This window comes from Triticum aestivum, chromosome 7B, assembly GCF_018294505.1.
Source record: "Triticum aestivum cultivar Chinese Spring chromosome 7B, IWGSC CS RefSeq v2.1, whole genome shotgun sequence".
NCBI lineage: Eukaryota > Viridiplantae > Streptophyta > Magnoliopsida > Poales > Poaceae > Triticum > Triticum aestivum.
Window position 1 is genome coordinate 269,631,971 of NC_057813.1, and position 144,179 is coordinate 269,776,149.

A 144,179-nucleotide genomic window follows, 5' to 3' on the forward strand; every position below is an offset into this window, starting at 1 on the left:
AAACTCAAACTTTACAGTACCAAAATCATGTTCAAGTTGGTTAACAGGAAAGAACAAAACGATACGAAGATTTAGGTGCTGGTTTCATCTAATTTAGATAAACGAGTAAAAAGTTATGCTAGTTTTAAGATCAGGGGCTAAATGCGAGAAAACTATTCGTGAATAGGTCCCTGGTCGAAAATAAACTAAAAAGAAAAACCTACGACGCGAGCGTTCGCTAACAGAACAAATCTAATGAATATTTTTCATTAAAATTAATGAACGAACGAACATTCGTTAAATAGAAAAACCTAACGAAAAACCGATCTATCTCAACCGAACCGAGGAAAACTAAAAAAAGGAAATAAACCGAGATCTGGCCGGTCTTTACCGGTTTGATGGGGATGGCGGTCAACGGTGGTGGCTTGGGCTTCGACGGCGGCATGGTCAGCGGCGCGAGGCGGCGCGAGGCGACGGCGGCTGCTACGCGGGGCGGCGGTGGCGCGCGGTTGCGGCGCAGGCGACGGTGCGGCGAAGCGGCGGCGACGGCGGTGCTGGTGGCAGGGCTGCGGGGCGGCGGTGGCGAGATGAGGAGGAGGTGGCGGCCTTGGGGCGGCTTATAAAGGCCCCCCGGGTTCTCTGACTTGGAGATGGGTCGGCGAGGCGGCGGCGGCTCGGACTCCTTCGGGAGTCCAGCGACTCCACGGCGAGCAACGCTCGCAAGGCGGCGGCGTGGCTGGGCTTGGCCCAGCTCGGCTCGGGCCGGCCCAGAACATTAAAAAAATATAATTCCGTCGAAAGGAAAAATCCTAAATAAATATAAAAAAATTCTAAAAATTCGAGAAACAATTTTCATCGTCCAAACCTAGTATTTAGGACAAGATGAACATTTTTCTGGACTAAGATGCAATTTTCAACAATATTTTTCTAATTCAAATAAAATAAATAATTTGATTTTAAAATTCTTTCTCCAATATTTCTCTTAGGTTGAAGAAGTCATATTATGTTCTCTCATTTATTTATTTTATATGGAAATAATTGGAGAGAAAAATAATAAAAATGAAATTGATCCTTTCTTCAAATTTGAAATAAATTCAAATATAAATTTTTTGAAACCTCCAACTCTCTCCTTGGGTCCTTGAGTTGCTTAAGATTTCTAGGATCACATCAAAATGCAAGAATAAATACGATATGCATATGATGATCTATTTATAACATCCAAATTGAAATTTTGGATGTTACATGAACAATGTGTGGGAGCTTATCAATCGCCCTGATCCACGCAAGAACAATATCATTGGCACCAAGTGGATATAGTGCAACAAACAAGACGAAAATGGCCAAGTGGTAAGGAACAAGGCCTGTATTGTAGCTCAAGGCTACACACAGGTTGAGGGTATCGATTTTGGTGAAACTTTTGCACCTGTTGCTAGGCTTGAAGCCATTCGTACACTGCTTGCATATGCCATCACAATATTCTCTTGTATCAAATGGATGTGAAAAGTGCATTACTCAATGGTAAGCTTGAGGAAGAGGTATATGTTGCTCAACCGCCAGGTTTTGAGGATCCAAAGCATCCTGACAAAGTCTTCAAACTCAAAAAGGCCCTCTATGGCCTCAAGCAAGCCCCACGGGCTTGGTATGACACTCTGAAGGAATTCCTGAAGAAAAAGGGATTCATACCCGATTCACTCGATCCTACTCTTTTCACAAAGTCTTATGATGGTGAACTGTTCATATGCCAAATATATGTTGATGATATTATCTTTGGTTAGTATGATAAAGAGCAAATCATTCACTTTCGTACTATCAAAGACAAGATTCATAATTGTTCTCACACAATGCCTATTGTACCATATCATTTCTATAATTTATATTGAGCAATATAAGCAATAGAAACTAGAAAAAAAATCAAACTATGCATTGAAAATGGAATCTGTCAAAAACAAAATAGTCTGCAATGATCTGAACAATGACCATACTTCTGACGATCCAAAAATTCTGGAAAATTAGGACACATAGGTAATTTGTATGTCAATCATCTATAAAAAAATTCAGATTTTTTCTACGCTCAAGTATTTTTTAACAATTCTGTTACCGGGTGCAAAAGTTTCTGTGTTTGCACAGAATCAAGTCAACTATCATCCACAGTATCCCAAAGGCTTTAGTATGTACTTTATTGAAACAAAAGGTATAAAACATGATTAATACAGTAGCTTAATCATGTGAACACCCAAAAATAGTAGGTAGATATATTGGGTTGTCTCCAACAAGCGCTTTTATTTAATGCCTTTTTAGCTAGGCATAATGATTTCAATGATGGTCACATAAAAGATAAGAATTGAAACACAAAGAGAGCATCATGAAGCATATGAATAGCAAATTTAAGCCTAACCCACTTCCTATGCATTAGGTTTTTATGTGCAAACAATTTATGGAAACAAGAATCAACTAGCATAGGAAGGCAAAACAAGCATGACTTCAAAACTTTTAAAACATAGAGAGGAAACTTGATATTATTGAGATATGTAGAAGCATGTATTCCTCTCTCATAATAATTTTGATTAGCATGATGAAGGAATTCACCAATATAGCTATCACTTAAAGCATTCTTTTCACGTTCATAAGCATAGAAATTTTACTACCGTCCACATAAGCAAATTTATTCTCATCAATAGTAGTAGGAGCAAACTCAACAAAAAGCTATCATGAGATACTCGATTGACATAATCAAATTGATCATTAAAATCATGATGACAAGTTTCATGGTTATCATTATTCTTTATAGCATACATGTCATCACAATAATCATCATAGATAGCAACTTGTTGTCATAGTCAATTGCAACCTCTTCCAAAATAGTGGATTCATCACTACATAAATTTATGACCTCTCCAAATCCACTTTAATAATTATAATCATCATAAATAGGAGGCATGCTATCATCATAATAATTTTCCTCATCAACACTTGGGGGGCTAAAAATAAGATCTTCATCAAACATAGCATCCCCAAGCTTATGGCTTTGCATATCACTAGCATCATGGATATTCAAAGAATTCATACTAGGGACATTGCAATCACTCTCATCATTGAAAGAATAAGTTCCAAACATTTTAGTGACTTCTTCTTGTAAACATTTGACATAATTTTCCGATCCATGATTTTCAAGAAAGACATTATAAAGATGAATAATATGAGGCAACCACAATTTCATCTTTTTGTAGTTTTCTTCTGTATACCAAACTAGTGATAAAACAAGAAACTAAAAGATTCAATTAGAAGATCTAAAGATATACCTTCAAGCACTTACCTCCCCGGCAACGGCGCCAGAAAAGAGCTTGAAGTCTACTATGCAACCTTTCTTCTTGTAGACTCGTGTTGGGCCTCCAAGCGCAGAGTTTTCTAGGATAGTAGCATTTTTTCCTCAAGTGGATGACCTAAGGTTTATCAATCCGTGGGAGGCGCAGGATGACGATGGTCTCTCTCAAACAACCATGCAACCAAATAACAAAGAGTCTCTTGTGTCCCCAACACACCTATACAATGGTAAATTGTATAGGTGCACTAGTTCGGCGAAGAGATGTTGATACAGGTGTAATATGGATAGTAGATATAGGTTTTTGTAATATGAAAATATAAAAATAGCAAGGTAACTAGTAACAAAAGTGAGCAAAAACGGTATTGCAATGCTTGAAAACAAGGCATAGGGTTCATACTTTCACTAGTGCAAAATCTCTCAACATGCAACAAAGAATCACTCCAAAGTATCTATGGGAGAACATAGGACTAAAACGTGCATCAACCCCTATGCATAGATTACGCCAATGTCACCTCGGGAATCTATGAGTTGATTGCCAACACATAGATCAAGTGAATCAATATAATACCCCATTGTCACCACGGGTATCCATATGCAAGACATACATCAAGTGTTCTCAAATCCAATATTCAATCCAACATAATTGTCGGTGCAATAAACATCCATGCTTGTTGAACAGACTCATCAAAAGGCGTGCTGATGATCATGCATTCAACACCAACGTATAACACAAGGCCGAGCCAGACAAACGGCTCTTCGTGAGATCAAGGAGCGTATCAAGAAGACCAAGCCAAATATACAAGTCAAATATTTCAAGAGAAGTGCCCTTTGCTAGCCAGGTGAGGCTGGCAAGGTCGATATAGCAAACGGGAGCGAAACCAAACCATGCCAGCCATGCCTCTAGGATGATCAGAGACGAAAGCACACACCCCTCCAAGAAGACCCGGCAAGTCCTACCCCCGGCAAGCACATCCCAATTACCACCGCTCCACCCCATCACGACGCCAGCCACTTATTGGTGCGGTGTCAAGACCCCAGGCAGTTAAGTGGCTTTCCCTAAGCACATGGCGGTTGCTGGAAGACAGACCACACCCATTAGACACCCGTCTGAGAGCATGTCAAGATGATAGGAAGAGCCTGGCTAAGCGGCGATATAAGCTTGTCGAGGATGCACCCCTGCACGCCACGTAAGGTAGCACTTTGTCCTAAGTGCTAGAGTTAGGTATGATAGAAATATTGGCTATCTAATCACAAGACAATGCTGTTTTTCCATGGCTATAAAGGAGGTCCGAGGCAACCTAGAGAAGGATTCGGACCCTCTCACACTTGTACTCGCATCGCAGCTCCCCCGAGGCCACCTAGCCAGGATTGAGCACTACATGATGTCGTGTTCCTCAATCCAATCCACCAAAGCAGGAGTAGGGTTTTACACTTATCAGCGGCCCAAACCTATGTAGAAACAACCAAAGTCTCGTCGTCGTATTGCTTCATGGCCTCCGCTCTTTGTGCAACGTGATCCCCCTGCCAAACCACGAAGGGGCCCGTGGTCCTAGGTGATCGCGTTCACCAACAACAATAACGACACCTCAAAGAGCAAAAATCAATTCATCACAAGAAGGTAGAGAGGGAAGACCGCCATAAGATCCAACTATATTAACAAAGCTCACGGTATATCAAGATCGTGCCAAATCAAGAACACAAGAGATGGAGATCAAACACATAGCTACTAGTACATACACTCAGCCCCAAGGGTGAACTACTCCCTCCTCATAATGGTGGACCTCGAGATGATCAACATGGCCTCCGGTGATGATTTCCACCTCCGGCAGGGTGCCGGAAAAGGGTCCCGATTGGTTTTTCATGGCTACAGAGGCTTGCGGTGGTGGAACTTTTCATCTAGGGTTCTTTCTGGGGGTTTGTGTATGTATAGGAATTTTTGGCGTCTGTCTCACATCAAGGGGGTGCCCGAGGGGCCCACAAGATCGGAGATAGTGCCCTAGGGGCTAGGGCGCACCTAGCAAGCTTGTGGCCTCCTCGTCCACTTCCTGACCCAGCTCCAGTGCTTTGGGGGTCTCTTTTGGTCCATCAAGAATCACCATAAATTTTCATCCCATTCTGAGGACTTTTATTTCTGCACAAAAAGATGACACCACGGTAGTTCTGCTGAAAACAACATTAGTCCGGGTGAGTTCTAATCAATCATACCCAAACCATATAAAATTGTTGTAATCATGGCATGAATGCTTCATAAATTACAGATACGCTAGAGACATATCAAGCCTCCCCCACAACCACTTGTTGGTTGGCTGCTCAGAGAGAGCTTGACACTTGTCATTTGAGAGCGATCCATCGTGTGACAACTTTGAGAGAACCCTAAATGAGGAAAAAGTCACCAGAGCCAATGTGATTGAGCATCACTAAAGATATTGATCTGTGTGATCCGACGTATGTTACCTTTGAAGACTGTCATTCTTCGAGACGGTTAAGTGTCATGTTCTGAGCACCCAAGAGTCATTGTGGTGTGCCAATGAACAAGACTATGAAGGTTTATGAAGTCTAGCTTGAAGACTTACCATGAGTGATTGGGCAAGGTCTAAGTGGTCTTAGCTCAAGAGCAATACTATGAGGATTGTGTGTCCTCTGAGTTTGTCTCAGCCACCTCAACCAGACGTACAATTGATACAACAACTGGAATTGGTCTACCAACTTGTTGTGTCTTCATCAAGCGAACATAATTCCAAAAGGCAACTGAAGCCATGTGCATTGATGGGGATGCATCTTTGCAGTCCTCTCATCGGCGGTCAAGTAGTGGGCGTGTGAGGTCAATGTCGTGGAACCAACTGCAGACTCCCAAAGACCTAAATGGTCCCGCATGCCTATCATATTTGACGAGGAGGATTACCCTAACCGCACCACTGCGGTTCGGTGTTTGCCATTGTTGGTTTCCCAAACAATCCGCAACCTCAAAGTAACAAATATGCTAGTTGAATTGGGGCAGGGCTGCACTTAATCTCCCCTAAAGTGGTTGGCGAGCTGCAGATCCCTAATGAGGAGCTCAAGGCTACATGTACGTTCCAAGGGATCAACCCCAGTAGGAGCCGACCCAAGGGGAAGGTTACGCTCCTAGTGACATTTGGCAGGGAACTAAACTATTGGACTAAGAGAGTCGTGTTTGACGTTGTCGAACTTTCTTTGCCTTACAATGGAATTCTTGGTTGACCAGCTCTGGCAAAATTCATGGCAGAATCCCACTATGCCTACAACACCTTGAAGATGCCAGGGCCGCTAGGGATCATTTCCATTCCATCAGATAAGAAAGATGCAATTATATGTGTGTACAAGATGTATCAGGATGCGGTGGCAGCTGAGGCAACAGAAGCCCCAACTCCACCCAGGAGACATTGAAGGGGAAGAAGGCGAGCTAGGATGCCGACAAGGACTCCGGAAAAAGCGCCTATTCAGAGTGTGCTGCGCCTGTTGATGACCTGCCGGAGAGTTCCACTAGGAAGAGACCCAAGGTTGCTTCACCTGCTGTGAAAAGGGTCCCGGCAAGGCAGGATGGCGCTGACGGTATATTCACCATCAGCGCCACCCTTGATGAAAAATAGGAAAGTGCACTTGTTGCGTTTTTGCGGGCGAATGTCGATGTGTTTGCTTGGAAACCAACTGACATCTCCGGTGTTCCCAGGGAGGTAATTGAGCACCACCTTGAGGTATGTCCTCATGCTCGTCCTGTCAAGCAGAAGGTTAGGAAGCAAGCTTTAGAGCGGCAGCAATTTATTGCCAAGGAAACCAAGAAACTTAAAGCAGCTGGTTTGGTCAGAGGGGTGTTGCATCCAACTTGGTTAGCGAATGCAGTGGTAGTGCGCAAGGCAAACGGGAAATGGAGGCTTTACATTGATTTCACTGACTTGAACAAAGCATGTCCAAAAGACCCTTTCCCCTGCCATGCATTGATTAAATTGTTGATTCCACTTCCGGATGTGATTTTCTATCCTTCTTGGATGCGTACGCCGGGCACCATCAGATATTTATGGCCAAGGAATATGAAGAGAAGACCACATTCACAACTCCATGTGGCACGTACTGCTTTGTACATATGACTTTCTGGTTAAAGAGCGTCAGATCCACTTTCGCAAGGGCAGTACCGATTAGTTTCAAACCCATGCTGCACAGGAATGTAGAAGCTTAGATGGATGATATAGTGGTCAAGACCAAGGCCAGATCAACACTCATTCAAGACTTGGAAGAGACATTTGCAAACTTGCGCAAGATCAATTTGAAGCTAAACTCCGAGAAATGTGTGTTGGTCTCCCATCCGGCAAGCTCCTTGGTTTCTTTGTGTAACAATAGGGAAAGAGGCCAACCCCAAGAAGATCAGGGCAATCGAGCAAATACAAGCGCCCAAGACTATCAAAGACGTAAGGCGTTTTACTGGATGCGTTGCCGGACTAAGTAGGTTCATCTCCAAGTCTACCAAGCGTGCCTTGCCTTTCTTCAAAATCTTGAAGAAGGCCGGCCTGATGAAGTGGATCGTGAAAGCAGAAGCAGCACTGCAAGACCTGAAAACTTACATTTCCTATGCTCCCACCTTAGTCGCGCCTAAATTGCAAGAGCCGTTGTTGCTATACTTAGCTGCAACAAATCAAGTGGTTAGTGCAGCACCGGTGGTGCTACGAGAAGTGGATGAGGAAGCAGCTGCAACAACTGTCCCCTTCGGAGATGGAGCCGAACCAACCGCGACAGACTTGACACAAACCAGAGGGAGGCAGGACAAACCAGCGAAGGCGATCCCAAGACCGCGGCAAGGAAGAAAGTGATGGAGCGGCCAACATACTCTATCAGCTCCCTATTATAGGGGTCTAGGTCAAGGTACTATGGAGAGCAAAAGCTGATCTTTGGCCTTATCATGGCCTCGAGGAACTACACCACTACTTCCAAGCCCATGAGATCACAGTTGTCACCTGTTTCCCACTTCAGCGTATAGTGAGGAACCTCGATGCCACAGGCAGAATAGTCGAGTGGGCACTAGAGCTATCAAGCATTGACTTAAACTATGAGAGCACCTCAACCATTCAGAACAGGGCATTGGCAGAGTTCATTCCAGAATGGACACCCACTCCCGATGAAGAAGCACCAGAAACAGTTCTCCCTGATAAAGAGGCGCCTCGGGAGTGGATCATGTATTTGGATGGTGCTTTCTCGCTGCAGTGCGCCGGAACCGGCTTGCTTCTTGTCGCACCCACTAAAGAGCATCTCAAGTATGTGGTTCAAATGCACTTTCCCCGGGAGAAGGCCACCAACAATACTGCTGCATATGAGGAGCTCCTTGCCGGACTCAGAATTGCAGTGGAGTTGGGACTCAAGAAGCTGATTATCCGTGGAGATTCTCAACTCATGGTGAGGCAAGTCAACAGAGATTATCAGAGTCCGTTGATGGAGGCATATGTGGAGGAGGTGAGAAAGTTGGAAGAGCACTTTGATTGATTACAAGAAGACCACGTGCCACGAGCAGAAAATGACATCGCTGATCACTTGCCAAAGTGCGCTGTGCAAAAGCTTCCTGTGGAACCAGGGACTTTAGTCCTCCATCTAACTCAACCGTCAGTGTCCCCCTCAATGATGGCTAGAAAAATAAGAAAGTTGAGCCCCGACAAGAATTTTCTAAGAGGACTCCCTGAAGCTGCTGGTAGATAGGATGACGAGGTAACCCCACTTCGGTTGGTGAGAAGCACCCTCCTGCAGAACCACAAGTTCTTGCGGTCGAGGTGAGCGCTCCCACGAACGACGAGGTGCCTTTAGTCCTTGTTGTCGAGCCACATGCTCCAACTTGGGCGCAACACATAGTCCATTTCCTTCAAACAGGAGAACTTGCCGAACGGCAAGAAGAAGCTGAAAAAGTAGCTCGACGGTCCAATATGTACCAGTTTGTCGATGACACACTTTACAGGAATAGGCCAAATGGGGTGAAATTGAAGTGCATCTGCCGAGAAGATGGGCCGAAGCTGTTGGCAGAGATACATGGGGGTATGTGTGGCTCTCACATTGGATCAATAGCCTTGGTTGGAAAAGCCTTCCGGTAGGGTTTCTACTGGCCCACAACCCTCCAGGATGCAACTGAGCTAGTCATCAAGTGTGAAGCCTGCCAGTTCTATTCCAAAAACATTCATCAACAAGCTCAAGCTCTCCAGATGATCCCTTTATCCTGGCCATTCTCAGTGTGGGGGCTCGATATCTTGGGCCCTTACCTCGTGCTGTCGGGGGCTTTGAATTATTGTACCTAGCAACCGAAAAGTTTACAAAGTGGCCTGAGGTGGAATCAGTGAGGAAGGTGACCGCACAATCAGCTGTCAAGTTCTTGAAAGGATTGGTGTGCCATTTTGGAGTACCCAGCAGGGTGATCACCGATAACGGCACCCAGTTCACGAGCCGCACCTTTATGCAGTACATCCAAAGCCTTGGAAGCAAGGTCTCCTTCACATCTGTTGCACATCCATGGAGCAATGGGCAAGCTGAGAGGATGAATGTTGAAGTGTTGCGCGGGCTCAAGACGAGAACTTTTCATAAGTTGCAAAAATGCAGCAGGCGCTGGATTGATGAGCTGCCAGTGGTTCTTTGGTCCCTCCGGACGACACCAAATCGAGCTACCGGCTAGACTCTCTTCTCCCTAGTGTATGTGGTGGAAGTAGTCCTCCCCATGGAACTCATACATGGGTCACCTCAAGTACTTGCATACGATCAAGTAGAGCAAGAGCGGCTACGACATGACGATGCCGTGCTCCTCGAGGAAAATTGTCTCTGGGCCGATGTGCATGCTACATGCTACCAGCAAGCCCTGCACCGCTTTCATAGCTGCAGGATTCATGCCCAGAGCCTTGAGGAAGTCAACCTTGCCCTTAGGTGTGTTCAGTACGCCAAGGGTTCCAACAAGTTACCGCTAAAGTGGGAAGGCCCTTACTGGGTAGTACATGTCACCAAACTTGGCGCAGTCCATCAGGAGACCGAAGATGGCATTAAAATGCAAAACTCATGGAATATTGAGCATCTTCATAAATTCTACCCGTAAGGCATGGCCGCTGGGCTCAGCTCCCGTCAACCATCTTTTGTACAAGCCTTGTCGATGTGCATGTAACCCTTTGTACAAAGCCAGGTGCATACCATGTGCAAAGATAATAAAACAAAGAGCTGGCACCTAAGACTTGCATGCATGTTTTCTTAAGTATCATTTTGCTATGATAACCAATCCATTTTAGGGAGGATCATATGCTAATGTTTTGTCCCCTGTACTGTCAACAGACTCCCCACCTCGGACGAACTACCCGACGAGATGAAGTGAGAGTAGAAGCCAGGTGCAGACCCTGTGCAAAGATAATAAAACGAAGCGCTGGCACCTGAGACTTGCATGCATGTCTTCTTAAGTATGATTTTGCTATGATAACCAATCCATTTTAGGGAGGATCATATGATGTTTTTTTCTCCCCTGTACTATGAACATGCCCCCCACCTCGTACGAACTCCCCAACGGGATGAAGTGAGAGCATACCGACCCCCGGCAGATCCTTCTTGGCGAAACAACAAGAAGGACAACAAGCGCAGATAAGTTTTCCTCCCCGTCCACAAGTACGTTCTTGTATGGGAAGCTTGTGCATAGAACAACCTCATCACCGTCAACATTTGTGCTCCCCTCCTTTGATTCGAAGTCTTACTTCAGTCTGGCGGGTTGCAATAGCATTTGGAGGGGGGTTGGCGAGGAGCCGGATTCCTTCCATGCTCCTAACCCATCAGGGCGGGTCCAACAGTAGCAACGTAAGGAACCAACAAGATGTCTCGCTGAGAAACCTTGTTTACTTGGAAGTATTGAGCAATCTTTCCTCAGCATGGACATGATACATGCACAAGTTCCCGGCAGGCATTTCTTTTTTCATTAACCAGACAGGGTGCAACTATGGATGGGGGATTACATAATTTAAACAAAAGTTTGGCAGATGCCTACATCTTTTAGATTGAAAAAAGATAAGTGCCCCCTAATGCCTTTCTTGTCCCTCTCCTCCTAGGAGCTACAGTGGGAGGTAAAGAGGACAAAAGGAGTGCCTGGGCAGAAGCCCAGCCTGACCCCGTTAGGGCCCGCGAGACGTAGCCTGACAAGATCGGGTGGGTGGGGACAAAGCCGGAAGGGCAGAAGGAGGGGCCAGGCGATGCCCTGGTAACCACTGGCAGGACTAGAGGAATAGGGAAGGAGGGACACCGATAGGGAAGACAAAGCCGGAGTCCATGAGGAGACTTGCCAGAGTCTAGCTAGAGGAGGCGGAGGCATCCACACCCAACACCCCAGCAAATTGCCCTGCCGGGGAGAAGACCAGGTGTAGTTGATGGTGCTTCCGGCACCTGGTGGATGGTGACGGTGCGTCCGGAACTCAGCTGGAGTCCGAGCCACCGCCCTCCCGCTCGGCACCATCGTATTCACCATCTGTGTCCTCTTCGTTACTATCGCTCGAAGAGGAGCTTTTGTCGTTGGTCGAGCTCTCCGCGCAGCAACCTAAGCGAGCACCTGAACGCCCGAAGACCTTGATGGAGAGCAGGTCTGCCTCCATTAACTTAAAATGGGGGGCGTGCCCCTCCGCCAAGCTATGGGCACGTGTGAAGGTTTTCTAGCAGCGATAGAGAAGCATCACAGGAGGTGCGGGGAACTCAACATCCACCCGCATGTTGTCATTACAACAACCCCTCATGTGCAACTTCAACCCGTGTGGCCGTTGAACCTCCATTACCCTTGCAAAAGGAGTAGGAAGTCGAAGACGGCTATGCGGGGGCTCGCGCAGCCTGACGATGACCTCAAATGGCGTGTCTCCAACATGGCCCTCTATTGGGGCCAGGGCGGCTGAGGGAAGAGCGACCAAAGAGCCATCGTGTCCTCCTTAGCTTCTAGAACCTCGCTGACCATGTCCGCCTCCTATAGCACCACCATGTGCGCTGGATTCTACCCTCGCGTCCTCGGCTGGAGCAAGGATGCCTTGCTGAGAAGAGGCCCTTGTCGCCGTCGCTAGAGCTCGGCCGCGCCCTCTCCCCCCTCACCATGGTGGAAGAGGAGCACGAAGAAGAAGGATATGCGTGGGTGAGTCCTTTCACCCACCTCTGCGCTCCCTTTTTATAGTGGAGCATGGCAGGGGGCTGGCTCCCCACTACCCCGTGGCAACCGCCACGATCAACCAATCAGGTCCGTTTGTGTCACTGCAATACAAAAAACACTTCCGTGATGATACGTGTTTGTCACAGTAGGTCACGTTTTCTGTCATGCACGTACACCCATGAAGATTTTATGAAAAAAATCAAGATAGTCATACATGTGCTGTCGAAGAAGTGTTCCAAGACAATACCAAAATTATCATCACAGAAGTGCCCAATTCCATGAAAAAATGCCGCGTCATGGAAGTGCTTTCGTCAAGGGTAACCGACACGTGGCATCCACCATATCGTGTCGCAGTTAAGTTATGGGTCCGGTTTTGGAGCCGATAACCCGCTAACAGCCACGACCAATGGCGATTTTCCACGTGTAAAATTATCATTGGCCGATGGTACCACGTGTCAGCTCCACGTTGCCACAGATGTCACTAATCCAATGGGCGAGATGCACCTATGATATGTTGACACGTGGACCGGCCCAAATGTGGCCCATAAGATTAAATGGGCCGACCTAGCTAAAGGCCCACAAGATTTTGCAGACCATAATGGGCTGGCCCAGCTAAAAGCACACAATATTCTACATCCCACAATGGGCCGGCCCAGCTAAAGGCCCACAAGATTTCGAAGACACTAGTGGGCCGGCCCGTTAACAAGCTGCCATGTTTGGGCCAAATGTCGGCCCATATTTAATCCGGTCCATTAACAGCCTGCCATATTTTGGGCCGAATAAGGGCCCATATGAGATCTGGCCCGTTAATAGCCTACCACATTCTGGGCCATATTACGGCCCATATCAGATCTGACCCTTTAAGAGCCTTTCATTCTTTGGGCTAAATTATGGCCCATATCAGATGCGGCCCATCAACTGGACACTATGCTTTTGGGCTCACTTGAGGCCTAGCTAGGATTTCCGTTTGCTAAAGGCCCATTTAATAGTACGACCTGATATTAATTTCAGCTTGTTTAAGGCCCATTTAACATTTCGGCCTGTTAACAACCCGTCATATAGTTGGGCCTAATTATGGTCCGCTTTGCATCCGACATGCTCACAGCCGATAAGCTAATTGGGCCAAATAAGAACCGAAATTTTTTTGGCCTGTTAATGGCTCGTGATGTGATTGGCACAATCATGGGCCGATGTCTATTCCGGCATGTTGTTGTCCCGTGAGCTGCTCGGCACGTTTCAGGCCCAACCTACTTTCAGCCTACTAAAAGCCCATTGAATTTTCTTGCCAAAATAGGGCCGACGGTTTACTTGGCCTATTAAAAAGCCAGAAACTACTAGTGGGACAGTTTACATTTAGGCCTGTTAACGGACCAAGATGATTGGGCCCATGATGCGGCCCATATATAGTGATTTTCATGCCAACCTGATTAGGTACCATAATTTTACAGTTTGGCCGGTTTAAATTTCATGGAGCGAAGACAGGATATATATATACAGTAAAGTAACTGCAGCATCGTGAATAAGAAAAAAACCTAGACTATACAATAAAGAAATTATGGCATATTACATCCACTGAGCATCAAAGTTCGCCACTATGATAATAAAGCACAAGCAGACAACATATTACATACACTAGGCATCAAAGATCACCACCAGTGCAAATAAACACGCGACAAAATAATATACAAAACCGACAAGACTTCAATAGAGTTCAAGAAAGGTTAGCCCGGCTTGGGAGCTGCAGCGCAAGCATGAGCAAGTTGATGAGACTGTGCTTGTTTGACGCTTATATCCTCCTCACTCTAAAAGTGAAACAAGCAGACAGATGACAGGTCTTGTACATATAAGTATCAATGCTGACAATTCATCACATTTCTTATTGGCAAATAAAGAAACACAGTTTAAAATAGCATTAACACAGTACAATGTTGTTTATGTTAAGGCATGGCTGGAAATGACATTGTGAAGGAGTTGGAAGCTTCATGACACCAATAGATTACAGATCAAGAACTCATAGGTATCAATGGTTAGTGTGTTGTCAATTTAACCCATTTCAGATTGGAAAATAAAGAGATGGTTTAAATAATAGTAGAATAATATGACATTGTTCATAGTTAAGACATTGCAGAATATGACATTGTGCTGTAGTGGGTAGTTTCACCACATCAATGGATTACGGATCAAGAACAGAAGCATACATGTAGTGCAAAAGAAGATCACTTGCTGTGTATAGTTTAATTTACATGGTATGAAGAAGGAACTTTGTTGTACAACTGAAAACTTAAATTGAGAAGGAGAAACTTTTGTTTACGAACTTCAGAATAAACTTTAAACATGCAATTTGTTGCAAACACCAATAATAAATAGCTATTGCAGTCATGCCTAACCAAATATACACAACAATTTTTGAAGGCTTGAGAAGGACAAACTTACATTAGTGGTGAAGACCGGCTCTATAAAGACTTGTCCATGTTGATGGGGGGAGGCAATTCAAGAAGTTTACCACAAAATCTTCTTCATAAGCATTGCCTTTATTCTAAATTTTGTTAAGAGTAAATATAGACGTGATAATATAAGAAAAAATGGATAATATTTAAGATAAGATAAAGAGTAATGCTACATAACCAAGTAGTTATAAATATAAGTACAATGATATAGGAAAAGGGTACAACCAAGAGCAATGCAAGCTAAACTTCTTCAACGCCATTGGTTTTATCCAACCTTATGGTAAGAGTAAATATGGATCTGATGTGTAGAAAATGGAGGGAAAAGGAAAATAATCTGTAGAGTGATGGTACATGAACAACTAGTTGTCAATATAAGTACACTGATAATGGTCAGCAGGTACTTACAAGAACAATGTAGAGCTAAACTTTTTCCTCGACATTAGGTATATTCTACATTGGTGTAACCATTGATATAGATCTGGTAATTTGGAGCGAACAATTGATAAGCAAGCTATCATGCATACTGCTGTCACATAATGAACCAGGTATGAATGCAAGTATAGTGATACAAGACAATAGGTACTAACAAGTGCAAAGCAGCGGGCAGCATATTTGCGATATCCTACCATCCTTTTCAAACCGGAATTCTTCTTCGAGCAGATTTCCTACAAAAGAGATCCATAAGGCACATGCAGAAAAGTAGAAATTCAAATTTTCATGTGATATCATAGACAGTACCTCATCCTGGGAATGAGACCAGTGCATAACAATGTTTTTCCATTCAATGTCTTCTAAATTTAGCACAGGAGACTTCATTGGAAATTCGTTTATTGACTTGCCATCAATGTGTGTTTTCCTCAGGTAACACCGATACTGCTGCAATGCTTCCTTGAAAAGTGCAAGCAAGCTTTGCTTGTCATGACTATCCAGATTGACCCTCGCCTACTTAAAACAATGTAATGTAAATCATTGATGTGTTCAATTAGCAGAAAACAGGAAAATAATCACCATGAATAATAGCACTTACACGTAAGTGGGACAGGAAGATGTGAAATGGTGTTTTTCTTCACTATAATTTTCCCATGATGGGAATATATGCACGTAGTTCCTAAGAACAATGAAAGCATTGTCTTTTAAACTGGGAATAACTGGAATGGGGTTCCAATCTGCAGTTATTGGTCGTCTCTGCAGTTGGGATAGGTCTTTGGCCGGTGGACTTGCTATACTTTTTGCTGGAGTGGGATTTTTTTGTGGTATGGCTGGTGCTATGGCAGCTGAAATTAGCATACCTTTTGCTGGAGTGTAGGTCCTGTGTGGTGGAGCTAGTGGTGTGGCCAGTGAAGTATTGGTACAGTCTACTGGAGTCGGTCCTACGTTTTGTGTCACTGGTTGTAGAGCCAATATAAGTGGGGTGCTATCTGATTTCTCTGGCACCACCATGTTTTCAGGGACTTTGCTGGTGCTCCTTCAGGTTTGGCAATCACCCTCTTCCTTTTTGATGTCTGATGCACAAGAACAACATTGGAAAACATGGTATGATGACAGATGGAATATGTATTGATAATGGATGGGCATGGCATCTTGACATATGTGATGAGTAAACTAAGCAAATGGTGGTGCAACAAAGTTGAAGAAATGCAGGACACCTTATGAAAGATACGCGCAATCAACAAAACCTTGCCAAATTAGAACAGGCACCTTGATGGGTGAACAGGACATGCCATCTGCCTTCGACTCCTCGAGGTCAGAATAGTCATTAGGATCATATTGTGAACAAGAATCTGCATGTGGGGAACATATGAGTTTCGTTGCATCCAGAATGGAACTCAATGCCTTGGTCAATTTTGTTAGTCATTGCAGTGTTTCACAATATTCTTCCGATGCACGCATTATCATATTCATTGTGATTACATACAATATCTGAGAAGCATGAAAACATAAATAGTAGTGAGATTATCTTTGTAATGCATAGGATATTCTAATATAATAGGGGCTCCATGTAAAGCCTTGTGTGCTATCACTGGATTCTGATGAGAGAGCCCATGTGTGCTGTAATATGGTGCGTGCATTAATGTAATCTGGCATAAGTAAACAAAACAATATGCTCCATGTTGGGAGCTCTAGAAATAAGGATAGTTGGCAGATGATAGGTTCATAATATACTGTATAAAAAGTTTATTGACAAACCATGATAACAAGAGCACACAACAACTAGGAAGAACGTAGTGTACATAAAAGGGGTACACCGTAACTAGCATATATAAATCGGGAAAGTGGAACTGACTGGAAAATACGGTGTTGTATTGCCGCTACTAATTGAAAGCCTGTCGATCACATACATGTCAGCTCTATCAGGTATTGACTGCAAATGTCCCTACCCCCCTTCTTGACAAGGAACATATTGTACGTACTAAATACAAAATAACAAAATAGGAGCATGTTAAAGAACAGAAGAGGAAGCATATTCTTGAGATTCCGCTTCTTTCCATACAATGTTGGTTGCCCACTCATGATGAATCACGACGCCCAAAGAAATGCAATTCCATGTTGTCTCTCTATATGTGGCCACATGCATTTGGAAAATCAAGTGGGGGCATTAGCTGACCAATTAAGTGTGTGTCTGTTAACTAATATCAGTATCATATCACAATTCGTATTTGAAGAAGTAAGCGGTGGACTTATGATTGGTGTGTTGTTTAGCTTCAAGAGTGGACTGCTGCTAGTGTGACACAAAGCAGCTACACATATCATAGTGTAGATATAACAGGAAAACTGTAAGCATCACAAGTAAAATCAGGAAAGTGGAACTTGCTAGAAAATATGGGCTACTATTGCCAGTATGGCCAGAAAGACTTCAGATACCAGCTCTCTTCAACTGAAGTTGCGGTACTTTTAATATCATTGTAACTCTTAAAGGTGCCCGCATTTCCTTGCTAATCTTATAGGATTCAAGTGGGCAGGTTACTACAATTCCTATTCCTATGTTTACGAAATCCAACAAATCAAAGAGGCCCGAAGATTTGAAAGTATCCATCACAACCGACCAAATAGACCTATACACTGCAAATGTCTGTGCTCCTCTTCACTACAAGGAACATACTGTACCACTATTATACTTCCTCCATTCCAAAATATAAGTCTTTGTAGAGATTTCCACTATGGATCACAAACAGATGTATACAGATACATTTTAGAGTGTAGATTCACTCATTTTGCTCCATATGTAGTCCATGGTGGAATCTATACAAAGTTTTTTCGCGAATACGCAAGTTGCATGTCATTCCATTGATAGGTAGAAATCAAGAGTATATGGGTTACAGGGTAGCACCTTACAACATACAGAAAGCTGGCGAGGTAAGGTGGCACATGAGTAGAACAGAGTGGGGATGTTCAGCCCCAATCTAGCTAGGGATCAAGGAGGCATAAAGTTCATGATTTCCTTGGCTCCGGCGGTGGCCCATGCCCGAGCATCGTCCTTGATGACTTGTAGGAGGCGCGTGGTGGAGGGGTGCGTGTTGTCAAAGATGCATGCATTATGATGGAGCCAGATGGACCATGCCATGAGAAGGGTTAGGGAGGCGAGACCTTTAGGCATGGCAGTTGGCACACGACTGGTGGCGGCAGCCCACAAGTCTAGGAAGCAGTCCTCGTTGCGCGGTGGAGGGATTTGCACACGACACCAGGCGAAGATCTGGTGCCAAATGATCCGAGAAAATGGTCAATGGAGGATAAGGTGGTCCAGGGTTTCCAACACTTGGTAGCGGATGATGCAGTGCTCATCATGCAGTAGGCCATGCCGCGCGAGACGGGCCACAGACCAGCAGCTATCCAGGCCAGCGAGCCATGCAAAGAAATAGATCCATAGGGGCACCCACGTGCGCCATATGAGCTTCGAGTGGGGTGCGATAGTGGAGCCAGCAAACATGGCCTATTAACAAGAGCTCGCAGTGTAGATGCCCAGGTTAGTCCACCTCCAATGGAGCATGTCGGGGTCAGGAGATAGAGTGACTTGCTGCAGGTCGCACCAAAGTTCCACGTATTGCACAATCGCAGCTGGACCCAAGGCGCCCTGGATATCTCCAACCCAAGCCTTATTGTGGAGGCCTTGGGAAACAGTGGTCATCTGTCTTCGGTGCTTGGAGGCCAAGGCAAGCACGACAGGCATGATCTCGCTGATCGAGTGGCCCTAGATCCAATAGTCGTTCCAGAACAAGCAAGAGGTCCCATCTCTAAGAATCCAGAATGTGGAAGCATCGAAGATGGCCTGAACCTCGGCATGGAAGGTCAGGTGAAGGTGCCGCCAGGGGCGTGAGCTATCGGTGGCTTTGAGCCACAACCATCTGGTGCAAGGGGCCACTCCGGTATGCTGCAGGTCCCAAATACCTAGCCTGCCAAGCTCAAGGGGGTGGTAAACCTTTTCCCAGCTAACTAGGCAGCCACCACCCGAGGCGTCGCCCTTGCCATTCCACAGGAAGTCACGCATAACTCTATTGATCTTCTTGACAATAGTGGGCCAGAGCGCTATGGCCATGAGCAACTGGTTAGGCATGGCTGTGAGCACATGGCGAACCAAAGCCAACCTCTCCCCTCGCGAGAGAGGGAGGCCCTCCAAGTTGGCAGCTTGCGCGCCATGTGCTCCACCAATGGCATAAGCGTAAGTACGGAAACTTTCCAGTCCAAGAGCGGGATGCCAAGGTACATGGTAGGGAAGTATGCAATCGGGCATGACAGCGTGCCCTCGATCAGCGAGGTCTGCTCTGTCGTGCAATGAATCTGGGTGGCGGAGCATTTCCAAAAGTTGGTGTGCAGCCCAGTCGCAGCCCCGAAGACCCAAAGCAGCTCGCGGATAACCTCAAGCTCATGAGGATCCGGATGGCAGAAGATAACCACATCATCGATGTACAGGAAGATGCCTTAAGCCATCCGACGCTCGGTGAGGCGGTGTAACACTCCAGTCCTGATGGCACGTTGGAGGAGGGAATTGAGTGCGTCGATAACCAGGGTGATGAGCATGGGAGAGACTAGGTTGCCTGCCGGATGCCTTTCTCGTGGCAGATGGGGGGGCCTGCATTGCCATTGATGAGAATACGCGTCTTCGCCGTGGAAAGAAGGATAGAGATCCACTCGCCCCACCTCAGGCCAAAGCCAAGGTGACAAAGGAGCTGCAGGAGGAATGGCCATGAGACGAAGTCGAAGGTGTGCGTGATGTCCAGCTTGAGTAGAATGCGCGGGGCCCTCATGCTATATGCAATTGACGGGCGGTCTGCTGGACAAGAATGAAATTGTCGTGGATGCAACGGCCTCCAATGAACGCACTCTGGTTGGACGACAACATGGCCCGAAGGCGGGGAGCGAGCCTGAGTGACAACACCTTGGCAAAGAGCTTGGCCAGAAGGTGAATAAGGCTGATTAGCCGATAGTCCGTGAGAGTGGCAGCATCGGGCTTCTTCGGGAGGAGGGTGACAAGCACTTCATTGAGTTTTTGGAAACCCATGCCATTCAGGTGGTAAATCTTACCAAAAGCATCGCAAATGTTGTGCTTGGCAATGTCCCAGCAAGCGCGAAGGAACTCCAAGGTGAAGCCATACGGACCTGGCGCCTTGCCAGAAGGCAGCGATTAATGGCCTCCCAAATCTCAGCCTCAGAGAAGGGAAGCACCATCTTCAAAAGATCAAAGAAGCGATCATCAAAAGCCTCGAGGGCCAGGGTGATGTGGCGCTCATCCGTGGATCCCAAGATGCCAGCAAAGTGCTAGAACGAGGCTTCGACCACCCCTGCCTTGTCGGAGACCAGCGTTTCATAGACGCCCAAGTGTAGGATGCGATTCTTCTGCTTGCGCTGGGAGGCATGGATCTTGAGGAAGGTAGAGTTAGTATTGCCTCCCGAAGCCAGGAGAGGCGCACGCGCTGGCGTGCGATCGATCTTTCAAGAGAAGCGAGGCTAAGGTATTTGAGCTTTAGGTTTATGTGTAGCTAGGCTTCCATAGGGGTGAGGGGGCACGAGTCTTGTGCCGCATCGAGGCGAGCAATCCGCTCCCACGGAACTAGCAACTGAAGGGAGACATGGCCAATGCAGTGTGCGCTCCAACTCTGGAGCCGCCGGGCCATGAGCTTGAGGTGCTGGTATGTTCGCTGGAAGGGATCTGGGTCCGGTGGCTCACAATTCCAGGCGGCGGTGACAACATCATGGAAGCACTCGAGCTTGATGCAAAACCGCTCGAAGTGGAAATGTTTGGGGCTATCTGGACGCTTCAAGCAATCCAGATGGAGAGGGGCGTGGTTGGAAGCGAGCGAGGCAAGCCACCGGAGAAGGCAGTCCTCCCAGCTAGGTGTGTGGAGCACTCTGTCATTACGCATGAGGGTGGGGTTCTCTTGCCTGTTGGACCAAGTGTACCTATGACCGTGGAGGTACATGTCTCACAACTCCATGTCAACAACAAAACGGCGGAATCGACTCATAGACCGGTCATGTAAACGCCCATTTGTGGCACCCCGGCTCAGAGCGACCGATTTACCTTGCATTGCCAACCCAGAGATCATGTCTTCTGGCAACACACAACATCTTGGTACAGAAATCACTGCTTTGTTGAAACTAGTGGAAGCATAATGTTGCATTACATCAAGTAGCGAGGCCAAGCGGCACGCTCAGTGCGGCTGAACAATATGTACATTATTTAGTGAACATAAAGGGGCCTCGAGCACGACATCTACACGGCAGCGGAACAACGATGTAGCGGGACTCAATTGCACAGGGACACCGATGTGGGCACGGTCTAGACACGGCAGCACTCCGATCCAGTTAGACTTTCTTGAAATCTAGCATAACACGCTAGGTCAGTACATTAAATGCACTTGTAAGCTCACAACAGACAGAACCATAATGACAAACAACATCATGACATTTAAATAAGTTAAATGCAAATATCAACATGCTACTCATGTAGTGACCAAACTTGTGCATTGAGTCACTCGGACCCTCTTACCAATAGGTTGCCTCGCAACCGAACAGTGATCATGATGGATCATGAACAGAACCATACTTGGCTCAACAGGTTACCTCGTAACCAAACAGTGATCACTCCCGGATCACAATTAATACCACAACAGTCATTCTCACTGACATCATCATAACTCAACAAGTGCAATGCAAATAACTTAGTGTGCAAGATTATTTATGAAAGTTGATCCATGGTGTGACTTACTTACAAACTGGGCCCTTATCCGCGGGCGCGGCTATCGATAGATTAATACACTCTGCAGAGGTAGCACACTTTACCCACACCACGGAACCCATGGCCTCGCACTCCCATTCGGGTGGACCAACTGCATTCCAACAGAACCCTCTCATTGCCATGACACTCTTACGGCCACTCCGACCAACTCACATCTGGGACTAGTCCTGGGTGACCGAGCCTACCAAAGGCAAAAGTACCACTGTCGTGGCAAATAAACTGTCCCAAATGGGGACACGGTACCATAACAACAATAGGTCCACAAGGTTATGTCTGCTTACCGGGCCAGGGTAACGCATGCCCGTAATCTTCCCAAGTTGGAGGCATCGACAAGAGGCATGACAACGAAATGACTCCGACCTCCCCATACAAAGGCAAATGTGGTTGCACTTGGCAGCTCAATTCAGTGGCACCATGACCCGACCGAATTTAAGTTCAAGTTCAATTATTATCAGGTTTAACTTGAAAATAAAATGCTCGAGTAACAATATGCCATGATCATGCAACCATGTATCATACATCATATATCACTTAACAAGAACATATCAACCTTATTCAAAGTTCTACTTGCACAAACTCAACTTGCAACATTTCTAGTCTTTTCTTACTAGTTATATCTACTCATCACTTTAGTTGGTATTTATCAAATAAAACTCATTTTTCATATAATAAAAGTAATACTCGTGATCATATTATCATAGTCATGGCAAAATTTATTTAGATCAACTACTCAAGCTATATCTCACTAGTTCAAGCATTCATTTCTGTTAACTAAGCATTTTGATCATGACTAACTAACTAACACAAGCATTTATTTATTTTTAATACTATATGCAATGAATATCATATAAATTCAGAGTAGAAAATCATGGATATTGCAAAGACACCATGACAATGTTGTTATGGCTTGCCTTAGTGAAGAGGAGCTGCACACTCCTCCTAGATGCCTTCAAGACAAGCTTCACCTTCTGAAAATAAATAAAATGACAAAAAGAAAATATCAAGAATACTTCTAAAAATTACCAAAAATTCTAGGCAGCAGGAAAAATCCCATCTTGGGTGTGCTGCTAGGATTTTCCAGTAAGAACAGAATGCAAAAGAATCAACTCATTTGGACTTGTAGAATAAAAGTTACAACTAGTCAAAGTTCTGGTCAAATTTGAACTAAATTTGAATTAAAAAGAAAAACCAGGGGGTGCATCGAAGGCGTAAGACGCCAGGGCGCCACCGCTCATACCGCTTCGGGCGTGGCCTGAGAGACTGACAGCGGGCCCTAGCTGCCAGGTCAGAGGGGGAGAGAGAGAGAAACAGAGGCGGGCGGCGCGGCAACGATGCTTTCTCCAGCGAGGATTGCCCGTCGACGAGATATAAAGGGATATGATTGAAGAGGAGATCGAGGCGCACCTGCCCGTACCCATAGCATGACTAGGGGCTGGCCGGACGAGGTCAGAACGGAGCTCTCCAGCGGCAGCAGTGGGCGGATCTCGTCAGAGATGGTGGCTCCAGCGCCGCAGGGCCAGTCTAGCAGCTCCAACAGCACCAGCACGCACCAGTGGATCACCACGAACACGCGGGAGGTGTCCGTTGAGCTTGAGCGGCTATGGAGTGGGAGGGGGCAGAGGACGGGGGCGAGCGAGCTCGAGGCAAGGACGACAGCCAGAGGCCTGCTCGACCAGGCTGCGGCGTTCTACGGGTGTGTGGAGGTGTGATGAGTGTGTGTGAGGAGAGGAACGAGCTAGGGGGAGCTCTATTTATAGCCGAGACCGAGGCGGGGACCGAGAGCTCGCGGAGTTCTCTGGAGCCTCGCCCGACGACAAATGGCATCAGTGAGAGAGGGGTAAGACGCCGGAGGTCACATGGGAGTTGTAGGCGATCTGCGACAAGCACAGAAGCGTGGTACGCGACAAGCACAGGGGCACGGGCGCATTATTACGTTGGCCAAGCTGTGCCCGTGCTCGCTGCAGTGAGCTCCGGCGTAGGCGAGCGCCAGGTGCAGTTAAGGGGGCACAAATGAAGATCCTAGCACGGTTTGGCAAGGTGTTGCAGCGTGGGCAGCGAGCACACGCAAAATAGAGGCGTTGGCGCAACGCAGAGCACGTCGGACGCATGCCAACCCTCTTGAACAAACGTGGTCACCATGTAAACTATGGCATCAGGCTGAGCTAAGCCAAAACAGCATGTCTGGCAGCTAGTCCTCACTGGTTTTAGTTTTTTTGCACGTTTGGCTGGATCACAGGTGCACTGTGGGATTGGCTATCTTCCTGGCAAGTTTCTGGACAGAAACTTGTGGGCTTAACTGAGAAAAATCTATTGGGAGTTAAGGGCTGTGCTTTGGGGTTTAGTGATCTCTTAGGAAGGTAATCAAGGTTAGAAAAGTTCAGCCCCAAAAGATCAAGGAAAAATATACTTGTTGTGCAAAGTGATCATTCTATCAAGAACAGAAATGATTTTCGGTTGAAAAAATTTAAACCAATAAAGATGCTAGCCAACTTGCCTCCACGGTGATCTCTCGATTTGCTACCTTTCTGGCCGTTCGATCGTCCTCATTTTGAGTCTGAGCCGTCAGATTGTGACCTCCCGGTAAATCTTGTTTTCACTTTATGGTTGTTTTTCCTGCCCAATGAAGGATGGGGTCGTCTCGCCCTTGTATTGGCTGGGTCAGGCGCACTCGTGGGCAAGAGGGATTCGCCAACAGCTCCGCGCGCGCTGCACCGCGTCTCATCTCAAGTCGGGCAGGTCCCCAGCCCCCACCACACAAACCCTATCTTACAAATCCCCGCAGCGCCGCCCTCCTCACTCCTCCATCTTTCCTCGTCAGCCACCGCTGCACCATTCCACTTCGCTCCTCTCTGTCCGATGGTCGTGCTACTAGGAGGAAGCCGCCGCAGAAGAGGACAGGGGACGCCCGTTGGCGAGCTTCCGGGCAGGAAGCCGACGGGGAGCACGCCATCAACGAGCCCTCGGGGAGAAGCTATTGGCCGATCCTGAGTCGTCCACCAAAGACCGCCGGTTGCGCCGTCATGAGAGGAGCAGCATGGGAGGAGATGAGGATATGTCGTCGGCGTCGGAATCCCTCTTCCCTGGCTGCATCTTCCCCGTGAGCTCCTACTTCCATTCCTCTCTTTGCCTCTCCTCCTTTGCTCCCTCTCCCTCATGTGCTCCTCCTGTGTGATGTTGATTTGGTTGTGTGATTGACTGATTGTTCATTTATTTATTTTTAATTTCTCAAATTTTGGTATGTGCATTTGGCCTTATGAATTTAGACATTTTGGTTCTTCATTTGGTTTGCTACAGGAATAAATGTTCTAGGGTTGGAGAAGAGGGGGTTGAGCAGCAACTGAGCTTAGGTGAGTGCTCAGGTTGATCACCTTCACCAAGAAAAGTGTGATGCCAGTTATGCACAAGAATATCTTATCTGCACCATGACAATAAGGTCTTGCTGCAGTCACGTAGATCTTGGGAGTATGGTGCTTCGATTTGGTTCCTGTGGTGGTATCTTCCCTCCCTTCTCCGTCCTTCTATTTCTTACTTATGCTTCGATGCTTTGATATGTTGTATTGGCTTAAATTATGTACTTGGTTGAGTCCTGCTTGCTTATTGAGATGAATCATTTACAAAGTTATAGTGTTATTTTTAGAATTTGTAATGACACTGTTACCTTCAGAATTTGAGATGAACCATTTCTAGAGCGTATATGGAGAGCCTAGAAGCAGCAGGGGTCGGTGGAGCAGCAGATGCGGTCGATGGAGTAGCAGGAGCAAGGAGCTCGAGATGGTTCAGGTTTGCCTCCACCTCCTCTCTTATTCGTTGGTATACAATTAGGTTGTTATATACAAGTTGTTCATTTTATACAACTAAGTTTTTGCGGCATTTTCTATTGTAGGAAGAGTGTCTACAGAGATTATAGAACTGGAGAGAGGTGCCTTATGATAGTATAGCTAAAGAATAACAGGTATGGGTAGATGGCACTGCCACCTATGTGTTTCATTTTTATTTGTTGCGATATTTCACACACCCCATATTGGCACCCCCTCTCTATTTTCCCATGCTTATAGACTTGGAGAAACACATGCTGCTTGTCTCTATTTATCTTGGTCTTCACATTATAAATTAAAATGTAGTTGGAAAGAATTGTGGGTCATTTTGGCATGGAGCTCGAGAATGATAATACCACCTCAAGTGGGGATAAAGCAGAACAAGAAATAGATGAGATGTAGTTACTGAAACTAGAAAAAAAATACTCTTCTTCTGATTATGCATATGTAAAGTCATGATTACGTGTGGACCAGATGTGTGCTCTTTTCCATTGCATACCAGATTGTCGGCTAAAAGAGTTTTTTGTCTTCCAGCAATGAGCTTTCATTTTCATTGTGGAGGTTTGTTCGGTTCATCTCCTCTCATCATTTTTTTTCAGTTTATCTCTTCAGAAGTTTGGGTGCCTCTGTTTTGCTACTTTTTAGTTCTCATCATTAAGGTTTGTATCTTTCCTCCCCTCTTGGATTGTTGCATCCTTATTGTGTCTCATCGTTAAGGTGGCACATATAAGTATTAATTTGTTGAGTTCTGCTAAAGTACCGCTGAAAATTCAAATTCTATATACTTTACTTTTGGCTATACACGAGAAGAATACAGTACACACATTTGAGTAGTGATTAAATGTGAAGACCATTGTGCATGTTTTTCTGAATGTGGATTAATTAAGTTTTATTGCTTTATGGTGAGATGAATATGTTGATTACAATGATATAATATTAAGAGATTTTCAAGTGTAAGCTTGTAGCAAATTATCTTCTAATCCGGACTCCATATCATTATTTATATTGTAACACAAATGTGATCTATTATACTCCCAGCCTCGGTACATGAAGGCATGATATTACCCCTCTCCCCCTGCCCCTTCTATGTATTTTTTGATTTGTTTGTGTGACTGTACTGAATGGTGCTTGCAGGTCCATGGACATTGTCAGAATTTTCACTTTATCGGAGTGTCTTATTTTCAGATCTCATGTTCCTCAAGGTAATGGACAAGATTGTGTTTTTTGTAGTATGGCACCATCACAACAGTTTCTATTGTCATTCATTTGTTATGCACCATATTTATGAAGGAAATAGAGGGTGTTTGTTTGCTATTGTTATAAATCTATTTCTGAATATTATTTGTAGATTTATGTTTGGAAACACCAATCACAGTAATATTTTTGTGTCAGTAGATAGATTTGTATATTTCGTATACTAATACCGAAATTGAAAAATTGTAAGAAATATGGTTGGAGATGTCATGTAAACTGGTAGTTTTCTTAAGAAGATCATTGTCATGTAATCTGATATATCATTAGGTTATTTGTAATACTACTGCAATTCTAATATAGTTACAATAATTTAATGTGTAGGTGACGAGGCTTTGGAACCATGGTTTTCTTAGGTAGCTTTATTAGGGCATCGAACTATTTGGTGCTACAATTGTTGTAAATGTCTAACTTTGTAAGATATTGATCATTGGTTCATCATAGTATGCTTTCTTCTGTGCCTTGTTTCACAGGCTTTCTTTCACTGCTGCTCTAAACAGGGAACGTTGATGACAACATACAGGTAACTCTTTCAAAATCATGGATAGTATAAATATACAGTTGTATGATTAAATTTGAGGTTATTTCTTAAACCGGCATATACTTTCCTTGCCTTGAGAGCACAATTTATAATCAAATGGAAACGGCATACCTTTCTTTACTTGGAACATGGCATCTAACAGAGGAACATGAGTACTATATATGTATATCAGTATATCGCGAGCTCTAAAAAGGTTTTCGTCTATTCCTTTTGCACATCAGGCTTTTTCCTGACTGTCGCCAGTACAAAAAGAGCTTGCTGCCATGTATAGGAGAATAGAATACACGTTCTTGAAATGAAGCAACTTATTAAACTAAACCATGGTGATGTACTCCTTTGCCACTAATTTATTGAGATCCTGCTAAAAATAAGGGGAAGACAAACATCATCCCGCCACTTAAGTTATCCCATATTTAAATTAGGCCTCGGCCAATGTTGGAGAAGACAGACTATAGGGACGAGCCGCTAGAGCACGTGTTCATGGTATGTTCGCGCGCAATATGCTGAAGTTCGTTGGAAGGAAGAAGAGCTGGCCGGCGAGGATGAGGACAAGGCGGGATGTGAGGTGCTTGCACGCGCAGCAGCAGGAGGCCGTCCGTGAGGTGCTCCTCTGGATGCTCCCTTCCGGCGTTGGGCCTAGGTGTTCAACGCTGCCCTCACCATCCCCTTCTTCCAATGGCTCATCGGCCCGTTAGAGGTCAGAGATCTAATACTCCACACTGCCTCCCATCAATTTTCAGATATATAAAAGGTTTATCATCACCCCATGGATCATGTGTTGTTGATTAACCAGGTTATTGAGGTGGAAGTCAATGGTGTGAGGCGGAGAAGTGGACTGCTTATAAAGAAACACAAGTATGTATGAATATGATGGATGCTTCCATTGCCAACTGATGAAATGCATGTCTCGTATTTGCGCAACTGCTGCCTGGATTCACCGCTGCCGCCTCCAGTCGCTTCCTCCTGGGCATCCCGTCTCTAGCAAGGTAGTTCTGTTTCGGTCCCGGCTGTTCTACTAGCCTCCGTGCTTGATTGCTACGAGTTCTTGTTGTGTGTGTGCTTGCTGGCTTAGTGATGTGTTTGTCCAGGCACCCATTGTATTTTTTTGCGGGCTTGCTGCTGCGTGCATGATTGTTGTGGCTAGCTTGGTGGTAGCATCATACATACTATTCTGGTTGGTTAGCTTCACGCTCTAAAGCTAGGATTTTAATTCTCTGAGTGTAAGTAATGTATTGTTATACCAGATGAAATATATGCAGGCACTGCTAGCATGATTTTTCTTATAGGCGGAAGTATATTATTTAAATCCATCTATTCAATTCTTAGGACCATTCTTTACTAGAAGTCTAGAACTATGTAATTTGGTAATTGTGTCAAAGCTCGCATGGTTGTGTCGTATTGCATTGCGAATGCTATGTTGTTGGGAAATCAGCGAGCTTGGTTATATTTCTGTGGACGTCATGTTAACTGGTGGCCGTAACGCTCGCTTTCTAGCTACGAGTTCTTGTTGTGTGTTTTCTTAGTGGCTTAGTTATGTGTGTGTGTCCGGGCACCTGTTGTGTTTTTTGCTGGCTTGTTGGTGCGTGCATGATTGTTGTGACTGGGCGCTGGCTGCCTGGCTGTTCGGTGCTGGGCTGCTGATGGCATTGTAAAGTTTTCCATGGAAAGCCTGCATATTTAGCAAGGAAAAGGAGTCTAGAGAGCCTTAGGTTCTTGTTATGTGTTGGTTTTGCAAAATTTCTGCAGCTATATAATTGCTCAATCCAAAAGACAAATTGTACTCAACCTTTAGTATAATGTATTTCTAATTGTTCATAACTACTTAATTTTTTTTGTGATTTTTTTGCAAGATATTGAAATTATTGTATTTCGAAATTGTTATACTGATCCCTCGATGCTTGTTCATGGCTTTTTTCTTATTTTATACTTCTTTGCTTTTTCCTTTCCTACAAGGAGATGTCGAGTCATGTAAATATGTTCAAAGAAGAGAGAATCTGCATTTTATGAATCCTTTCTTCTTTCTTCATTGTTACTTCAAGTTAGTGAATTCATTTAAGTTGTATTGAGAAGCTTCATGTGCATGGTTTCTTCATCTACACATCTTATTCAGTCATGAGGCCAGTAAGATCTTTTGCCTTTTAGAAAAAGGGAGATGCCATTCAGGCCTTACTCTTCCAACTTGATGTTTAACTTGCTACTACTGTTTCTAAGCATTTTCCCAAGCATTTTTTATTTGCTTCAGAGAATGAGCTCACCTTCTTCAGTGGATGTGCCAAGTAAAAAAATTAGAAACTGAGCAATTATTTCAACTCTTAAATTTTGTACAGCAGTCCAAATTATCCAATAAATCATTTGTTAGCAGGGTCAAATTATAGAAGTTGAATCAGTTGTTCCAAATTATCTAGTGAGACTTATTCCATTTGTTTATCCTTTTGTCCTTTTAATCAAGAACAATGTTTAGAGCTTACATGGTTGTCGAAATTTAGTTCTGTAAAAGAGGAATATTGATATCATGCAATGATCAGTGCAGATTAGGATAGTTATAGAGTTCTTCCTCAGTTTTCATTGAGCAAAGATTGAATCGGTATGATTTGTTCTAATACCAAGTAAATCTTGGTCTGCGTTGTGTTAGTTTTCCTACCGATTTTATTGGCTATTTTCGTTTAAATTGGTAGTTGATGTGAAAAAGTGTGTGTTGACATGCATGTAACCAAATCATGTATTAACGTGAGGTACTACATATACTTGCCTATCTCTTTCCAGAAGCACAACCCTCTTGATCCAACTAGGAACATCAAAATCAAATGGGATATCATTGAGTGGACTTCAGATGGCCATGCTGTGAGTACACCATTAGTATCTGAATCTGCTTTGTATAATTAAGACAGCTTTCTACATATCGCTGCTATATTGATACCATGTGATCACTTAACATGAATGTGACTAGCCTATTTGCTTGCCTAACTGTGTGATTGCATGTAGTAATGCATGGCTTCTCTATTTAAATGAAGAGTTGTGTTTATCGTAATAATTATATACCACAGTCTTGTTTCTTTCTATTTATATAATAATGCAGTTCGTATTCTACCATATGTTTTCTTCATTACATGTCTTCTAATTGTTCATCAATTTTTCTCTTTTGACGACAAAATAACTTCGCGTTTCGAAATATTTAGTACGCCATCATGGTCTTTCTTAAGGGTGTTCAGGCATTTTTTCCCTCTATAAATTAGTGGTCTTCTATTCATGTTGCGAACCCCAATATGACATCTCACCATTCCCCATGATCTACATGTTAAGTATGGATTTATTTAATGATAATTTGATATCAACTGCCTTTTCTTCAGGATAATCTGACACCTAATAAGGACCAAGAGAACAACAGAGATGCTAAGAGGCAACCTTTTGGGTTTAAGGATATAAACAACATGGCTTACGAGGATTTGGACTGCTGTTCTTTTAGTTCCACTCTTAAATCTTTTGGTTCTTGAAGGCCTGCACTTTCTTGGTGGAGTGGGAGCAAAATAATTCAGAGGCTTTAAAGCTGCTGCACTTTAGTAGTTAGGATAAATTCTTTGTTTTGGTTTGAAATGCTCCCTGATTCCTCCTATTTGATTGATTCATCTGATGGCCATTTGTCAGGCAAATAAACAGAAGGCATATGTATTGTTTTGAGTGAAGCCATCCATACAAGTCGATATATTAATTATCCCATATGTAGCATTCAAGATATAGAGAAATGTTATTGTTCTTCTGCTAATTGGTTGCTTGACCAAATGTACTATAAATGATGTTATTATTGTACCAGATATAGAGAAATGTTATTGTTCTTCAATTATTGAGATGATAGAAGTACTACTTAGCAGTTTTGTCTTTTACCGAACGAAGCTCTCAAGGAAGAAGGGAAGAAGGGATAAATAAGTGCTGAGGAAAAAGGGCTAAACAAGTCGCCCGATTCATGGGTTGAACTGGCTGCCATACGACTGCTTCAAACACACAGAAACAAAGCTGATAGAAACACTACTCTTTCTAAAATAGCATAATTATACATATGTTCTTAGGCAAGAAGATATGTACTCTTATAGAAGGGTCTAAATTCTTACCCCGCGTACTTGCTCAAATAAAAGATTCTCAATAAATAAATATATTTTCAACGCAGCGTTGTTTTGAATGAGACTCCACGCTACCAAAGTAAATTGTGCATGTACATCTTACTGTAGACAATAAACCTATATGTTTTTTACTAAAGGGGATTAAATTTGTTACGGCATGTGCATGCTCATAGCTAAAACATGTTTTTTACAATGCGCACATGGATTAAAAAAGATACATGTATTTTTAGTGGCATGATTTTGGATGGGACTTTGTGCTACCAAATTAGAATGTGTATATACATCTCATTATAGACAATAAAATCATGCCGCTATTAAATTATAGACATTTAATGGGAGTTAGTTTTATTACATGGATTTTGTTTCAAATAGAACTCTGCTATCAAATTTAAATGTTTATCTACATCTATTGTAGACAACAAGCCCCCGTTTTTTCCAACTAAGAGAGATTAAATTTGTTGTCATATGTGCTTGCCCGTAACAAAATCAACTAAACCTTGGATTTCTTTTCATCGCTAACATGGAATCAGCAGGTCTCCGCGCCATTTGCCGTAACAAAATCAACTTAAACCATGTTTTTTTCTTAGGTTTCTTATATTTTCCCCTCTTTTTTGCAGGAAAATATGCATTGCCAGGTTTCTGATCATGATAACCATGTTTTCAAACTTGCTAAAAAAATACAACTATGCCAACTTTACTCTCTCATCATAGTGCCCATATTTTCAAACTGAACATATTCATATTATGCAAAGTTTTCCTTTCCCCAGATTATTATTTAACAACGTAATAAACATGTTTAAAAATAGCATGATTTAGTTGAAGATTCTTGCAGCATGAAACTATTTTTATCGACAACATGTCTTCAGCAGGTCTTTGCGCCATTTGGCGCAACGGGTCAACTAGTATTACAAAAAGTTCTGCAATATTTTTGCTCAGGAAGGTGCCCTAGGGTTCAAAGCATATTTGTGAATTTATTCAAGATTTTTGGAGCAAGAAATCTAGGGGTTGCTTTGGAGCATTCTTCTTTGAAGTGATTTTCAGGGAGGAAAATGAATATTTTTCTTTTATGAAAAATATCCATTGGGCTTTTTTTGGAGTTTTTCAGAGAAGAAAGGTTAGTTAGAGGTGGATGGGTCACTTGGGTGAAAATCAAGTGTAGGACCAAGTGTTCAAATCCATCTGAATTGATTCAAAACTCCAAATCCAAAGCAAAGGCAACTGAAAGTCCGGAAAAAGAGAGAAGGCAAAAACCAGGCTGTCACAACCCTCCCCCACTTAAGATGAATCTCGTCCTCGAGATTCGGTTGCTTGGGAAAACAGTTCTGGGTAGGTTGTCTTTAAAAACTCCTCTATTTCCTAGGTTGCTTCTTCTTCTATGTGATGCTCCCACTGGACCTTATAAAATTTGATCGCTGTGCTATGTGTGAACCTTTCTGCCTCATCCAGGATTCTGAACGGTCTCTCCTCATAATTTAAATATTTGGCAATCTCAATTTATTACATATTAGTTCTCTTCTCGGGCTGTGAAATACACCTTCTCAGCTGTGACACATGGAACACGTTGTGTATTTCCGATAATTCTGGTGGCAATTCCAACTGATAAGCAACTGTGCCAACTCGTGTCATAACCGCTAACGGACCAATATATCTTGGTGCCAATTTGCCTCAGGTCTGAAATCTCTTGACTCCCTTCATGGGGATGACCCGTAGATACACGTGTTCACCTGGTTCAAAACTGACTTGTCGATGTTTGGCATCATAATAACTTTTCTGTTGCGACTTAGCCAGTTGTAGTCTATCTCGAATTTCCTTGACTTGTTTCTCTGCCTCCAATATCAGATCAGTACCGAAGATACGGTTGTCTCCGGTTTGAGACCAATTTAATGGAGTGCGGCATTTATGGCCAAATAAAGCTTCAAAGGGTGACATTTTCAGACTGGACAAATGTTGTTGTACGAGAATTACGCATATGGCAGACAATCTTCCCATTTGGGTCCATGGGCTAATGCACATGCTGGGAGCATATCTTCAAGGATTCGATTTACTTGCTCGGTCTGACCATCTGTTTGTGGATGATAGGCAGTGCTATATTTGAGAGCGGTCCCCAAAGCTTGATGGAGTCGGGACCAGAATGCGGAGGTAAACAATGAACCTCGGTCCGAAGTGATTGGTTTTGGTACTCCATGCAAACTGATAATCTAAGATATGTATAACTGTGCGAGCTGATCAGCGCGAAAGGTGGTGCGGATGGGAATACAGTGAGCCACTTTAGTCAGCGTGTCCACTATGACCCATATAGAATCATTGCCTCGGTGAGTCCTAGGTAGACCGGTGATAAAGTCCACGCAGACATCATCCCATTTCCATTGTGAGACGGGTAGAGGTTGGAGAAGTCCAGCGGGCTTCTGGTGTTCCGCCTTTACTTTTTTTGTAGATGTCACAACAAGTGAAAAAAATATGCGATGTCCCTTTTCGTTCCATCCCACCAAAATATCTGGCGAAGGTCTTCGTACATTTTGGTGCTGCCTGGGTGTATCGAATATGAAGATTTGTGTCCTTCTGCCAAAATTTTCTTCTTCAAATCTTCTTGCTCAGGTACGCATATCCTTCCTCGGAACCTGAGTGTACCTAGTGCATCTTTTGAGAAATCCTGAGTTTTGCCTTCACGCAGACGTTGGGAATATACTTGTAGACTCTTGTTGTCAGCATGTGCCACGCGAATCTCTTCTTCTAGAGTAGGAGTTACTTCCAAAATATTCACGATACCGGCATCAACAATTACCAAGTTTAACTGAGCGATCTCCTACTGAAGTTCAAGAGGCAAAGATTCCAGCATGGCGTTTAAATTGGCAGGTTTGCGACTGAGGGCATTAGCAACCACGTTGGCTTTTCCCGGATGGTAATTTATTCTCAGGTCATAGTCCTTGACCAACTCGAGCCATCTTCGCTGTCGAAGGTTTAAGTCTGGCTGAGTAAAGATATATTTGAGACTCTTGTGGTCGGTAAATATTTGACATATCTTCCCAATGAGATAATGTCTCCAAAATTTTAGAGAGTGCACAACCGCGGCAAGTTCCAAATCATGTGTAGGATAATTTCCTTCACGAGGTCGTAGCTGGCGAGATGCGTAAGCTACCACCTTGCCATCTTGCATAAGTACGCACTCAATACCTTTTCTGGATGCGTCACAATACACATCACAGCTGCGGTAAATGTCTGGAAGAGTCAGGACTGGTGCTGATGCCAATCTGGTTTTTAGCTCGTTAAAGCTCTGCTCGCAATCCTCGGTCCATTCAAACTTTTTGTATTTCTTGAGGAGTTCTGTCATTGGCTTGGCAATTTTGGAGAATCCCTCGATGAACCAGTTGTAGTATCCGGCTAATCCAAGAAAACTCTTAAATTCGGATACTGTCGTGGGTGCTGCCCAATCAAGCACATCTTTTACTTTGCTGGGATCCACTGCGATACCTTCTGCTGATAGAACGTGCCCCAAAAATCCGACTTGTTTGAGCCAAAACTCACACTTGCTGGATTTTGCATACAACTTATGGTCACAGAGTCTCAGTAAGACTGCTCAGAGGTGTTCCTTGTGTTCCTTGTCACTTCTAGAGTATATGATAATATCATCAATGAAACCACCACAAACTTATCCAAGAATTCCATGAACACCTAATTCATCATATGCATGAAAAAGGTGGGGGCATTTGTGAGACCGAAGGACATCACTGTATATTCATAAACACTGTAGTGGGTAGTGAACACGGTCTTAGGAATATCTTCCTTCTTGATCTTCAAATGATGATATCCGGTCCTTAAATCAATCTTGGGAAATACCTTTGCACCACTGAGCTGATCAAACAAATCATAAATCCTTGGTAGTGGGTATTTGTTCTTGATGGTGACATCGTTCAACTGAGGGTAGTCCACGCACATTCTGAGACCACCATCTTTCTTGTCTACAAATATTGCAGGTGATCCCCATGGTGAGGAACTTGGGCGGATATATCCTTTTTGCAGCATCTCATCCAACTGCTTCTTCAATTCCACGAGTTCATAGGAAGGCATCCGATAATACTTTTTGTACAACGGTGCAGTCCTGGGTACAATATCAATTGCAAACTCAAGCTCTCTGTCTGGAGGCATTTCAGGTAATTCTTCGGGGAATACATCGGGAAATTCACTGACCACCAGAATCAGATCCTGTCATGGAATTAACACGTCAGATGTCCTAGTGAGAGGACTTAGTCGTGGAGCCATCGCAACGAGATTATCTTAAAGGGGTTAAACCGGATAAACGACACGGGGATTTTCTACTGGTTTGGCCCCTTGCGGTGAAGGTAAAAGCCTACGGTCCAGTTGTGGTGGAATTGATGGGGTCTCGATGAGCAGGGAGCGAATCCGCTTTACCTATCTCTCGAGTTGTTGTCTCTTGTCCTTGAACTGTCGCCGGGTCGTCCCTTTATATACACAGGTTGACGTCCGGGGGTTTACAGAATACCGAGAGCGGCTCATACATGTGTCCGGCTCGGTTTCTATCTTTCCCTAACTTACAACACAAGTTACATATCTCATGGCGGTTTATGTCTATGGGCCCTAATCCGCCCTTGGGCTCTAGGCCTCTAAGATCTAGTATATAATTAAAATGATAGAAAACCAACGGTGATGATTTGGCACTATAAAAGCTAAGGTGTATCAACGACGAAGATCTAAAACAGGTTTTTTGAAAAAAAATCTAAACGGGTTGATACTAGGAAAGTGCACACGGACGTGTACACTTATACACGGACATATAAAAAACTGCAACAGACTTATACTACTGCACGTAATATTAGGCAAGTGTACACGGACATATAATATTGCACGTGGAGGACTCTGAAACGGATTGCTATTAGTCAAGGATACGGTCGTTACTATTGCAAATAGAATAATTTACAGCGGACAGTCGTCCGTATAGAATTCAAACTCAGCAATCTTTGACTAATATAAAGGTTGGGGCAGACACCTCATACGGAATAATAGACGCCAGAACACCCATTGAAGGGAGATCCACACAACAACATAGCCACACAAATCGAAGGGGCGACATACGTCCGGATGCCCAACACATCGAAGGACGGAAGAAACATCAAGTTTGGGTAATATATATAGCTTAAATCTTGAGGTATGTCTACATCTTTCCATCCCTGCATGTCTTTGCAACCTCCTTTTGAACACCATGTTTTCCTGTTCATTAACCATTAGTTAGAACACTTCATTCTAACCAAATTTCATTATTGCATTACCATATGAACCACTCCTTCTAAAATTGTTTTGAAGGCAACGTCTCTATGGCGTACACGAAGTTGAGTGAGTTAACCACAAGAGGACAAACATGGAATATTAAAGCCAAAATAATGAGAATGTGGGACTCGATCAATCCTTCGACTGATGAACTTATAAGCATCGATATGATCTTGATGGATGAGCAGGTATTTTCTTCACATAATTAACAGTGGGGATTGTTTTATTGTTAAAATTACTACTAAGATTTTTCTTTGATTAAATTTTGAAGGGCCATACAGTTCATGCTACTATTTGGAAGAATCTAATAGACACTTACAGAACAAAGATCAACGAGGGTTCTATATATGCTTTTAGCAATTTTAAAGTTGTAGATTCAACAAAATATCGACCAGTCGACAACAATGAAATTAAAATTACTTTTTTATACAACACAAAATTAAAGGAGATGAAAGGTTCATCGGATAATTTTCCAGATTACTACTTTGAGTTTGCTAGCAAAGATACCCTACAAGAACGTCTAGAAAAAGACCAACAATGCTCAGGTATGTTGATAGTCATATTCTTACTTCCAAGTGGACAATTCAAATTTGATGTCATTTCTTGGTAGTTGTATTAATAAACTGGAATGAATAACTTTCTAATTTTGAAGTCTTTAATCTTCTAATTTGCAGATGTCATTGGGTTACTTACCAAGATTAAGCCAATAGAATCAAGGATAACAAAGAAGAAAACACCTGCAGATGTACGTCAGATTGAAATTCTAATGCCAGAGTAAGTCTATATCCATGTATCAACTTTTCACTAAAGGGTAAAGGTTGTTTTCTTCCACTTATAGTATTATTACCATTAATTACATTGGAATGAATTATTCAGGGGTGATAGAATCAGAGTATCATTATGGGGAAGATTAGCTCACCATTTAAGTGAGGATGTAATTGGCAATCAAACAATTATTATTGTTACCTCAACAATGGTGCAAAAATTCAATGGTAAGTTGAATATGTTTACATGTCTTTTTTTCATACCAAAATAATAAATCTAACCGATTTATTGTTCATTAAATAGGTTTGTGCCTAAAGTCAACTAGCGCCACAAGATTATATACGAATCTAGATATACCCGAGACTTGGGAACTTCGTGGCAGGTATTAAGCACAATTTGTAGGTTGTGGTCATATAGAATTTCATAATATATCTTCATTTACTAACTTTTTTTTATAGCCACTCCACCGAAGAAACTTTACCAAAAATGATGGAGATAGATAAAAGTACTCAAGGGACACTGGAAGATCAAATGTTTTACAGAAGGATAACCTTAAAAGAACTTACTGGAATTAGGCACGACAACCCAACAGATGAGGTAACGAGTCAGAACTCTTCTAAGATATGATATTGTAGAAGCCTCCAATACCTACAGATATATTTGACATATTTGTATGAGTGACTGCATATTCTTTAAAGAGCTATATTTTCTTCATCAACTTTCAGGACTTTGTGTTCACAACAATAGCTACAATTGATCGGTTACAAGAAAATATTCAATGGTGGTACATGGCATGCGATGTTTGCAACAAAATTGCTACGAAAGAATCACATAATTATTATTGCAAGAATTGTGATACGTATCAGAAGGTTTAACACCTAGGTAAGCATATTCTCTTGATTTGACCATCATTATGTACTATCACGTTTGTGTTACACTAACGAAATGTGATTCTAGGTATCGTATTCGGCTTCAAATTAGTGATCACAGTGCTACTACAAGTTGCACTTTATTTGATGAAGAGGCTGAAAGAATGCTCAATACATCAGTCTCGTTCCTGTTGGATTCCTTAGATGGAAAATCTGAACAAATCCCAAAGATTATACAAGAATTATGTGGACAAAGACTTATCTTTTGATTCAAACTCAACAATAAGAACCTCACTCTAGACATGCAGAACTATGCAGTAAAGAAAATATTTGTGCCTGATGAGAAGCTTGAGAAGCGATACTTAGAGGATAAAGCTGAAGAGGTAATGGTCTATTAAACTATCAAATATATTTAAACACCAAGTATTATACTCTTTTATATGGAACTATTGAAGTAAGTATTTACAATTCTTGATCCATTGTGCTCAACAGGATTTGATGGATGATGAAGTGGACAACATGTTAAAACAAGAAACAAAGAAACCGAATGAGCCAGTTAAAAAGGTGATTGAATACTTCACTGTACAAGTTTTTCTTTACATAAATTCATCTCTTAATTCATCCATTTATGTGATTTTTGCAGGTACAAATCAGCAAGTGTGAACTTAGCAAAAACATATGTGAGTTGGTCCCTGTGAAAGAGGAGCCAGAAGATAGAAGCAATGGGAGTACAGTACATCAGAAGGAGCATCAACATCAAAAATCATCAACGAGTGTCGATGGTGGGAAAAGGAGGCGAAGATCTGTTGTATTATCAGACTCGGAAGATGAAGAAGTGGAAAATAGTATATCTGAAAAATTAGAAAAGGCAGTGCCCAAAAGCACCAGAAGTGTTCATGCAAAAAAAAGACAAAAGTTGAATAGGAAGGCTCCACAAGAATGACACGAAGTTTGACAAAAAAGACTAATAGCATCAAGACGATGTAATCGTCAACTCAAAGATCAAGTACGGCAAAGAAGACACAAGAGAGGAAGGACCTTTTCCAGAATTTTTTGGGACAATACTTTATCGAATATTTATTATTTTAATGTATCCGAGAACTGGAATATTTAGTGTGTTTTTATATGTGATCAATATGTGTGAACAATATGACATTTCGTTTTCAAACAATTCAAGTATTGTATACTATTCAGCAAGAGAGAATGACCAGTACATTCATTTGATCTTAATAAATTTAGCATTGCATTTGTGTGGTTGGTCAAAGCTCTGATGTGTCTGCAATATTTGGTAAAACTACAATATACTAGCATGGCCTAGAATATATGAGAACAAAAATGCTCAACAGTATTTGAAAAGATTGAGTTGGAAATCCATCTGGAATACTATGACAAAAATTAATCAAAATCATCGACTGTGAATTGTTCCATATGAAGCCACAATGAAATTTAAAACGACGGAAAGATGGATTGAGCTATTATCGGGGGCGTATATTATTACATCACGAACTAGCATATGATGGGGACTCACAGACTTAAGCTTATTTTTTTCTCACTAACCCTCAAAAAATCCGACCAAAATTATTTTGCAGACAAAATGTATTTGGGCCAGACGCATACCTAGCTGAACTAGGTACTGACTAGGCAAGATAGTTAAAGGCCAAACCTGCGCTACTACTTGCGGCACTAATGCACCCAGGTTCCGCTCCTTAGAGCATTACTAGTAGAGCCCTCAAACCCTCAAACCCCTAAAAATAACTGGTTTTTTTTATAGTTTTCGTCGAAAAAAAGTCGTAGATTAGAACCCCTTAACCCTCAAACCCTCAATTTTTTTTAAAGGTCCAACCCTCAAACCCTCTCCCAATCCTCAAAAGTAAGGGTTGGGGAGCAAAACCTATCCCAGCCCTCATTTGGCGGTTATCCTCGTGTGGGAGGGAAAAATCCTCCCAACTCTCGCGCCCACGCCCGCGACCGCCGCTGCTAGTCGCCCCCGTCGCCGGCGGCAACCCCGTCGACCTCCCACGCGCAACGACAACGTCATTCATGGGGAATATTCCGTTATAAGTGTTGGGTTTGAGGGTTCTAATGTTTGCCCCTGTTTCTCAACCCGTAAAAGTGCACAAAAAAATCATTTTTGGACCCTTAAAACGCTAGTGAGGGTTTGAGGGTTCTACTAGTAATGCTCTTAGTGCCGGCTGCGCCGCGCTGCTCCACGCAAGTCGATAGCTACATGGTTCACCTCACGAAAGCTCGCCTGTGCCGGTGTCTCCATACGGCCGCCGGCCGTGCCACCGCATGCCCTTCTTGGCGCAAGAGCGGATCCAGTGAGAATCTTAGCCAAGCAGGTCGCCGGAAGCTAATCGGAAGCGATTTGCTCATCCGAAGAATATCCTTTTAGAAGGAACTGTGTGGAAGAGGAATAGTTCATTGATATGAAGTGAGAAGATAATAAGCGGTGTAGCAGGGATGATTTTTTTATTTTATTTGGACAGCACTGCAGCAGCAGGAGAGTGGAAGTGCGAATAAAATACAATACATTTTTAGGGGAGCTAGACAGCTTTCTGACAGCCAAGCACAAGCCCAAATTAGCTCATTAATTAGAAGTTGCTGGTGTAGTACTAACTATTAGTCGTTGCTCAAAAAAAGTTATCTATTTAAGCTAAATTTCCTTTAAAGACAATCCGTATTGTACTGTCCGATTTTGACTCACTACATGACTCCTAATCCTACACGTCTAGGAAAACATCTAACCATATCATTATATAAAGTGCGTCATATCACGTCCTACTAGCACAACAAGACTCATCGCCGACTGATCCGTCTTCTCATATTCGAAGCAACTCGACGACTAAGCAGGCAAAGGTTACAGGGTATTATATATTTCCTCTCTTTAATCTATGCATTATTTTAGCTTCCTTATCAGCCAATATATTCTCATAAAACCTTTGTCCTTAGGTGATCTACATTAGTCAAATTGCTAGATCATAGTCTCAGAAAACAAACAAAAGGTATGGTCACATACACTCATCCCTCTGCTTATATCACATAATCATCATTCAACCATAATTTTACAAGACAGACATTCATAAATGACCCATGATGCACTTTCTCAATAGCTACTTTTTCATGATGTCGGGAATATCAAACACACGAAAGGACCGCTAAATTGAAGGTATGGCAACAACTCCAGCAACTTGCATCCAATATACGCCGGCGACACCCAAACGATCAAAGGCACAAAGAAACGTCCAATGAACTAAAGACACAACATCGGCACCATCAGCCTCAGGTAATATCCCCATGAAATTCTTCATGTGTGTGCCTGCATTTTGATCTCAGCTCAACATTGCATCAAAACTCTTCTCATACTGAACTATAAAGCTCTTTTTTTTCATGCATCCTAACACTACCATGATAATAATGTGAAAGCTACAAAATGAGAAACACGGTTGAACAATTATTGATATATAGTTCCCTACCAAATAAACAACATTAATCTCCAGATGTACTGTATGTGACAACATCCATTGGTAGTCTCATATGTCACCAAATGCACTTGCATGCCTTCAAAGGCAAAACACTATTAAGCACACTCTCTGTAGAGAAATATAATAGTGTTTAGATCACTACTTTAGTAATCTAAACGCTCTTTTATTTCTTTACGGGGGGAGTACAACATAAATCATATTACATGATACTATGTTAAGAAAACTATACGCACTGACGAAATCACATTTGCAGATATGAGAGCCCAACATACGTTAGACCCAGCAGCTCACCAAACAAAAAGAAAGAAAGAACAACCTCTAAACTCAAGGAGTACAAAGCGGACAAAGACTGCAGAGGGAAGAAGAAACGCGAACACAGAGGCTCCTAAACGATTTAGAAAGTCTAATGCTGAAGAAGAAGATAGGGAATTGAAGCATGCCAGAAGCGAAACCAACAAAAACAACACTAGAGTCAATGTTGGAGACAACAACAGTACCAGAACCTCGACAAGTGCTAATAGCAAGCCATGGAACTTCGGAAGGCCAACATACAAATGCCAATATTGCAAAGCATTGCTGTGGTGCGAAGAAAGATTAAATTCAAACAAAGGAACTACGACACCCTCTTTTGGAATATGCTGCAAAGAAGGGAAAATTGATCTGCGGCCACTAAGAGAACCTCCACCATACCTTAGAAACCTCTTAAGAAGTGAAGGGCAGGATTCGGTAAACTTCAAAGAAAATATAAGGTCATACAACTCAATGTTTTCATTCACATCGATAGGAGGAGCTGTGGACAAGGAAATAAACACTCGCAAAGGACCTTAAGTTTTTCGTTTGCATGGACCAAACTACCACCATATCGGAACTCTTTTGCCTCAAGATACAGACAAACCTCGGTTCGCACAGCTATACATCTATGATACCGAAAATGAGGTGGAAAACAGGATAAGTGCGTCAAGATGCAATGATAATAAACCAACAGTGGACCCTAACATCGTCAAAGAACTGAAAATAATGCTCGACGACAACAACATCCTCGCAAAAACATTCAGAATGGCAAGAGATAGATTCCAAGAAGGAGACTACCATGATTACACACTTCAGATACTAGGCAAAAGGAACGAAACACACAACCTTCCATCCGCATTTGAAGTTGCAGCATTGGTAGTAAGAGATCCAACCGGAGAGAGTGAAGGACGTGAAATTGTTGTTGAGTACAAAAATATGGAGCCGCAAAGGATATTTGAGATCCACCCGAAATTCATGTCCATGCAATATCCGCTGTTGTTCCCATATGGAGAAGATGGTTTTAAACTTGAGATACCCTACAAGAAAACAAAAGGAGGTACAAACAGCAGGAAATACATAACGTTGTTGGACTACTATGCATTCTACCTACAGCAACGTCCTGATCAAGGAATGTTACTGCTTAAGTCCGGGCATTTGTCACTGTAATTTTGGGTGGATGTATACACATGTATCGAGCAAAATAGACTAAACTGGATCCGACACAATCAAGGAAAGCTATGAGCTGAACTTTACAGTGGATTGCAGGATGCGATTGAGCGAGGGGACACAAGAACAGAGCAAGTTGGAAAGAGGATAATTGTGCCTTCATCTTTTACAGGTGGTAGAAGAAACAAGGCACAATATTTGCAAGAGGCCTTTGCAATATGTCGTTGGGCTGGATACCCAGACCTATTTATAACATTCACATGCAATGCAAAGTGGCCTGAGATCCAATACATGCTAGATGAAGCGGGAGGTGACCAAAAGCTAGCCGATCGGCCAGATATTGTGGACAGAGTATTTATGATCAAACTGAAGGAGCTAATGAGAGACATAAAAGAAAAGAAATACTTTGGAGAAATAGTTGAAAGTAAGTCACATTGACTATCAATCTTTACTCTTTCTTGTATCATCTTTTATAGTCCGTCAGACTCTTGCTCTTTAGAAACATGCATCATCTTATACTCCGTCAGATTCTAGCTCTTTAGTAACATGCATTCCAATTTTAGCTAAATCTGACAAACTATTAATCAACTGCAGTCATCTACACAATAGAATTCCAGAAGAGAGGACTCCCGCATGCCCACATACTAATATTTTTGAAGGACAAAGACAAGTACCTAGAACCATCGCAAATCGACAAAATAATAAGCGCTGAGATCCCAAACAAGGATGAGGATCCAAAGTCATTTGAAGCTGTTGAGAACTTCATGATGCATGTCCCGTGCGGAGAGGCTAAGAAAAACTCACCATGCATGGTGGACCATAGATGCACCAAGCATTTCCCAAAAAGATACAATGTCAGCACTACCATTAACGAGGATGGATTTCCAGTATATAAAAGGAGGGATGACGGAAGGCAGATAAAAAAAGGAGGGGTGATGCTCGACAAAAGATTTGTCATGCCATACAACCGGAACCTTCTGGTCAAGTATCAAGCTCACATAAATGTCGAGTGGTGCAATAGGTCCAGATCAATCAAGTACCTATTTAAGTATATCCATAAAGATGATGAGCATGTTACAGCCTTACTCAAGGAAAGGGGCATGACAAACGAAACTGACGAGATCAAGAAATACCTAGAGATGAGATACATATCAACATCAGAAGCATGATGGAGGATATTTCAGTTTGATCTTCAGTATCGCGATCCAGCAGTTGAGAGGCTACCTTTCCATCTTGAAAATGAGCAACAAGTCGTTTTTCCAGACTCCACTGATCTTGAAAAGATAGTAACAAGGGACGGATCTAAAATCACCAAGTTCACTCAGTGGATGGAGGCAAATAAAATATACGAGCTAGGAAAAGGATTGACTTACGCAGAATTCCCTACAAAGTTTGTATGGAAAAGCGAAACAAAATGTTGGCAGAAGCGAAAAAGGGACTATGCAATTGGAAGAATCTACTATGCACATCCCGTAAGTGGCGAGAGATATCATATGAGGATGCTTCTAAACACCAAGAAAGGATGCACATCATTTGAGGACATTAGGACCGTTGATGGAGTCATTCAGCCAACATACAAATCAGCATGCCAAGCCCTTAGATTTATCGATGATGACACCGAGTGGATTGACTGTATCAATGAAGCATCAAGTTGGGCATCCGGAACACAACTGCGTCAGTTATTCACCACCATATTGTCCCATTGCGAAGTCAAACCCAAAGGTATTGTGGGATTCAACATGGGAGGCGTTGTGTGAAGATATGCAATACAAAAGAAGGACTATTCTAAACTTTCCAACACTTCGGCTTATAAACACACATAAGAAAGCGTATGGTCTGATTGAGATAGAAAAACTGATGAGGCAAGTAGGAAAGTCACGAAAGGACTATCCAGACATAGAACTACCATATGCCGCAGAGCTAGAAGAACTTGGGAACAGACTAATAAACAAAGAGGTCAACTACGACATGGACAAACTCAAGGATGAGCACAAAATCATACTAAACAATCTTAACCAAGACCAGAAAAAGGCCTATGATGCAATAATGGAGTCAGTCCACAAAGGCCTAGGAAAGCAGATATTTGTCGAAGGCTACGGTGGCACAGGAAAAACCTATCTATGGAAAGCAATAACGACAAAGCTCAGATCAGAGGGGAAGATAGTGCTTGCGGTAGCATCATGTGGCATTGCAGCGTTGCTTCTCCAAGGTGGAAGAACATCACACTCAAGGTTCCGTATTCCACTTAATATCACTGAAGAATCAACGTGTGAAATAAAACAAGGCTCGCATTTGGCTGAACTGCTAAAGAAGACCTCACTTATATTGTGGGATGAGGCTCCTATGGCAAACAAACACTGCTTTGAGGCACTAGACAAAAGCCTTAGAGATATTCTAAGATTCACTAATGTAAACAGCGATGAAAAGCCATTTGGTGGAATGACAGTTATACTAGGAGGCGACTTCAGAAAAATCCTGCCAGTTATAACCAAAGGAAGGAGAGAGCAGATAGTAAATGCTTCAATCAAAAGATCATATCTGTGGAAACACTTTGAAATATTTGAGTTAACACAAAACATGCGGCTGAAGTGTTTGTCAGATGATCCAATACAAAAGCAAAAGGTCACTGAATTTGCAGAGTGGATACTACAGATTGGCGATGGGAAAACAACATCAGATGAAGGAGAGGATTGGATAAAAATACCAAAAGACCTACTGCTAGAGAAAGGAGAAAATCGTAAAGAACAAATCGTTAAAAGCATATACCCAAATTTGCTGCAAAAATACCGTGAGCAGGATTACCTAGAAGAAAGAGCAATATTATGTCCAAGAAATGATACAGTCAAGGAGATAAATGACCACATAATGAGCCAAATACAAGGTGAAGAGGTGACATACCTAAGCCTGGACACAGTCTGCAAGGCAACGACAAATACCAACATCATGATGAACATGCAGCCTACTGAGTTCCTCAACACCTTAACGTCTCCAGGAATACCAGACCATAAGTTAAAACTGAAGGTGGGTTTGCCGGTCATGTTCCTACGCAACATCAACCAAGCAGCAGGCTTATGCAACGGTACAAGAATGACAATTACACAACTTGGAAATAAATACATCGAGACACAAATAATCACAGGAACACATGTCGACGATAAGGTATACATACCTCGAATCATCATGTCACCAAGCGACTCAAAATGGCCATTCGTGCTGAAAAGAAGGCAATATCCATTATCAGTGTGCTTCGCAATGACAATAAACAAGAGCCAAGGTCAGTCCTTAAACAAGGTAGGCATATATTTGCCTAAGCAAGTGTTCTGCCATGGACAACTATATGTGGCATTGTCAAGAGTGACAAACAAGGAAGGATTGAAGGTGTTGATCGATGACGAAGAGTGTCCAACCGAAGATGTCGCAAAGAATATTGTTTACAAAGAGATTTTTTAATTGATAGTGCAGTTCCTCAAGTCATTACACAATTCATGTATAATTACACAGAGTCACAGACAACCTTACCATACATTTTGAACAACACATTTACTTGGTTGGCATGTTAAATTTTTAAATAGTTATTAATCCATATATATATATAGAGAGAGAGAGAGAGAGAAAATCCATCCTACCACCCGGTGGTAGTTACCCCACATGTCTCATATACTAGCATGTGGTACTATATATACTATTTTATTATTTTAAATATGTTCATATACTATATCTAAGATATTTTAAAACAAGGTACATGAAAAAATTACATATGAGCACATAGTTTTTGTTATATTTGTGAAATATGTACATATTTGTACGTAAAAAAGAGCATACTCAAAAATGGTTACATACTATCTAAAAACTTGTATATATACAACCTAATCATTTTTATATACTACATACTACATGTACATACTCTCGGTTTCGACAGATACTACATACAACATAGAAAACGCAAGTGGTGGTAACTACAACTTCTTGTAGGAAACATTTGTCCGACATATATATATGTTTGATCTTTCTGTAAAATATTAAATTTAATATTAGTTATTTATCCTTGAATATTTTAAACACAAAAAATATCGTAGCAGATGAAACAACAAAATCACCAATGGATTCCACCTACAATAAGCTTTTCGTAATCTCCCACATTATAGCCACGACCCACAACGAAAATATATTCACGATTAATCTGAAAATCCAAATCTTTTAAAAACGTTCTATAGAAAGTTCACCGATTAATTCCCCTAAATAGCCATTACTAATCTCTCACAATCTAACACTCACATCTCTCTCACGAATAGTTTCCGATTCCCCAAATCTCCTCAATTTGTCTCTCTAAAAACATAGGCATTAGACTCCTCGAGCGAATAAATGTATGCGTACATATGGATCTTTAATCTTTCAATAAAATATATAAATTTCTGTTCATCAGTTTTGTATCTAATCTCCTCAATTTGTCTCTCTAAAAACATAGGCATTAGCCTCCTCGAGCGAATAAATGTATGCGTACATATCGATCTTTAATCTTTCAATAAAATATATAAATTTCTGTTCATCAGTTCTGTATCCGTGAACTAACTCTATCATGTTTGTACACATAAGTTCTTTCTACATTAATATTTCTATAAATTTAGAAGTAATTTCTGAAAGCAAAAAATACAGATTATACCTTTTTCATTTGGCAATGGATATCGACTCTACTGAATATACCATCATCTCTCTCCCACCACATACTTCCAGAAGATCACGATACCAACTCTAATCCCTCTAATGAATAGTCCCCAATTCTCAATCTCTTCTGTATCAGATCCAAGAAAAGGTTCCTGCAACAAGGAGATTTAAATATCTTCTTTACTAAATCTTGAGCGTGGTTGTGGCATGGAGATTTTACCCAACAATTTCTAATCTGGGATGACATTTACCTCATGTGAAATGCACGGAAATTAGGGATTTTACCTGTGAAGGGCTGAAGGCTCCCTCAAATCCATTCGGAAAAAGAGATCGGGAGAGACGCTGTGGCATACATCTTCCATCCGCTGAAGCTATGGTTGGCGGCGGTACGCAGCCGAGCCAGCGACGAGCGCATGCGCCGGTGCTGCCACTGAAAAGCAGGGGAGAAGAGCTGCGCTAGAGGCCTTCTTGGTTGGACCATTTACAAAATTAAGGCTGTGGTAAAAAAATGAACAAAAGGAGCACGGTTTCTTGACGATATTTTGGTCCAATATTTTCCTAGACGATTTTTTTTGAAAACTTTAACCTGGCTTTATTAACATACAGAAGCAGAAGCAGCTAGATCGCTAGCCACCACAGAAGATACAATGTCAGGAACAGCGTCATGCCAATACATGGTACCTCCCTGGGACATATGGGCACCATGGGTAGCCAGAACATGTGCCACTGAGTTACAGGCACGCTTACACACATGCACTTTAAACTCAATAAAGCTAGTAAAAAGAAGAAATTTTGCCTCCCGAAAGAGAATTCCGATACGAGCAGTATCCAATTCATTGGAAAGAAGAGCTGTGGCTAGCACTGTGGAGTCTGTTTCAATGATGATAAGCCCAAACCCAACTTCAGTAGCAAACTCAATCGCCTTCAGACAAGCTATCGACTCTGCATGCAAAGCATCCGACAGGAAGTGGATTTGGCCCATGCCAGCACCGACGACATCTCCAGAAGCATCCCTAACACAAAAACCCCAACCTCCTGTACTGTTATTTTTTAGGAACGAACCATCAATGTTTATCTTTAGGAAGTCTTCAGGAGGCTTAGACCAGCGCTCATTAGGGGCAATAACTGAACATGAAGGTATATGAAGATGTTCAGAAAATTCTGTAACTTGTATAGCAGTAGAGGAAACGATAGCCGCTGCTGACGGACACCTATCACCATTATTAACTGCATTTCTAGCATTCCACAAATTCCACATCAAACAAATGCAGAACATGGATGTCGCATTCTCCAGGCTTAGTAGAGTTTCGACTGATTGTTTTGCATCAGTACAACTGAGAAGCAAACCCCTTACATGCTCCTGTTTAGCTTCCCGCCAAAGAGCCTTTGCAAATTTACATTTGAGGAAGGCATGGCCACCATCCTCGTCAAGGCGATTGCACATCGGACAGATGGTATCCAGGTCAATTCCACGACGTTTAAGATTTAACCGGACAGGAAGGGTGTTGTGACTCAATCTCCAAAGGAACATGATGATTTTCCTAGGCATTTTCAAACTCCAAAGCTTGGTCCAAACCTTTGTTGCATTTGTTGTCGGATCTGCTACAGTGGAAGTTGATGTTTGACCTGCAGCAACATCGTCCAATTGAAGTTTAAGTTTGTAAGTTGAACGAACCGAAAAGTTACCTTTCGGGTCGGGATGCCAGGCTGGAAGATCATCAAATCCCTCCTTAATAGGAATACTCAGAATGTGTGGGACATCATCATCATTAAATACTTGTTGAACAAGATCTTGGTCTCAGTGTCCAGAAATAGGGTCGATCAGATCACAAACCTTCTGAAGTAAAATTTGGCCTCTAACTGTACTAGGTCTTCTAGTACTCCCTCTTGGTACCCATGGATCTTCCCAGATATTAACTTTTTGGCCATCACCTATACGCCAGATCAAGCCTTGTTTGATAAGATCGCGACCTTTAAGAATACTCCTCCAAGTGTAAGAGATACCCTTTTTTGGCATGACCTTCAAGAAATCCTCGTGCCGAAAGTATCTCGCCTTGAGTAGTTGAGCGCATAGGGACTCTGGATTTAGAAGGATCCTCCAGGCTTGCTTTGCTAGCATAGCAATATTAAAGGAATAGAGATCTCCGAAACCTAAACCTCCATCCTTCTTCGGCTTAGATAATTTGTCCCAGGCAACCCAATGTAATTTATTTTCTTCATCCATTTGACTCCACCAAAAACGACATATCATGGAAGAGATCTCCTCACAAATCCCTTTAGTGATATCAAAGCATGACATAGCATAAGTTGGGATCGCCTGAGCCACCGCCTTAATAAGAATTTCTTTTCCGGCTTGGAAAGTGTTCTCTCTTTCCAACCTTGGATTCTTGCCCAAATTTTCCCTTTCAGATATTGGAAGACTCTTTTCTTAGACTTGCCTATATGAACTGGGATATTTTGGTCCAGTCTAAGAATAGAGTATGCATGGAATCAACTTCACACATAGCCATACAGTTTACGTCTAAGCTTCTATTCGCTCCGTTCCCAAATATAAATCTTTTTAAAAATTCCAATATAAACTACATGCGGAGCAAAATAAGTAAATGTACACTCTAAGATATGTCTATATACATCTGTATATAGTCCGTAATGAAATCTCTAAAAAAATTATATTTAGGAACAGAGGGAGTAAAAGACAGTCACAAAAAAATTAAATCGATCATGCATAATTTTCATGAAATGAACAAATTGAATACATAAATAGAAAGGGCATTACCTTTAAATAGTTTTTATGTTAGCTAAATGGTCCAATTCTGAATTCTATATAAAAATATATTTTTTAACACAATACAGATGCAAACACTCACACGTGCACACGTACACTCACTCCTATGAAAACAGGCAAACACACCTTATGAGTGGATTAAAGAGACTAAGTCGGCTCATCAGCAATAGTGTCAAGTCAAGGATATGAACACCGATAAGCTAGGAATATCACTGTACTCCTAACTATATAACCACATGCTGGTTTGCAACAAAAAAACACAATACTTAATACCTTCTAACACACACTCACAAATACAATAAAAATCTTTTAAAATAAATCTATCATATATAATTTACATATAATGGAAAAAATTAGCACATACAAAGAAAAAATAATTTCATGCTAAAATATTTAATGAATGCTAAAATATAACATCATAATGTCAAATGCACAAATAAAGTCAAAAGTCCAAGCCAATATAATCATAAATAAATACTCTAGCCGCGCAAATGCGCGGATAGCTCCGCTAGTTCAATAGTAAAGCGCCATATTCCCTGTCTTCATGGGCTTCAATACGGATGAGCATAACCCGGCCCCTCCTGGGCGGTTTATACTCAGTAGTTATATCCCCAACATTAGACCCCAGATTGATTTGAATCTGTTGATATCAATCTTCAATCCTTAAAAAAAACTCCTTGATCTTCAAAGAATCTTGTAAACCGCCATGGCATCATTTCCGTATGCACTTGGTAAACCGCCATGACGTCATCTTTTAAGATTGTAATAAATCACCGTGACATCATCTCTATATAAAAACCATGTAAATACATCCCTTTTCATTAATGATCCTCCGAAAACCAAGGCGATAACTATGTCAGATATCCATTTTTTGGTTCCTCGATTCCCACGCCTGTCACTTATCCCTTCGCTTGGCCAAGGGTCATTCTTTCCTTTCCCCTTCGTGCCCCTTCACCTCATCATCTTCCTCGCGTTGCCTCAGAGCTTCGAGCGCAGCCGCCACCATCGACCCTCGCTTCCGCACCGCCAACGGCCGCAACATCAACCTGATCGGACCAGAGAAATGTGATGCCTCCTCCGCTGTTCAGCAGCGTCAGTAAGTACTTCTCTTCTCATATAACAGATCTGCATTAGGGTTTCCGCCGTTCATCAGCGTTCTTCACTGTTCCATGCTTTCTTCTTTTAGATCGCGTAGTTTGATCTGAATCTGATAGTAAAGGCGAGCAACAGTAGTTTTAGCATCCCTTTCCAATCACAGAAGATACCCTTTCTGCATAAGATCCCATCTGAGCATATGTGTTCCTCTGTTGTCGCAATTTTAGGTTTAAAATTTATCCCCTTTTTAGAACTGCGGTGCATCCAAAATTACGACACCAACTTGTGAAATCTGTTTGTACAACACTTAGGAATTTTTAAGATCTGTAACTTCAACACCATTGTAGGCGGTTTATACTTTTAGAAAATGATAACCCACCAGGTACCATTAGCCCTCTTTTTAAACCGCCAATTCATCCTTAATATAAAACTTCGGGTTATCATGCGCACAGGTTTCAATTTGTTTTTCCTGTCTTAAACCGGATTTTCTGCATCAATCAAAACCTTGAACCGGCCTTGGTCCTCTTTTCCAGCTTCCTGTTCAAATGGCCAAGACGTTTTATGCTTGCAATTGGGTCCCTTCCCGGGTTACTGAAGAGTAACTGACTGGGTATGTTATGACTGACGCTTTAGCGAGCAAGGAAACCATCCACTGGAGAGTCCCCAGTTTAGAAAATCCTCTTGAGCCTCAGAATGACGAAGTGATTGTTTTTACTGACCATTTGAATCAAGGGTTCAGCCCTCTCGAATCAAAAAATTTCCGCGATGTGCTTGCCAGCTTCCAACTCCACCCTCAAGATATTGGACCAAACTCTGTGTCCAATATTTGCGATTTCCAAGTGTTCTGTGAGGCCTATCTTTAGGAAGAACCCACAGTTGAACTGTTCAGAGATTTCTTTCATTTGAACCGTCGCACAGAATTCACAGACGGACCCAACACTGAGCTTGGTGGGATGGCAATTCAAAAGAGGAGAGATGTCAATTTCCCCCACGCCAAGCTTCATAGTCACCCCAAGGACTGGAATCACACTTGGTTTTATTGCAAAGACACATCTCCAGCTGGCGAAAATCCTCTACCGGGTTACCGCCCTCACCGTCTTAGCAATACTCATCCGTTCCCTCAGAGGCTGACTGCCAAGAAACGGTCCAACTATGCACCACAACTCTCAAAACTCAGAGCCTTTATGACAAACGGTTTAACAGGTGTTGACTTCGTCCGTTGCTGGATATCTTGGAGCGTTCTGCCTTTAAGCCGACGCCCCAGTTTAATGTGTGAGTACATAGGGGGCTTAAAAGATCCTCAACGTCATATTGATATTCAGCTAACAGAGGATGAAGTTACTGAAGCTGTTAAGAAAATACTGAATGAACCGGAAGCTGTCTGCAGTCAAGTAGGGCTTAGTCCCTTCTGCACTTCCAATAAACCGCCAACTGTAAGAATTGCCTCATTTTTACCTTAATCCGTCCTTTCTTAATATCCCTTTATAATTTATTATCCATCTGTGCAGGGTGATGATCCGTTCTGGAAGAAGAAATCTCAAGATAAGTCGGCCAAGCCCCAGGATAAACCGGCAAGAGCACCCCGCAGCAAGACAAAGACGAAAACCGCCGAACCCTCTGATTTACCCAGTGATGAAGAGCTTGATGACCCGGACTCGGAGGTAGAATTAGATTCTCTTGGTTCTTTTTTCATACACCTCATTGACAATGATTATTATCAGGATGATGCGGAAGCTAGCCACGCTGGTGATGCAGAGGTAATTTTTCTATCCTCCGATTCAAATCATGTGCCAGTACCAAAACTTCGTTGAGCAGTCTGGAAAGCAAAACATTCACACCCTCTTGCTCATTTGGATCCGCACTTTTCTTTGAAGACACATCAGCAAGAAGCTCGCCGCACAACCCGGCACAGTGGTCAAGTGGTTACCTCTTCCGGCTTACCATATTCCCTGGTTCGCAAACGTCGTCAAGAGGTCTCTTGTACTTCTAATACGCTTTATCCCAAGGCGGGTTACTTCCGATATCCTCTTAATCCGTCAGATTTGAATTATCAGGGAACTTCCAATTCATCCTCCGGCGATTCATCAACCACACAGATACCTCCACTCAAGACCGTTCCTGGGTAAGCATAATAGTCTTTACTTTTTATGCCTTGCACCGGTTTACTGTATTAACCTTCTGCACTTGTTCGTTTTAGTGCCAAAGCCAGACTTAGCAAGAAAGCTAAACTGACTACCCCAACTGATGATAATCCGGCGACTGAACCTGAGAGGACCTCAGAGGCTGCATGCCAAAACACCGACATTGCTCTAGATGATCCGATACCTCAGGGTCAGGACATTTTTGCTAAACCACCAGAAATGAATCCAACAAGCCAATCTGCTGATCCGCCAAGCCCAGCTGCCAATCCACCAAGTCCAGTAAGAACACCTGCTAAACCGCCAAGCCCAGACAAGACTATTGATGGTATGACAGATGATGTTGTAATTACTGGCTTTGGCCATACTGCTCCTGGCAACCCTATCGCTTTATCAAAGCATAGTGCCAAGGAAGAATTTTCTACTGCGGACAAGGGCAAGTGGAAAACTGATTTGTCAAGTTATGCCCACCTCTCTGCTCAAGACATCCACTCTGGATACCTAAACCGTTTGTATACCAGCCGTGATTATGAAGCCGGTTTAGTAAACCTGATGAAAGAGCGATATGAGGTAAATATCTGTTCCGTTGAATAACTTCTTTTTCCTTATATCCTGCTTCAATTGTCAACTCTAGTAGCCCCCAAGGGCCGGTTCATCAATATGAATGTGAACCAGGACTTATAGTAGGAGAAGATTGGATTTTGCTTGTGTAGCCCCTTTCAAATCGGTTTATACTGTTAGGATAATCCTAATTATACATCAAAATTCCTTTCAGTCATTAACATGATCTGGTTCATGCAGTAAAACTTGATAACCTTTAATTGATCCTATATGCATTAGCCCCCAAGTGCCAAGTATATAACTTGTTGTATGCTTGGGACTTAAAATATCATTTGAGAAAAAAGCATTCCGCATTAGCCCCCAAGTGCCAAGTGTATAACTTGTTATGTGCTTGGTACTTTGAAAAAAGTATCACCAACTTATTGTCTGTCTTTTGCAGGCTGACTTGACCAACAAAGATTCTCAAATCGTCGATCTTCAGGAAAATATCAAGTCCCAGCAAGCCGAAACTTCAAAAGCCAAAGATGAGTTGAAGGGCGCTTTAACAGCCATGGAGCAATTAAAGGATGGCTTCAAAGGCGAGCGGGCAGACTAGGAGACTGAAAAATCCACTTTGCTGAAATGGGCGGAGGATGCTGAGGCGGCACTTAAACCGGTGGCGGAAAAGTTGACTGGTTTGAAGCGACAGATCAACGCTATGACTTCTGCCATCTTTGTTAAGTAGCCTTGTGATGAACCGTACTTAATCATCCTTGAAACCGCTGGTTTAACAATAATATTATAACCATTGCAGGTAGTCGTGTTGCCCATCTCGGTTCAGATATGTGCAAGAAATTGAAGGCTGCCTATACATTGATAGAGTAGTTATATACCGGCGCTCAACGGGTCATCTGCACAGCCTCGTACAATAAACCGCCACCAACATTAATCAAGGACACATTGGCCAAACTATCCATGACACTTGCCCAGCTAGAAGAGGTGAAGAGATCTGTTGCAAGGGCTGGCGCTTTATCTGTACTGACTCGGGCTAAGGCTTGGATAGCTGATGTTGATCCGGAAGACATTGGAAATGGATATCCTAGCCAAAAAGAAGACGGGTCGGAGTTTGACAATGATGCCCTTAAAGCCTTGACAAAAGAGATGCGCCCGCTTGCAAGTAGATTGGCCGAAGAGACTGATTTGTCTTTCCACCGGTCCATCTATGATGCAGACAACAGACGGATCGATGCGTCGGTTTATGAAGCCCAAAATCTAATCCCGCCAATCCGTAAGCACACTTATGCCCCTGATGTTAAACCGTCAGATCTTATAAGCGATGAAGCTGTCTTCCGAGCTTTGTCTGGAATTGACTGGGCAACCATTGACTTCTAGCCAGTGGGTGGGGAGGCGGAGGTTGAACCGGCCCAAGATGATCCGCAACCTTCTCATCAAGCTGAAGAAGAATCATAATTCGGAAGTCAGTTTATCGTTTGTGCACCGTCCTCTATACGAGAAACAATTATCCTTTTGGGCAGTTAAAACGCCTTGTAATAGGCTAGCTTAAAACACTTGGTCTACTATGCCATCGTGCATAGCTTGAAACACTTGGTCTGCTATGCCATCGTGCATAGCCACTTTCCCGAGACTGTCAATTTGTCATGATATGCAATGTCTGCCTATGATCTTTAACAGTTTTATGCAAACCTGTTTTCTGCATGTGATAAACTTAAAATTGCCGTGGCGGTTTACCGTCGGACGGGTTATAATACCTAATATAAAGCCAGAGTTTTATAACCAAGGCTGTAAAACTATGAAATATGAAATATATCATACTTATGATATTAAATCACATCATTGGTGTACCAACTTCTTTGTAGTAAGGGTGATAACCCAGATCTTGAGTGTTGATAACTCCACCATGCTGTGCTGGTTTATAATAAGCCATGTCGGGTTATCATAAAAACCAGATGATCATCCTGGCGACTTATAGTCAATGCCAGACTAGGTTAATAAGCACCGGTTTAAGATTGGTCGTGTACTAACAACTGATAATTGAAAGCCACGCCAAATTTAACAAACACTAGGTTATATTGATGACTTATAGTCAGGTCGGGTCAATAGACACCGGTTTATCTCAAAACCTTATCAAAGGAGAAAAAACTTGGCAAAAGAAAGCAAATGAAAACTTGTAGTCGAGGCTTTTCAAGGTTTGCCAGACCCAAATTCAAGGCTTTTCATGGGCTGCCAGGCCGCTGAGTTACACCATTTTACAAAGCCTTTTAAGATGGACCTCACATTAACAAATCGTCGTTTTAACTTTGACAAGTTCAGGGTCTGTATAAGATTGACTTGTCAAACGTTCGACGGGTCATACCAGTATTACCTGGACGGAGTTGCTTACTTGATGAAGGCAGGTTAACCCGGGGTTTTAGGTGAATACACCTGGCTTCCAAGCCTGGCTTGATAGCCTATTACAAGGGTCCTTTCAAACTCTTTGTTGCTGTGCACAAAGAGCCCCCAAGTAACATTGTGAGCTGTGCTCAATCGGTACCTATGTTTGAGCTGTGCGTGGTAACAGACTCTCTTTGGTCCCTTGGGTGTGAAGCTCCCAAGCTCTATAAGCCGGTTTAATGTGTAATTAGAACTCCGCTTTATAAGCATAAGCTCCCATGTAACCAAGAAGACATATAAGACGAAATGGCAGAGGCCCCGCTTTAGCAAGGATGCCAGTTTATTTATTGATCATAATATGTACATTGTCTAAAATATATACATAGTAGGAGCCTGTGGCTCAGGTGTAGTAAGGTCGAAGATGAGCTATATTCCACGGCCGACGAGTCTCCTCCTCCGACTTGCGTGAGTCCTTGTGCTCTCGAACATCGATGAGGTAGTATGACCCGTTGTTCAGATTCTTGCTGACCACAAAGGGCCCTTCCCAAGGTGGGGATAACTTGTGCATATCCGTCTGATCCTGGATAAGCCGGAGCACTAAGTCGCCTTCCTGAAAAGCTCTGGTTTTAACCCAGCGGCTGTGATAACGCCGCAGGTCTTGCTGATAAATCGCCGAGCGAGCTGCCACAATATCCCGTTGTTCATCTAACAGGTCGAATGCATCCTGGCGTGCTTTTTCATTGTCCGCTTCAACATAAGCTGCCACTCGGGACGAGTCATGAAGAATATCACTTGGGAGAACTTCTTCTGCTCCATGAACCATGAAGAAGGGTGTGTAATCCGTAGATCTATTGGGGGTGGTGTTAATGCTCCATAAAACGGAAGGCAACTCTTCCACCCAACAACCCGGCGTCCTCTGTAAAGGGACCATAAGCCGGGGCTTGATACCCTTGAGGATTTCCTGATTAGCTCTCTCCGCTTGACCATAGACTGGGGGTGAGCCACTGACGACACATCAAGCCGGATGTGCTCACGTTGACAGAACTCTTCCATGGCACCCTTGGAGAGATTCATGCAATTATCTGTTATAATACTGTGTGGAAAGCCAAAGTGGAAAATCACCTTTTTCATGAATTGAACCACCGTGGCTGCATCACACTTGCTCACTGCCTCTGCCTCTACCCACTTGGTGAATTTATCAACCGCCACCAAAAGGTGGGTCTACTTATCCTTAGACCTCTTAAAAGTCCCAACCATATCCAACCCCCAAGTTGCAAACGGCCAGGTGATTGGAATCATCCTCAATTCCTGAGCCGGAACATGAGCTCGACGTGCAAACTTCTGACATCCATCACACTTTCTGACCAGATCCTCCGCATCAGCATGGGCCGTTAACCAATAAAAACCGTGCCGAAAAGCCTTAGCCACCAAGGATTTTGAACCGGCATGATGACCACAATCTCCTTCGTGGATTTCACGCAAGATCTCACAGCCTTCTTCAGGGGAAACACAACGCTGAAACGCCCCTGAGACACTGCAACGGTGTAACTCGCCATTGACAATAGTCATGGACTTAGACCGCTAGATTATCTGCCTGGCCAAAACTTCGTCCTCTGGTAACTTGCCCCGGTTCATATACGCCAGGTACGACACTGTACAATATGGGATAGCATGAAGAACCACCACCAATTGAGCTTCCGGGCCAGGAATAGCCAGATCCTCCTTCGTTGGTATCTTGACCGATGGATTATGCAGAACATCAAGAAAAACATTAGGCGGCACCGGTTTACGCTGGGACCCGAGCCGGCTTAAAGCGTCCGCCGCTTCATTCTTGCGTTGATCAATGTGCTCGACCTGATAACCCTTGAAGTGACCGGCAATGATATCCACCTCACGCCGATAGGCCGCCATAAGTGGATCCTTAGAATCCCACGTACCAGGTACCTACTGAGCCACTAAATCCGAGTCGCCAAAGCAACGTACCCGGATTAAATTCATCTCCTTAGCCATCCGAAGACCGTGGAGCAAGGCTTCATACTCAGCTGCATTGTTAGTACAGGGAAACATTAAGCGGAGAACATAACAAAATTTGTCACCTCGAGGGGAAGTAAGAACCACTCCAGCCCCCGAGCCCTTCAATTGTCTGGATCCATCGAAGTGAGTAGTCCAGTATGTGTTATCCGGTTTATCCTCTGGTGCCTGCAACTCTGTCCAGTCGTTGATGAAATCCACGAGCGCTTGGGACTTAATAGCAGCGCGAGGCATATATTTTAACCCGTGAGGCCCAAGCCCAATAGCCCACTTAGCAACCCGGCCAGTCGCCTCCCTGTTCTGAATGATATCTCCCAATGGAGCGGAACTGACCACATAATGGGATGGCCTTGAAAGTATTGCTTAAGCTTCTGGCTCGCCATAAACACTCCATACACCAGCTTCTGCCAATGGGGATATCTCTGCTTGGACTCGATAAGTAACTCACTGATACAATAAACCGGCCGTTGAACTGGATACTCCTTACCAGCCTCCTTGCGCTCCACCACAATAGCCACACTGACAGCTCGGGCATTAGCAGCCACATACAACAGTAATGGTTCCTTATCAATGAGGGCAGCAAGGATGGGCGGTTCGACCAACTGCTTCTTTAGATCATCAAACGCCGCATTAGCAGCATCACTCTAGACAAAATTGTTTGTCTTCTTCATCATCTGATAAAGCGGGATCGCCTTCTCCCCCAACCGACTGATAAACCGGCTTAGCGCTGCAATACGACCCGCCAGTCGTTCAACGTCATTGATACATGCCGGTTTAGCCAGGGACGTAATAGCCTTGATCTTTTCCGGATTAGCTTCAATGCCCCTGTTAGACACCAGAAAACCCAGGAGCTTGCCTGCTGGTACACCAAAAACACACTTAGCTGGATTAAGCATCATCTTATAAACCCTCAAATTATCAAAAGTCTCCTGCAAGTCAGCTATGAGTGTCTCTGCTTTCCTGGACTTCACCACAATATCGTCCACATACGCATGAACATTGCGCCCAATCTGATTATGAAGGCAATTCTGCACACACCGTTGATAAGTCACCTGGGCGCTCTTGAGTCCAAAAGGCATGGATACATAGCAGAAGGCTCCAAAGGGGGTTATAAAAGTCGTCTTCTCCTGGTCCTTAACCGCTATTTTGATCTAATGATAACCCGAATAAGCATCCAGAAAGCTCAACCGCTCACAACCCACCGTAGCATCAATAATCTGATCAATACGGGGGAGGGCAAAGGGATCAGCTGTGCAAGCCTTGTTCAAATCTGTGTAGTCCACACACATACGACAAGTGCCATTCTTCTTGAGTACTAGCACTGGGTTAGCCAACCACTCAGGGTGAAATACCTCCATAATAAACCCTGCTGCCAAAAGCCGGGCTACCTCCTCGCCAATGGCCTTGCGTCTCTCTTCATTAAAGCAACGAAGAAACTGCTTGACCGGTTTAAACTTGGGATCAATATTAAGAGTGTGCTCAGCGAGTTCCCTCGATACACCTGGCATGTCAGAAGGTTTCCATGCAAAGATGTCCCGGTTCTCATGGATGAACTCGATGAGCGTGCTTTCCTATTTTGGATCCAAGTTAACGCTGATGCTAAACTGCTTGGATGAATCGCTGGGAACAAAATCAACCAACTTAGTGTCATCAGCCGATTTAAACTTCAAAGCCGGATCATGCTCTGTAGTGGGCTTCTTCAGAGAAGTCATATCCGCTGGATCAACATTGTCTTTATAGAATTTTAACTCCTCTGTTGTACAAACCGACTCAGCATAAGCCGCATCACCTTCCTCGCACTCCAAAGCAATCTTTTTTGACTGGTGACTATAGGGAAAACCCCCCACAACATTCAAAAATTATTAATAAAAGATAGAAATATGTACATGGATTACAAGGGGTAATCTAACAAGTAGAAGAAAAACTACACTAAGAAGCTAGGAAGAAATCTCAAACTACCTCATGGAGGTAAAAAGGAAATCCATCTTAAGAGCTCTTCCTTATATCTTTGCTTGACTATGTGCTGCATGAGTGTAATATCATGGATAAAAGCACATCTCCATCTATTGAAACTCTGCCTCTCATGCCTGAAAACTTTTGCATTTCTCATTATCCAAATGTTCCAGCAAGCCACAAAGACAACCTCAGTAAAGGAAGGTTTGGCAAAGTCTTGTTTAGCTTGCATGACAATGTTGAACATATCATCTCCAGGTGGCCAAACAATTTGAAGATAATTCCATACTCTCGCACTAAAATTGCATTCAAAGAATAAATGATTCCTGGTCTCACGTGTCAGCAAAGGACAAAGCACATAGTTAACTCCATCCTCCATATGCTAGTGCCTTCTTTCAACCATATCTTTAGTGTTCAGCCGATCCATTATCAGCATACAGGCAAACACTTTGATTTTCATTGTGCAGGAAGATCTCCATATCCACAAAAGGAGAAGATTGAAAGAGAGGGTAGAGTGCATGGAGTAGAACAGCTTGGGCTTGAAAGGATGGAAAGTCCCGTGCCAGAACCAGATGTCATTTGCTTGCACATCCCTACTGCAATTTTCCATCAAATTTTGCACAGTCATATACTCCTGATAGGCCTGGGCAGATAGAGGTAAGTGGAACCTCTGAGCAACATTCATTGATTGAAAAGCCTCAGAAACTGAAATCTAGGGATCCTTTACATAGGAAAAGAGCCTTGGAAATCTTGTTTGCAATGTGATTACTGTGTCATCAAGCTTCCACTTATCAAACAAAAACAAGGATGAGTTCCCAGAATTGACTTCCACCCAAGTTGTGCTCCTAAAATGATCCATCAATTGGCAAATATCTTTCCACCAAAAAGAACCACAACTATCAGTCCCCTGGGGTACAGAAGAATGATAATATGAATCCCAGATAAGTGAGACCCATGGTAAATCCATCCTATTTAGGAATTTATGGGGATGTTTGAGCAAGAGAGCCATGTTCTGAACACCCAGATTAAGGATTCCCAATCCACCTTTGTTTTTGGTCCTACAGATGAGGTCCCAGGCTGCCAAGGATGGGGAGGGCTCATCTCTATGATTTCTCCATAAGCACTGCCTTTGGATTCTCTCTAATTGCTTTAAAATCCCAGCAGGGACAAGCAGGCTGCCCAAGTAGAAGATTGGCATGGAAGACAGAGCAGAATTCAAAAACTGAAGCCTTTCCCCCTGGTTTAAAAAAGAAGAACTAGCTGACATTCTCCTCTCCATGCAGTCAACAAGGGGCATGAAATCCACCATTTTTGGTCTGGTAGTACCAACAAGTAAGCCAAGGTATGTGAATGGCATTTTGCCAACCTAACATCCAAAAGCAGTAGCTAGTGCAGAAGTAGTACTGTCATCAACATTAATTGGCACCATGGAAGATTTATGATAGTTCACTACTAGACCAGTAGAAGTGGAGAAAACTTGCAGCATTCCTTTAAGAGCCAAAAGTTGAGGTTTGTCTGCTAGTAAGATGATAAGGGTATCATCAGCATATTGGACTATAGGATAGTCTTGGTCATGACATGGGATAGGCATCTTTAAAATTCCCTTTTTGAACATATCATTCACAACTGATTGTAACAAGTCTGCAGCAATCACAAAAAGTAAGGGTGAAAGACAATCCCCTTGTCTAACTCCCTTTTTGCATAGGAACTGTCTGCCAGGTACTCCATTCAAAAGAACAGAAGATGTTCCAGTTGATAGCAACTGCTTGACCCAAGAAATCCATTTATGATAAAAACCCTTATGCTTCAGAATTAAAAGAATAGTTTCATGCTCAATGGAATCAAAGGCTTTCTCAAAATCCAATTTGAGAATAACAATAGGTCTCTTTGACTGATGGCATTGATGCAAATATTCAAGTGACCAGCCAATACAGTCCTGGATGGTCCTGCTTTTGATGAAACCATATTGGTTCTTATGTATACATTTCATAATTATCCTCTGAAACCTATTGGCAGCCATCTTGGATAAGAATTTGAGGCCCATCCCAGTCAAGGAAATTGGTCTATAATCTCCAACACCTTCAGGAGCCAACTTCTTGGGGATGAGTGTGATATAGGAACCATTTATATTTTCCAGATTTGCTATGCCACTATGGAAAGCTTCAGCCAGATCATAAAAATCTTGACAAATAATGTGCCAGCATTTTAAAAAATAACCCATTAAAACCATCTGCTCCAGGGGCTTTATCTATGGGCATATGCTTGACAACATCATCCATTTCCTCTTTTGTAAATGTTTCAGTTAGAAAATCTAACCCATCAACTGGCTCAAGCAAAGCAGTCAAATCAAAGCCCATAACAATTCCAGCAGAAACTCCCATTCTATTTTAAAAGCAACTCCATATGATGCCCTCCATCTGAGAGTGATTAGAGACCACAGATCCATCAACATCTTTCAAGGAAGCAATGGAATTTCTTCTATGCCCCTCAGTGGCCATAGCATGAAAAAAATTGGTGTTCTCCCCTCCAAGTTTGATATACCTGATTGTACACCTCTTTTTCCAATAGAAAAACTAAAGATGTAACAGCTTTTCCACATGCAATTTCACCACCTTCCTGAAATTAAATTCAGGTCTGTATAAAGGTCTAACCTCTTCAAGGCCATCAAGGCACAAAATTACCTCATTGCACCTTGAGATCAACACTTTGAGTTTAGAGATATTCAGTTGCCATCTCTTAAGAGCCCCTCTCAAAGTTTTAAACTTATCTGCAATTCTGGCAGTAATATGAGATTTGTGAGGATGTTTTTGCCATGCATGCTTTACACACTCCATAAACCCCTCAAGCTCAACCCAATAATTCTCAAACCTAAATATAGAGGATTTAGGAATTGAGGTCTTAATTGTGACCACACATGGAACATGGTCAGAGGCAGTTCTAGCCAAGGGAATCACTTCAGTCATGGGATAAGATGTGATCCAATCAGCAGATAAAGAACCAATCAAGTTGTCTAACAAGGGATTATCCTACATATTAGACCATGTATAAGATCTTCCCTTAAGTGCAGCTCAAGCAGGCCAAGGTGGGAAATTATTTCATTAAAGATGAAAATATCATTTAGATCACCCCTGATAAATTCCTATTTTCCAGAGATCTTATAAAGTTAAAATCACCCACCACAAGCCAATTTTCACCCATGGGTATATGCAAGTTATATAACCAACTGACAAAGATGTTCCTGGCCTCTCCTTGGCATGGGCCATACACAAAAACAAGAGACCATTGCTCATTATTTTGTTTTGAGATGAACTGAACTACAACTGCAAAGTGTTGAATCTCAATGACAGTGCCCCAAAATACAGAGGAATTCCACACTATTAAAATACCCCCAGAGGCACCCTCACAAGGGGAAAAAGCAAAACTATCAAATCTTTTAGGGCAGAAAGATCTAATAGACCTGAAATCAAAAGAGGCACATTTTGTCTCTTGGAAGCATGCAACAACACAAAGGCTCTCATCCAATTTCTGCCTGACTGCTCTTTGCCTAGCTTCAGAGTTTAAACCCCTAACATTCCAGCACAAAACACTCCAATTCGTACAAGCATTACTCATTAGAACCATTAAGAGTAGAAAGGACATCCTGATGGCACTTAATGCCACCAACATTAACAAGCACACTTGTACAGCAAGATACATGTTGATTATTACATGGAATAATGAAGAACAAAAGCCTTGATAACTGAAGGGAAAAACCAAACACCTGCCACCCCCAAATAATCAGCATAGGACTAAACATCTGCACCATGTGTTGTGGGAGTAGAGGGATCAGCCATAAGCTGTTCCACAGAGATCAAATCCTTTGCAATGCCCAGCTCCTGGCCAATCCGCCGCAGCTTTGAAATAGGGGTTGGTGGTGGAAGATCTTCAACATGTTCCACCTGCATCTCTGAGTCACAGTAGCTGAAAAGGACTTTGACTTCGGCTTCCTCCTCTTAGACTGCATTGGTAACTCTTGAAAAGTTGGTTTAAAACCATCTCTCTGCAAGGATCCACGAGTACACCTTCTGATAGAGGTTTCAACAACAGGAGTGGGAGCCATAGTTTTCCTGGGCCTTCGAACCTTTCTCTGATCACCTGCAGACTATTCTGCAACACAAACAGAGGATGAGTCATTCTCTTGTGCAGGAAAGAGAGTCCCTGCCACAGGCCTGTGCTCCACTTCATTGCTATAGTAGGTCAATCTTGGCACCTCAAATGCCAAGTCCCGGCTTCTCTTGGACAGCAAAGCAGACTGCAGTGGCAACACCTGTAGAGGCTTAGGGATTTCATAGCAAATGTCAGTATGCAGTATGGTTTCAAAATTCCTTCTGAAGATCATATCTAGGGGCAACTCTGGCCCAAAAACCACTTTAGCAGTATTGCCATCTGGAACAAACAGTTGTTGAGCATCTATGACTTCCTCCACCACAAAATTTGCATCCATGTAAGGGCCATTCTCAGTAGCAGGTGGATTTGGCTTATAGACCACTAAGGCCCAATCATCAGGATTATAATCTGGAACAATATTATTGTCCACAGCAACTGGTTGCTCATGACCAGCAGCAGTAACAACTGGCATAGATTCTTGCTCCACTTCAGCCTCATTCTGCACTTCTTCCTCTTCTCCCCAAACTGCATTATCCCAATTATTGTCCCCCATGGCAGGTTGCTCTAGAGGAGGTGGCTCATTCCATCCTAAAGTAGGATATGGTGGCAAAACAAACTGTGGAAGTTCAAGAAAAGGCACACCAGGTAGGGGATGAGGGTTTCCATTGACTGGTATCCAGTCCTCATCTTGCGGCATGTGCTCAGCAAAATTTGCCTCAAGAATATAAATAGGTGCTGTCCATGACACTCTTGCCCCTCCCCATGCAGCATAATCATTGAAAAACTCCAAAGCAATCTTGCGGCTGCCATGAACCGTGATGGTCCCCTTATGACCCGACATCTTAAGTTGTAGATAAACATAACACGACCTTGCCACGAACTTAGCATAGACCGACCGTCCAAACAGGGCATGGTACGGACTTCTGATTTTTACCACTTCAAAGGTCAATGTCTCTGATCTTGAATCATAATCATCTCCAAAAACCATCTCTAGAGCTATCTTACCGACCGGATAGGCCGATTTACCAGGCACCACACCGTGAAAAATGGTGTTGATGGCTTAAGATTCTTATACGTTAACCCCATACGCCGGAAGGTTTCATAATACAAGATGTTGATACTGCTCCCTTCGTCCATGAGCACCTTGGTGAACTTATAACGTCCAACCTCTGGCGCGACCACCAACGCTAGATAACCCAGATTATCAACCCAGGGCGGATGATCTTCTTGACTCCACACAATGGGCTGTTCCGACCAGCGCAAATAACGGGGCACAGCTGGTTCAACGGAGTTTACTGCCCTCTTATGAAGCTTGTGGTCGCGCTTGCACAGACTAGTAGTGAAGACATGATAATGTCCACCATTCAACTGCTTCGGGTTACTCTGATAACCCGACTGCTGCTGTTGTTGATTCCCCTGTTGATTATAACCACCTTGGTTGCCCTAATTACCTTGATTGCCCTGTCCACCTTGGTTACCTTGAAAACCTGAACCGGAGTTACCTCCACCATAACCCGGCCCGTGAAACCCGGGTCCTGAACCGCTAGATGGTCCATGATCATACTGGAAGAGATCTGAGTTTTTGAACTCTCGCATAATAAAACAATCTTTCCATAAGTGCGTAGCTGGCTTCTCTTGCGTCCCGTGCTTTGGGCAGGGCTGGTTCACAAACGCTCCAGATTCATACCTGAACCCCCACCCCGTGGGGGCGGTTTACCCTTACAGCGCTGATTATTACCCTGTACATTGGTGTTAGCCACAAAATCAGAATTATTGTCCGCCTTGTGCTTACCGTTATTCCCATGGCTCGCCTGGTTCTGTTGCTGCCCTTTTGCGCCGATATTCTTCTTTCCCTTCTCTGGCTTCTCATCGTCAGACTAGGGATCCTTGGAATTATCAGAATCAGCATACTTAACCAATGCTGCCATAAGTGTTCGCATGTCATTGCAGTGACGCTTGGGTCGTCCCAACTTCAACTTCAATAGCTTAAACCAGCAATTGCCCTCCAATGTTATGATTGTCAAGTCAGCGTTGATGCGGTCCGACGAATGCAGGATTTCCGAAACCCGGCACACCCAATGAGTCGTTGATTCGCCTTCTCCTTGGACACAATCGGCCAGATCCACGATTGACATGGGTTGCTTGCACGTGTCTTTGAAGATTGCTATAAACCGGGTCTTCAACTCATCCCATGAACCGACCGAATTAACAGGCAGACTTTTTAACCAAGTGTGAGCCATTACATCCAACATCATGGTGAAGTACTTTGCACACGCCGCTTCGTCCACATCCAGCATCTCCATCGCCATCTCATAACTCTCAACCCATGACTCGGGGGGTAAATCGGCGGTGTAATTAGGCACCTTACACGGGCCCTTAAAATCCTTGGGTAACCGCACATTACGTAGAGTTGGAGTGAGACACGGAACCCCCAAGAGCTGAAAGCCAGTCCTCGTTCGTCTGACGCTGTCGGTTGAACCGGAGCGGGTTGATGATTCGCGTACTATGCTGCCAACTGCGCTGCTAACTCTGCCTCCCGATGCGCTCTACCATGGTTCACCACATCCTGGGCATTCATACCTCCGCGCGCCGGATTAGGCCCTCGAGGGGTGTCACGGTTCTGCGCACTGCTTGACACATCTGGTTCATCAATGTGCCTGCTGTAGCTCTTGCTCGGGCGAGGGGTTGAATGGATTCTATCTCGGCTATATGAATAGGCCTGCTACTATACCATGGCGGTTTGAAGGAGATACCTGGCCCGCCACGTTTCGACCGTCGCTGGAGACTCACCCTCCATTGGAATAGCTGCCAATCGGGACGTCGCAACAATCATATTATCCAAAGGGGTGGAGAAGTGACCCGGTGGGGTCGGCATGTATTGCGACGGGCTATCTGTTCGTCGAAGCGGGTCCGTCACCGGTGGCTGATCCGACGCTCCTGTCCCAGGTGCCTCAATCCGGTTTACTGCTACCGGATTACTGGGTCCAGCTCCTGGTGTGTTGAAGAGATTCATTGCTTTGTAAACCGGCGGTAGACGGGACCGGTGCCTCCTCCTCAAGACCTCATTCAAAGTGTTCTGATCTAGCAGGAGCCGGTAATTTTCTGCTTGAATCCGCTGTGACTGGGCATCTAAAGCGGACCGCTCATCAGCCATCCTGGTTTCCTCAGCCGACAAGTCCTCCTGGGCCTGAGTTATCTGATCCCGCAACTTTGTGACCTCCGCATTAGGCGATCTTGAGTCTCCGGGGTAACTGCTGTGGTCAACAGTGTCGTCCAGGCGTCCCATAAACTGGACAGAACTTGGGTCAGCCGGCGCATGGGGCCTCCTGCCTCTGGTGCTGATCCGGAAGTCATTGCTGCTGCAGTTGAAGATTGCAATGTGGGCTGTGCACCGACCATGAAGATTGCAACCCGGTTTGGCGGTTCAAAGGGGTCCGGAATACTGTCGCCATCGGAACAGCCCCCGAACTGGCCATCTTCTAGCTGGTATAGTGACGCGGTATCGCCGGTGGATGATTCGCCATCTGAGTAAACGACCATTTCACCCACAGATACCGGTTCAGATTCTGCACCATGGATGAATCCCACGAACGCACGCTTCATGGAAGGCTGAACCCGGGCAGGGCTCGCACGCTGAGCCGTCTCGACGAGGTCGGTGCAGATGTCCGGCTCAGGGCCCGGTTCGCCGATCTTGCCGATGAAAACGTGAATTCCGCCAAAGGGGACCCGGTACCCATACTCGATTGAGCCGGCCTCGGGGCCCCAGCCTGCGTGGTCGATGTAGAGCTTGCCGCGATGACTCTTGGTCATCCGGCCAACCGCGTATCCCTTGAGACCTTCAAAGTTTCCCTTCAAGAACTCGAAACCATCGTGCGATAGCCCCACGGTGGGCGCCAACTGTCGTGGAATTAACACGTCAGATGTCCTAGTGAGAGGACTTAGTCGTGGAGCCATCGCAAAGAGATTAGCTTAAAGGGGTTAAACCGGACAAAGGACACGGGGATTTTATACTGGTTCGGCCCCTTGCGGTAAAGTAAAAGCCTACGATCCAGTTGTGGTGGAATTTATGGGGTCTCGATGAGCAGGGAGCGAATCCGCTTTACCTATCTCTCGAGTTGTTATCTCTTGTCCTTAAACCATCGTCGGGTCGTCCCTTTATATACACAGGTTGACGCCCGGCGGTTTACAGAATACCGAGGCCGGCTCATGCATGTGTCCGGCTCGGTTTCTATCTTTCCCTAACTTACAACACAAGTTAGATATCTCATGGCGGTTTATGTCTATGAGCCCTAATCCGCCCTTGGGCTCTAGGCCTCTAAGCTTCAATAGTAAAGCATCATATTCCTTGTCTTCATGGGCTTCAATACGGATGAGCATAGCCCGGCCCCTCCTGGGCGGTTTATACTCAGTAGTTATATCCCCAACTGATCCAATTCTTCAGCTAATGCAGTGAAGACCATCTCCCTTTTTGGTATACCTTTGCGGGCAATAAATTTTATGGCTTGGTCCACCTGATTTATCAGGGTGACTTCTCGGGTCGCACAATTTATGCATACTTGATACTAAGTCAACCAGTTCATTCCCAAAATAACATCCAACTTGGCAGACTCGATGACTATCAAAGTGGTTGGAAAACGGACTCTCTTGATATCAATTTCCAAATTTTTGCAGACCAGATGGCTTTTGATCACGGATCCCGAGGATTGAACCACCATATTCTTTCCCAAAAGAGAGCTAGAAAATTTGTTTTGGGCAACGAAACTCTGAGAGGGAAAGGCTGCATACTATAGACCCAAAGTGGTCGGACCCTTCCCTGGACCCTGCGCAAGTGGGAGCTACATGCACCAGGTTGCCCTTTTTAACGAAACTCTGAGAAATAAAAGAGTGGAAAGACCCCGAGTCAAATAAAATTATTGCAGGTATGTTATTAACGAGAAACATACCAATGATGACTTCGGGGTTTTCCAGCGCTTCTTCCGCGGAGAGATTATGAACTTGCCCTTGGATGAGCTTCTGGTTATGATATGGCCCCATGTGATTGACTTGCGGCCGAAACGGGGCATTTGACTTCTTGGGACACTGCTTGGCATAATGTCCAGTCAGGCCACAATTAAAGCAGACGTTGTTGTTGCGCTGACGTTCCTCATGCACTAGACTGGTCACAAGATTCTTGACTTGAGTAGTGGTCTTGTTCACATTCTGCTGCCAATTTGGTTTACACTTCACTTGAGTCTATTGCCAGGTACGGGCCTTCTGAATGGGCTGCCGTTCTTCTTTGGCTCAAATTTGCGCTTGTGGTCATTATTTGCGGGGCGGTTGTCTTGCACAGGCTTGCATTCTCCTTCTGCAATGAGAGCCTTGTTCACAAGAGACTGAAAATCTGGAAAGTCGAGCATGTAGAGAGCACTCCTTAGGTGTTGATTTAATCCTCCAAGGAACCTGTCGATCTTTCTTTCTTCCGTGGCCACATTATAAAGGGAATAACAGGCCAGATGGTTGAACTTGTGCAAATATTCACTTACTGACAGACTGCCTTGAGTGAGACCAAGAAATTCACGTCGCTTGACCTTCATGATACCAGCTGGAATATGATACTTACGAAATTGTTCCTTGAAATTATTCCATGTAATTTCTTCTCTCACAGGCCATAGAGCTTTAGAATTATCCCACCATATAGCAGCAGCTCCTTCAAGATACTGGGTAGCGAACGGAACCTTGTCAGCTTCATCAGTGCGAGCAACTTCAAGTTTCTTCTCAATGGATCACAACCAATCATCTGCTTCCAAAGTGTCAACCACTTGACTGAAACTGGGAGGCTTAGTCCTTTGAAAATCTGACAGCTGGGAGTGATGCCCATTTGGATTTCCATTCTGTCCAACCATAGCTTGCCAACTTTTTAATAACTCAATCAGATCATTATTCCTTCTTTCCTCAAACATTCGCATAATTTGTTTAGTGAAGGGTGGATTTGGCGGTGGAGGCGGTGGTTGCAGATATGGCTCGGGGGAGTGTCCTGCCTGTCTTGCTGAATGACGAACAAGGACATCCTCACAAGCATGCGTGCTGCTGCCTCCTCGCGTCATCCTACAGTTTATTTTTCCCAATAAGAGCAACCGAGATGAGAAACATCCAATCATGAGAAACATCCCGGAAAAGCGAACGAACTGAAAAACACAGGGATCGAATAAATTTTTTGAACATAATTATACAGAGACTCATACATGAAAGGTAAACATCATGACGGGTGCGACTACTCGCATACATGCATCATGGCTCATACAACTACATCCGTACATCACATGACCACTGCTGATACTCAGATGCTCTAGGACTCTGCTGGTGCTGCCAGATCCTCTCCTGAGTCAGACACAGATCCTGAACTAAGGACTCCAACCAAAACCTCCAGGTTAAAGGTAAAATGACGACGCTGACTCGAGGGCTCTCCCTCAGGGGTAGGTGCAGAACGAGAAGGGAGTATGGGAGCTGCGGGGGCAGCAAGAAGAGACGCCCACTTAGCTGGAGCATTGTGTGGGTTCACCGTCGAGGTGCCCAAGTTACTTGTGGGAGTAACCGGAGAAATATGCGAGCTTGAATTGGGCACAATATAAGGAGTTAATCCCATAGAAGGTGGAGTAGGGTAGTCTTGCGGCGGCTAAAGCAGAACGAGCACGATTTAGCTCTCGAGCAGACTCGTGAATCAGAAGATAACTAGCAGTGATATATCGAGAAAGGTGGCTAGTGTCACTATCAGACGCCACATCAACGGAATGAAAGCGAACACGACCATCATCATGCAGGGATGGGTAGAAACGAAAACATGGGTGGTTCTGCATCCGAGCCTCAGCATAGCGTAACTCAACAAGAATCTCGAATGCAACATACTGGACGGCCTGACAGCAGTGGATGCATAACTGCTCCAAGAGGTACGAGTGTAAGAACCCGCTGATGAACTGGTGCGCAGAGTAACCACGGCGTGATACTCATACACGGAGTCGGCTAGATGCTCCCGGTACACCCGATATGCTGGGTCGTCATCGTGAGGGTACAGTCGATGCCACATGCTACGAAGGAGATGCGGAGAAGTGTAGGGCATCAGCTGCAACTGACATGGATACAACACCGGAGCCATCTACACTCACAACCATTAACAGGTTAGAAATAACAATAAGTCAAATGCATGCAATGCTGTAACGCCCCAGATTCGATGCGCCAGGTGTCTTCCAGTTATTCATCGTTGTTACCATGTCATTTGCTTGCGTGTTGCATTTTGCCATGTTATCATCTGCATTTCATCTGCATGTTTTTCAAAACTTGCATCCGTTCAGGTTCCCCCGGTTCTCTCCGTTGTTCGTTCTGAGCCCCGACACTCTAGCACGCGCCCGTCGCCCCTCTCAGACCTTGTTTCGTGAGCGTGATAAAAATCATTCTAGGAATGGGCCGAGATTTGCCGAGTGGCCTTGGTATATCACCGGTAGACCGCCCGTCAAATTTCGTTCCATTTGAAGGTCGTTTGATGCCCCAACGGTTAACCGCGTAGCCTGAAACCCCTCTCTCTTTGCAGCACAGCCCCTCTTCACCACAGCCCATGAGCCCATCCAAACCCCCTCCATGCTCTCGGTCGTTCGCTCACGATCGTGTGGGTGAAAACCGCTCCTCATTTGGACTCTCCTAGCTCCCTCTACCTATATAAACACCCCCCTCCGAAATTTGTGTCCAAACCCTAGATCAAACCTCCCTCTCGCCCACCGGACATGTCCAATCCCGCCGGACACGTACGCGCCGTCCACCGCAGCGAATCCCGTGCCAACACGTGTCCACCCCCGCCGTCCCCGCCACCGCGGCCCGGAGAGCCCGGATCGGGCCCTCCCGGCCCGCGCGCCGCCCGCCGCCACCCGGGCGCCTCGCACCGCGCACCGCCTACGCGCCTCGCTGGAACCCTGCCGGCGCCTCCCCACTCGCCACCCCCGCGGCCTGGCTCCCGTCGCCACCGCCCCAAGCGCCTAGCGCCGCCGCCCGCCGGCCTCACCCCGCGCCCCAGAGCTCTCGCCGCCGTCGCGCGCCTCGCCCCGCCGTGCACCGCCGCCCTCCGCGCCGGCGTCCGGCCTCTGCCGCCGGCGCCCCGAGCACCCGCGCCCGAGCCCCGCGGTTCCGCCACCCGTCGCCGGACGGCGCACCCCATCCCGGATCTCCTCGTCGCGGGTCGACTCCGTCCATTTTTCTGCGAGGGTATATTTTCCACTAAGTCCCTAAAATATTTGCACTCTGGTGCTAAGTTCATCATGCCATAACTTCTTATGCGCTGCTCCATTTTGTGCGTGTAATATATCAAAATGTTCATCTTGATGTGGTCTTCATTTTGTTCCATTCTGCCATGCTTGTTTGAATCCATCTTAATGCCTGAATTATCGTTGCAAGAGTGCTATATGATGTTAACTGCTGTTTGTTAACAGAACTTGGTGATTTGTCTGTTTCATTCCATTTTGTGTGTACATCCTATGAGTTTGATGTCCACATGAGTTTTGAGCTACATCATGCCATCTTTACAGTAGTGCAATCCATGTATTTTTGTGAGTCTTGTAGTGAATGCATCAAGCTCGTGAAGTAGGGTACTTGTTGTTTCTGTTTTGTTAGGCTGAATCTGTTACATCATGATGCTATGTAAACCTGCTTCTACAAGTCATTCTATGCATAATCTGGAGATGTTCACTAAGGATGTTTTATTATACATGTCATGCTCTATCAACCCATGCCCCTGGTTGCATTTATAGTCTGCTCTACCTTGTTGTAATCTTGCTCTCAAATTGCTAAACAATGTTGTTGTCAGCCTGTTATCATTAAGTTCAGTTTTGCCATGTGTTTTGCTGGTGATCCATGCACCCTATGAACTTGCTTTTGCCATGCTTAGCTTCATAAATGCTAGATCGATAATGCGCCTTGGCGCGAGGGTGCCAGTCCAACCGATATGACCAAGCAGTGAAGATCAAGCCGCTTGATGCATTAATAGGATATCAAGTTTAGCACATGTAACAAGACAACTTAATCAAAGAGGTGCTACTTGCCGAAACCCAACTCCCACATGCGTATCTATTAAAGATGGAAATGCAGAGAGTATATCAAGCAATTAATCAAAAAAACTCAATGATCAAACCCCTGATATAGCTCTTTTTCAATTAACATCTGATATTACTCAATATACCCCAAGATGGAAATATATCTGATATTACTCAAAGAGTAGGTAATGGTAGATACTACAATAATCACCCTGTAAAATATCTAAAAATGGCCCTATCTACATGCCATTAGTGCATTTGTTATACAATGTGACATGAAATACCTAAGCAAGGTTTGGTATGATAGAAATCAAAAGCAGGTCATAGTATGTACACTGTTTTTGATACTGCACAATAGTAAACTACATGGTTGACTATTGGATATATAACTTTGTCCACACACCTTCATCCGCTCGATTTTGGATCGCATTTGGCGGCATGGCCAATGATATATAACTTTGTCCACACTCCTTCATTTGATTTGGTTGCATGTTGTGACACACGGCCGGATCTGCTAAAGGACATAGCGTGTTAGGCAATCTATTCAAATAGTGCGTCTCATGGACAGGGAGAAAATAATCTGGTCTATATGAAGGAGAATCACTCTGGATAATATACAGTGATCTGGATACAGTGTAGCCTCTTTAACATAAAAGAATATAAAAGATAAAATTAAAATTATTTTATCTTAGTATTCTACATGGCCTACAAAGGGTAACAGATAAGAATCACAAACCTATGGTGACACAAGAAGCCTCTGAAGCAAAGAAGGCGGCTCAGCGGTGACTTGAAAAGCGAGAGAGGTCACACGCTGGCCTACATCTCCTCAAACTCTGCATGGTGCCCATCAATAAGGTAAGAGTCCATGAAACCACACATAATTATTTTCGCCTACGCAGTGACAACATAAATGACCATGGGATCTTATTCTCTAGAAAAGGATCAACAATTAGAATGCTAGATCTTGGCAACAACAACATAATACATACTTCCATATCAGAGACATAAATTTCTTAATTCTGAAACAATGCGCTTCTAAAATCTTCTATCTATCAACAACATAGTATTAGTGGTTGTGATTTCAGCAACATAAACAATTAGAGACATGCAACAATGGTACAGCCACATGATACAGTAAAAGCCTAGAAAAGAAATCAATCTGCGTCATAGAGCGAAGGTAGAGAAACCTCATCGACTGAGGTAGGCATACATATGCTCAACTCAACCTGGACAGAGACATAACCAATAGAAACTCAACATAAGTTAGTTTTCGTGAGAAACACAACCAATAGAAGCTAAATAAAGCAACAGAAGGAACCAATATATAACTTTATCGGTACACAACATATATGGTTCAATTCTCTTTCAACTAAAATATATATGCAAAGGTGAGTCTTGTTACCTTGCATTAATTTACCAGAAATGAATTTTGCTTCCCACGGAAACACAAACATGAACATAATTAGTGCAAGTCCAGTGCATGATTCATTTTTTTGAACAAAATGTATATGCAAAGGTGAGTCTGGTTATCTTGCAGTACTTTAACAGAAATATTTTTGGCTTCCAACTGATATGCAAACATGAACATGTACTACTTAAAAAAAATAGATAATCTGGAATCAAATATCAGTTACCAAAAAAAAACATCCAATTGGAACACAAACATGAACATATTTAGTGCAAGTTCAGAAAACAATTCAAGTTCTTTCGACAAAAAACAGATGGCAAGGTTAGTCTGGTTATCATTCAGTAAGTTAACAAAAATATAAGCTCAGTTGGCAACTCTCTCTGAACAAATCATGCAGTAGCAATAGTGAAAACAAAGCAATCAACTACATGAAGGTCATATAGAAAACAGAGTTTAAATCATCACACTGTCTGGATCAAAATATTACTACTCATTTACTGCTATCTCTAAGCATCTACAAACCCTATATCAGTGTTTACATATGTGAGTACTTCCTTTGATTATAAAAATTGCGGAGTCACACTGATCATATTTTTGCAGCAGTCTAGTAAAACCAAAGAGGGGACGTGACGTATATCAGCTGACCTATGCAAGTGCTCGGAGACAGCTGTTAGTGGAACTAGCTGAACCTAGCGAGCCATAAACCGAGATCTCTTCGTCAGCCATCGCGACCTAAACAAATCCAAGAAATTTCACAGGGTAGCTCAACACTTGAGGCATAAGTTTGGCAAAAACGAATGGACTAAAAACACAGAGTCTGATAGATCAAAAAATAGAGCAAGTCATTTATATAGAAAGCAACACACCCACATGTCATTCATAATAATTAGATCAAGTCATTTTTTCATAAAGAGACTGAAGGTTGAGTAGTGCATTAGAGGGTAGCTGCACAGTGCAGGAAACATACATTAGAGGGTAGCCGCGCAGTGCAGAAAACATATCCCACTGCTATGGACAGAAGTGTAGAAAGGCATAACCCACTCATTGTGTTCTGTGAGTACATCCTTCGATGATAAAAGTCTCTACGAATTCCAAGGTGGTTCAACATGATATAAAGTGATCCTGGCCAAGATTATCACAATAGCGTGGTCAACCTGAGTCGTCAAAATGATTTAGAGACAACATAAGTAAGTGGTTGAAATATATATATAAGCAACAAAAGAAAGTACATGCGAACGAGAACAGACAAATTCCAATTGGATTTCTTGCACAAACAGAAATGCAGGATACAAAGCAGAAGTTGATAACTTTCGACAAACCTTGATATATAGGTGGATGAACCGAATAACAACTTAAAGCTTTGACATCATATTCTGCTTGGTTTCTTTGTAATTCTTTTTAACATGAGAATGCAAGAAACTCATTTTCTTGTGAAACCTCGGACGTTGATGGGATACCCCATGGAGTAAGATCAATAGACATGGCATGTCACTTTTCTTGTTTCTAGAAACCTATTGCATTTCCACTCTCTTTTGAATGAAATGAAACGCAAAGGTCCTTTGCGTTTTATTAGGAAAAAAACTTAATAGAAGTTGCAGAATATATAATGCATAGAGCCACACACAGCAAAAGTTATCTCTTAGTTACAACTTTTTCTAAGCACTATTATCTCTGAATGCCTAGATGTTGGCTGCAGTACAGATAAAGCCCAGCAAGTATGGAACGCACAAGGTACTGATCTGCTGATAACTACAAGAAAGTTAATTAAGTGGCTTGCCTATAGACGACTTGCAACATTTTTCCTAATGAGTTTCTCAGCATTCGTGAGCTCAAGTATCCTTTTCGGCACACCTTCTGCATAAACATGAAAGAATAGTGAGCAACAAAATTACTCCAGAAAAAAGTAGCTACAGAGAAGGAAGGTACTGGTAAGTTCTTATTGTCAATTCCAAGATGGTTGACAGCAGAGATAAATTTTCCATGTAGTTCAACGGACCAAACAACATGCTGCCAGATATTCCTAAGCTCCTCGATGCGAACGGGTTTTAGGGGATAGTTGCAGGCACCATGAGTTATCTCCTTCATTACAATTTTTGTCTCTCCAATCACAGATAACACTACATGGAAAATAATCAGTTAGCACTGACTATTTCCTTTGAATCATCCATTGATCTGAATCTGTGAATTTATGAGTGGGTATTGTGCAAGGAATATACTAAGGTGTGTAGTTTCCCGCATGCAAAAGAAATAAAAAGGCTCATCCGCCTTCAGCTAGAGAGCGAAGCGACGATGTTTGACTTCAATGTCAGGTTAAAGGTTCATCAGTTGAGCGAACTGACGTCCATTACCAAGGGATGGGGGGCATTTGCAAATAAATATAAGATGAAAGAAGGAGATATCTGCCTTGCCAACATGACATCAACAGTAGGAGGCTTATGTTCAAGATTTATCTGATTAGATCATGCCTTGTCCAATAGTAGATGGCTTGTGTTCAAGGTTTACCTAATTAGATCAGAGTGAGTTGTAAATAGCTAGATAAACTAATGTAGAGTGTAAACTACACAACCTGCAACGACACCATGTTATATTAGGTGTGTAGTTAGAATGGAATGCCAGACCCAGTAGAAGGAGCAGGCCAGTGCACAGCAGACATGACTATAGCAAGGACTTGCTTACTTAAACAGTCAAACCTGCCAAGATTACAATGCGCAACCATATTACAGATTTACACTGGTGAAAGTATCACCTAATTTAGAGTCACGTGCATGATTGAACAAACAATGAAAAATCATGATACATATACTTAAGAGTATATAAAGGTTGCTCACTGTTTCCTAGTGATTGCTGAACCCAAGGCAGTTCAAGAAGAATGAGATGATAGCCAACTCATAGCAGAATACAACAACGAAATTGGCCGGTGGTTCTAATGAAACCAAAATAGAATATGAATATACAGTTGTACAAACAACAAAGGGGAGAACTTCCTCCCACGGCAGTCAAAGTGCCAATTGCCTAGAAACAGTGAAACATCATCCGAGGCCTATGTGTTACTATAACAAAACCTAGATTCACAAGTCAATACAATTAAGTGCTGTCAATAACGAAGAGGGCAGCATCTTTTTCCAAGATCTACTTGGAAGCTGCAAAAGTGGGCATACCTGGTGTATTTTGTTACAGTGACAAAGTGCTTCGGGAGGAAAAAAAACAAGGAGCTCAGGGCTTGGACTTAGTACTGATCTGTGCGCTATAATTGACAGCTTGTAGCAATACAATGCAGAATGCGGTAGTTCTGATACAGACTCAAAGCTGGGCCTATGGATTTACTTTAGTTGTCACTAAATTCACCATGTTCATGAAGCGATGTTCATCTCTCGGTATCTGATAAATTATAAGCGATGTCAATACATATACTTGGGTGTTAATACGGCACATAGACCTTATTTAATTCCTGTGATCTGAACTTACCTGCGAAGTTTATTCTTGCGCCGGCCAAGCTCATGACCTACAACCTCCGCCAAAAAAGGTAAGAGATAAAATATGAGTTGTACTTATAGAATAAGATCTAGAGAATAATTACCATTTAAACATCAGTCAAGACTAAAAGAATACACAATATGCAATGAGATTGAGTGGTTTCTTTCACCTGGTATTTCGGGGGAGTTAAACAAAACAGGAACTTCAGTCACACAATGGTGTCTGCAGGAAAAAATAAGAAATTAACATAAAGCAATGGGTATTCACCTTTCTTGTACTGCACTGTAGTTCTTGTTTGCCAAGAAGAGAGTAAACATGATGCAAGTTTCACAAGCAAAACATGCAATCTGACTTGAAATATTCAGGCCATTGGCAGGCATTCTACATGGATACAAAACCTCGAATCTATAAAGAATTGGAATGAAGACAAGATATGCACACACCAAGATACAAGGTATAAAGTTACACAAATTCGTGTTGTACATTGATGCCTATACAAAAATCAATGGAACAGGTGGTGAAACGCAAAAACCTCCAATATCCACGAGGCCATATACTCACTTACTATTTTTTTTTTAAATCCGACTTCCTACACAGAAACATTTTTATACTGTTGTATGACTTATACTGGAACTCCCTGGACGGCAGCTAAAGCAAAAGTCCGACTCATAGCGGGAACACGGTATAGAGAATGTCAATGGCAACATCCGTTTAGAAGCATCACTGTTCTATGTTATGCAGTTCTGTATAACTAAATAACACACATGATGACAATCCTATGGCCTGAGACTTGTCTTAGATATCAAGCCAATGTACAGAAACATACCTATAAAGCAGATAAGCAAATCATCGGAGAACACCTCAACCCCACAACGTCTGCTGCACCAAATCTGAGAGAAAAGGAGGGAGAGGAGAGGGTGAGAGCCAGAGAAGATCGGAGAGGAGGAGGAGGGGAGATGAACTCACCGAAAACAGAGGAGGCCCAGCCCGATGCGCCCCTCCAAGGCTGCACCTCGTGGCCAGCGGGAAGCGGAACCGCACGTGGGGGGCGAGGGAGGAGACAAAGAGGAGCCGTCGGAGTCCACCGGAGCCGCGCCGGCGGCGAAGGCGCTTCCCAGCCCAAAACCCTAGCCACAGCTGAGGGTCGCGGGTGAGCACGAGAGGCCGTGCGTCGCGGTTCTAACCGGATAGGAAGAAGAGTCGAAGCAAGGGGAGGTCCTTGGTGTGGGGAGGAGGCGCCGGGCAGCGTGAGGTCAGGAATGGGGGTCGAGGCAAGCGGCACAGACGATGGCAACACGATGGTAGGGGACGTACGGGAGATCGAGGGAGGTTGATATGGGGATTGGTCGCTCTCCCTCGCCTCATCGATCCACAAGCCAATCATCCGCCAACACGTTCCGCGGGCCTATGCGAAATCCCAGCTTTGCCCTCGGTGAGATCTAATAATTACAGGCGGTGGCATGAAGTTTTTACACTGTTTCAATCTACAGTGTCTCGCCTCGATCCAACGGCCTGTATTTCCTCATCTCATGATCGAACAACGCATCAAGCACCAGATTCGACGGCCAGGAACGCCTAAACTCTGAGGAGGCTGGGGTTCTCCCGGTATGTATCTTACGCGATGTCATATTACTGTTGGTCACCTTGTCATGCCATGTATTGCTCTGTAGTGAGTGGTACAAGCTCACAAACATGCCTACTTATTGTTGTTCCTGCCATGTCTGAATCTGTCACATCATTTGCCATGTTTGCATGGATGCTACCATCTTTTCTGTTGATCTTTGGAATAAGTTCATTAAGGGAGTTTTGTTCTTTATCTTTAGTACTAGCATGCCATGCCTTTGTTTTCCATGTTAAGTTCCTGTAGCATGTTGTTCGATAGCTCTAAACATTGCAACCTGATGTTATTTCTGCTAAGTCTGTAAACTGTTATTATTTGCAACCTTGTCATGTCCTTTTGAGCATCTTATAGTGTTTTCTGGAGATAGCTCGGTGTTTTGTCATGCTTTACCTGTAATTCATGCCCATTCCTTTTGTTTTCATGTTGAGATGTTGTAGCATATTGTTTTGATGCTTGCTAGATGCCTAGTTGTTGTTTTGGACAGCTTGTCCTTTAAACTTGTATAGTGTATGTGTTGAATCGTTGCTCCGTTTTGAGTGTGCTCTATATGAAACTTGCTTAGATTTGCATGTAGTTTCATCTTGTCATGTTGAATCCTTGTTTTGAGAATGTTTGCTTGATGTTTGAATGCATTTTGCATCAATGTCATGTTTAACTTGTTTTGCTCATATCTTCTAGGCCGTAACTCCAAACTAATTAAACTTCATATGTAACTTGACTAGAATTTCGTGTAGATCATCCTGGTGCATCTTAACTTGCTGTTTAACAACTTGAATATAAGGTTTATTCAGTTCTGGACCAATTTCTAAATTTGCATATGAGGACTTACCGGAATTGTAATATGTTGTTTCCGGCCTCATTTAACCTTGCTTTGATGTGTTGTTCTCGTATGCATCATCTTTTGCCATGAGTAGCTTCATGTAGTCTTGTCTTGCATCATACTTAGTTGAGCATCATGTCTTGTATATGTGTGGTGTGTTTACCATATTGTGTGCTTCTTCTCGATAGTTCCTGTTTCGTTGCGATCGTGAGGATTCGTTCGTCTACGCTTGGTTCCTCTTCGTGGCTTCATCTTCTTCATGGACTCGTTCTTCTTCCTAGCGAGATTTCAGGCAAGATGACCGTTATCCTGGATCTCATTACTATCATTGCTATGCTAGTTGCTTCGTTCTATCGCTATGCTGCGCTACCTATCACTTGTTCGTCAAGCCTCCCAAATTGCCATGTCAGCCTCTAACCTTTTCACCCTTCCTAGCAAACTATTGCTTGGCTATGTTACTACTTTGCTCAGCCCCTCTTATAGCGTTGTTAGTTGCAGGTGAAGTTGAAGATTGCTCCATGATGGCCAAGATTATGTTGGGATATCACAATATCTCTTATTTAATTAATGCATCTATATACTTGGTAAAGGGTGGAAGGCTCGGCCTTATGTCTGGTGTTTTGTTCCACTCTTGCCGCCCTAGTTTCCGTCATACCGGTGTTATGTTCCTTGATTTTGCGTTCCTTACGCGGTTGGGTGATTTATGGGACCCTTTGACAGTTCGCTTTGAATAAAACTCCTCCAGCAAGGCCCAACCTTGGTTTTACCATTTTCCTCACCACCACCTATACTTTTCCCTTAGGAGTCGCGCTCCAGAGGGTCATCTTTATTTTAGCCCCCCCCCCCCGGGCCAGTGCTTCTCTAAGTGTTGGTCCGAACCGAGCAGCCTGCGGGGCCACCTCGGGGAAACTTGAGGGCTGGTTTTACTCGTAGCTTGACTTATCCGGTGTTGCCCTGAGAATGAGATATGTGCAGCTCCTATCGGGATTGGCGGCACATCGGGCGGCTTTGCTGGTCTTGTTTTACCATTGTCGAAATGTCTTGTAAATCGGGATTCCGAGAATGATCGGGTCTTCCTGCGAAAAGGAATATCCTTCGCGGACCGTGAGAGCTTGTGATGGGCTAAGTTGGGACACCCCTGCAGGGTATAAACTTTTGAGAGTCGTGCCCACGGTTATGTGGCAGATGGGAATTTGTTAATATCCGGTTGTAGATAACTTGACACTTGACGAATTAAAACACATCAACCGCGTGTGTAGCCGTGATGGTCTCTTCTAGGCAGAGTCCGGGAAGTGAACACGGTTTTGGGTTATGTTTGATGTAAGTAGGAGTTCAGGATCACTTCTTGATCATTGCTAGCTTCACGACCGTTCCGTTGCTTCTCTTCTCGCTCTTATTTGCGTATGTTAGCCATCATATCATGCTTAGTCGCTGCTGCAACCTCACCACTTTACCCCTTCCTTACTCATTTAGCTTTGCTAGTCTTGATACCCATGGTAATGGGATTGCTGAGTCCTCGTGGCTCACGGATTACTACAACAACAGTTGCAGGTACAGGATTGCGATGATCATGACGCGAGAGCGATGTTCCTTGTTTTGGAGTTCTTCTTCTGTTTCTTCTTCGATCATGGGATAGGTTCCAGGTCGGCAGCCTGGGCTAGCAGGGTGGATGTTGTCATGGAATTAACACGGAAGATGTCCTTAGTGTCATGACTTAGTCGCGAGGCCAATGCATCTGTGTGGTAGCTTGAGAGGGTTGAGTGAGACGAAAGACGCATGGTGGATCAACACACAAGACAAGGGTTTAGACAGCTTCGGGCCCCGGGAAACATCATCCGGTAACAACCCTACATGCTGTTTGAGGCTAGGTCTCATTAGGCTCATGAGGAAGTCGCCGTAAGCCGGCTCTCCTCTTTTTGTCTAGCCCTAGATATTGTTTATTGTTGCCTGTTCCTCTTTGGGGAGCCCTGCCCCTCCTTATATAAGTTAGAGGGGCGGGTTACATGTGGAGTCCTAGTAGGACTAGCCTAACTTGTACTACAAGCCGGATACAAATCCGGGTCTTGATTCCTTGTAAGGGAGATACTCCTCACGCCTTTCCTCTTAAGTCGGCCTATCATAACGTAAGCCAGCCTTCTGGGCCTTGAGCCTCCTGGGCCACCGGGTCTTGTCGCTCCTCTGATCCACTTGTCAGGTCACCCATAAGTCGCCAGGATCGGGCGGGTCACTTAGTGTGTCGTCCAGTCAGGGCGGGTCATTAGTGAGTCGCCAAGTCCGGCCGGGTTATACTTCCGGCTGGGTTACACCGCGGGGTATATCCCCGACATTAGCCCCCAAGTTTAGCTTGGATTTATCCATGGTAAACTTATGCTGCAAAATAAACACAAGAACAAATTTGACAGGTTGTGCTCCGGGTTAAGAATTCTTGTAAACCGGCACCTGAACATCCTTAAGTCCTTGTCATTTCTTTCTTCTAGAAAATCCGGGTCAATAGACCAGCTTCACAATCAATTTGCTTGTAGAAGAAATTTTGTAAGCAAATAATCCATCTGAGTCGGCTTCCAAAGCGCCGGCTTAGAATTATAGGTCTTGAAATACTCATCTGATTTCAACCGGCTTAAAGGTATAGATCTTGCCGAATTATAATTTCCAAAATCTCCGGGTTATAAAAACTGATAATTCCTGGTCATGATTGTTTCCAACGCCGGTTAATGATTGTTGCCAATGCCAGTTCATGATTATTGATGACGCCGGGTTATGATTGTTGCAGACACCGGGTCATAATGATTGGTGATGCCTGGTCAATCTGGTTTGCTCAAAACTGAAAATTGAAAGATATTTCTCCCTTATACCCATATTACCTGTAGCCCCCAAGTGCCGGGTTGTCATGTTTGCAGCAACCTGGGACTTGAAATTGCCTTATGCTCATAAAAACTTCAATCAGTGTAGCCCCCAAGGGCCGGGTCATTATGCAATAATGAGCAGGGACTTTATAGATATAACCATGTAAACTTGAACAGCAATGTGTAACCCCCAAGGGCCGGCTTAGTAAGATAATACTAAGCTGGAACTTTATATATACTTCATTGATAATAAAATCATATGATGTAATCTCCACCACGGGGCTTGAACCCACGTCCACAAGGTTAAGAGCTTTGTGCTTTACCAACTGAGCAATGGATCCTTCAATATAATGGATTTAAAACTTATGTACCTTGAACTGTTGACAGGAGCAATTGGTAGCCCCCAAGGGCCGGCTCATTACGATGTGATGAGTCGGGTCTTCAATAAGGTGAGCAAACAATGACTTTGCATTAGCCCCCAAGTGTCATGGTGCATGCTTGCAGCGACATGAGACTTGCATATTTGATATAATCTCAATTTGAATAATGTAGCCCCCAAGTGTCGGGTCGTAAGCCTGCAGCGACTTGGGACTCTTCCTTCCATTGTAGAATAAATCATATCCTTTAATAAAATAATAGCCATTGCGCTAAAGCGACTTTGAAAACCTCAATAATACTGGTTATTGATAATCACAATAGAAATCCAGCCATGTTGGCTATTCAAGATTTGAATAATATAACCCGGTATGAAAACCTCAATCATTCAATATCATCATGAAAATCCAGTCAGTTTTGGCTATTAAAAATTTGAATACCTCATCGGTTGATAAGTAAACCCGGAGTTTAAATACCCGGAATTTTTATAACCCGGCGGCTTATAGCCTTTGAGAAAAATCCAGAACGGATAATTATTTTGAAGCATCGCTCTAGAGTTTGGTAATGAGCTTGAACTTAATCATTTATATGTCATATTCCTGCAAATCCTGCAAAGAGTTTAAACAACATATGCCCTGGCGACTTAACGTCGAAAGCCAGGGCGGGTAACCACCCAAATGTAGTCTTATCCTGCACATAAATAGATCACAATATCCCTATGATCCTTTAAATGATACCGCCGGCTTATGTGACCCGGACAGTGAAGTTGATAACTCAACTCTGTAAGATTCGACACCTATGATATTTGTAACAACTCAAATACTTGCAATTGTATAAAAACAGATAAAAATTTTGAGGCTTCGGATTCGAATACGATCAGTAGACCGTTCCAAAGGGGTTAAGCTAAGATTCGAATACGATCATATAGCCCCCAGTGGTGTTGGCTATGCCGATCAAAGTGGGTATCGACTATGTTCTCTTTGGTTCGAATACGACCTATGTTTGAACAGGAAAACCCCCAAATGACCACTGTAATATTAAGTTTGTACTGCCGGGTTATATGACCTGTGTAATAAGGGTGATAACCCAATCCTTAGAAGCCAATGTTTCCATATAAATGATGGTTGTCATAAGCTGGCGACTTATAGTCAAAAGTCAAGCCGGTTAATCATAAAACACTTATATACATTTGAGATATAATCCCCAAAAGGTCTCAAGTTAAGTAATTGTGGCTACAATAAACTTTACTAGAGATAGAATACAACTTTTTGAGGCTTCTGATTCGGATACGATCAGTAAACCAGTCCAAAGGGGTTAAGCTAAGATTCGAATACGATTATATAGCCCCCAGTGGCTTGGCGATGCCGATCAAGTGGGTATCGACAGCTATGTTCTCTTTGGTTCGAATACGACCTATGTTTGAACAGGAAGCCCCCAAGTGACCATGAGAGTTGTTTAACGATGCTGATTCATATACGATCCACGTCGATTCCCAAAGGGGTTGAGCTATGATTCGGATACGATCAAGAAGCCCCCAAGTAGGTTCAGCAGTTTACTAATCAAAAGGGTATCGAGAGCTATGTTCTCTTTGGTTCGAATACGACCTATGTTTGAACAGGAAGCCCCCAAATGACCGTATAAATTTTGGCATTGCGCCAATCAAGAGGGTACTGATGGCTATGCCCGATGAGTAGGAAGCCCCCAAGTGACCATAATAAGATAAGCCGTAAAGCAGGATACCCATGTTTTGAACCGAAATTTCTTAAACCGGATATTGAGATCCTCAAAGCTTTGTAAGGGACAAATTTACCTTAATCCGGATGTTGAACCGGTTTTGAGAGCTTCAAAGCTTTGCGGGAGAAGGATGTCTTTTGAACCGGATTTTAAACTGGAATTTTCATCAGTATGGTAGTGTCCTCCGGAACCGGGTTATCATCCCCTCCCATGACCCGGAGTTCCCGAGTCATGTCACTGTAGCCCCCGAGTTTTAAGACTACTCGAGGAGTTGGCTTGAGACTCTCCATATTTGACCGTGATATAAACCGGTATGAGTCATTCAACATCTCAGTGACATAACTTGTCCTGCACTGGAGAACTTGCAAGCCAAAGTAATTGCTCTTTTAAAGAAAGCAATATATAATATAAAATATACTGGATGGATTTCACCTGATGTGTTGAGCCGGAATTAATCCGTCGCAGAGTTGATGATCACTGCGGTAAAGTTGAAATCAATGACAGGTGAGTCGGCCACGGGAGCGGACAGATGAGTCGGCCGCGGTGTTGCAAGTCGGTGCAGACGAGCAAGTTGTCCTCCTTGTTGTAAATCGGCGTGATCATAAAAGACGGCCAGTGCGTTGTAAACCGGTGCGGGAGTCTGTTGAGTAACGACGACCACCTGCAATAAAAGATGTTGGCGTGTCTCCACCTCCGCGGTATAATATCAATTTTTTTCATAAATAATTTGCCCTGTATAAATAATATTACAGACCAAGGCAAAGATAAACTTGTTTTTTGACAAAAACAACATGTGATAATAAAAACAAACTTGGATGGATATTACCTAATTTGTTAAGCCGGAATTTATCCGCCTTGGAGTTGATGGTTACCACGGTGAAGCTAAAATCAACTACGGATGAGTCTCCCGCAGGAGCACACGGATGAGTCAGCCGTAGCATTGTAAGCCGGCGTGGACTCGTGAACCGTCCGCGAGGGTGGACAGGCAATTCGTCCGTGGCGTTGTAAGGCGGTGCGGACGAGTGAGTCAGCCAAGGCATTATAAGGCGGCGCGGACCGACGAGTCGGCCGCGGGCGTGATAAACCGTGCGAACAGCGAGTTAATCGCGGGCGCGGTCCCAGTGAGTTGATGTAGATCGGGCCACAGGTTGTGCATGTTCGCTCGACATCAGCGTTCGAGCGGACACGGCCGCGGTGTATCATCGTAAACCGGCACGTGCGTCCATCGGGTACAACGGCAAAGTGCGGATGGCGAAGCGGCCTTCCGCTTATAAATTAACCTGCACATAAACATGCACAAATTAAAAGTACAAAAATTCTTGACAGATTTAATCCGCAAGAACAATTTTATCAGGAAAAATATCACCTGAGGATAAATTCCATTGAATAGCCAATGCGGCAGTTGAATTTCTGGCTGATTTTATGCAGAGGACTAGTCCTTCTAGTACTAGTGTTCCTTCACCGCATCATCACTTTTTCCGTTTCCCTTTTAGGTGCATGTGCTCCAGATCAATCAACCTCGATTTTTGTGCAACTTCTAGTGGTCCTTGGGGTTTCACGTGGAGTAGCCTTCAGCTAGTATTATGGAGTACTAGTGAACTACTCCAGATCTGAGTTCGTATCCGGGTACTAGTGAGGCCGGATTGTAGCAGTGAGACATTGACTTGGCGAAGTTTGTAGAAACGGTCGGGCAGGGCCAGGGGCGACTTGGTCGGTGCGGATGGTGAAGCCATGCAGAGGCAGTTTGGAAGCGACTAGCAACGACGGTACAACGACTCAACGATTGCACCACTCGGAGGCGGATCGGAGTCAGGTTGACAAGTCCATATCCATCTCCTTCCCCTGGTCGTTGTTGGTTTTGATGATTCCTCTTTTTCTTCTAGGACAAGGACTCGATGAGCAAGGCAGGGGCTCTGCCCAGCTGCAGTAACTATTGACGTTTCTTCGGTCTGATAGGACGCCCGCGTGGATGTAGTAAACGTGCACAAATACTGATGTACTAGTAGTAGCAGTTGTTTGTGGATATAGCCGTAGTTCTTGGCTCTATTCCTGTAATAAGTAGTAGCAGCAGCGATGTGTAGTCTACTCGGGACTTCATACTGCATGTAGACGTGGAGAGCTCCAGCACCAAATCGCGGTGTACTCGAGACTTGAACAAGCTGTAGCAGCGATAACGGCTGCCCCCTCGTACAACAGCTCTGCAATGGAATCCGACGGCTTCGGCGATTGCGGTGTGATGACCTGCGGCAGACTCCTGTCCGGTCTCAACTGCAGAAAAAATGATCCGCCCTCGGATTCGACGAGTCACCTAGCAACACGTGGGGTGGCGCACTGAAACCCTAAAAATTTGTCCGTCTCTCATGAATATCGCATCTGTCATCTCCAAAGTTAACCATAATTCTGATTCCCAAACGATAAATTTGTCGGCTCTCTAGTGGTTGTCCGACGGCTCACGCTATTGTTCCGTGCCGGCTCTTCTTCATCTGATCAATCGCGAGCTTTTCAATCCCTGAGATAGATCCCTCCAAGAACTCAACACCACTGTGTGCGAGCCCCACGGTGGGCGCCAACTGTCGTGGAATTAACACGGCAGATGTCCTTAGTGTCAGGACTTAGTCGCGAGACCAACGCATCTGTGTGGTAGCTTGAGAGGGGTTGAGTGAGACGAAAGACGCATGGTGGATCAACACACAAGACAAGGGTTTAGACAGCTTCGGTCCCCAGGAAACATCGTCCGGTAACAACCCTACATGTTGTTTGAGGCTAGGTCTCATTATGCTCATGAGGAAGTCGCCGTAAGCCGGCTCTCCTCTTTCTGTCTAGCCCTAGATATTGTTTATTGTTGCCTGTCCCTCTTTGGGGAGCCCTGCCCCTCCTTATATAAGTTAGAGGGGCGGGTTACATGTGGAGTCCTAGTAGGACTAGCCTAACTTGTACTACAAGCCGGATACAAATCCGGGTCTTGATTCCTTGTAAGGGAGATACTCCTCACGCCTTTCCTCTTAAGCCAGCCTATCATAACGTAAGCCAGCCTTCTGGGCCTTGAGCCTCCTAGGCCCCCGGGTCTTGTCGCTCCTCTGATCCGCTTGCCAGGTCACCCATAAGTCACCAGGATCGGGCGGGTCACTTAGTGTGTCGTCCAGTCAGGGCGGGTCATTAGTGAGTCGCCAAGTCCGGCCGGGTTATACTTCCGGCCGGGTTACACTGCAGGGTATATCCCCAACAGATGTTGTTTGAGCTTCTGTTTGTGTTTCATCCATAGTCGGGTGTTGATCTTATGGATGATGTATTGATGTATTGCGGCATTTGTATGCCTTGTATGTATTCCCATGTATTATGTAATGTTGATTTAATGATATCCACCTTGCAAAAGCGTCTCCGATATGCGCTTCTATCCTTGGTGGGACCTTCGAGTTCCTTTAGGATACGATCGCATATTGGGCGTGACAAGTTGGTATCAGAGCCTCGACCGACCATTGGATCCCCCTTGATTGATCATAGTTGGCCGTTGTCGAGTCTAGAAGAAAACTGTTTTCGGAGTTTAGTTATATCGGAGAGTAGTAACTCTTTTTACTCCTCAGCCCCTTCGTCACTCTGGTGAGGAATCTTGATGTAGGTGTTTTGAATTACTCCTCTTCCCCTTCAAATTTTTCTTTAGGATCACATGGTTAGTTTTTCGTTAGTTGGTTCTCAGCTCTTTTCATCCGGTGCATTTCTCGTCAAGTTGACTCAAGCCTCTTCATCTTTGAGTTGAATCCTCAGTTGTTTTCGTTTTCCCACCCGCCCACCCCTTTTCATCCCGGAGTCGGAGTTTGTAATCGAGTATCCATCCTACTCGTGAGAAGCCTTTGCATTCTTTCAACCGGTGTTTTCTCTTCAAGTTATTAGTCGATTCTCCCTTCCAAGTTGTCTTTGTTTTTCCCGCCCTCCCAACCCTTTTTCTTCCCGGAGTCTGAGTCCCTTTCGACCATCAATTTCATTCGTGTGGAGCATCTTCAGTTTTTTCGTCAATTGTTTCAACCGGTGAATTCTCATTTTGTTCGACATTATTCATCTCTTTTTCTTCTCCGGTGGATTCAATTCCAATTTTCGGTAGTGATTATATTCTCTCCCTCGGCTCAAGTGTTTTCCCTGCTCATTCGCCTCTCGCCAGTTTATCCTTCCGGAGTGCTCAAGACATCTCAGGAGATTCGTCTGTGTTCCAATTAATTCGAGGTTGTCACCTCATTCAAATATTTCAATAATTCTGGTGCATCATCTATCTATTCAACAATCCTTTTCTATGGTGTTTTTCTGTTTAGTGGGCCCTAACCCACAGTTTTTTTCCAGGATCTTACCTGACTCTTCTAATTATTCCGGAGCCATTCCTAATTCTTTTCGGAGTGTGACGTAAGAATGAATTTCATCAGTCAGATGCCTTACCAAGATCATTTCTCAATCATTTCATTATTGGCTCAACCTCTCTTCTTTTCATTCTACCGGAGTATCTCAGTAATTTTGGTGGTGTTTCCCGTCGTCATTTGAAGACCGAAGAAGAGTTTTTCCTCTAAATCTTGTCCGTTCTCTCAAAGTTTCGTGGTTCTAGCTTCATATTATCCTCTCGAATTATTCCATTTGTCAGATATTCTTTCCTTAACCATCTGAAGTATGTCAGGAGTTGTTTTTCCATTTCTTTTCACCGGAGGCCATCATTCCAGAAGAATTCTTCGTCCTCACATTTCAGCTACCGTTATCCAATTATCCCGGTGCTTCCTTCAAGTGTTCTTTAATCAGCTCATGATCTCTTTGTTCTTTTGCATCCAAATCCCCTCTAGCTTATTGGTTCTTCAAATTCTTCCCGGTGATTCAATCTCTTTCATCAGTCATTTTCGAATCCTTATGGTGGTTCTTTCAGATTATTTTTCTTTGATTATCATTTTAATCCATTCGTTCTTTCGAATCCTACCGGTGGTTCATGAAGATTTCTCAAGTTTTGTGCTATATCCCCCCTTAATCCTTTTCAACAAGAATAAGTAGTATGAAAAATTCGTTTATCATCAATAAAATTTGATCAAGGATAAGCATACAATAAATCTTATTCTTGTTTCACCCTAGTGATTAATCCCTTCCTTCGGAGTTTGTTCATGATGAGTAATTTCGTAGTTTGAAGTGTTTTCATCTTTTCTTTTCTGGAGTTCAATTTCCTCGACCATTTCGTCAGAACCTCCATCTAAGTCACCGCAAGTCTTAATCTTATTCTTTCATCCTGCATTTCTATCTCATCATCCTTTTGTCACCGGAGTTCTTCATGGTGGTTCTTCATGATTTCGCTCATTCTTCAAGAGTTAATCAAGATTATTGTTGGAAGAGCAGAAATACCTTTTCCTCTTGCGTCTTGAAGTGCAATTAATTCTCCGTTTTCTCCTGAAGTGAAGTTTTGCATTTCTTCATTCTTCTCAGCTCTTCAAACTTTTGGTTGTGGTATAATTTCACCTCAATTTTTGAGTTGTTTTTAATAATTCCACAACAAGCTTATTTTTTCGTTGTTGATTTTCTCAACAACGCCGTTCAACCCTTCCTTCTAAGTTCTTTTCATTCAATTCCTTCAATTCTTCCGGAGGCATTCCTTTGTTCATTTCGTCAAGTGCCATATCTTTGGGTGAAGTTCATGTTCTATTCCTCCCATTTTCAGCCGGAGTGTTGTCTAAATTGTTTTGTGCTTATTCTTTTCTACCTTGTCTAACCGGAGTTGTTTCAGAGTCTATCTTGTTTCCATGAGCTTTTGATTCTCGTCATATTCGCCTTTTCTCTTTCTACCTGAGTGCTCTCATCTTTGTTCATCTTCTCTCTTGTGTTTCTCGTTTCACCTCATCCTTTTCTCTTCCGTCTCGCTCCTAAGATCTCGGGACGAGATCTCTTGTTAGTGGAGGAGAGTTGTAATGCCCCGGATTCGATGCGCCAGGTGTCTTCCACTTATTCGTCGTTGTTGCCATGTCATTTGCTTGCGTGTTGCATTTTGCCATGTCATCATCTGCATTTCATCTGCATGTTTTTCAAAACTTGCATCCGTCCAGGTTCCCCCGGTTCTCTCCGTTGTCCGTTCTGAGCACCGACACTCTCGCACGCGCCCGTCGCCCCTCTTAGACCTTGTTTCGTGAGAGGGATAAAAATCATTCTCGGAATGGGCCGAGATTTGCCGAGTGGCCTTGGTATATCACCAGTAGACCGCCCGTCAAATTTCATTCCATTTGGAGGTCGTTTGATGCCCCAACAGTTAACCGCGTAGCCCGAAACCCCTCTCTCTTTGCAGCCTATCCCCTCTTCACCACAGCCCATGAGCCCATCCAAACCCCCTCCATGCTCTCGGTCGTTCGATCACGATCGTGTGGGTGAAAACCGCTCCTCATTTGGACTCCCCTAGCTCCCTCTACCTATATAAACACCCCCCTCCGAAATTTGCGTCCAAACCCTAGATCAAACCTCCCTCTCGCCCACCGGACATGTCCAATCCGCCCGGACACGTCCGTGCCGCCCGCCGCAGCGAATCCCATGCCGACACGTGTCCACCCCCGCAATCTGCGCTGCCACGGCCCGGAGAGCCCGGATCGGGCCCTCCCGGCCCGCGCGGCGCCGCCCGGGCGCCTCGCCTCGCGCGCCGCCTCCGCGCCTCACCGGAACCCCGCCGGCGCCTCCCCGCTCGCCGCCCCCGCAGCCTGGCTCCCACCACCGCCACCCCAGGCGCCTAGCGCCGCCGCGCCCCGGAGCTCTCGCCGCCGTCGCGCGCCTCGCCCCGCCGTGCACCGCTGCCCTCCGCCGCCGGCGTCCGGCCTCTGCCGCCGGCGCCCCGAGCACCCGCGCCAGAGCCCCGCGGCTGCACCGCCTGCTGCCGAACCTCGCGCCCTATGCTTCCCAGCTCCTTCCAGCTCGCCCGAAGCCCTCCTCCGCCTCGCCATGGTCGCCGCCCTGCCGGAGTTCGCCGGAGCCCTCGCCGGCACCGGATCCGGAAGGGTGGACGAGATCCACCCATTCCTCCATCCAAACGGTGCACCCTCGTCCCGGATCTCCTCGTCCCGGGTCAACTCCGTCCATTTTTCTGCGAGGGTATATTTTCCACTAAGTCCCTAAAATATTTGTACTCTGGTGCTATGTTCATCATGTCATAACTTCTTGTGTGCTGCTCCATTTTGCGCATGTAATATATCAAAATGTTCATAATGATGTGCTCCTAATTTTCTGCCATTCTGCCATGCTTGTTTGAATCCATCTTGATGCCTGAATTATCGTTGCAAGAGTGCTATATGATGTTAACTTCTGTCTGTTAACAGAACTTGGTGATTTGTCTTTTTCATTGCATTTTGTGTGTGCATCCTATGAGTTTGATGTCCACATGAGTTTTGAGCTACATCATGCCATATTTATAGTGGTGAAATCCATGTATTTTTGTGAGTCTTGTAGTGAGTGCATCAAGATCGTGAAGTAGGGCACTTGCTGTTTCTGTTTTGCTAGGCTGAATCTGTTACATCGTGATGCTATGTAAAGCTGCTTCTACAAGTCATTCTATGCATAATATTGAGAGGTTCACTAAGGATGTTCTGTTATACATGTCATGCTCTATCCATCCATGCCTCGGATTGCATTTATATCCTGCTGTAACTTGTTGTAATCTTGATCTCAAATTGCTAAACAATGTTCTTGTCAGCCTGTTATCATTAAGTTCAGTTTTGCCATGTGTTTTGCTGGTGATCCATGCACCCTATGAACTTGCTCTTGCCATGATTAGCTTCATACATATTTCATATTACTGCTGGTCACCTTGTCATGCCATGTATTGCTCGGTGGTGAGTGGTACAAGCTCACCAACATGCCTACTTATTGTTGGTCCTGCCATGTCTGAATCTGTCACATCATTTGCCATGTTTGCATGGATGCTACCATCTTTTCTATTGATCTTTGGAATAAGTTCATTAAGGGAGTTTTGTTCTTTGTCTTTAGTAATAGCATGCCATGCCTTTGTTTTCCATGTTAAGTTCCTGTAGCATGTTGTTTGATAGCTCTAAACATTGCAACCTGATGTTATTGCTGCTAAGTCTGTAAACTGTTATTATTTACAACCTTGCCATGTCCTTTTGAGCATGTTATAGTGTTTTCTAGAGATAGCTCAGTGTTCATGTTTTGTCATTCTTTACATGTACTTCAGGCCCTTACCTTTTGTTTTCACGTTGAGATGCTGTTGCATATTGTTTTGATGCTTGCTAGATGCCTAGTTGCTGTTTTGGACAACTTGTCCTTTAAACTTGTATAGTGTATGTGTTGAACCGTTGCTCCGTTTTGAGTGTGATCTATATGAAACTTGCTTATATTTGCATGTAGTTTCATATTGTCATGTTGAATCCTTGTTTTGAGAATGTTTGCTTGATGTTTGAATGCATTTTGCATCAATGCCATGTTTAACTTGTTTTGCTCATATCTTCTAGGCCGTAGCTCCGAACTAATTGAACTTTATATGTAACTTGACTAGACTTTCGTGTAGATCATCTTGGTGCATCTTAACTTGCTGTTTAACAACTTGAACATAACGTTTATTCAGTTCTCGACCAATTTCTAAATTTGCAATTTAGGACTTACCGGAATTGTTATATGTTGTTTCCGGCCTCATTTAACCTTACTTTGATGTGTTGTTCTCATATGCATCATCTTTTGCCATGAGTAGCTTCATGTAGTCTTGTCTTGCATCATACTTGGTTGAGTATCATGTCTAGTATATGTGTGGTGTGTTTACCATGTTGTGTGCTTCTTCTTGATAGTTCCTGTTTCATTGCGATCGTGAGGATTCGTTCGTCTACGTTTGGTTCGTCTTCGTGGCTTCATCTTCTTCATGGACTCGTTCTTCTTCCTAGCGGGATTTCAGGCAAGATGACTGCTACCCTGGATCTCATTACTATCATTGCTATGCTAGTTGCTTCGTTCTATCGCTATGTTGCGCTACCTATCACTTGTTCGTCAAGCCTCCCAAATTGCCATGTCAGCCTCTAACCTTTTCACCCTTCCTAGCAAGCCGTTGCTTGGCTATGTTACCGCTTTGCTCAGCCCCTCTTATAGCATTGTTAGTTGCAGGTGAAGTTGAAGATTGCTCCATGATGGACAGGATTATGTTGGGATATCACAATATCTCTTATTTAATTAATGCATCTATATACTTGGTAAAGGGTGGAAGGCTCGGCCTTATGTATGGTGTTTTGTTCCACTCTTGCCGCCCTAGTTTCCGTCATACCGGTGTTATGTTCCTTGATTTTGCGTTCCTTGCGCGGTTGGGTGATTTATTGGACCCCCTTGACAGTTCGCTTCGAATAAAACTCCTCTAGCAAGGCCCAGCCTTGATTTTACCATTTGCCTCACCACCACCTATACTTTTCCCTTAGGAGTCGCGCTCCCGAGGGTCATCTTTATTTTAGCCCCCCCGGGCCAGTGCTTCTCTAAGTGTTGGTCCGAAATGAGCAGCCTGCGGGGCCACCTCGGGGAAACTTGAGGGCTGGTTTTACTCGTAGCTTGACTTATCCGGTGTTTCCCTAAGAACGAGACATGTGTAGCTCCTATCGGGATTGTCGGCACATCGGGCGGCTTTGCTGGTCTTGTTTTACCATTGTCGAAATGTTTTGTAAACCGGGATTCCAAGACTGATCGGGTCTTCCTGGGAGAATGGATATCCTTTGTTGACCGTGAGAGCTTGTGATGGGCTAATTTGGGACACTCCTGCAGGGTATACACTTTCGAGAGCCATGCCCGCGGTTATGTGGCAGATGGGAATTTGTTAATATCCGGTTGTAGATAACTTGACACTTGACGGATTAAAACGCATCAAACGCATGTGTAGCCGTGATGGTCTCTTCTTGGCGGATTCCGGGAAGTGAACACGGTTTTGGGTTATGTTTGATGTAAGTAGGAGTTCAGGATCACTTCTTGATCATTGCTAGCTTCACGACCGTTCCGCTGCTTCTCTTCTCGCTCTTATTTGCGTATGTTAGCCACCATATCATGCTTAGTCGCTGCTGCAACCTCACCACTTTACCCCATCCTTACCCATTAAGCTTTGCTAGTCTTGATACCCATGGTAATGGGATTGCTAAGTCCTCGTGGCTCACAGATTACTACAACAACAGTTGCAGGTACAGGTTTGCGATGATCATGATGCAAGAGCGATGTTCCTTTTTTTGGAGTTCTTCTTCAGCTTCTTCTTCGATCAGGGGATAGGTTCAAGGTTGGCAGCCTGGGCTAACAGGGTGGATGTCGTTTGAGCTTCTGTTTGTGTTTCATCCATAGTCGTATGTTGATCTTATTGATGATGTATTGATGTATTCTTGCGGCATTTGTATGCCTTGTATGTATCCCCATCTATTATGTAATGTTGATGTAATGATATCCACCTTGCAAAAGCGTCTCCGATATGTGCTTCTATCCTTGGTGGGACCTTCGAGTTCCTTTAGGATAGGGTCGCGTATTGGGCGTGACAAATGCAGTGCAGCATCCAGATGAAAATACTAATGTCACTCAATTAGCAACTAACTAACCTTTACTTCGCGTGTCGGGGTCTAGCGTGTCTTACAGTCAGCGCGGCTCTAGTACCAAGCATTGTGGCACCCCGGCTCAGAGTGACCGGTTTACCTTGCATTGCCAACCCGGAGATCATGTCTTCTGGCAACACACAACATCTTGGTACAGAAATCAGCGCTTTACTGAAACTAGCAGAAGCATAGTGTAACATTACATCAAGTAGCAAGGCCAAGCGGCACACTCGGTGCGGCTGAACAATATGTAAATTATTTAGTGAACATAAAGGGGCCTCGAACACGACATCTACATGGCAACGGAACAACGATGTAGCGGGACTCCATAACACAGGGACACCGATGTGGACATGGTCTAGACACGGCAAAACTCCGATCCAGTTAGACTTTCCTGAAATCTGGCATAACACGCCAGATCAATACATTGAATGTACTTGCAAGCTCACAACAAATAGAACCATAATGACGAACAACATCATGACATTTAAACAAGTTCAATGCAAATATCAACATGCTACTCATGCAGTGACCAAACTTGTGCATTGAGTCAATCGTACCCTCTTACCAATAGGTTGCCTCGCAACTGAACAATGATCATGATGGATCACGAACAGAACTATACTTGGCTCAACAGGTTACCTCGTAACCAAACAATGATCACTCCCGGATTACAAGTAATACCACAACAGTCAGTGTCACTGACGTCATCATAACTCAACAAGTGCAATGCAAATAACTTAGTGTGCAAGATTATTTATGGAAGTTGATCCATGGTGTGACTTACTTACAAACTGGGCCCTTATCCGCGGGCGCGGCTATCAATAGATTAATACACTCTTTAGAGGTAGCACACTTTACCCACACCATGGAATCCATGGCCTCGCACTCCCATTCGGGTGGACCAACGACATTCTGACAGAACCCTCCCATTGCCATGACACTCTTATGGCCACTCCGACCAACTCTCCTCTGGGATCAGTCCTGGGTGACCGAGCCTACCAAAGGCAAAACTACCACCGTCATGGCAAATAAACAGTCCCAAATGGGGACACGATACCATAACAACAACAGGTCCACAAGGTTATGTCTGCTTACCAGGCCAGGGTAACGCACACCCATAACCTTCCCTAGTTGGAGGCACCGACAAGAGGCATGAGAACAGAACGACTACGACCTCCCCATACAAAGGAAAATGTGGTTGCACTTGGCAGCCCGATTCAGTGGCACCATGACCCGACCAACTTTAAGTTCAAGTTCAATTATTATCAAGTTTAACTTGAAAATAAAATGCTCGAGTCACAATATGCCATGTCATGCAACCATGTATCATACATCATATATCACTTAACAAGAACAGATCAACCTTATTCAAAGTCCTACTTGCACAAACTCAACTTGCAACATTTCTGGTCTTTTCTTACTGGTTATTTCTACTCATCACTTTAGTTGGTATTTATCAAATAAAACTCATTTTGCATATAATAAAAATAATACTCATGATCATATTATCATAGTCATGGCAAAATTTACTTAGATCAACTACTCAAGCTACATCTCACTAGTTCAAGCATTAATTTCTGTTAGCTAAGCATATTGATCATGACTAACTAACTAACACAAGCATTTATTTATTTTTAATACTATATGCAATGAATATCATATAAATTCAAGTAGAAAATCATGGATATTGCAATGACACCATGACAATGTTGTTGTGGATTGCCTCAGTGCAGAGGAGCTTCAGCTGCCAGGTTGGAGGGGGGAGAGAGAAGCAAAGGCGGGCGGCGCGGCGGCGACGCTTTCTCCAGCGAGAAGTGCCCGACGACGATATATAAAGGGATTGGATTGAAGAGGAGATCGAGGCACACTTGTCCGTACCCGTAGCGTGGCTAGGGGGGGCCAGACGGGGTCGGAACGGAGCTCTCCAGCGGCGGCAGCGGGCGGAGCTCATCGGACATGGTGGCTCCAACGACACAGGGCCAGTCCAGAAGCTCCAATAGCACCAGCACGCACCTGTGCATCACCATGAACACACCAGAGGGGTCCGTTGTGCTCGAGCATCTCCGGAGAGGGTGGGGGCAGAGGAGGGGTGTCGTCGGCGAGCTCGGGGTAGGGACGGCTGCCAGAAGCTTGCCCGGCCGGGTTGCGACGTTCTACGGGTGTGTGGAGGTGTGATGAGTGTGTGTGAGGAGAGGAACGAGCTCGGGGGAGCTCTATTTATTGTCGTGGCTGAGGCGGGGATCGAGAGCTCGCCGGAGTTCTCTAGATGCTCGACCGGCGACGAATGGCATCAATGAGAGAGGGGGAAGACGCCGGAGGTCATGCGGGAGCTGTAGGGGAGCTGTGACGAGCACAGGAGCGCGGTAGGCGACGAGCATAGGGGCACGAGCGCACTGTTGCATTGGCCGCGCCGTGCTCGTGCTCACTGCGGCGAGCTCTCGAGTCAGCGAGTGCCAGGGTGCAGTTAAAGGGGCTCAAATGAAGATGGTGGCGCGGTTTGGCAAGGTGTTGCAACATGGGCAGCGAGCACGCACGAAATAGAGGCGTTGGCGCAATACAGAGCTAGCGTGTCGGACACATGCCAACCCTCTTAGACGAACGTGGTCACCGCATGAACTATGGCATCAAGCTGAGCTAAGCCCAAGCAGCATGTCTGGCAGCTAGTCCTTAGTGGTTTTAGTTGTTTTGCACGTTTGGCTGGATCACAGGTGCACTGTGGGAGTGGCTATCTTCCTGGAAAGTTTCTGGACAGAAACTTCTGAGCTTAACTGAGAAAAATCTAGTGGGAGTTAATGGTTGTGCTTTAGGCTTTAGTGATCTCTTAGGAAGGTAATCAAGCTCAGAAAAGATCAGCCCCAAAAGATCAAGGAAAAATATACTTGTTGTGCAAAGTGATCATTCTGTCCAGAACAGAAATGATTGCAAAAATATTACAACAAGTTATGCAATATTTTTGTTTAGGAAGGTGCCCTAGGGTTCAAAGAATATTTGTGAATTTATTTAGGATTTTTGGAGCAAGAAATCTAGGGGTTTCTTTGGAGCATTCTTCTTTGAAGTGATTTTCAGGGAGGAAAATGAATATTTTTCTTTTATGAAAAATATCCATTGGGCTTTTGTTGGAGTTTTTCCGAGAAGAAACGTGAGTTAGAGGTGGATGGGTCACTTGGCTGAAAATCAAGGGTAGGCCCAAGTGTTCAAGTCCATTTGAATTGATTCAAAACTCCAAATCTAAAGCAAAGGCAACTGACCGTACGGAAAAAGAGAGAAGGCAAAAACCAGGTTGTCACACCATTGTTCTTGTCTGCCGAGGAGAGGATCATGTTGAAGTCGCCCCTGGCGATCCAGGGGCCCACGCAGGTGAGCTGAAATTCATGCAATTTGGCAAGGAAATCCACCTTCGCGTCGTCCTCTTGAGGGACATACACGGCCGTAAGCCACCAGTGTTGTTGCCCAGCAGCGGGGGTGGGGGGGTGGCAAGGGCGGAGACATGGTACACGCTGACCTCTGGCCTAGAAAGGGTGATCTTGGAGCGCCCGCCAAGCAATGAGAATACTGCTGTGTGTGCCAGTTGTGGGGAGGAAGTAGAAGTCCTCAAACAGAGGTCCAAGGGTTTCGTTGACAATGGGAGTGGTGACAATCGCAAGTTTGGTTTCACTTAAGCAAAGAATCGAGGGGGGCGCAGAGAGGATCATAGGACGAGCAGCCGTGCGCCGGCTTTGGAGTTCAAGCCACGCACGTTCTATAAGACGACCTTGAGACTAAAATCCATAAGATGGTTGGGGGCCTAGAAGGAGGTGGAGCGTGACGCCCTAAGTGGAGACCATGACCGGCAACACTGGTGCATGGTCGTGAAGCTGGGTAACACCACGGGGGATCTGCCAAGCATAGTAGTCTATGAAGGCTTGCACAACATCCTCAGGTAGCGGACGCACAAAGAGCTGGGCGTACTTCACGAGGATGGCGTCATCGAGCTATCCATCTTCCGCAAGGAGCCCCAGGCACCGGAGCAGGACTTTTTTGGCCTTCATCTTAGAATCCAGGCCACAATCGGCCTTAGCGATCTGACTGCTCCTCCTGGGGCTGATGTTGGGAGGGATAGCGTCACGCTTATGTCATGGCGCCGGCTTGGGATGGGGTAAAACCAGGTCGATCTGGCGCTCCATGGAATTAAGGAGAGCACATAGAGTGGGTTGTTGCATGGCCTCGGGGCCTGAGGCATGCACGGTGGGGTCCAACGCGAGCACAAGCCATGGTGGGGGCAGGGGGCCCAAAGGGGGGCAACCACGTGACATCGCATCCCGCACCATAGGAGGTGACAAAATGGGGGGCGATCCCAGGCTGGGCCCAACAGAGCCGCACAGGCGGGTTGGCGCTGGTGTGGGACCGGGAGGGGGACACACGGTCTTCCAAGACCAAACCAACAACGGATCCTGGGAATGACACCATGCGATCAGCTGGGATGGGAGAACCTTGGCAGAAGCCGCCAAGGCACGAAGCACTGGAACCTTCCCCGGGGTCCATGGTAGGACGAGCTGGATATCGCGGAGTGGGCGGGGACGCGTCACTGCCCGCCATGGGGCCCACAGCGGGGGACCGAAGGTTGGGGCAAGCCACCGGGCGGAAGGGGTGGGGAAGCGCTCCCACAGACTGCCAGCTGGAGAGTGGGGGTATTTGAAAGCGGACCGGTCGCCGGAGCGAGCAGGTCAACCTAACGACAGCTTTATCCAGAACTGGAGCATGATCCCCTTGCTTTTGCCCAGTGCCATCCATGCTTGGGAATCCCGCAGATCTCAATGTCGACACGGAGACGAACAGAGAGCGGCATGGTGGGGTGGGGTCCAAGGATGCCCTGCCAGCCACAATATGGGGGCGGGACATGCGAACGACGGTGACCGCCGGCGGGCATGCCAGCCCGATTGGAACTTGCGCCACGCTCACAAGATGAACGTGACAGGAAACTGTGGTGGGATGGCCAAGCCGGAGGGCATGGAGGTGAGCGGTCAGGGTCGACGCCAGAACTGGGGCCCGCCGCGGTGGCGGCGGAGGCAGCCGAAAATCCTCCGAGCGGCGGACATGAATGCGCACTGGCCACCGGAGGAGATGGATCGCAAAACGCTCTACGTGATCGGAGTCAACATCCGGCCACAGCGCGTCGGGCTTGGGGAGGAACGAAACCAAGGTGCGGGGGATGGCATCAGGGTTAGGAGTCTAGGCCAAAAGGCGGAAGACCACCATGTCGTGGCCATCACGGTTCTCGGGCTCGAGGTGGTCGATGTAGCAGTATGGAGAGAGCAGCCGCTCCGCTGTTGCCTAGTGCCATCCATGCTCAGGAATCCTGTAGATCTCAATGTCAACGCGGAGGCGAAGGGAGAGTGGCTCGGCGCCTGTGGAGCGGCCCTATGGCTGGGAGAGAAGCCGAAAGCGACGTGCGTGGATAGGGTGCTCTGCCACGCGGGCGCGAACCCTAGTGTCTATGAAACGCACCAGGAACTCGTCGTCCGGACGCAGGTGGATAGAGAAGCCATTGTCGGAGAGGTCAAAGCGGTCGCGGTTAACGGAAGTGAAGTTGGAGTGGCACACACCGGACCGGTTTCCCGCCACGGTCACCACGAGTGTGCGCTCCAGAGCGGCTTTGGCAGCGATGATCTCAGGGGAGTGCTCCAGGAAGCAGAGCGCGCCCGCAAGGCATAGGGAGAAATGGCAGGCGCCACCCCAGGGGAGGAAGAGGCGGTGGGGAGGCCGCTGCGCCAGAGGGCGAAAGCAAGGAGGTAGGGGCCGAGCCGGAGGGAAGGGCCGAGCCACCCAACCCAGAAAACGCAGGTCAGCTGGGGCCCTGGACGCTGGAGATGGAGGAGCTCGCGGGGCGTGGAGACAAGGCGTGAACGCGATTGGCTGTAAAAATGGCAGCGCATGCAGCGAATGTCCCGCTGGCGTTCAGTGCGAATGTGGTTGGTGCTGATGCAGCGCGGGCATTATTGGGAGGGGGAGGACGGCCAGGGCGAGCAGCCACGGCTGGGCCCTGATGGTGGCGCGGGGGTCACTGGTGGCGAGGGCGTGGGCGCCGACGGCCCGAGGCAACCAGCTAGCCATCCCCAGCCGCGTCGCCATCGGCATCACCCACAGTGGACCCCGGATGGATCTCGGAGCGGGGCCAGGACGTGGGGCTAGCGGCGGTGAAGGGGTCGAGGCGTCGGTGGCCTCTGGGGTGAGATCGGAGTACGCGAGTTCACGGGCGCAGAGGGCCTGCCGATAGGAGAGCGGCGACATGGGCCAGCGGGGGCGGGCAGAGACAGCGAAGCAGAGGAAGGGCTGGAGTCCAGCCAGCAAAGCTCGCTCGAGCTCCCGGCCCCAGCGGCAGGATGTGAGGCCATGGTACGGGAAGGGAAGGCAGGCTCCGGGGAGGCCACGGGGGTGGACATCGGGGCCAGAGTGGCGACCGACCCGAGGCTGAACCCGAGGCATGGCCTTCGAGGCTGTGCTTGGCATAGATGATGATGAGGTCGATCGCGCCATCGCTCGGCTCCTGACGGAGCCAGCGGAGGCAGCACTGCGCCCCGCTGTTGCGGTGCAGCCACCTGGATGGCAGGTTGGTGAGGCGGAGGCGCTCGAGGGCCATCAGCTCCGTTGGGCGCATCAGCTTGGTTGACTCACCCTGTGGAAAGTGCATGCACAATGGTCGCGCCTGCGGCAGGGATGGCTGGAGGGCGGTCGTTTGCCCCAGACTGAACACCATCGCTGTGGCTGTGCCCGTCGGTGAGCGGAGTACGACTGTCGAGGTGTTGCTGGTGCTGTTCTCCTCCGGTGTCTCCTACTCTTATGTGGGCCGCATGGGAAATGGTGGTGGTGCCGCCTGCTTTGACCACATCCCCAGCAGCGTTCGCATCCTCGCGCGTCTCCGTGCCCCCCGCAGCGTTGGAGGCCGCAGGTAACGGAGCCTTCGAGGTGGATGGATGAGCCGAAGAAGATAGTTTCTTCTTGGGAGCCATTGTCGATGGCGCCGTCGAAGATGCAGTTGGCGATGAAGGTGACACACTGCTTACGTCTACAGGTTCGCACAAACGATCCCCCTACCTGGCGCGCCAAAGATCTCGCAGGAAAGTATGGCCACCTATGGGACCAGGATGACCCCTAGCTGGTTTGGCAGGGCGGAGTCGCGTTGCACAAAGAGCAGACCAACGTGGGGCAGCGCGGGAGAGATCACACGGGCAATTTTACCCAGGTTCAGGCTGCCGCAAGGCGTAAAACCCTACTCCTGGTTTGGTGGATTGATGGTGGAAATGTGGTGGTGGTGCGCAGTACACTTGCCCGGCAAGGGTTGCCTCAGGGCCACAACGGCTACACGCGTACGAGGGTGTCAGTGATCTAACTTTCCAACCTCTCGAACTGTTGCCATGGGCCTTCTTTTATAGGCTAAGGGGTCACCAAAGTGGAAAATTAGTCATTAGACACTGATATGATAGCAAATAGTGCTATCATACCTAACTCTGCATGCTGACAATGCGCATTTAAAGTGCGCTTAGTGTCACATCATTGGTTGCCCGGCAAGGCTTGCCGGGCTATCTCACCAGCTCCACGCCTGCTCGCCTGACACGTCATAGGACGAGTGTCGTCTGTGAGTTCTCTTATTAGAAAGTGGCTGCCATGTGGCGAATGGCTGCCACTTAATCATACCGCGACTTGAGATCGCACTGATCATCGACGTGGTCTGGTCTCTCGGGGTCCCGGCAGGCCCTGCCAGATGCCTTGTTCTTGTGCCTGTGCACAGTCAAGGCAATGGTGCTCCCGGAAAGTGGCTGCCATGTTTCAATCTTGATCTTGTGCCTGTGCACAGTCAAGGCAATAGACCCAGGGTCTGTTGCACCGATAATCTCAGTTATAAAACTGACATTATTCTTTTTTTTACTGATCAAACAAACTCTCCCCCTCTCTGTCACACACACAACTCCTGCTCCCACTCCCCCTCTCGACTACCGTCTCTCTCTCTCTCACACACAAAACTCTCGCTTTCGCACCCCCGTCTCGTATTTCTCTCACAAACATTGATAGACCAGCCTCCAGATAGGTTTATACATCCGCACACTCTTGCTTCCACTATCTCGTACATGTCTCTCTCGCACTCCTTGTATTTATGTAGATTTTTCATCCCTTCTTGAGACACGCCCTCTTGATCGTGCACACACACACTATCTCCTCATTTTATGGTGATACCTCTCGTGAACACACTCTTTGTGCCTTTGTCACACACGCACTCCATCTCCTCCTACCCCCTCTCTCTCTCTCACACACACACCACACACACACACACGGGCTTTTTGGAACAATATACCACTTCCCGAATCTTGAAACCAGCCACATTCCTCCCTTGCCTCATCAAAACCGCCAAAGGAATATATTTTGAGTGAAACATAACATATTTTTAGTTATATATGTATTTCAAAACTAGATTCTTTTCTATCAAATTGGTGAATATGTATTAATCTACTTTAAACATGTTGCAACGCATTGGCACATTGCTAGTTATTACTGTATAATTTTTTGGACACTAGACAAATGGTGGAGTACATATACGAAGATAAGAGGTGCACACAAGCAGTTGGTCTCTCGCTGTCTCGTACACATGAGAGTTACATAAAGGCACCGTAAACAAATAAACCCTAGGTGCACGATTGCTGCATGTGCGGGTACCAGGTAGTGGTGGAGCGCACCTTCGTAGGAATAGCCAGATCGCGTGATAATTTAATCCGTAGGAATTGATGGCTGGGGACCACAGGTGAACGACCTGGAGGCGGTGGCTCGCCAGTCGCCACCGATCGAATTTCCACGTTTAAAAAAATCATTTTTTAGAGGGTAAGAATTCCGTTTTTCAATGGCGCGTCATCCAATTTTTTTTAGAACGATCGGGATGGAGCGAAAAATGGAATTGATCACTACTACCTCCGTCCTAGTTTACTAGTCCCCATCGTATTTTGGGTCAAAGTTCGTCCATGAATTTAACTTGCAAAATGTGAATGCAAAACGAGGTTATCTTATCTCTACTTTTTATCTCGACTTCGATCTTCTCTTATCTTCCCTATTCTTATTTTTTCTCTTTAAAAAATTGAGTTGGTGATGATGGTGTGCCTTCCATCCTGCACTATAGACCATCCGATCTATATCTGACGGATAGAAATCAAACTATGGCAATTTTGCAAAAAGATACCCGCACCTCTCTCTACATTTGCATATAAGGCCTTCCCTCATTCATCCTTATCTCCCACGACCTCATTGTTGAGCAATTAAAAAGGAAGCCCATGTAATAATCTGACATGGTGGCCGCTGCTGGCGTCGTCCATCCCCATGCCTCAGCTCAGTCCGACCACCTACCACCACCATGCCCCACTCCTCCTCACCTTATCTCTCTTCTTTCTCATCTCCCCCACTCCACTCAGTCCAAGGTGTTGGGACACGGACGGCACCGCCGATGTGTGTAACGCCCCGAATCCGATGCGTCGGGTGTCTTCCAGTCATTCGCCATCATTGCCATGTCATTTGCTTGCGTGTTGCATTTTTCCATGTCATTATCTACATTTCATCTGCATGTTTTTCAAAACTTGCATTCGTTCGGGTTACCCCGTTTCTCTCCATTGTCCGTCCGGAGCTCAGACACACTCATGCGCGCCCGTCGCCCCTCTCAGACCTTGTTTCATGAGCGGGATAAAAACATTCTCGGAATGGGCCGAGATTTGCCGAGTGACCTTGGTATATCACCGATAGATCGCCCGTCAAATTTCGTTCCATTTGGAGGTCGTTTGATGCCCCAACGGTTAACCGAGTTAACCGAAACCCCCTTTTCTCTTGCAGCCCAGCACCCCTTCACACAGCCCACCTAGCCCATCTAAACCCCCTCCATGCTCTCCGTAGTTCGATCACGATCGAGTGGGCGAAAAACGCTCCTCATTTGGACACTCCTAGCTCCCTATGCCTATCTAAACCCCCTCTCCCCCTCCATTTTCGGGTCCAAACCCTAGTCCACCTCCCTCCGAGCCGCCGGACATGTCCACCGATGGCCGGACACGTCCAGCCGCCGCCCCCTCCGTGAATCACATGTTGTCACCTATCCCTGGCCGCCGCCGGGCCGTCGGCCCATGCGAGCCCATCGCGGGCCCGCCCGAGCCCATCCACGCCGCCCGCGCCTTCTCGCCCGACCCCGCCGCCGACGTGCACCGCCGCCGCTGCCCCGCGGCTCCCTTTGCGCTGCCGCCTCTCCGCCCAGGACACCCGCCGCCTCGCCGCCTCCAACCTTGCCGACCCTCGCTTCTCGCCGGGATCCGCGGCCCCGCGCCGTCCCCGACCTCCTCCGCCATCCCCCGCCCCTCGCCGGCCTCCCCCTCGCCGGAGAGCTCGCTGGAGCTCTCGCCTGTGCCGGATCCGGGGAGGTGGATGAGATCCACCACTCCCCCGATCCAAACACCCCGCTGCGCCTGTATCTCCTCGTCCCGCTCCGTGCCGTCTAGTTTTTCGCGAGGGTAAAATTCTTCTAAAGTCCCTAATTTTCAGCGTTCTGGTGCCCTGTTCAACATGCCATAACTCTCTGTCGTAGATCCGTTTTGCATGCATAATATATCAAAATGGTCAGTGTGAGATGCTCTAAATTTCATTCCATTGTGACATGCTTGTTTGATTCGATCTTGATGCCCTAATCATCATTGCAAGAGTACTATATGATGTTTACTACTGGAATCTGCTAATTGTTAACATCATTTGTGCATCTTGTGAGTGCCACAACTTTGTCTCTGCTGATACTACGATGATGATCTTGATATTCACATGTTCTGCTCTTCGTGATCTACACGCTGATGTGCTTTTAATTCATGTTAGGGTGAATCTTGATATATTAGTCGCTGTTGCAAAAGTGCATGTTGCTGTTAACTGCTGAAAACTGCTGTAACTTGCCGATTTGTCATTTTTGTTGCATTTTGTATGTGCATCCTATGGGCATGATGTCTACACGTTTTAGGAGCATATTTACACCATGTTTCCAGGGGTGGAATGCTTGTATTTTTATATGCCCTGTAGTGAGTGCATCAAGCTTGTGAAGTGGGCCACTTGCTGTTAACTTTCTGTCAATGCTGAAACTGCTATATCATGTTGCCATGTTTACTTGATGCTACCAATTAATCCATGCATAATCTAGAGATCCTTAGTTGAGATGTTTTGTTTTATATGTTATGCTCTATCAAACCATGCCTCTTTATGCCTTATATATGCGTCGTAGCATATGTTTTTATTGCCATGCACATGCTTATGTAATGTTCCTGATTCCTGTTAACTTCATGATGTTGTGTTGTGAGCTTGTTATTAAGTGATCCATGACTATACTGGAGATGCTCCAATTACATGTTCAGTAGTATGCTATGAGTACTTTGATAGCATGCCATGTTTGTTAATTTTAGAGATCATATGCCCATGTTCCATACTTACAAACATGCTATCATAATGTTGCTGTTTTACACTTGCTGAAACTGTTTCAACTTTCCATCTTGTCATGTTGGTTCCAACTAATCCGTGAGCCATATGTTTATGATGCCATGATGTTGTTTGCTATTTGTTATGTGTACTTTGATGCCATGCCCCTGTTTGCTATATAAACTTGTTGTAGCTTGTCTCTTTCTTGCTCTCAAGTTGCCATCATATTAACTCTGGTCATGTATATGCTGCTGTGTTATAAAGTTGCATTTTGCATTGATCATATTGGTTTAATCTTGATCCCCATGAACCTGAACCTTTAGTGATATTTTATTATGTTATCTGTACATGAAGTACATGTCAAGTTTGTGCTCATATGCTTCCTGTAACATGTTGTTTTGATGTTTGCAAAGTGCCTACTTGTTGTTTGGGCAGATTGTTGTTATATCTTGTTTGGAGTGTATGTGTTGCACCGTTGCTCCGTTTTGACCATGTTCTATATTAAACTTGCTTGATTTTGCATGTAGTTTCATCTTATCATATTGCATCCATGTTTCGAGAGTGTTTGCTTGATGTTTGAATGTATTTTGCATCAATGCCATCTTTGACTTGTTTTGCTCATATCTTCTAGGCCGTAGCTCCGAATTAAATAAACTTTATATGGAACTTGCCTAGAATTTCGTGTAGATCATCCTGGTGCATTTTAACTTGCTGTTAAACAACTTGAACAGAAGGTTTATTCAGAGCTGGACCAATTTCGAAATTTGCACATGAGGACTTACCGGACTTGTTATATGTTGTACCGGCCTCATTTGAACTTGCTTTGATGTGTTGTTCTTGTATGCATCATCTCTTGCCATGGTTAGCATCATATAGCCTTGTCATGCATCATACCTGGTTGAGCATCATGTCATGTTTATGTGTTGTGTATTTACCATGGTGTTTGCTTCTTTTCGGTTGTGCTTCTTCTCGATAGTTCCTGTTTCGTTGCGATCGTGAGGATTCGTTCAACTACGCTTGGTTTGGCTCCATCCATTCGTCTTATTCATGGACTCGTTCTTCTTCCTAGCGGGTTTTTAGGCAAGATGACCGTCACCCTAGATTTCACTACTATCATTGCTATGCTAGTTGCTTCGTTCTATCGCTATGCTGCGCTACCTATCTCTTGTTAATCAAGCCTCACAAAATTTCCATGTCAGCCTCTAACCTTTTCACCCTTCCTAGCAAACTGTTGCTTGGCTATGTTACCGCTTTGATTAGCCCCTCTTATAGCGTTGTTAGTTGCAGGTGAAGTCGAAGATTGCTCCATGATGGACATGATTATGTTGGGATATCACAATATCTCTTTTTTAATTAATGCATCTATATACTTGGTAAAGGGTGGAAGGCTCGGCCTTATGCCTGGTGTTTTGTTCCACTCTTGCCGCCTTAGTTTCTGTCATACCAGTTTTATGTTCCTTGATTTTGTGTTCCTTACGCGGCCGGGTGTATGGGACTCCCTTGACAGTTCGCTTTGAATAAAACTCCTCCAGCAAGGCCCAACCTTGGTTTTAACATGTTCCAGCTAAGCCTTTTTCCCTTGGGTTTCCGGAGCCCGAGGGTCATCTTATTTTACCCCCTTCCCCCGGGTTGGTCCAAACTAGAGCGTCGTGCGGGACCGTCCCTTGGCAACTTGGGTTATGTTGGTACTTGTATGCTTAGCTTATCCAGTGTGCCCTGAGAACGAGATATGTGCAGCTCCTATCGGGATTTGTCAGCACAGTCGGGTGGTCTTGGTCGTCTTCTTTTACCATTGTCGAAATGTCTTGTAACCGGGATTTCGAGACTGATCGGGTCTTCGCGGGAGAAGGAATATCCTTCGTTGGTCGTGAGAGCTTATAATGGGCTAAGTTGGGACACCCCTGCAGGGTTTAAACTTTCGAAAGCCGTGCCCGCGGTTATGTGGCAGATGGGAATTTGTTAATGTCCGGTTGTAGAGAACTTGACACCAGATTCGAACTAAAATACCCAACCGTGTATGTAACCGTGATGGTCTCTTTTCGAGTGTGTCGAGAAGTGAACACGGTTTGTGTTATGTTTGAACACAAGTAGTTTCAGGATCACCCCTTGATCACTTCTAGCTTCTCGACGTTGCGTTGCTTCTCTTCTCGCTCTTATTTGCGTATGTTAGCCACCATATATGCTTAGTCGCTGCTGCAACCTCACCACTTATCCTTTCCATACCAATTAAGCTTTGCTAGTCTTGATACCCATGGTAATGGGATTGCTGAGTCCTCGTGGCTCACAGATTACTAGAAAAACAGTTGTAGGTACATGTTATGCGATGATCATGACCCGAGAGTGATGCTTGCTTGTTTTGAGTTCTTCTTCTGCTTCGTCGTTCTGGGGATAGGTTCCTGGTTGGCAGTGCTAGCAGGGTGGATGTCATTTAAGTTTTTGTTTGTGTTTCATCCGTAGTTGGAGGGTGCTCTTATGTATGTTGTTGTTGTATTCGTGTGGCTTTGTATGCCTCTTCTATGTATCCCCAACTATTATGTAATGGTACAATGTAATGATATCCACTTTGCAAAAGCGTCTCCAATATGCGCTTCTATCCTTGGTGGGACCTTCGAGTTCCTTTAGGATAGAGTCGCATATGGGGCGTGACAAGTTGGTATCAGAGCCTCGACCGACCATAGGAGCCCCCTTGATTGTTCGTAGTTGGCCGTTGTCGAGTCTAGAAGAAAACTATGTCTGAGTCTTTCGTCACTCTGGTGAGGAATCTTGACATAGGTGTTTGAGTTATTCCTCTTCCCCTTCAAATTATTCTTTAGGATCACGCGGTTGGTTTTCTGAGCGTTGGTTCTCAGCTCTTTTTTATCCGGTGCATTTCTCGTCAAGTTGACTCGAGCCTCTTCATCTTTGCCAAGTTCAATCCTTAGCTGTTTTTTTAATCACCCACCCTTTTTCTTCTCGGAGCCGGAGCCCATAATCGAGTATCCATCCTACTCGTGCGAAGTCTTTGCATTCTTTCCTCAATTATTTCAACCGATGTTTTCTCTTCAAGTTATTCATCGATTTCTCGTTGCAAGTTGCCATTGTTTTTCCCTCCCTCCCACCCTCTTCTTCCCCGAGCCTGAGTCTCTTTCGAGCATCAATTTCATTCATGCGGAGCCTCTTCAGTCTTCCCTCAATTGTTTCAACTGGTGAATTCTCGTCTCGTTTGACATTCTTCATATCTTTTTCTTCTCCGATGGATTCAATTCAAGTTTTTCGGTGTTGATCGTATTCTTTCCCTTGGTTAAAGTGTTTTCCCTCCTCGTTCGCCTCTCGCCAGTTTATCCTTCTGGTGTGCTCAATACATCTCAGGAGATTCGTCAGTGTTCCAATTAATTCGAGGTTGTCACATCATTCAAATATTTCATTTGTTCCGGCGCATCATCTATCTCTTCAACAATCCTTTCCAACGGTGTTATCTCTTCAGTGGGCCCTAACCCACAGTTCCTTTCCCAGGATCTTACCTGACTCTTCTAATTATTCCGGAGTTATTCTTAAATTCTTTTCAAGTGTGACGTAAGAATGGATCCCATCAGTCACATGCCTTCTTCAAGATCGCTTTCAAATTCTTTTCATTGTTGGCTCAACCTTTTCGGTTTTCATTCTCCCGGAGTATCTCAACAAATTTTGGTGGTGTTTCCCGTCATCATCTGAAGACCGAAGAAGAGTTCCTTCTAAATCTTGCCCGTTCTCTCAAAGACTCATGGTTCTAGTTTCATGCTACCGTCTTGAATTATTCCATTTGCCAGATATTCTTTTCTTACCCATCCGGAGTATGTCAGAAGTTGTTTTCCCGTTCTTTTCACTGAAGGTCATCGTTCCAGAACAATTCTTCGTCCTCACATTTCAGCTACCGTTATCCAATTATCCCGGTGCATCTATCAAATATACTTTAATCAGCTTGTTATCTCTTCATTCTTGTGCATCTAAGTCCCCTCAAGCATATTTGTTCTTCTAATTCTTCCCGGTGATTCATTCTCTTTCATCAGTCATTTTCGAATTCTTACGGTGGTTCCTTCAGATACTTTTTCCTTTGTTATCATATTAATCCATTCATTATTTTCAGTCCTACTGGTGGTTCTTGAAGACCTTCTCAAGTTTGCGATATGTCACTTCTCAATCCTTTTCAAGATGAATAAGTAGTATGCAAAATTCATTGCTTATCATCAATTTAATTTGATGAAGGATAAGCATACAATAAATCTTATTCTTATTTTCCTCAAAGTGATTAATCCCTTTCTTCGGAGTTTGTTCTTGATGAATAAATTCTAGCTCCATGTGTTTTCATCTTTTCTTTTCCGGAGTTCAAATTTCCTCGGCCATTTCGTCGGAACCTCCATCTAAATCATTGCAAGGCTCATCTTATTCTTTCATCCTTCATTCTATCTCATCATCCTTTCGTCACCGGAGTTCTTCACGGTGGTTCTTCATGATTTAATTCATTCTTCAAGAGTTCATCAAGAATTTTGTTGGTGGAGTTCAAGTATCTTTTCTTCTCACGTCTCGAAGTGCAAGTAATTCTCTGTATGCTTCTGAGGTGGAGTTTTGCATTGTCTTCGTTCTTCTTAGGTTTTTAGACATTTGGTTGTGGTATAATTTCACCTCAAGTTTTGAGATGTTTTGATAAGTCCATAACAAGCTTATTCTTTCGTTGTTGATTTTCTCAACAACTGCGTTCAGTCCTTCCTTCTAAGTTCTTTTCATTCCACTATTTCAATTCTTCCGGAGGCATTGCGTTGTTCATATCGTCAAGTGTTATCCCATTGGGTGAAGTTCAGGTCTCCATTCCTTCCATTTTTAGTCGGAATGCTGCCAAAATTCTATCATTCTTATTCCTTTTCTATCTTGTTCTAACCGGAGTGCTTTCAGAGTCTATCCTATTCATTGAGCTTTTGATTCTTGTCATATTCACCATTCTTCTTTTCTACCCGAGTGCCCTCGACTTGGTTCATCTTTTCTCTTGCGTTCTTACTTCACCTCTTCCTCTTTCTGTTTCGTCTCGTTCCTAAGATCCCGGGACGAGATCTCTTGTTAGTGGAGGAGAGTTGTAACGCCCCGAATCCGATGCGCCAGGTGTCTTCCAGTTAATCGTCGTCATTTCCATGTCATTCTCTCACGTGTTGCATTTTGCCATGCCATCATCTGCATTTCATCTGCATGTTTTTCAACACTTGCATTCGTTCGGGTTCCCCTGTTTCTCTCCGTTGTCCGTTCGGAGCCCAGACACACTCGCGCGCGCCCGTCGCCCCTCTCAGACCTTGTTTCGTGAGCGGGATAAAAACGTTCTCGGAATGGGCCGAGATTTGCCAAGTGACCTTGGCATATAACCGATAGACCGCCCATCAAATTTCGTTCCATTTGGAGGTTGTTTGATGCCCAACGGTTAATCGAGTTAACTGAAACCCCCTTTTCTCTTACAGCCCAACACCCCTTCACACAGCCCACCTAGCCCATCTAAACCCCCTCCATGCTCTCCGCCATTCGATCACGATCGTGTGGGCGAAAACCGCTCCTCATTTGGACACTCCTAGCTCTCTATGCCTATATAAACCACCTCTCCTCCTCCATTTTTGGGTACAAACCCTAGTCCACCTCCCTCCGCGCCGCCGGACTTGTCCGCCGACGGCCGGACACGTCCAGCCGCCCCCCCTCCGCGAATCGCACGCCGCCACCTGTCCCTGGTCGCCGCCCCGCCGCCGGCCCGTGCGAGCCCATCGCGGGCCCGCCCAAGCCCATCCCCGCCACCTGCGCCCCGCCGCCCACGCCTCCGCGCCCGACCCAGCCGCCGGCGTGCACCGCCGCTGCTGCCCCGCGGCTCCCTTCACGCCGCCGCCGCGGCGCCATGCACGGTGCCGCGGCCTCTCTGCCTAGGCCGCCGGCCGCCTCTCCGCTGCCTCACCACCTCCAGCCTCGCTGGCCCTCGCGTCTCGCCAGGATCCACGGCCCCGCGCCATCCCCAACCTCCTCCGCCGTCCCGCGCCCCTCGCCGGCCTCCCCCTCGCAGGAGAGCTCGCCGGAGCTCTCACATGCGCCGGATCTGTGGTGTTGGATGAGATCCACCACTCCCCCGATCCAAACGCCCGGCTGCGCCCTGATCTCCTCGTCCCGCTCCGTCCCATCCAGTTTTTCGCGAGGGTAAAATTCTTCCAAGTACCTAAATTTCAGCGTTTTGGTACCCAGTTCAACATGCCATAACTCTCTGACTCTAGATCCGTTTTGCATGCATAATATATCAGAATGTTCATTGTGAGATGCTCTACATTTAATACCATTGTGAAATGCTTGTTTGAGTCTGTCTTGATGCCCTAATCATCGTTCCAAAAGTGCTATATGATTTTACTGCTGGAATCTGCTGATTGTTAACATCATTGGTGCATCTTGTGAGTGCCACAACTTCGTCTCTGTTGACACTATGATGATGATCCTGATATGCACATGTTCTGCTCTTCGTGCTCTACACGTTGATGTGCTTTTCATTCATGTTAGGGTGCATGTTGATATATTAATCCCTGTTTCAATAGTGCATGTTGCTGTTAACTGCTGAAAACTGATGTAACTTGCTGATTTGTCATTTTTGTTGCATTTTGTGTGTGCATCCTATGGGCATGATGTCTACATGTTTTAGGAGCACATTTACGCCATCTTTACAGTGGTGCAATCCATGTATATTTATATGCCATGTAGTGAGTGCACCAAGCTTGTGAAGTGGGCCACTTGCTGTTAACTTTCTGTCAATGCTGAAACTGCTATATCATGTTGCCATATTTACGTGATGCTACCAATTAATCCATGCATAATATGGAGATCCTTAGTTGAGATTTTTTGTTTTCTATGTTCTGATCTATCAAGACATGCCTCTTTATTCCCTATATATGTCCCATAGCATATGTTTTTATTGCCATGAACATGCTTATATAATGTTCCTGATTCATGTTAACTTCATGATGTTGTGTTTTGAGCTTGTTATTGAGTGACCCATTCCTATTCTGGAGATGCTCCAATTACATGTTTTGTAGTATACTATGAGTAATTTGTTCACATGCCATGGTTGTTAATTTTGGAGATCATATGCCCATGTTCCATGCTTGCGAACATGCTATCATAATGTTGCTGTTTTACACTTGCTGAAACTGTTTCAACTTTCCATCTTCTCATGTTGGTTCCCACTAATCCATGAGCCATATGTTTCTGATGCCATAATGTTATTTTATATTTGTTATGTGTACTTTGATTCCATGCCATTGTTTGCTATATAAACTTGCTGTAGCTTGTCTCTTTCTTGCTCTCAAGTTGCCATCATATTAACTCTGCTCATGTATATGCTGCTGTGTTATAAAGTTGCATTTTGAATTGATTATATTGGTTTAATCTTGATGCCTATGAACCTGAAACTTTAGTGATGTTTTGATTATGTTATCTGTACATGAAGTACATGTCAAGTTTGTGCTCATATGATTCCTATAATATGTTGTTTTGATGTTTGCAAAGTGCCTACTTGTTGTTTGGGCAGATTGTTGTTATATCTTGTTTGGAGTGTATGTGTTGCACCGTTGCTCCGTTTTGACCATGCTCTATATTAAACTTGCTTGATTTTGCATGTAGTTTCATATTATCATGTTGCATCCATGTTTTGAGAATGTTTGCTTGATGTTTGAATGTATTTTGCATCAATGCCATGTTTGACTTGTTTTGCTCATATCTTCTAGGCCGTAGCTCCGAATTAAATGAACTTTATATGGAACTTGCCTAGAATTTCGAGTAGATCATCTTGCTGCATGTTAACTTGCTGTTAAACAACTTGAACATAAGGTTTATTCAGATCTGGATCAATTTCGAAATTTGCATATGAGGACTTACCGGACTTGGGCCTAGTTGTTTTGCAAGATTCTCCCAGAATCTGACCCATCCTCAGCTTGTCCCAGAATTTTTGTGCTCCATTTGTTTTACAATGCTATCTAGTTAGGGTGTAATTAGTTAGGATTGTAAAACAAATGCGGGTCCAATATTCTCGAAGAAGCTAGGGAGGGGTCAGATTCTCAGAGAATCTTGCAAAAGAACTGGGCCTTGTTATATGTTGTACCGGCCTCATTTGAACTTGCTTTGATGTGTTGTTCTTGTATGCATCATTTCTTGCCATTGGTAGCATCATATAGCCTTGTCATGCATCATACCTGGTTGAGCATCATGTCATGTTTATGTGTTGTGTGTTTACCATGGTGTTTGCTTCTTTCCGGTTGTGCTTCTTCTCGATAGTTCCTATTTCGTTGCGATCGTGGGGATTCGTTCAACTACGCTTGGTTTGGCTTCATCCATTCGTCTTCCTAGTAGGATTTCAGGCAAGATGACCGTCACCCTAGATCTCACTACTATCATTGCTATGCTAGTTGCTTCGTTCTATCGCTATTCCGCGCTACCTATATCTTGTTAATCAAGCCTCGCAAACTGCCATCTCAGCCTCTAACCTTTTCACCCTTCCTAGCAAACTGTTGCTTGGCTATGTTACCGCTTTGCTCAGCCCCTCTTATAGCATTGTTAGTTGCAGGTGAAGTCGAAGATTGCTCCATGATGGACAGGATTATGTGGGGATATCACAATATCTCTTATTTAATTAATGCATCTTTATACTTGGTAAAGGGTGGAAGGCTCGGCCTTATGCCTTGTGTTTTGTTCCACCCTTGCCGCCCTACTTTCCGTCATACCGGTGTTATGTTCCTTTATTTTGCGTTCCTTACGCGGTTGGGTGATTTATGGGACCCCCTTGACAGTTCGCTTTGAATAAAACTCCTCCAGCAAGGCCCAACCTTGGTTTTACCATTTGCCTCACCTAGCCTTTTTCCCTTGGGAGTCGCGCTCCCAAGGGTCATCTTATCCCCCCCCCCGGGCCAGTGCTCCTCGGAGTGTTGGTCCAAACTAGAGCACCATGCAGGACCATCCCTTGGCAACTTGGGTTACGTCGGTACCTATACGCTTCGCTTATCCGGTGTGTCCTGAGAACAAGATACGTGCAACTCCTATCGGGATTGTCGACACATCAGGCGGCTTTGCTGGTCTTGTTTTACCATTGTCGAAATGTCTTGTAAACCGGGATTCCAAGACTGATCGGGTCTTCCTGGGAGAAGGAATATCCTTCGTTAACCATGAGAGCTTGTGATGGGCTAAGTTGTGACACCCCTGCAGGGTATAAACTTTCGAGAGCCATGCCCGCGGTTATGTGGCAGATGGGAATTTGTTAATATCCGGTTGTAGATAACTTGACACCAGATTCGAATTCAAACGCATCAACCGCGTGTGTAGCCGTGATGGTCTCTTTTCGGCGGAGTCCGAAAAGTGAACACGGTTTTGGGTTATGTTTGACGTAAGTAGGAGTTCAGGATCACCTCTTGATCATTGCTAGCTTCACGACCGTTCCGTTGTTTCTCTTCTCGCTCTTATTTGTGTATGTTAGCCACCATACATGCTTAGTCGCTGCTGCAACCTCACCACTTTACCCCTTCCTTACCCATTAAGCTTTGCTAGTCTTGATACCCATGGTAATGGGATTGCTGAGTCCTCGTGGCTCACAGATTACTACAACAACAGTTGCAGGTACATGTTTGTGATGATCATGACGCGAGAGCGATGTTCCTTGTTTTGGAGTTCTTCTTCTGCTTCTTCTTCGATCAGGGGTTAGGTTCCAGGTCGGCAGCCTGGGCTAGCAGGGTGGATGTCATTTGAGTTTCTGTTTGTGTTTCATCCGTAGTCGGATGTTGATCTTATGTATGATGTATTGATTTATTCTTGCGGCATTTGTATGCCTTGTATGTATCCCCATCTATTATGTAATGTTGATGTAATGATATCCACCTTGCATAAGCATTTCAATATGCGGGTCTATCCTTGGTGGGACCTTTGAGTTCCTCTTGGATAGGGTCGCATATTGGGCGTGACACCTAATGCGGGGGAAAGCCTCGCACACGATGATAAACCTCGAGATGTTGAGGATGAAGTTGGGGGCCAGATCATAAAAATCCATCCCGTAATAGAACATGAGCCCGTGGACAAATGGGTGGAGGGGTAATCCCAGTCCGCGGACGAAGTGGGCGAGGAACACAACCCTCTTGTGGGGTCCCGGAGTCAGAATGATCTGCCCCGCGTCTGGGAGCCGGTGCACGATGTCTGCGGCCAAGTATCCGGCCGCCCAAAGCTTCGTAATGTCCTCCTCCATCATGGAGGAGGCCATCCACTTGCCTCCCGCTCTAGATATTTTTGGCTATACGGAGAAGGTGAGAACTGGGGCGCTGGAGCTCGAGCTTGCAAGAATGGATGAGTGAAGAAGGAAGAAGGCGTGTGTGAAAGAGGAGAATCCCTATCTCTTTATAAAGGCGGTAGAAAATGTGCGCCTCCCCACTTGCCCATTAAAACCGCTTATTTCCCAAGTGCCACGATTGATGGCACGGTTCGGTTACCCATACCGTATTGATGAGAATCCTGTGATAAGGAGACACGATCCCTGCTTCGACAAGACGTGTCGAGGACACTGCCTCGCATTACGTGCAGTAGCTGGTTGTAAAAAACAGTTCGAATAATGACCGGACCGTGGCATGATGTCATGCTATAAAAAGCTGTCAGCAGATTAGATTTGTGGAATATTGTGCTCTCTACGGTGGTATGTGGAATTTGTTTTGGAGAGCCGGACACGATCCTTGTGTTCAAAATCTTCTATGGAGTATTCGGAGAAGGAACCCGCCTTGCAATGCCGAAGACAATCTGCGCGCCGGACTCATCGTCATTGAAGCCTGGTTCAGGGGCTACTGAGGGAGTCCTGGATTAAGGGGTCCTCGGACAGCCGGACTGCTGGACTATGAAGATACAAAATTGAAGACTTTGTCCCGTGTCCGGATGGGACTCTCCTTTGCGTGTAAGGCAAGCTTGGCAATTCGGATATGTAGATCTCCTTCTCTATAACCGACTCTGTGTAACCCTAGCCCCCTCCGGTGTCTATATAAACCGGAGGGTTTAGTCCGTAGGACGACAACAATCATAATCATAGGCTAGCTTCTAGGGTTTAGCCTCTATGATCTCGTGGTAGATCAACTCTTGTAATACTCATATCATCAAGATCAATCAAGCAGGAAGTAGGGTATTACCTCCATCTAGAGGTCCCGAACCTGGGTAAAACATCATGTCCCCTGCCTCCTGTTACCATTAGCCTCAGACGCACAGTTCAGGACCCCTTACCTGAGATCCGCCGGTTTTGACACCGACACCCTCCGAGATTGGATCTATCTCTCTGTCTCTCTCTGTTTCTGCGTTCTCAGATTCTTCCCCTTCACCGTTTCTTTTATATCCAGAGATCCGTAACTCCGATTGGGGTGAATCTTTCGCCCAGATTTTTCTCATAAAATTAGCTTTCTTGAGGCAAAAGAAGAGCGTCAACCGCCTTATGGGGTGCCCAGGAGAGTCCAGGGCGCGCCTGCCTCCCTGGGGCGCGCCCCCCTGTCTCGTGACCCCTCGGGCACCGTCTCGCGTTGATTCTTCCTCCCAAAAGTCACAAATTGTCCAAAATAATTCTCCGTCCGTTTTTATCCCGTTTGGACTCCGTTTGATATTGGGTTTCTGCGAAACATAAAACATGCAACAAACAGGAACTGGCAGTGGGCACTGAATCAATATGTTAGTCCCAAAAAATAGTATAAAAAGTTTCCAAAAGTATATGAAAGTTGAATAATATTGGCATGGAACAATCAAAAATTATAGATACGACAGAGACGTATCAGCATCACCAAGCTTAATTCCTGCTCATCCTCAAGTAGGTAAATGATAAAAAAGATAATTTTTGATGTGGAATGCTACCTAGCATAATCTTGATCATATGTCTAATCATGGCATGAATATTAAGACACGTGTGATTCAAAGCAATAGTCTATCATTTGACATAAAAACAATAATACTTCGAGCGTACCAATAAAGCAATCATGTCTTTTCAAAACAACATGGCCAAAGAAAGTTATCCCCACAAAATCATATAGTCTGGCTGTTGCTCTATCTTCATCACACAAAGTATTTAATCATGTACAACCCCGATGACAACCCAAGCAATTGTTTCATACTTTAATAATCTCAAACTTTTTCAACTTTCACGCAATACATGAGCGTGAGCCATGGACATAGCACTATAGGTGGAATAGAAAATAATGGTGGGGGTTATATGGAGAAGACAAAAAGGGAGAAAGTCTCACATCGACGCCACTAATCAACAGGCTATGGAGATGCCCATCAATTGATGTCAATGTGAGGAGTAGGGATTGCCATGCAACAGATGCACTAAGAGCTATAAGTGTATGAAAGCTCAAACTGAAACTAAGTGGGTGTGCATCCAACTTGCTTGCTCATGAAGACCTCAGGCATTTGAGGAAGCCCATCATCGGAATATACAAGCCAAGTTCTATAATGAAAATTCCCACTAGTATATGAAAGTGAAAGCATAGGAGACTCTCTCTATGAAGAACATGGTGCTACTTTGAAGCACAAGTGTGGTAAAAGGATAGTAACATTGCCCCTATAATGATGATCACCACACTTTTATTTACTTACAACTCAATATTACAACTCGATACTGGAACAAAGATATGACTCTATATGAATGCCTCCGGCGGTGTACCGGGATGTGCAACGATCTAGCGTAGCAATGACATCAAAAAATGGACAAGCCGTGAAAACTTCATGCTAGCTATCTTACGATCATGCAAAGCAATATGACAATGAATGCTCAAGTCATGTATATGATGGTGATGGAAGTTGCATGGCAATATATCTCGGAATGGCTATGGAAATGCCATGATAGGTAGGTATGGTGGATGTTTTGAGGAAGATATAAGGAGGCTTATGTGTGATAGAGTGTATCATATCACGGGGTTTGGATGCACCAGCGAAGTTTGCACCAACTCTCGAGGTGAGAAAGGGCAACGCACGGTACCGAAGAGGCTAGCAATGATGGAAAGGTAAAGGTGCATATAATCCATGGACTCACATTAGTCATAAAGAACTCACATACTTATTGCAAAAATTTATTAGCCCTAGCCCTTGAAACAAAGTACTACACGCATGCTCCTAGGGGGATAGATTGGTAGGAAAAGACCATCGCTCGTCCCCGACCGCCACTCATAAGGAAGACAATCAATAAATAAAATTGTGCCCCAACTTCATCACAAAGCGGTTCACCATACATGCATGCTACGGGAATCACAAACCTCAACACAAGTGTTTCTACTAATCCACAGTCGCCCACTAGCATGACTCTAATATCACCACCTTTATATCGCAAAACTATTGCAATGAATCAAACATATCATATTCAGCGATCTACAAGTTTATGTAGGATTTTATGATTAACCATGTGAATGACCAATTCCTGTCATCTCTCTAAATAGATATAAGTGAAGCAAGAGAGTTTAATTATTTCTACAAAAGATATGCCCACGCTCTAACAAGTATAAATGAAGCAAAAGAGCATTCTACAAATGGCGGTTTTCTATGTGAAGAGAAACATGCAATCCAAACTTCAAATGATATAAGTGAAGCACATGAAGCATTCTATAAAGCCACACTGAGAAGATTTAAGTGAAGTGCAATGAGCATTCTATAAATCAACCAAGGACTATCTCATACCAGCATGGTGCATAAAATAAAAGTGAAAACTAAATGCAAAAGACGCTCCAAGACTTGCACATATCGCATGAAGTAAACGAATACGAAAACATACCGATACTTGTTGAAGAAAGAGGGGATGCCTTCCAGGGCATCCCCAAGCTTAGACGCTTGAGTCTCCTTGAATATTTACTTGGGGTGCCTTGGTAATCCCAAAGCTTGAGCTCTTGCCTCTCTTCCTTTTCCTCATATCAAGACCTCCTCGATCAAACACTTCATCCACACAAAACTTCAACAGAAAACTCGGTAAGATCCGTTAGTATAATAAAGCCAATCACTACTCTAAGTACTGTAGAAAACCAATTCATATTTTGTTTTTGCATTTTGTATACTGTAATATAGCTTTTCCATGGCTTAATCCACTGATATAAATTGATAGTTTCATCAAAACAAGTAAACTATGCATCAAAAACAGAATCTGTCAAAAACAGAACAGTCTGTAGAAATCTGAACATTCACCATACTTCTGGGACGCCAACAATTCTACCAAAATTAGGAAAAATAACCAATTTGTACATAAAGACAGTGCAAAAAGAACTAGAACCATTTAACGTTCCAGTTAAAAATGTAAAATCGCGCACTACAGCCAAAGTTTCTGTCCTGCACCGCACAAACCAACAAGCATTGTAAACATCCTAAAGGCAAACCTTGGCACATTATTTTTATAATACAAGGGAATTGTACAAGGGGATAATTATTTTTGATGAAAAGTTTCTGTAATTAAGACTCACAAAGTTTCCGTGAGCATGAAGAAAGTTCAAGGAGCTCTCCCACTTCAACAATGCTTGTCTCTCTCACTTTCACTTTCCTTTTTGAAAAGTTTTGGGGTCCCCTCTTTATTTTTTTGTTTTTAGAATTTATGAAAGCACTCAACAGAAATAAATGACTCTCTAAAACTTCCGGGTTGTCTCCCTGGCAGTGCTTTCTTTAAAGCCATTAAGCTAGGCATATAGTGCTCAAGTAATGGATCAACCCAGATCCCAAGGTATATCAAAGCCAATTTTAATTAACAATTTATTTGTAATTTAGTAGTGAGCACAAAGTAACATATATCATGCAACAACGAATTCTAACTCTCTTCCTATGCATCGGCATGTCATAAAAGAACAATTCATGCACACCAAGTAAAGGCCAATGCATAGTATAAGCAGTTTCTTGCAATTTTATCATATTGGAAACATAGAGAGGTGGAGATATAGTTCCTGTCTCATAATAATTGCAAGTAGGAGAAGCAAGCACATGCATATTACATTGATCAAAATTATCATGTGCAATGGTAAAAGGCAACCCATAATATAATCCTTAATAAGTACAAACTTCTCAGATATAGTGTAGTTTGGAGAATGCAAAAAGATAATAGGACTATCATGCATAGGTGCAATAGCAACGATTTCATGTTTAACATAAGGAACTATAGCAAGTTCATCTCCATAAGCATAATTCATATTGGCATCTTGGCCACAAGCATAGCAAGCATCATCAAAAAGGGATATTTCGAGAGAATCAACGGGATCATAACAATCATCATAGCAATCATCCTTCAGTAAGCATGAAGGGAAATTAAACAAGGTATGGGTTGAAGAGTTACTCTCATTAGAAGGTGGGCACGGGTAGCTAATCCGCTCTTCCTCCTTTTGTTCTTCGCTCTCCTCATCATCTTTTTCATCCAATGAAGTCATAGTTTCATCAATTTCTTCTTCCATAGACTCCTGCAAAATATAAGTCTCTTCTTGGATAGCGGAGAAGTCCTCAATGTATGGTTTAACATAGGCATTAGAGGGATAATTATCATAACAATATTTAAATATGGCAAAATTTCCAGATTTGTAGAGAGTAGCATTATACTTTTCAATCAAAGAAGCAATTTCATAAGCACCCTTAAAAGCAACAAATTCTTTAATTTGTTAAACACCATAGTAATTATAAACACCCTTAGCATACGAAGATACGATTCCGTCATCACTAAACTCACATTGGTAGGAAAGGTGTTTCTAGGGTTTTCAGAACAATAAGTAACATAATATATTTCACATAAATTCCAAGCATAGCATTGCAAACGATGAATTTGATCCAGAAGTTTCCCTTTTCCAGATATACGGTGTCGCACATAACAGGCATGCTCATCTAAAGATTTGCCTTCAACTAAGCTAGTGGGGGTTTCAGCACGAGCACATAGTGATCAAAGATGATCCAAGTAAAAAGCTTCAGGAGTGTGACAAATTTTGAGTGGTTCTTCAACCATTGGTTCAGTAGGTACAACTATTTTTTTTGGTATTTTGCGTTACCTACCCATAACTAAAGATAGAAAACAACTAAGAACAACAAATAAAAATTACTTAGTGATAAAGCAAACAAGCACACACGAGAATATTCACCCCACGCCATGACTCCCCGGCAACGGCGCTAGAAAAAGGTCTTGATAACCCACAAGTATAGGGGATCGCAAAAGTTTTTGATAAGTAAGAGTGTCGAACCCAACGAGGAGATAAAGGTAGAACAAATATTCCCTCAAGTTCTATCGACCACCAATACAACTCTACGCACACTTAACGTTCGCTTTACCTAGAACAAGTATGAAACTAGAAGTACTTCGTAGGTGTTGTTGGATAGGCTTGCAAGATAATAAAGAACACGTAAATAAAAACTAGGGGCTGTTTAGGTAAATAAGCAATAAAGTAAATATAGCGAGTGTGGAAAAGTGGTGGTAGGAGTTTTGGAATTGTCCCTAAGCAATTGACTACATTACTAGACCGGTAATCACCATTGCAATTCTATTTGAGGGAGAGGAATAAGCTAACATACTTTCTCTTCTTGGATCATATGCCCTTATGATTGGAACTCTAGCAAGCATCCGCAACTACTAAAGATCATTAAGGTAAAACCCAACCATAGCATTAAAGTATCAAGTCCCCTCTATCCCATACGCAAACAACCTACTTACTCGGGTCTGTGCTTCTGTCACTCACGCCACCCACCATAAGCAAATCATGAACATATTGCAAACCCTACAGCGGGAATCCCTCACGCTTGCGCGACATGGAGGGCACAATAGGACATCACCAATAATAAAACATGCAATTCAAACCAATCATAGCAATTCATCAATCACCGGTAGGACAACGAAAATCTACTCAGACATCATAGGATGGAAACACATCATTGGATAATAATATGAAGCATAAAGCACCATGTTCAAGTAGAGGGTACAGTGGATTGCGGGAGATTGGACAACTGAATATAGATGGGGGAAGGTGATGGAGATGTTGGTGAAGATAGCGGAGGTGTTGGTGAGGATCGCGGTGATGATGATGGCCCTCGGCAGTGCTCCAGCGCCACCGGAAGCAAGGGGGAGAGGGCCCCCCTTCTTCTTCTTCTTCTTCCTTGACCTCCTCCCTAGATAGGAGAAGGGTTTCCCCTCTGGTCCTTAGCTCCCATGGCGTGGGAGGGGCAAGAGCCCCTCCGAGATTGGATCTATCTCTTTGTCTCTCTCTGTTTCTGTGTTCTCATATTCTTCCCCTTCACCGTTTCTTTTATATCCGGAGATCCGTAACTCCGATTGGGGTGAATTTTTCGCCCAGATTTTTCTCGTAAAATTAGCTTTCTTGTGGCGCGTCAACCGCCTTACAGGGTTCCCAGGAGAGTCCAAGGCGCGCCTGCCTCCCTCGGGCGCACCCCCTGTCTTGTGGCCCCCTCGGGCACCGTCTCGCGTTGATTCTTCCTCCCAAAAATCACAAATATTCCAAAATAATTCTCCGTCCATTTGTATCCCGTTTGGACTCCGTTTGATATTGGGTTTCTGCGAAACATAAAACATGCAACAAACAGGAACTGGCACTGGGCACTAATCAATATGTTAGTCCCAAAAAATAGTATAAAAAGTTGCCAAAAGTATATGAAAGTTGAATAATATTGGCATGGAACAATAAAAAATTATAGATACGATGGAGACGTATCACTATGTAGTACAACTCTACTTACAGTAGGGCGAGAAGGTCTCCAACACATTGCAGAACTCGAAGGCCTGCTCGCCGGACTCAGGGCCGCGGCTGCGCTGGGAGTAAAGCGCCTCACCATCAAGGGCGACTCTCAGCTCCTCGTCACCTTCTCCAACAAGGAGTACACGCCTAAGTACGAGCACATGGAGGCATACCTAGAGGAGGTGCGCAAGATGGAGAAGTGGTTCATGGGCGTGGATCTGTAGCACATGCCGCACGGAACGAACAAGGAAGCGGACGACATCGCCAAGAGAGCCTTCCACAGGCTCCCTCAGGAGCCGGGGGTGTTTGAGGAGCGGCTCTTCAAGCCGTTCGCGCCTCCCCACACCACGACTGCAGCACCGCCTCAGGAGGACTTGCCACAGGCACCTGAGACGGGCGCCCCGACCTGTGGCCACCTCTCGGGGGCCCGCCTGCTGCTTGCGCTCGAGCCTTAGGAGGGGTGCTGGACCAAAGAATTCAAGGCGTATTTGCTTCAGGGGACCCTGCTAGAGAAGGAGGAGGACGCCGAGCACGTGGCCCGTCAAGCTACCGCGTACTTCATCAAGGATGGTGAGTTATATCGCAAGAGGCCCAATGAAGTTTTGTTGCGGTGCATCTCCAGGGAACAGGGGCTCGAGCTGCTAGCGGATATACATGGTGGGGGCTGTGGGCATCATTCCTCGTCACGCACTCTGGTGGGCAAGGCATTCCGTAGCGGCTTCTACTGGCCCACCGCACTCAACGACGCCATAGAGATGGTGCGCTCTTGCGAAGCATGCCAGTTTCACGCCAAGCAGATCCACCAGCCCACGCAGGGCCTCCAGACAATCCCGCTCACATGGTCGTTCGTGATCTGGGGGCTGGACTCTTGGGGCCGTTCCCTCGAGCACCAGGGGGCTACTAGTACCTCTACGTCGCCATCGACAAGTTCACCAAGTGGGCGGAGGTAGAAGTTGTGCGCACTATTCCAGCTGGATCGGTTGTCAAGTTCATCAAGGTAATTGTGAGCCGGTTTGGGGTCCCCAACCATATCATCATCGACAACGGCTCGCAGTTCACCAGCAGCCTTTTCAAAACATATTGTGCTAACCTTGGAACGTAGATATGCTATGCCTCAGTGGCACACCCACGAAGCAACAACCAGGCCAAGCGGGCCAATGCAGAAGTCCTGAGGGGCCTCAAGACCAGGACCTTCAAGTAGAAGCTTGAGGCCTGCGGCATGGGCTGGCTCGATGAGCTGCAGTCCATGCTGTGGTCTATCCGTACCACCGTGACCAAGCCAACGGGAGAGACGCCGTTCTTCCTCGTCTATGGAGCAGAAGCGGTTCTCCCTCACGAGTTCAAGCATCGCTCCACGCGGGTCCTGGTGTTCGACGAGGTGCACCAGGATGCCACGTGGGGGATGGATCTCGTGCTGGGGGAGGAATGCCGCCTTCAAGCCTTGCTCCGGGCAGCGAGGTATGAGCAGGCGCTGCGGCAGTACCACTACCGCAGTGTCCGTTCTAGGACGTTAGAGGTGGGCGACCTCGTCCTGAGGTGGTTGCTCTCCAGGGAGGGGTTGCACAAGCTCTCTCCCATGTGGGAGGGCCCATTTAGGACTGCCCGTGTCTCTAGGCCTGGCGACGCGCGCCTAGAGACACATGACATGTTCCCCATCCAGAACGCCTGGAACATCTAGCACCTCCAGAAGTTCTACCCCTGAAGAAAGGCTCCGGCCTTGAAGCAAGGCTCCGGACTGTGAAGGTCTCTTCTCGTGACACTCTCACGTAATAATGAGTGGGGTTGTACACGCCCCGGAGTCTCCTGAGAGACTCCCTGGGGCCTCATGGGGGCTCCCTCCCACGTCTTAGTGGCAGCACTTAGCTCCACACTGGTGAGAAGACTAGATTAGGTGCCGAACGTGGCTGTTCATTTGCTTTCCGAAGATGCTTGCAATTTTTTGGTGATCTTTCGATGGACTTGGTATTCTCGTGTTTTGTTTTGCCTAGTTAATTTCTTCCGCGCTGGTGAGAAGACTAGATTAGGTGCTGGACACGGTTGTTCATTTTCTTTCCGAAGTTGCTTGTAGTTTTTAGTAACCTTTCAATGGATTTGGTATTTTTGAACCCTGCTTCCTTGTGCTGTTTCCTTCTCCTGAGATGTTTTTAGCCTGAGGGCATGAGAGAGGTGGCAGTCGCCCATCACTTCCTCTCGCGCGCCTTGCGCGTGGGGCTAGGTAGGTGTGTGCGCCTTGGGCTTGCTCTCGCATGCATGCACCATGCCGAACCCTGGTGCTCCGGCTTCATCCTCACGAGGAGTCCTCGATCAAGCTCACGGGCACCAGCACCCCTCATGTCCGTGCCCCCCGGGCAGCGCGTTCACGGTGCATCAAGTCCGAGCTAATCTATGGCAGGGGCTCGCGTAAGGGGGAGCGAGCCGCTCGTCAATTTTCTCTGCCTTCATAGACTGCCCTGCGGTGGCTCCTGAGACCCCAAGGCGTCTTTCGGGGGCTGCACCCATGACTCCCCGGGAAAGGGGGCCCCGTCGAGTACCAGAGGCCAGGTTCTCATGAGGCGGAAAGCTACTATTCGCACACCAAGCTAAGCTTTGCTACCCTAGCCTACTCAGATCGCAAACGTTACAACACAGCATCAAGATAGCAAGCGTAGCATAAAAGGCTTAGCTGCCATAGTTCATTACAAGCCCTCGCAGGGTACATCTTCTTTCGAATTACACAAGAAAGGTAAGGCTAAACAAAGAAGGCCCGAAGGCGTACGAGCTCGGCACCAGCGCCGCATCCTCAAGCAACGCATCAAGGTGGCCCGGCGCTTCACCAGTTCTCCCATAGGAAACATGGGGCCGTCGGCCTTGAGTCTAAGTTCGCCGGCCTCCAGCCTCACGCCGAGCTCCTCTCCAGCTTCACTGGAGCGCCGTGACGGGATGAACCACTGACATCCTCGACCCGGGCACGACGACGCGAAGGCTGGATGTATCCGCCACTGCTCGAGCTCTCATCCGAGGAAGAGCCGTCGTTGCGGGAGGAGGAGCCCGCGTCGCCAAGGTCAAGCTCGCCTTCGCCACCATCGTCGTTGCTGCCATCCTCCGGGTAGCACCACACGCGGTGGCTGTCCTCCCTGAACACCCTCACTTAGAGGGTCGCCAGGCCGTCGTACTTGAAGTGGAGGGTACAACTTCCGCACAGGCCGCGTGTGCGGGGGAAAGTCTGCCAGCTGCGGGTCAGGACCACACTGCCGGAGGTGGCGACCTCGGCACCAACCCACGATGCTCTGCTACAGCAACCGTTGGCATGTAGCTAGAGACCATCAAGCCCCGAGCAAGGAAGTTCGCTGGAGAAGAAACGTGGAAGCCGGAGCGAGGTGTCGGCCGGGCTCTCTGACCACACCACGAATTCAGGGAGCACGTCCAGCAAGAGAAGCGCGGCCGAGGCGAGCGCACGATCATGGCGCGCCTCCCTTCGTCATGGGGGCTGCTCTGAAGCCGATGGCCCCTGCCGCAAGAAGAGGTGCCATCGCGGGCACCAAGATGAGTGCTGGCTCTGGGGGGTGCGCGCCCGCGCCCCCTATGGGCTGCTGTGGGAGCCGCGGGATGCTTGCGGGGGCGACCATGACCTCTCTTGGGAGGTGGAGCGGCAGGCCCCTCCTTGGAAGCCTACCCCTTCCCGGCCACTGAAAACCTCCTCGGTAACACCATGGGTGCAAGGTGGAGAAGAGAAGAAGCAGGAAAAGGCAAGACGGAGGAAAGATGGGCGATGTGACGCCCCCGATTCAATCGTACACTAATCATGCACGCAAACGTGTACGATCAAGATCAGGGACTCATGGGAAGATATCACAACACAACTCTAAAAACATAAATAAGTCATACAAGCATCATAATACAAGCCAGGGGCCTCGAGGGCTCGAATACAAGTGCTCGATCATAGACGATTCGGCGGAAGCAACAATATCTGAGTACAGACATAAGTTAAACAAGTTGCCATAGAAGGCTAACACAAACTGGGATACAGATCGAAAGAGGCACATGCCTCCTGCCTGGGATCCTCCTAACTACTCCTGGTCGTCATCAGCAGGCTGCACGTAGTAGTAGGCACCTCCAGTGTAGTAGGAGTCGTCATCGAAGGTGGCGTCTGGATCCTGGGCTCCAACGTCTGGTTGCGACAACCAGGTAGAATGGAAAGGGCGAAAAGAGGGAGAAAAGCAACCGTGAGTACTCATCCAAAGTACTCGCAAGCAAGGAGCTACACTACATATGCATGGGTATATGTGTAAAGAGCCATATTGGTGGACTGAACTGCAGAATGCCAGAATAAGAGGGGGATAGCTAATCCTGTCGAAGACTACGCTTCTGGCAGCCTCCGTCTTGCAACATGTAGAAGAGAGTAGACTGAAGTCCTCCAAGTAGCATCACATAGCATAATCCTACCCGGCGATCCTCCCCTCGTCGCCCTGTGGAAAAGCGATCACCGGGTTGTATCTGGCACTTGGAACGGTGTGTTTTATTAAGTATCCGGTTCTAGTTGTCATAAGGTCAAGGTACAACTCCAAGTCGTCCTATTACCGAAGATCACGACTATTTGAATAGATTAACTTCCCTGCAGGGGTGCACCACATAACCCAACACGCTCGATCCCATTTGGCCGGACACACTTTTCTGGGTCATGCCCGGCCTCGGAAGATCAACACGTCGCAGCCCCACCTAGGCCTAACAGAGAGGTCAGCACGCCGGTCTAACTCCTATGGCCCAGGGGTCTGGGCCCATCGCCCATTGCACACCTGCATGTTGCGTGGGCGGCCGAAAGCAGAACTAGCCCCCTTAATACAAGAGCAAGCTTACGTTCCAATCCGGCGCGCGCCGCTCAGTCGCTGACGTCTAGAAGGCTTCGGCTGATACCACGACATCGAGTGCCCATATCTTTCCCACGTAGTTGGTTAGTGCGTATAGGCCAGTGGCCAGACTCAGATCAAATACCAATATCTCGTTAAGCGTGTTATTATGAAGCAACCGCGAACGCCGACCAGGGCCAGGCCCACCTATCTCCCAGGTGGTCTCAACCCGCCCTGTCGCTCCGCCACAAAGATCCACACAGAGGGCCGTCGGGACAAAGGTCCTTTCAGCCCCCAATCCGTGAATCACTCGCGGGTACTCCTCGAGCCGACCCGACTTTAGTCACCATCTGTAGTATGCATATATGTATAGTATATACCCGTGATCACCTCCCGAGTGATCACGGCCCAATAGTATAGCAAGGCAGACTGACAAGAATGTAGGGCCAATGATGATAAACTAGCTTCCTGTACTAAACATTTAGGATTGCAGGTAAGGTATCAATGACTGTAGCAACAATGACAGGCTATGCATCAGAATAGGATTAACGGAAAGCAGTAACATGCTACGCTACTCTAATGCAAGCAGTATAGAGAAGAATAGGCGATATCTGGTGATCAAGGGGGGGGGGCTTTCCTGGTTGCTCTGGCAAGAAGGAGGGGTCGTCAACTCCGTAGTCGAACTGGGCAGCAGCAGCGTTGGTCTCGTGGTCTACCGGAGAGAAGAGGGGGAAGAAACAATGAATACAATGCAATCAAATGCATATCGATGCATAAAATGACAAGTATCGGTGCTAGGTGTGCCCAATCGCGGTAGTAGGTGATACCGACGAAGGTGGAAAACATCCGGGAAAGTATTCCCGGTGTTTCACGTTTTCGGACAGATGAACCGGAGGGGGAAAGTTGCGATTCCAATAGGTTAGGGATGTGTGGCAGACGAACGGGCTGCGTATCCGGATTCGTCTCGTCGTTCTGAGCAACTTTCATGTAGAAAGTATTTTCATCCGAGTTACGGAATAAAAGATATGATTTTCTAAAGATTTAAATCATTTTGTGATTTTAATTAGTTATGTAATTCGAACATTATCCAGAACAGTACATGATGACGCAGGCATGACATCAGAGTGATGTCAGCAGGTCAACTGGTCGGTTGACCAGTCAAACCAGACAGGTGGGTCCAGTGGGATTGGGTTGACCCGGTCAAATGTTGACTGGTCAACATATGAATAGTGTAAGAGGGTCCCACATGTCATTGTCTAAGGTTAACTAGACTCTAATTAAATTAGATTAACTAACAGTGGGGGCCATTGTCATTGGTTAGCAGTTAACCTAACTAGTAATCAGCCCCTAAGCTAATTTGCATCGGCCGGCTGTTGGTGGCTTTGCACAAACACGCACACAAGCATGTGCCCGGCCATGGCCATTAGCATTAGCGTAATAGCAGGCAGCTAGCAAAGCAGAGTAACAATAGCAAAACATCAGCAGAAGCAGCGGCTAGGTAGCAGCAGGAACAAGCAGTGGAGTAAGAGAAGGAGCAACACACAAGGCAGCCGGAAGAGCAGCAAGCAGCGACAGCTAGGGGAAGAAGCACCTAGCGGCAACAACAATCAGCAGCAGCAGCGGTCGTGATGCGATGCGGGAGCACGCATGGGGGCGAGGCCATGCGAAGGCGGGCAAGCGTGTAGGCGCGGCCGGGCGCAACCGGTCGTGCCAGAGGCCAGCGAGCGCGGGCACGGCGTGACGGCGCGAGCAGCGGCAAGCAACAGTAGGTAGAAAGCAGCAGCAACACGCATCAACAACAGAGGAGCAGCAGCGTGCACGTACGCGGACACTGAACTTTTTCCATGGTGGACAAAGCTCACGGGACGGCCACAAACGGAACGGATCGAGCCAGAGAAGAGGGGGAATCGGACGAGGAGCTCACCGCGGAGGCACACAGAGGCCCATTGGTGGCTTAGGAGCTGCAGAGGCGACGGATCGATGAAGAATAGCGGCGACGACCGAGGAAGAAGATGGCGTCGATCCAGTCGATGTGGTGGCTCCGGGCTTGAACGCGCCCCCGTAGCCGAAGAGGACGACGACGGTGGTCCTCCTGGGCGCCTTGGCTGGCCGTGGCGGTGACGGGACGGCAGCGACGAGGGGCTCAGCTGGGCACGCGAGAGAGAGAGAGCAAAGGGCGCGAGGGGGGAAGGACTGCGAGGGGGCTAGGGTTTCAGGGGCGTTGACGGGGCCTTGTAGGCGGGGCAGGGGTCGCCGATGGCCGCCACCGCGGCCAAGGCACCGTGGATGGCTGCCACGGCCCCCTCCGTCCCCTGTAGCGACGGGAAGGGGATGGCAGGGGTGGGCTGGGCCGTTTTCTTGGGCTAATGGGTCACATGGCCCAGTAGATTAGTTTTGTTTTGATTTTTCTTTTGTCTTTTTGCTTTTGTTTTCTATTTCTTTTCTAATTTATTTTAGTTGCACTTTATTTTTAGTTTAGTAAAATATGACTATAACCCCTAAAATAATGTTTCAGAACAATCCACAATTATAAAAAGTTTTACCCTGACATAAAATAGTTTAGTATTTTATAAAATACCAAAGGCATTTAAACAGTTGTTTTTGCTACTGTTTAGAACATTTAAGGTCATTTAAAAACCTTTTAAAATATGGGTTTCAACATGGTAAATATCCAGGGATTATTTTCCACACCGTGAACATTTTAGTTTTGACATTTGAAAAAATTTATAGTTTGACTTGATTTTAAATTTGAATTTGAACGGTGTTTGAATCAACGCGAGCTTATCAACAGTGATCGTGGTGACATGGCATCATTAGTAGAGTTACTGTAGCTTACTTATCCGGGGGTCACAATTCTCCTCCACTACAAGAAATCTCGTCCCGAGATTTAAGAGGCGGAATAAAGAGGGAAGGTTCTGGTTACGAAATTCTAACGAGTTTCTCTGTCTTGCCTGCCCTTTCGAAGAGGTTGATCCCTTTTGTTGATGTCTTCACTTCTCTGCTTCAAGTCACCATGATCAAGTCGTCATCCTTACTTTGAGATCTCCATCGTCCTATGAATGCGACCAAGGGGAAAAACTCCGGAAGAACGCATCTCCACAAGGTTGGGCATCTGACGGTGAACTCAATGGGAAATACACGAGGTACCCCACGAGTTGTAATTCAGTGAATTCGTTGAGTGCAATATACGATGGTACCAAAGTTTCAAACGGGTAGGCAATCCTTCGATGACTAGACAGAAGCTGGAATGGGGGTCAGAACGACGATAATAACATGGTGTTTTATTCCAGAATGATTAATGGTATAGAATTTATCTCGTGAATCACATACGAAGCCAGGTGCAAATGATACATTAGAATCCGGGTTGTAAAGAAGAGTCGGGTTTCGATCCAGTGGACCTGTGGGTTATGGGCCCACCATGTGGGTTGAAAGTAGGAAGGGTGGTGACATCTTGCACAGCCTTGACACGGAGGCATGTGAGTGAATAGCTTGTCAGCTATGCTCGCAACAATGTCGGTACCAAGGACGGGGAACGAAGAGAGCAATTTTCCTGCTTGTTGAACGAGGCGAACCAATTGGTAAAGTTATTACCCATCGATGATTACCGGAAGGTCATCAACAAAAGGAACAGGGTCTTACTGGCAGATTTGTACACCGAGGTGTTTACATAAGAAGGGGAATATTGTTGCTTAGATCATATAGATCACAAGAAAGGTTAAACCAAACAATAAAAGGAAAATATGATTATCAGATCAAATAGAACAATAGAAAGGAAAATGTGTTTAAACACATATTTCAGGGGTATATCCTTCCCAAGGACAAGCAGAGCATGATACCCATGGCAGGATATAATTGTATCAAACCCTTTAGGAAAGGGGAGAGAATTTTCATGACATTACCCATAAAACGGTGTTTGGATAATTGATCAAGAAACATTTAGCATTGTGCTACAAGTGTTCTTATTAAAGATAGGAGTACCACATACATGCTTCGAGATAGCATTGACATGGTCTTCAAGCAAAGGTCGGACTTCGGATACACGAAGGATCCATCATGATAAACTTAGTAAACAAGGCATTCAATTTCCTCATGGAAAAATGGTTAACCTTGTTAAAAAAGGATACTATAACAATAGGGCCTCTGGCCAGGTGGGCTAGGAATGACACCACCTTACCGGGTCATATAAAGACCAAAGTTATAACTGTTGGAATTATGTTCCAACCATCATATCAGACCGAGATTCAGTTCTGATAGGTGGCAAGATACCTCAGACTCAGGATGCCTGAGAAGAAAGGTGCAACCCAAATTGTCGAGATGACATTGCAAGGTTCTCAAGGAAAAGAACTATGGAAGCGAGTTCTGAAACAAGGGTTCTTCATTAAACCAAGGGAAAGGGTGAGGGGGTAGCTGATGGAGTCTACGACAATCCTCGAGATTTACAAAAAGGTGGATTTCCACAGTTGTGTGAAAAAGGAGATAACATTTTTCAGATCAAATGATATAATGATGTATGCTCGAGGAAAACATACATAATTAAACATTGGTTGAAAGGTGCACCCGGAATATGGGCTGGGTTGCACGCCCAACGTCGGAATGGCGATTGAGCAACCAACACACCAAATTGGAATTATTGTCTAATAACTCTAAAGCAATAGGGTTGCTAGAGATATTAAATTTGCACGACAGAGTTCACTCAACACAGGGACCAAGCAAAGAATGGTGATGGTGAGAAGCATCCCTGTATCACAAATTCTTAAGAGGTGGTGTAATTCTCACAACATTGATGACATAAGAGATGGTAATGTTCCGAGTAAAGAAGAACAATTCCTGGATGGGAGGGAACTCAAGGTATAACACCAAACACGAACAAGCTGTGTTGGTGGGAAGGCAATAAAGTGGTTGATGATAATAAAATTCATCAAGGGCAAGGATGGTATTTCTCATCATGAATTCAATTGATATCCTAGAAGATCTCAGAATGCTGATGATGATCATGACACATTTGTTGAGAGATTTCATAAAGATGTAATCAACCGGTGATGACATCAAGTCATAGGAATGATGAAGCGAAAGGTTATTGGAACCAAGGGTACGACACAAACTCGAAATCAGGTTTGTTGTTCAAGAAGAAATGATATGACGAGGAAGATGGGCGTAAGCTTAGCTCATCGTCAAAAAATTTGCTACGGGGAGAAGGGACAGGTAGCACAGTTAAAATTTAGTACGATAATGATATAGCCGATCAGGCTTGGGATGACTTGAAGGGTTAATAAACTCGAAGCAACGAAAATCACTTAGAGTTATTGAATCGGAGTGCGGACTCGATTCACTATTCGGTGTTCTCGGTTGACGACTACCCCGAACCCAAGAAAATTGGAACCAGTGAGGAATAACAGTTGATGAAGAACCCATAAGAAGTTATGCAATTCCATAATATTCTCGAGATACCATAGGGGAACCCACAGGTCCCAGGATTGAAACCTAGCTCTGATACCAACTTGTGACGCCCCCGATTCAATCCTACACTAATCATGCACGCAAACGTGTACGATCAAGATCAGGGACTCACGGGAAGATATCACAACACAACTCTGAAAACATAAATAAGTCATACAAGCATCATAATACAAGCCAGGGGCCTCGAGGGCTCGAATACAAGTGCTCGATCATAGACGAGTCAGCGTAAGCAACAATATCTGAGTACAGACATAAGTTAAACAAGTTGCCATAGAAGGCTAACACAAACTGGGATACAGATCGAAAGAGGCGCAGGCCTCCTGCCTGGGATCCTCCTAACTACTCCTGGTCGTCATCAGCGGGCTGCATGTAGTAGTAGGCACCTCCAGTGTAGTAGGAGTCGTCGTCGAAGGTGGCGTCTGGATCCTGGGCTCCAACGTCTGGTTGCGACAACCAGGTAGAATGGAAAGGGGGAAAAGAGGGAGAAAAGCAACCATGAGTACTCATCCAAAGTACTCGCAAGCAAGGAGCTACACTACATATGCATGGGTATATGTGTAAAGAGCCATATCGGTGGACTGAACTGCAGAATGCCAGAATAAGAGGGGGATAGCTAATCCCGTCGAAGACTACGCTTCTGGCAGCCTCCGTCTTGCAACATGTAGAAGAGAGTAGACTGAAGTCCTCCAAGTAGCATCGCATAGCATAATCCTACCCGGCGATCCTCCCCTCGTCGCCCTGTGGAAAAGCGATCACCGGGTTGTATCTGGCACTTGGAAGGGTGTGTTTTATTAAGTATCCGGTTCTAGTTGTCATAAGGTCAAGGTACAACTCCAAGTTGTCCTGTTACCGAAGATCACGGCTATTCGAATAGATTAACTTCCCTGCAGGGGTGCACCACACAACCCAACACGCTCAATCCCATTTGGCCGGACACACTTTCCTGGGTCATGCCCGGCCTCAGAAGATCAACACGTCGCAGCCCCACCTAGGCCTAACAGAGAGGTCAGCACGCCGGTCTAACTCCTATGGCGCAGGGGTCTGGGCCCATCGCACATTGCACACCTGCACGTTGCGTGGGCGGCCGAAAGCAGAACTAGCCCCCTTAATACAAGAGCAGGCTTACGTTCCAATCCGGCGCGCGCCGCTCAGTCGCTGACGTCTAGAAGGCTTCGGCTGATACCACGATGTCGAGTGCCCATATCTTTCCCACGTAGTTGGTTAGTGCGTATAGGCCAGTGGCCAGACTCAGATCAAATACCAAGATATCGTTAAGCGTGTTATTATGAAGTAACCGCGAACGCCGACTAGGGCCAGGTCCACCTGTCTCCCAGGTGGTCTCAACCCGCCCTATCACTCCACCACAAAGATCACAGAGGGCCGACGGGACAAAGGTCCTTTCAGCCCCCAATCCGTGAATCACTCGCGGGTACTCCTCGAGCCGACCCGACTTTAGTCACCATCTGTAGTATGCATATATGTATAGTATATACCCGTGATCACCTCCCGAGTGATCACGGCCCAATAGTATAGCAAGGCAGACTGACAAGAATGTAGGGCCAATGATGATAAACTAGCATCCTATACTAAGCATTTAGGATTGCGGGTAAGGTATCAATGACTGTAGCAACAATGACATGCTATGCATCAGAATAGGATTAACGGAAAGCAGTAACATGCTACACTACTCTAATGCAAGCAGTATAGAGAAGAATAGGCGATATCTGGTGATCAATGGGGGGGGGGGCTTGCCTGGTTGCTCTGGCAAGAAGGAGGGGTCCTCAACTCCATAGTCGAACTGGGCAGCAGCAGCGTCGGTCTCGTGGTCTACCGGAGAGAAGAGGGGGAAGAAACAATGAATACAATGCAATCAAATGCATATCGATGCATGACATGACAAGTATCGATGCTAGGTGTACCCAATCGCAGTAGTAGGTGATACCGACGAAGGAGGAAAACATCCGGGAAAGTATTCCCGGTGTTTCACGTTTTCAGACAGATGAACCGGAGGAGGAAAGTTGCAATTCCGATAGGTTAGGTATGTGTGGCAGACGAACGGGCTGCGTATCCGGATTTGTCTCATCGTTCTGAGCAACTTTCATGTAGAAAGTATTTTCATTCGAGTTACGGAATAAAAGATATGATTTTCTAAAGATTTAAATCATTTTCTGATTTTAATAGTTATTTAATTCGAACATTATCCAGAACAGTACATGATGACGCAGGCATGACATCAGAGTGATGTCAGCAGGTCAACTGGTCGGTTGATCAGTCAAACCAGACAGGTGGGTCCAGTGGGATTGGGTTGACCCGGTCAAATGTTGACTTGTCAACATATGAATAGTGTAAGAGGGTCCCACATGTCATTGTCTAAGGTTAACTAGACTCTAATTAAATTAGATTAACTAACAGTGGGGGCCATTGTCATTGGTTAGCAGTTAACCTAACTAGTAATCAGCTCCTAAGCTAATTTGCATCGGCCGACTGTTGGTGGCTTTGCACAAACACGCACACAAGCATGTGCCCGGCCATGGCCATTAGCATTAGCGTAATAGCAGGCAGCTAGCAAAGCAGAGTAACAATAGCAAAACATCAACAGAAGCAGCGGCTAGGTAGCAGCAGGAACAAGCAGTGGAGTAAGAGAAGCAGCAACGCACAAGGCAGCCGAAAGAGCAGCAAGCAGCGACAGCTAGGAGAAGAAGCACCTAGCGGCAACAACAATCAGCAGCAGCAGCGGTCGTGATGCGACGCGGGAGCACGCATGGGGGCGAGGCCACGCGAAGGTGGGCACGCGCATAGGCGCGGCTGGGTGCAACCGGTCGTGCCAGAGGCCAGCGAGCGCGGGCACGGCGTGACGGCGCGAGCAGCGGCAAGCAACAGTAGGTAGAAAGCAGCAGCAACATGCATCAGCAATAGAGGAGCAGCAACGTGCACATACACGGACACTGAACTTTTGCCATGGTGGACAAAGCTCATGGGATGGCCACAAACGGAACGGATCGAGCCAGAGAAGAGGGGGAATCAGACGAGGAGCTCACCGCGGAGGCACACGGAGGCCCATTGGTGGCTTAGGAGCTGCAGAGGCGACGGATCGATGAAGAATAGCGGCGACAACCGAGGAAGAAGATGGCGTCGATCCAGTCGATGTGGTGGCTCCGGGCTTGAACGCGCCCCCGTAGCCGAAGAGGACGATGACGGTGGTCCTCCTGGGCGTCTTGGCTGGCCGTGACGATGACGGGACGGCAGCGACGAGGGGCTCAGCTGGGCGCGCGCGAGAGAGAGCGAAGGGCGCGACGGGGGAAGGACTGCGAGGGGGCTAGCGTTTCAGGGGCGTTGACGGGGCCTTGTAGGCGGGGCAGGGGTCGCCAATGGCCGCCACCGCGGCCAAGGCACCGTGGATGGCTGCCACGGCCCCCTCCATCCCCTGTAGCGATGGGAAGGGGATGGCAGGGGTGGGCTGGGCCGTTTTCTTGGGCTAATGGGTCACATGGCCCAGTAGATTAGTTTTGTTTTGATTTTTCTTTTGTCTTTTTCCTTTTGTTTTCTATTTCTTTTCTGATTTATTTTAGTTGCACTTTATTTTTAGTTTAGTAAAATATGACTATAACCCCTAAAATAATGTTTCAGAACAATCCACAATTATAAAAAGTTTTACCCTGACATAAAATAGTTTAGTATTTTATAAAATACCAAAGGCATTTAAACAGTTGTTTTTGCTACTGTTTAGAACATTTAAGGTCATTTAAAAACCTTTTAAAATATGGGTTTCAACATGGTAAATATCCAGGGATTATTTTCCACACCGTGAACATTTTAGTTTTGACATTTGAAAAAATTTATAGTTTGACTTGATTTTAAATTTGAATTTGAACGGGGTTTGAATCAACGCGAGCTTATCAACAGTGATCATGGTGACATGGCATCATTCGTAGAGTTACTGTAGCTTACTTATCCGGGCGTCACGGGCGAGGAGCTCTGCCTCTCCCTCACATTTATAGCCAGGGGAGGCAAATCGCCGGCTTCCTCGACCTCGTGCCTTCATGACCCTCTGCATGCCGCATCGTCCCGTCAAGTCGAACGGTTGCCGAGGCAGCATGGGGAAGCGGAGTCGTCCACGTCCCATCAATTGCCACACGTTATCAGGGCCACATGCGGTTAGGGCCCATGGCACTCCACACTTGCCCTTTGGCTTCGCCTGGAAGCCAAGCCCGAGCGTGCCTTGGGCCCGGGAGCTACTGTCGGCGTCCTAGATATGGGGGTATCTAGCCATACCTGCTTGCGGCCCACCATGTGGCTCCATCGACGGCCTGGTACGCCCCAGCTTCAGCATCAACAACTCAAGACCATTGCGAGGGGCCAAGCCTCACGAGGCGGACGGCGCCAAGACTCCCGAGGGGATCGGCCTCCTCAGGCTGGCTCCCGAGGGGCAGAGAGTTCTATGCAAGGTTCACCTCACGAGGCTCAGCTGACGTGAGCCATGAAGACCAAGTCCAGGTGGGCGCCAGGCGGGCGCAGAGCGCAGGTTTCCTCTTCGGTGCAAAGGAGGCAAGCCACAGGCGCGGAGTCCCAAGGAATCAGCCAAAGGTTTCCCTTCTGGTGCAAGAGACGAAGACCGTCAGGATGGAAGGACGGAGGTCATCGACGAGCCCACCACAGCGTCACGACCAGAGGCTTTTCACAGGCGAAGACTACTTTTGTCAGGATAGGTTGTACTAGTCCCCTTTCAAATCCGGCTGTTGTGGGATCCCTTCCCGCCAAAATTTGTGAGAGGACCAAGCCCACTATAAATAGGACTTAGCCACCACCATAGAGGGGGATCGAATCCATTCTCACCCGACCACTTCACCAACTCTCTTGAGCTCAAGAACACCTCACCTCCTGAGGCCAGTTCATCCACTATACTAGTTCATCCTTAGCCCGAACCAGGAAAAACTGATGTGTCTCTCTGTCCCTTTGAGCTCGACGCGCTAGGCTTAGGAGGACCGCGAGCAGGCAGGATGAGTAGGATAAGATCTCCGCATGCACCCCATAGTTCGAACCTCTCAAGGGTTTGCGGATCCCTTAATCCGACATTTTGCTTGAATTATTTGTGCCTTTCACTTGTAGGTGTGAGAGAACAAAACCCCGTACCAATTCTACTATTATTTGTGCGGATCCCATCTATCTTCCGTGTGTGTGTTCCTAGTGATATCCTTGGGATTAATCTATTTGTCTTGCTTGCGATCTGTGCATCTTTTCAACTTTATCAACATCATGGCTAACATTTTCTTGAGTTATTTGTTCCACTTCCTAACCGAGATCCTCCATAAGCCTTTTACTTGTAGGTGTGAGAGAACAAAACCCCGTACCAATTCTACTATTATAGCATCACGTGGGATCATACTTGATACACCCACAATCTTTGGAGAAGGTAACTTTGGTATCGTTCTCTCATTTTCCAACTCACCACCACTTCCACATGATGCATAGGCCTTCTTCAGCGAACCCACTCTTCGAGAATCAAGATGACGAACGCGAATACATCACCAAGAATCACTTCGTCATCACACAATGAGCTCTACATCAAGAGAGTGAAGCTTTGGATGATCGCATCGAGCAACTCGCCACCGACCTCCGTCAATCGGAAGCAAGACAATGGGACTACCTCGACTCCAAGCTCTCCAAACAAATAGATGAATTCCGCAACAGGACCGTGAGTCGTGTGTCTTCCTCAATATCTTCACCAAGATGGCGTCACTCAACTTGCCAGTCATCATCATATTCTTCTTCCGATGCGAGTCCTCCTCGACACGACAACAATCAAGATTGCCAAGCGCAAGAAAATCCGTTCCATGGTAATGGCCTACAAGACCGAGTTCGAGCACGTGAGAAGGCGCGATGTCAAGAATGAGAAGCCCTGGATCAAGAGCAACTACCACCACATCGTCCACATCAAGCATCTCAAGATGGCGATGCAATCCGGCAAGAGAAAAAAGTCGTGAAGCTCAAGCTTGAGCGGCTCAAGACACACTCCGAGAGTCCACTCGAGCCGTTGCTCAGTGCAACCGGCAAGTACGTGAGCAAGAGGAAGCACTTCGTCAAGCACGACAAGAAGAAGCTGCATGGCATGAAGAACAACAATAAAGGTGAAACCGGGCACATATGCTTCGACCTCCTCTATGCCAAGAGCGGAATCAAGACGAAGATCCTCCTCCACGTCAAGAGCGACACCAAGCGGATCGAGTGCTTGAAGATTGTCTTCCACGCCAAGAGCAACGTCAACACCATCACTATGATGACGAACTCCGCTACGGCAAGCTCAAGTTCACCATGCCCAAGTTCTCCGGAAGCAATGATCCCAAAGAATATCTCTCATGGGCATTGACAGTCCACATGATATTCCGTCTTCACAACTACGACGAGGAAAAGAAGATCGCCATGGCATCCCTTGAGTTTCAAGACTACGTCCTCATTTGGTGGGAGCAAGTGATTGAGCGACGCCGCAAGAAGGATGAGCCACCCATCACTCCTTGGACACAAATGAAGGATGTCATGCGAGCTTTGTTCGTGCCTACATACTACACCCGAGATCTCTTCAAGAAGTTACAACTCCTCAAGAAAGGCACGAAGATGGTGGAAGAAAGCTATCAAGAAATGGAGATTGCCATGATAGGAGCTAATGTCAAAGAAGATGATGAGCAAACAATAGCTTGCTTCTTGAACGGCCTCAACCACCCAATAAGGAAGATTGCCGACTTCCAACCCTACTCCAACCTTCTCGAGCTAGTTCACCAAGCGACCAAGGCGGAGCAACAAGTACAAGAAGACTTCAAATACGCCAAGTACTCATCCAAGACCTAGAATCATACACTCAAGCTACCTCAACTATGACTTCCTACCTCGACTAGAGCATCACCAAGTACCCGTGACAAGTCAAGTTCCAAGCAAGCGACACCTTCCTCGACTCGTCCTCCGGCAAGCACCTACAAGAATAAGACTCCCTTTTCATCAGCACAACCGGATGATCCCGTCAAGACAAGTTCTCTCAAGTGCTTCACATGTGGTGGAGATGGACACAAGTCATTCCAATGCACCAACCAGCGCTCCATGATTGCAAATGATGATGGCACCTACGACTCCATGAGTGAAGATGTCGGTGCAACAAACCCTGGGTCCGTTGCCCGGACTGTGCACAGGCCCGAGGATAAGATTACGGTACCATGATCAACCCAAGCATGAGGGATCAATTCCTTTGAAGAACCCAAGTAAGACCCAGATGAGCCAGGGAAGCAAGATATCACTAAGGAAAGAACCTCCCTTGCCGGGCAGCGAGCCTGGCAAGGTTGGGTTTGCCCCGGAAGCAATCCAGATCGTCCCGGCAGGCCTGTCGGGGCTTGCGGAGGCAAGCCACGCCACCGCTCCACCTCACAAGCGACACAAGTCATCGATCAGTGCGGTGTCAAGCCCCTAAGTGACTAAGTGGCTGC

At 45.2% G+C, this 144,179-nt stretch overlaps 1 protein-coding gene and 2 long non-coding RNA genes across 73 annotated transcripts; 1 reads left to right on the plus strand and 2 right to left on the minus strand.

The window, feature by feature from the left end:
• Nucleotides 1–24,803: 24,803 nt before the first annotated feature.
• LOC123157881 (uncharacterized) lies at nucleotides 24,804–31,548 on the plus strand. Of its 24 annotated transcripts, XR_006479152.1 has the most exons (13): nucleotides 24,813–25,203; nucleotides 25,401–25,453; nucleotides 25,552–25,886; nucleotides 25,990–26,058; nucleotides 26,521–26,580; nucleotides 27,056–27,123; nucleotides 27,497–27,528; nucleotides 27,646–27,695; nucleotides 27,935–28,036; nucleotides 28,136–28,410; nucleotides 28,507–28,699; nucleotides 30,477–30,554; nucleotides 31,061–31,548. It is a non-coding gene; the product is annotated as an uncharacterized lncRNA (long non-coding RNA). The 24 variants fall into 24 exon arrangements; XR_006479143.1 differs by having other exon boundaries at nucleotides 27,935–28,410; XR_006479153.1 differs by lacking the exon at nucleotides 27,497–27,528 and having other exon boundaries at nucleotides 24,814–25,203.
• A 10,221-nt stretch (nucleotides 31,549–41,769) lies between these two features.
• On the minus strand, nucleotides 41,770–77,041 carry LOC123157887 (uncharacterized). Of its 42 annotated transcripts, XR_006479187.1 has the most exons (11): nucleotides 76,849–77,034; nucleotides 76,527–76,613; nucleotides 75,876–75,905; nucleotides 75,661–75,699; nucleotides 75,210–75,306; nucleotides 74,877–74,984; nucleotides 48,630–48,774; nucleotides 48,343–48,496; nucleotides 46,852–46,895; nucleotides 46,581–46,724; nucleotides 41,770–46,484 (listed from the first exon to the last, which is right to left on the minus strand). XR_006479187.1 is itself a non-coding variant. In XM_044576082.1 (7 exons), exon 1 carries the CDS (start codon nucleotides 49,891–49,893, stop codon nucleotides 48,940–48,942), a length of 954 nt encoding a protein of 317 aa, XP_044432017.1. In that variant the 5' UTR covers nucleotides 49,894–49,991; the 3' UTR covers nucleotides 41,770–42,058; nucleotides 42,216–42,332; nucleotides 46,449–46,484; nucleotides 46,581–46,724; nucleotides 46,852–46,895; nucleotides 48,343–48,496; nucleotides 48,630–48,939. The 42 variants fall into 42 exon arrangements, 13 of the variants coding, with proteins under 13 accessions (XP_044432017.1, XP_044432009.1, XP_044432018.1 ...); XR_006479186.1 differs by lacking the exon at nucleotides 75,876–75,905; XR_006479185.1 differs by lacking the exon at nucleotides 75,661–75,699.
• A 612-nt stretch (nucleotides 77,042–77,653) lies between these two features.
• Nucleotides 77,654–80,705, minus strand: LOC123157891 (uncharacterized). Of its 7 annotated transcripts, none has more exons than XR_006479195.1 (8): nucleotides 80,322–80,705; nucleotides 80,182–80,245; nucleotides 79,525–79,577; nucleotides 79,347–79,383; nucleotides 79,040–79,259; nucleotides 78,448–78,571; nucleotides 77,878–77,998; nucleotides 77,658–77,735 (listed from the first exon to the last, which is right to left on the minus strand). It is a non-coding gene; the product is annotated as an uncharacterized lncRNA (long non-coding RNA). The 7 variants fall into 7 exon arrangements; XR_006479193.1 differs by having other exon boundaries at nucleotides 77,682–77,735; nucleotides 77,808–77,998; XR_006479189.1 differs by lacking the exon at nucleotides 78,448–78,571.
• Nucleotides 80,706–144,179: the final 63,474 nt, after the last annotated feature.

Bases quoted from the DNA above. Each gene is read 5' to 3' on its own strand.
- LOC123157887 (XM_044576076.1), bottom strand. From the start codon at position 49,893: ATGCCTAGGAAAATCATCATGTTCCTTTGGAGATTGAGTCACAACACC.